General features: G+C 41.9%; 1 protein-coding gene and 1 long non-coding RNA gene across 8 annotated transcripts; one reads left to right on the top strand and one right to left on the bottom strand.

Moving 5' to 3' along the window:
• Positions 1-28,424: 28,424 nt before the first annotated feature.
• On the bottom strand, positions 28,425-119,928 carry HDX (highly divergent homeobox). Of its 5 annotated transcripts, XM_043522248.1 has the most exons (12): positions 119,613-119,928; positions 115,608-115,689; positions 110,049-110,087; positions 105,263-105,409; positions 98,209-99,333; positions 86,688-86,741; positions 64,290-64,436; positions 56,537-56,744; positions 51,073-51,152; positions 47,143-47,226; positions 40,045-40,167; positions 28,425-37,477 (listed from the first exon to the last, which is right to left on the bottom strand). In XM_043522248.1, exons 4-12 carry the CDS (start codon positions 105,407-105,409, stop codon positions 37,352-37,354), a joined length of 2,094 nt encoding a protein of 697 aa, XP_043378183.1. In that variant the 5' UTR covers positions 110,049-110,087; positions 115,608-115,689; positions 119,613-119,928; the 3' UTR covers positions 28,425-37,351. The 5 variants fall into 5 exon arrangements, with proteins under 5 accessions (XP_043378183.1, XP_007059509.1, XP_043378185.1 ...); XM_007059447.4 differs by lacking the exon at positions 115,608-115,689; XM_043522250.1 differs by lacking the exons at positions 105,263-105,409; positions 115,608-115,689.
• A 334-nt stretch (positions 119,929-120,262) lies between these two features.
• Positions 120,263-136,892, top strand: LOC114019420. 3 transcript variants are annotated; one of them, XR_006283682.1, is made up of 6 exons: positions 120,263-120,676; positions 123,837-124,026; positions 126,969-127,093; positions 130,067-130,176; positions 132,705-135,686; positions 136,365-136,892. It is a non-coding gene; the product is annotated as an uncharacterized LOC114019420 (long non-coding RNA). The 3 variants fall into 3 exon arrangements; XR_006283683.1 differs by lacking the exon at positions 126,969-127,093 and having other exon boundaries at positions 134,982-135,686; XR_006283681.1 differs by lacking the exon at positions 126,969-127,093.
• Positions 136,893-144,179: the final 7,287 nt, after the last annotated feature.

The raw sequence follows: 144,179 nt of genomic DNA, 5'->3' as shown, positions 1-144,179 counted from the left end.
AAGCACTGCCCAGGGAATACTGCAAGTAAATGTTTGTAATGATTTCTAAGATACACGGAACTGTCATGCCACAGCTCTGGCTGAATCGGCTCTAATTTGACCCTCAAGGAACCACTCTGGTCATGAATAACAATGAGAAAAGCAGAAAGATAGATGTTTCAACCAGCAGTGAGCACTGGTTATACAGAAGGATGATCTTCAGAACACTGGTTATTTCACTGTTACAATGGTTAGTTTATACCACATTTTCTATTTGTGGGTAATGGAAGATTAAATACTCGACTGTAAAGTTACCTGGTTTTGGTTTAACAAGCTGATATTTCCATTTATTTTATTTTTGTATGGGGCAAATCATATAATGCAGGCCTAGTTGGCAGCTGCATTCAACACTGGTCCCTGGCCCCATTCCAAAGGATCTAAATCAGCAGGATGGAGAAGCAAAATTAGGACCGTGCAATGTCAAAAACATCCCTGTACACATATCCATTAAAAAGGTCTGGTACTTATGTAAGCAGGGGAATAGTCCCGCTACTGTGGGGAAATTTCCTGGCTTCTGCACTACCCCGGTGAAGTGGGCTAGCGAAAGGATCCAAGTCCTCGCTCCCACTTCCTTTACCCAGTGGCCTCCCTGCCCTTGAGGACTCCCCTTCCACTCTCCTGTCTGGCAGAGTCCTCGTAACCCCAACAAGGCTGGGCCCAGGATTCATGGGGGGCTCGACCCCCAACCCTGCTGTGGTCACCTAGGACAGGGCTAGGGTGTCCCCACTCCGGGGTAGTCTCTCTGCACTGGGCACTTCTCTGACCCACTAACCATTACATACAATTTAAAGCAAATGCAAGTTATTTAATCAACAATTAATTTTAAAAAGAATAACGAAAAATGGAAAGGTTAAAGTAAACACATTAACCCGCTCTGTGGCAGGGAACTTCACAAACAGTGTCTCTGGAATGTCAGGGCAGTTCACAGTCTGTTCCTTGTAAGTCCCAGGCCTTCTTCTCAGGCCCTGGCTGTGCTGCAGGGATGCTGTGGGTTGGACGCTTGGGAGCTAGCCAACCAAAACACCCCCACTGAATGTTAGTAAGGGGGCAACGGTCCCCTTACACTTAGATCAGCACAAAAGCAGAAGAAGAGGTATCTTCCGACCACTGATACAAAACAAAATGATGGCCCCAACAGTATGTCCTCAGACACAAGCACCACTGAAACTAAGCAAGAGAGCTTAGCAGCCAGGCAGGTGAAAGTAACTCTATAGAGCCTTGCCATGATAATGGGAAAGCTTTAAGATTTCCGGTTTGCGCTGCATTCCATCCTAGGGGATTTTTTACTAAACTGGAAGACCTGACTGAGAATCAGGGAGAGGGACATTCCGCAGGAGCAGGGATTCCTGATCCCTGTAAAACAAACTATAACAGCTTGAAGAATAAGTAGAAGAAAGCAAGAACAAAGGTTTTAGGAAAACATTAGCATAATACAAATGCCTGAAGGTGCTGAGCTGCCTCCATCTGCTTCATTATTTGAATCCTAGGTTCTAAACTAAGTTGAGATGCCAACAAAACCCAGGAAGCCGAAAAATGAAAGAGCACATGACATACTTACTCGTCCCTAAATCTGCAGGCAACACAAGACCATGACCTCTGTGTCACTCTGCTTCCACAACTACAAAGATGCCCAGGTGTTTTAGCTGCTTCCATTAAAAAAGGATCAGTGACAATGGCAAGAATATCATGTTTTCCCAAGATTTCTCTATAGCACTGCAGGAAACACATAGCCTTTCATACAGTGTGGATGCTCTTCCAGCAACACTTACAGGTACTGCACCATCAAATCCAGCGACTGTAAAAAAACACATGACCAAAAAAAGAACACAAGAACTTCAAAACAACCAGACACATCTGTGAAGCATGCTGAAGAGCTGCATACACCAACAGCACTGAGATAAGCTCTTCACAGTATAGACTATAATTCAACAAAGAACTTTTGCACATGCTTAATGTAGGCATGAGTGGTCCCATTGATTTATTGCCACATATTATGAGGCTATTTCTGTATGCTCGTCTCTTGCTGAAGCTGACAAGCATACTAATGGCAGGAGCCTGCATTAAGCTGGCTTCAAAACCTCCTGATTCCCAACACCATAGAACTAAATACATGTTAGCTTCCTGTACAGACCATACACAAAACCAGTCATCTAACAGTACAAGCTGGATGCAGATTGCAGAACTTCTGTAATGTTTGTTACAGGAAATGAGGAAGCCACCAGAAGACAAAGTTTTCCTTTATATGTGTCCACACATCAAAGTCAATGGGAGCAGAGTGGATGTATATGAGGTCAGAATTTGGCATAATCCCAGTGTCTGAACTCAGGGAAAGTTCTGAACTGAGCCTTGAATTTGTGTCTACTCATGCCACAAACAGGATGTTTGCTCCCTCTAATTAAAGCTGCTCATTTTAGTTTCTCATTTGTATAATTTTTGTGGACTGCTACTACAATCATCTACACGGCAGTGATCATTCGAACTAGCCCATTCACGTTCAGGTAGTGTTAATTAACAGCTGGTATGAATGGAGAGCATCAGACAACTCTAAAAAGGCAGCAGCTATGTGTATGACTTTAATCTTTGTCTTATGTTGCTGCTGTATTAAGCAAGCAACCAGGCATAGTATCTTCAGAGTTCTGATGAGACAATAAGAAAAAGAGATTTATAACAAAGGGGAAATACTGTCCCCTTGAATACACACTGGCTTGTCCTGATGTCAAACAACAAAAAGCTGAACGAGGTTTCTAAGTAAGCAATAACACAGGGTGTGTTTTCTGTATACCACCCCCTGTCACCTTTGGATACATTTACACACAAGAAATTGCATAAATTGGTCAGCACACACAAACCAATAAAACAAAGAGATTATTTTTCTAAAAATTAAAGTTTTCAGAGTCATATGATCAGTTTTAAAAATACCAAAGCTGCTTTTCAAAGCACAATGGGAGACTTTCCACTGAATTGACTGGGGGATGGATTTGGGTCCTAAATCAATTTACTTCAACACTTCATTTACCATCTTGGGAACCCCCTCCCCTCCACTCAGCTTCTGACCCAAGCAGATTCTCAGACATTATCACAGTGTAGCCTTTATCATAACTGAGATTATGTCATGGACCAAATCCCTTCCCATGGGTCATTAAATACATCTCAGAGGCAGCTGCATCGATTGCAGACATGGAAACCCAATACTAGGAAAGAGTTGTATGTGTTAATGTGATGTGGCAGTTGAAATGAGGAAAGTCAGCACCACGTGACCAGACAGGTCTTCACAAAGCACCAGAAAATGGCCTGCAGCCCACAGTTTGGGAAGCAATGCTTTAGGAGAGTACTGGAACTTGATACTATGTGAGTTGTGAAAGACTGCTTTATTCAGACGGACAGGGAGCTCTGAAAACACTACCTCTTATAGCTTTGACAGGCTTTGAAGTGCAATTTTGACCAATAAGGGGTTGTGTCACCATTTGCCCTGTAGCACTGGGTGCCTTATGATGCTTTGCTGCTGTAGCTCCTAGCCTGGGCTGTTCCCAGCCAGCCTACAAACATGCAGGTCACACCCTGAGTGTCTTTGTGTTAGACAGCCATGGTTCAGCACCTCTGACCCCAGCAGCCTGTGTACAGCCCCACCCTGGTTTCCGCCAGCCTTGGTTACAACCAGCAAGCTGACCCAACACACTCCCAGTCCTTTGGATTCCCCCAAACCAAGTGCCCTGGTGTCCAGCCCTTCCCAGGGGAACTGAGAGACATAATAAAGTTTGATGCTCCTTTAAAGAGACAAAAGCACAATACAGATTATTAACCTAACTCGGGTAAACATACCCTTCCCTTCAAATACAGCACTGAGTTGATTGATAGTAAAAATAAAACAAATTTATTAACAATAGGACATAAATTAAGTGATGCCAAGTCAAGGGAATAAAGTTAGAAATGGTTACAAAAGCAAATACAAGTGAAAACACACATCTAAAAGTCTAAAATTTAATCTAGCAAGGTACAGACTTTGGTCAAGATGGTTTCTCTCACCAGTCATTCTTCTTTCCAACCATGGCAGACTTTCCCTCAGTAAGGACCTTCCCCAGAAGTACAAGATGCTGGACCAAGTACAAGACCAATTTTTCTCTGCTTGCGAGAGCTCTGTTCCCTTGTGTCTGTCTAGTGATGCCAAAGATAGCTTTTGTATTTGCTTACATCTTACAAAGTTCAATGACCTTGTTTCAAGAAGCAGGATGATCTCATGCTGTTTTCCCTTTCCTGTGGGCTTCCCATCCCCCTGTATGTACATGGGGCTTCCATTTTGATTCCACCAACCTTAATTTAATAAGAGACAGATAAATAGCTGTGAAATTCTCTCCTGTCAGGGAAAGATCTGTTTCTCCCGTTTGTTAGGACACAATCTGTAAAGCCTAATATCAATGAGTATCCATATAATTCCTTATATAATGGTAATACATACATTTTACAATCATATTAATCACCAGTGTCTCATAAGCTTTCATAAAACACCACACGTGATAAACTTTTATAGTACAGTAACATTGCATACAATCAGCTGATTTAATTATTTATCACTTAAGGATCACACCCTATCTTTATAACCCAGATAAAGTTTCTCTTCCCTGCTGGAAACTGTTTCCTCCCTGCATAATAGCATTGTTTACCTAATTATGTAATTGGACCTTCATTATCTCAGCCTGATGACCTGACTGGTCAGAGAAGGAAATACACATTCCATTGTCTAGAACAGGGGTGGCCAACTTGAGCCTGAGAAGGAGCCAGAATTTACCAATGTACATTGCCAAAGAGCTATATATGTCAGCAGCCCCCAGCAGCTCCCACCACCTGCTCCCAGTGTCTCCCACCTACCAGCAGCCTCGCCAATCAGCGCCTCCCCTCCCTCCTGATCTGCTGTTTCGTGGCGTGCAGGAGGCTCTGGGGGAGAGAGGGGAAGAAATGAGGACACAACAGGCTCAGGGGAGGGGCTGGAAAGGGGTAGAGTGGGGGCAGGGCACGTGGCAGAGCCAGGGGTTGAGCAGTGAGCACCTCCAGGCACATTGGAAAGTTGGTGCCTGTAGCTCCAGCCCTGGAGTCGGTGCCTATACAAGGAGCCACATATTAACTTCTGAAGAGCCGCATGTGGCTCAGGAGTCACAGGTTGGCCACCCCTGGTCTAGAAGGTAGACCTGTTTACCAAATGCCCCTGATATACCTGGCTCTCATGAAGTTGCCATCAATTTAAAGCCACAGGGAGAAGTAATTAAATGTAATAGAAGAAGCAGCTTCTATACAAAATTATTCAGTAATTCTGATTGCTTGAACCATGGAACTGCTGTATTTTCATGCCTTGTGCTGGTCCCTTCTTCTGCCCATCTTAGGTGGATGGGTCATGTGGGAGCTAACAAGCTAATGGCACTTATGAAAAATAGTAGGGAATAAGTTCACCTTTTTGGCCACATTCATTTCTTTTAATAACAAAACAAACTAATATTGGAGACTACATGAAAGCTACCATTGATTGAGTTCTAGCTGCTCTATTTGTCTACATCCAGTAGTCACTGAACTATCAATGTTTAGCTCATTACTTTGCAGAGCACTTTGAATATGAAAGGCACTGTATAAAAGCCGATCTGAAGGCTGATTCTCCTGTATACTAATGTAAGGGGACTGTTCTCCCCTTACTAAAACTCAGTGGGGGTGTTTTGGTTGGCTAGCTCCCAGTACCAAAAAAAAGGGGAAGGGTCAATGGGAAATCAGGACCCTGAGACTGACAGTCCCCAGGAACAATGGGGAGAGGCCGGTGCTCCAGGTCAGCCTAATTGACAGGGCGAGTGGGCTAATCAGGGAGTCAGGCGGCCAGGGGGGCCCTGTCCTCTGTGTGAGCTGGAATTGGTTGGGTCAGACAGAGCGGGGCTGAGCTAAGGACAGAGCAGGGGCCCAAGCTGAGCTGGGGAGCAGAGTTGTGCCAGATCCAGAGGGGCCAGAAAAGCAGCCCAGGAAGCAGGTCAGTGCTGGGAGCAGAGTCACAGAAGCAGCCCACAGAGCAGACCTGTGGCGGGAGGAGAGCTGCAGCAACCAGAGCGAGAGAAGCAGCCCAGGGAGCTGGAGGCCGAGCAGCAGTGCTAAGGCAGAGTGGAGCTGAAGCAGTCTGGAGTCAGGTGAGATGAGCAGCTGGGTAGAGCAAGGGGGACCCTGGGCAGCGGGCCCAGCACAGTGAGACGCCCCCAGCCAAGAGGCCTTGCAGGCCAAACTTGGAGGAGGATCGTAACCCTGATGGGGTGGAGGTGATGCTGGGAAGAAGGGTCCTGCCACCCAGAGCCTGAGAGCATGTGGCTATCTCTAGAGCAAGTGTCCGACCCACAGCACCCCTGCAGCACAGCCAAGGCCTGAGAAGGGGCCTGGGACTGGTGAGGAACAGACTGAACTTTCATTCCAGAGATGCTGGTTGTGATGTCCCCATGCCACAGAGCAGGGTGACGTGTTTTCCTTTCACCTTTCCCAGTTTTTCCTTATTTTTTAAAATTGATTGCTGTTTAATAAATTGTATTTGCTTTGAACTGTATGGAATGATCAGTGGGTCAGGGAAGCATCCAGTGCAGAGGGAGCATCCCGGAGTGGGGACACCCCAGCCCCTGGCCTAAATGACCACGACAAGGTTGGGGGTTGAGCGCCCCAGGAATCCTGGGCCCAGCCTTGTTGGGGTTACAAGGACTTTGCCACACAGGAGAGTGGAAGGGGCGCCCTCAAGGTCAGGCAGGCCTCTGGGTAAAGGGAGCGAGGACTCAGATCCTTTCGCTAGCCCACTTCACTGGGGTAGTGTATAAGCCAGGAAAGTTCCCCACAATAGCGGGACCATTCTCCCACTTACACTAAGGCCCCTTTACATTGTTCTGAAAATGTATGGGATAATCAGGCCCATAGTCTGTATTTTGAAGAAGAGAAACAGCTATTACTAAAATAATAATAGTTGGCCCACATATAGCACATTTAATCTTCAAAGTACTTTTATAAACATTAATTGAGTGTAGTTTCTCTGTACCTTGGCATGCTTTCTTTAAGGTGAGAGCTATTAAAGCTGTTCCCAAATCTCCACTCAATTTCACACTGATGCAATTCAAGTCTGGAGCTACACTGGAGGAAAGTAGGTACAACAGAGGGGAGAACTGGTTCATAGTTTATTACACGACTGCTGTATTAACTTTCTTTTGATCTCAGTCACAGCACTGAGATTAGCTGTAGGCAAGGCAAGATTTGTTTAAAAGTGTTAGCTAGTTTAAACCCCCTTAGTCATGACCACAACCAGCTAATGCATCTTAATATGACTTGCCCTATCTACATTAGGTGAAAATACCTGTTTAAAATTGTTGTATGCAGTGTTGTTGTTGCTGTGCTGGTCCCAGGATATAAAAGAGACGAGGTGGGTGAGGAGGTATCTTTTAGAGGACCAACTTCTGTTGGTGAAAGAGACAAGCTTTCAGGCTCCACAGAGCTCTTCTTGAGGCCTGGGAAACATACCCAGAGTGTCACAATTAAATGCAAGGTCGAACAGATTGTTTAGCGTAAGTAGTTAACAAATATGTAAAGGGACAATTCAAGGTGACATGGCCTAACACCCTTCCAGTCTTAAGAAGGAAAGGAACCTGGAGGAGGGGGTTTGTTAGTTGGTTATAGATTGTTGTAATAAGCCCTAAATCCAGTGTCTCTATTGAGTGCATGATTTTTAGTGTCTAGCAAAGTTATGAATTTAAGCTCCAGGCTCAACTTTTGAAAGTATTGTGCAGGTTTTCTTTGAGGATGGGACCCGAGAGGTCATACATAGAATGATTGCTTTGTGAAGTGTTCACCCACAGCTAGTTAGAATGCTATTTATTAAATATTTAGAAGACAACCCATTTTTCCTAGACTAAACTTAGCCTAAATTGTTGACTCTACGTTTCAGGTAAAATCCTGGTCCCACTGAAATCCAATGTACATGACAGAGGGGCATTGCTGGCACATGATTGCATATATCATCAGGTCTCCAACCTGAAGCAAATACTCACCAGCAACCACACACACCACACAACAAGAACACTAACCCAGGAACCTATCCTTGCAACAAAGCTCGTTGCCAACTCTGTCCACATATCTATTCAAGGGTCACCATCATAGGACCTAATCACATCAGCCACACTATCACAGGCTCCTTCACCTGCACATCTACCAATGTGATATATGCCATCATGTGCCAGCAATGCCCTTCTGCCATGTACATTGGCCAAACCGGACAGTCTCTACGCAAAACAATAAATGGACACAAATCAGACGTCAAGAATTATAACATTCAAAAACCAGTTGGAGAACACTTCAGCTTCCTTCCAATTACAGACCTCAAAGTTGCAATTATTCAACAAAAAACCTTCAAAAACAGACTCCAACAAGAAACTGCAGAACTGGAATTAATTTGCAAACTGGACACCATTAAATTAAGACTGGGAGTGGATGAGTCATTACACAAACTAAAAACTATTTCCCCATGCTAATTTTCCCCTACTGTTACTCACACCTTCTCGTCAACTGTTTGAAATGGGCCATCCTAATTATCAATACAAAAGTTTCTTTTCTCCTGCTGCTAATAGCCCACCTTAATTGATTACTCTCTTTAGAGTTGGTATGCCAACCCCCATTTTTTCATGTTCTCTGTGGCCTGGTCTACACTACAAGTTTATGTCGGATTTAGCAGCATTAAATCGAATTAACCCTGCACCTGTCCACACAACGAAGCCATTTTTTTAAACAGAAAGGGCTCTTAAAACCGATTTCTGTACTCCTCCCCAACGAGGGGATTAGCACTGAAATCGACATCGCTGTTTCAAATTAGGATTAGTGTGGATGCAATTCGAAGGTATTGACCTCCGGGAGCTATCCCACAGTGCACCATTGTGACTGCTCTGGACAGCACTCTGAACTTGAATGCATTGGCCAGGTATACAGGAAAAGCCCTGGGAACTTTTGAATCTCATTTCCTGTTTGGCCAGGCGAGCTCATCAGCACAGATGACCATGCAGTCCCAGAATCAAAAAAGAGCTCCAGCATGGACCGAACGGGAGGTACTGGATCTGATCGCTGTATGGGGAGAGGAATCCGTGCTATCAGAACTACATTCCAAAAGATGAAATGCCAAAACATTTCAAAAAATCTCCGAGGCCATGAAGGACGGAGGCTACATCAGGGACACAACATAGTGCTGCGTGAAACTTAAGGAGCTCAGACCAGCGTACCAGAAAACCAAAGAATCAAATGGATGCTCCGGGACAGAGCCCCAGACATGCCACTTCTACGCTGAGCTGCATGCAATTCTAGGGGGGGGGGGCGTCACCACTACCCCACCCCTCTCCATGGACTTCGATGATGGGGTACTCTCCGCCATGCCTGAAGATTTTGTGGACGGGGAAGATGAGGAGGAGGAGGACAAGCTTGAGGAGAGCACACAGCACACTGTTCTCCCTGATAGCCAGGATCTTTTTATCACCCTGACTGAAATACCCTCCCAACCCAACAAAGCCGGAGAAGGGACCTCTGGTGAGTGTACCTTTTTAAATATAATATATGTTATAAAAGCAAGCATTTTTTAATGATTAAGTAGCCCTGAGGACTTGGGATGCATTTGTAGCGAAAAGTCTGTTAATGTGTCTGGTGATGGAGCAGAAATCCTCCAGGGACATCTCCATGAAGGTCTCCTGGAGGTACTCTAAAAGCCTTTACAGAAGGTTTCTTGGGAGAGCAGCCTTATTCCATCCTCCATGGTAGGACACTTTGCCACGCCAAGCTAGTAGCAAGTAATCTGGTATCATTGCATGACAAAGCCTGGCAGCGTATGGTCCTGGTGTTTGCTGGCATTCAAGCAACATCCGTTCTTTATCTCTGTGTTATCCTCAGGAGAGTGATATCGTTCATGATAACCTGGTTGAAGTAGAGGAATTTAATAAAGGGGACATTCAGAGGTGGCCGTTCCTACAGTTAGCCACACGGTGGCGGGGGGAGGAGGGGCATTGGTGTTGAGCTGCTCGCATTTGGCTAGCCAGGATCTTCCCTGTTACCAGCCACGCGGGGGGGTGGGAGGGGTAAAGCGATCATCCCAGAGAATTGGATGGGCGGGGGGTTAGTTTGGTTTCTGCTGCTGTACGTTAACAGGAAAATTGCAGCACTAAATGGCCAACTCAACGTGCTTTGCTTGGTATGGGAGAGGAGGGCGCTGCTGTTATGAAGGTTGGAAAAGCCAAAAGACTATAGCTTACCATGGCTGCCTGCAAGCCGAATTCAGTTGCCCGACACTGCATGTGTGATCTCTAATACCAAAACTGCAGGCACTCAATATAAGATGCAAAATGTGACCTTGTACCAAAAACACATGTGCTATGTAATGTGAATAGTGTTGTTCACCGTGAAAGAGTATAGCCATTGTTCTGTAAAATGTATCTTTTTAAATACTTCATTCCCTTTTTTTCCTCCAGCAGCTGCAAATGTTTTAAGCCTCCCTCCTCCGTCCCAAAGACTATGTTAGATAAGGCAGCGAAAAAAAACGCACGCGCGATGAATTGTTCTCTGAGCTCATGCAGTCATCTGGCACTGACAGAGCTCAGCAGAATGTGTGGAGGGACACAATAGCAGAGTACAGGACAGTGGCCGATGAATGTGAGGAGAGGTGACATGAGGCAGATCAGAGGTGGCATGAGGCAACGCTGGGGCTACTGCAGGATCAAACAGACATGCTCCAGCGTCTGGTGGAGGTTCATGAACAGCAGCAGGATCAGACTGCGGCTGCAGCCCGTTTAACCGCCCTCCCTCCTCCCCAAGTTCCATAGCCTCCTCACCCAGATGCCCAAGAACATGGGGTGGGAGGCCCCGGGCACCCAACCGCTCCACCCCAGTGGACAGCCCAAGCAACAGAAGGCTGTCATTCAAGAAGTTTTAAAGTGGCCTTTTCCTTCCCTCCTACCCTCTGCCCACACCCCACCCGGGCTACCTTGTGAGTTATCTCCCTATTTTTTATAATCAATTAATAAAGAATACATGTTTTTTAAATGATAGTGACTTTATTTCCTTTGCAAGCAAGCTGTGATCGAAGGGGGGGGAGGGTGGGTGGCTTACAGGGAATTCAGAGGCAACCAAGGGGGTGGTTTTCATCAAGGAGAAACAAACACAAGTGTCACACAGTACCCTGGCCAGTCATGAAACTGGTTTTCAAAGCTTCTCTGATGCACAGCGCTTCCTGCTGTGCTCTTCTAACCACCCTGGTGTCTGGCTGTGCATATTCAGTGGCCAGGAGATTTGCCTCAACCTCCCACCCCACCATAAATGTCTCCCCCTTACTCTCACAGAGATTGTGGAGCACACAGCAAGCAGCAATAACAATGAGAACATTGGTTTCGCTGAGGTCTGAGCGAGTCAGTAAACTGCGCCAGCGACCCTTTAAAATGTCCAAATGCACATTCTACCACCATTCTGCACTTGCTCAGCCTATAGTTGAACAGCTCCTTACTACTGTCCAGGGTGCCTGTGTACGGCTTCATGAGCCAGGGCATTAAGGGGTAGGCTGGGTCCCCAAGGATAACTATAGGCAATTCAACATCCCCAACAGTTATTTTCTGGTCTGGGAAGTAAACCCCTTCCTGCAGCCGTTTAAACAGACCAGAATTCCTGAAGATGCGAGCGTCATGAACCTTTCCCGGCCATCCCACGTTGATGTTGATGAAATGTCCCTTGTGATCCACCAGTGCTTGCAGCACCATTGAAAAGTACCCCTTTCGGTTTATGTACTGGTTGCCCTGGTGGTCCGGGCCCAAGATAGGGATATGCGTTCCGTCTATAGCCCCACCACAGTTAGGGAATCCCATTGCAGCAAAGCCATCTAGTATGACCCGCACATTTTCCAGAGTCACTACCTTTGATAGCAGCAGTTCAATGATTGCATTGGCTACTTGCATCACAGCAACCCCCACAGTAGATTTGCCCACTCCAAATTGATTACCGACTGACAGGTAGCTGTTTGGCGTTGCAAGCTTCCACAGGGCTATTGGCACTCGCTTGTGAGCTGTGAGGGCTGCTCTCATCTTGGTATTCTTGTGCTTCAGGGCAGGGGAAAGCAAGTCACAAAGTTCCATGAAAGTGCCCTTATGCATATGAAAGTTTCGAAGCCACTGGGAATCATCCCAGACCTGCAACACTATGCAGTCCCACCAGTCTGTGCTTGTTTCCCATGCCCAGAATCAGTGTTCCACGGCATGAGCCTGCCCCAGTAACACCATGATCTCCAAATTGCTGGGGACTGCGGTTTTAGAGAAATCTGTGTTCATGTCCTCATCACTGCGCTTCCATCGCCTCCTCGCCTGGTTTTTCAGGTGCTGGTTCTGCATAAACTGCACGATAATGTGCGAGGTGTTTACAGTGGTCATAACTGCTGTGGCGAGCTGAACAGGCTCCATGCTTGCTGTGCTATGGCATCTGCTCAGGCAATCCAGGGAAAAAGGCGCAAAATGATTGTCTGCTGTTGCTTTCACGGAGGAAGGGAGGGTTGACTGATGACATTTACCCATAACCACCCGCGACAAATTTTTGGCTCCATCAGGCATTGGGAGCTAATCCCAGAATTCCAGTGGGCAGCGGGTACTGTGGGATAGCTACCCACAGTGCACCGCTGGGAGTGTCGACGCTTGCCATGGTACTGTGGACCCACACCACTGAATTAATGTGCTTAGTGTGGACGCATGCACTCGACTTTATACAATCTGTTCCCAAAAATCAACTTCTGTAAAATTGGAGTACTTTCGTAGTGTAGACATGGCCTGTATATATAGATATCTTCCTACTGTATTTTCCACTGCATGTATCTGATGAAGTGGGCTTTAGCCCATGAAAGCTTATGCTCAAATAAATTTGTTAGTCTCTAAGGTGCCACAAGGACTCCTCATTTTTTTAAAATATGGTGAAGGATTTGAAGATGCCTATAATGTTTTATGAACATGCTCTTGACCAGGTTATTGTGATGCTTACTGTATGCAAATACTGAGTAGATTCAATAGCAGGATTGTCAGGAAATGCATCCAGGAAGGGAGGGTGGATCCTTAGAGACTCTTCTCAGCAAACACCTGAGAGATGATGCAAGAGCCATTCACTTTGTTGCCCGACTTCTCCCCCCTGCTTGACCTGCCAGACCAATTTCTGCAAAAGTGATGCCATCCCTGAGGGAAAGGGGGAACAAAGGATCCAGGAGGCTTTAAAGAGGCACACACTCCTTCAAGAGTCTCACAGGTTTATGAGCCTGCTATGTGGTCGGGGCAGGTGGAGCTAGACCTATTGGAGTCCCACTCAGGAAGATAGACTTGCATATGGACCTTTTACATAAGAACAAAAAATTGGTGATACTGGGTCAGACCAGTGGTCTTCCAACAGTGGCCAATGCCAGGTGCTACAGAGGGAATGAACAGAAGAGACAATCCTCAAGTGATTTATCCCCGTTGTCCACTCCCAGCTTCTGGCAGTCAAAGGCTAGGGGCACCTAAAGCCTGGGGTTGCATCCCTGAGCATCTGGACTAATAGCCATTAGTGAACCTATCCTCCATGAACTTATCTAATTTTTTTTTAACGCTGTTATAGTTTTGGCCTTCACAACATCCCCTGGCAACTAGTTCCACATGTTGACTGTGCAATATGTGAAGAAGTGCTGCCGTACGTTTGTTTTAAACCTGTTGCCTATTAATTTCATTGGTTGACCCCTGGTTCTTGTGTTATGTGAAGGGGTAAACAACACTGTCTTATTCACTTTCTCCACACCATTCATGATTTTATAGATCTCGATCACATCCCCCTTTAGTTGTCTCTTTTGCAAGCTGAAAAGTCCTAGTCTTTTTCATCTCTCCTGGTATGGAAGCTGTTCCATACTCTTAGTCATTTTTGTTGCCCTTCTCTGTACCTTTTCCAATTCTAATATATCTTTTTTGTGATTGATTGAACAGAACTGCATGTAGCATTCAAGCTGTGGGTAAACCATAGATTTATATAGTGGCATTATGGTATTTCCTATCTTATCTATCCTTTTCCTAACGGTTTCTAACATTCTGTTTGCTTTTTTGATTGCTGCTGCATGCTGAGTGAATGCTTTCAGAGAACTATCCATGACTCCAAGGTCTCTTTCTTAAGTGGTAACAGCTAATTTAGACCTCATCATTTTGTATGTATAGTTGGGATTATATTTTCCAACGTGCATTACTTTGCATTTATCAACACTGAATTTCATCTGCCATTTTCTTGCCCAGTCATGCAATTTAATGAGATCTCTTTGTAACTCTTCACAGTCAGCTTTGGACTTAACTATCTTGAGTAATTTTGTATCATCTGCAGACTGTGTCATCTCATCGTTTACCCCCTTTTCCAGATAGTTGATGAACATGTTAAACAGCATAGGTCGCAGTACAGATCCTTGGGGGACACTGCTACTTATCTCTCTCCATTCAGAGAACTGACCATTTAGTCCTACCCTTTGTTTCCTGTCTTTTAGCCAATTACTGATCCATGAGAGGACCTTCCCTACTATCCCATGACTGCTTCTTTTGCTTAAGAGACTTCGGTGAGGGACCTTGTCAAAGCTTTCTGAAAGTCCAAGTACACTATATCCACTGGATCACCCTTATCCACCTTTGTTGACCCACTCAAAGAATTCTAATGTTGAGGCATGATTTCCCTTTACAAAAGCCGTGTTGACTTTTCTGCAACATAGCATGTCTATCTATGCGTCTGATAGTTCTGTTGTTTATTATAGTTTCAACCAATTAGCCTGGTACTAAAGTTAAGCTGTAATTGCCAGGCTTGCCTCTGGAGCCTCTTTTAAAAATTGATATCACATTAGCTATCCACCAGTCATCTGGTAGAGAAGCTGATTTAAGTGATAGCTCTGCAGTTTTATATGAGTTCCTTCAGAACTCTTGGATGGAATAGCATCTTGTCCTGGTGACTTATTACTGTTTAATTTATCATTTCCCCCTCAGTAGAGGAGGTTGTGTTGTTCTGAGGTTTTGTTGTTTTAAAATTGTTTTCCTTTTACATGGTTTTGTTCTCATGGTTAAACAAACAGTACTTTTGTTTTAGAAAGCTGTTTTAGATCACTGGTCACAAGCCCCAGCAGGGAAGAACTGCAGGTACCTGAACCTTGTGGTTGGTACTCAGGGTAGTGAAGCCCAGGACCTGGTCTAACAGTGGGAGATTCCACAGTGAGTGAAGTAAAGGCCTGAGGCCTGATACTTGAGGGGGTGCACTCTGAGAGATCAGAGATGGGGCCAGAGAGTGGCAGCTAGTTCTGTAACCATGGCACATACCTTTATAGTTTTAAGAGGGAAGAACTGGTCAAGTGTGTTGCTATACTGCCACCTGGCAACATCTGTGCATAAGAGACAGATGAATAGAAATGGCTAATCAAAGGCATTGTACTGTTGAGTGCAGTCCCATGGGCTAAATTCTCCTCTGGTAAGATGGTGATATCCCATTAACTTCAATGGACTACAACTTGGGAATTTGCATCAGAATCTTTACCAACTTTTTGTATTTATAGTTGAAGCTCAGATGCCATGAATTGAGGATGCCTTACATAAAAGTTCTCTTTTTCACAGTTAATAACTTTGCTTGCTAATACCCACATTCTTGAAATCACTTTTAAAAATCTTCATACAGCTTTTAGTTAGAATATTTTGTGACAAAGTTCCTGCTCTACCTTGGTGGGTCTTGCGCTTATTGGCAGATTTGCTTGCCTTGGAACTTCACAGCAGCCCTCAGCTTGACCTGGACTGTGAATTCAGAAAAACGGCCAACTCCTCCTGTGTCTGACCAGGAGTTGGGAGGATTTGGGGGGAACACGGGCCCATCCTCTACTCTAGGTTCCAGCCCAGGGCCCTGTGGAATGCAGCTGTCTAGAGTGCCTCCTGGAACAGCTGTGCGACAGCTACAACTCCCTGGGCTACTTCCCCATGGCCTCCTCCCAACACCTTCTTTATCCTCACCATAGGACCTTCCTCCTAGTGTCTGATAATGCTTGTACTCCTCAGTCCTCCAACAGTCCACGTTCGCACTCTCAGCTCCTAGTGCCTCTTGCTCCCAGCTCCTCACACACACACCGTGAACTGAAGTGAGCTCCTTTTTAAAACCCAGGTGCCCTGATTAGCCTGCCTTAATTGATTCTAGCAGCTTCTTGATTGGCTGCAGGTGTTCTAATCAGCCTGTCTTAATTGTCTCCAGAAGGTTCCTGATTGTTCTGAAACCTTCCCTGCTATCTTACCCAGGGAAAAGGGACCTACTTAGCCTGCTCTCCTGCTGCTGCCCTCTGGCCTGGGTTTTCCTTGCTTTTTGCCCCTGCTTTCAGCTTCCCCCCCTGACCGGACCAGATGCTCTCCCCCCTTTCTTTTCTTTTTGTTGTTTTTTTTCTTTCTCTGCTGTTACTAGAGTGCTGGCCGGCTGCCGGCTGGCTGTTAGCCCCCGCCCGCCTGCCCGCCCTCCCTCGGACGCTGCTGCCACTCCAACTGAAACCCCCCCCGAGAGAGCGGGGGCCTGCTGAGCCGCTCCCCGGAGGGGGGGAGTGGAGGGACCCAGCCCCCAGACCCAGCCGCTTGCTGTTTGTTTGTGGACCCGTATTTGGCCGAGAGGATCTTTTATCATCTGCTCCGGCATCCCTGGAATTTTGCAGCTGCGGAGAAAGCCCGGAACAGAGAAAAAGAGAAACAGCTATCTACCGGAGGAACACCGCCTGGGGAACTTACAAATTGCCGTGGAGGGGGCCCAAGACTGAGTAACTTTCGAACTGTGCTCTCGTGTGGGGGGAGGCCTTGACTGTGTCTTGACTGTGTTTGTAGGGACACAGGGGGTGTGGCACAGAGCTGCCCCCCGATCCATCTGTGTCCTCCCAACCCCCACACTACGATCTTCCTCACTGCCCCCTCCGTTGTCATTGCTGGCTGTTTAACATTTGCCTCTGGACTTAGCTGCTCGCCCTGATTCCACCATGTGGGCCAGAAGCACCAGCCAACCAAACAGGACTCTCTGGACAAGCGTATGGTGGTTCATGTGCCCCCCCCCCCCCCCCCGAACTGCCCATCCCACAGCCTGTCCCTTTTTACCTGACCCCAACTCCTGTTAACCACCTGCTACCGCCCCCGCTGGGGCATCAGCAATGGAGGGCACCGGGGTGACCTCCGCCGCTGCCATGCCCACCACCTCCCCAGACTCTAGGGGAGTCCCCCCAGCTGGCAGGAAAGGTCAGAGCAAGAAGAAGGGGAAGGGCCCTGCTAATACCACCAGGCCCTCCATGGCAGGGGCCACCCCCACTGCTGCGGTCCCGGCACTGACCACAGTGTTCTTCCCCACTACCCCCTCCATCAGCTCTGGGTGTGTCCCTCCCTCACCCCCCAGGACGTATGCCCGGGCGGCGGCAGCCTCCTCACCTGCCGCCTCATCATCTCTCCCACCCACCGCCTCTGCCACCATCAACAGCAGCCGGGGCCCCTTCCCCACCATGACAAGGAAGCACGGTGTCCGATGCCTCCTGGTGCCCACCTCGCCCCACGTGGAGACCTACGTGCGGGCGTTGGCGAGGGTGGTGAGGCCCTCAGCCATTGTGGCGGCCTCCAAAATGTATGGGAAGGTCGTCTTCTTCTTAGCATTGGAGGCTGCTGCCCAGGAGGCAGTGGAGAGGGGCCTGGTGGGGGGGCGGGGGGTGTTTGTCCCCCTAGAGCCGCTAGAGGACCTGGGCGTCCGCCTAGTCCTGACCTCTGTCCCTCCTTTTCTCCCCAATGCTGCCCTGTTACCCACCCTTTCCACCTTGGGGAAACCTGTTTCTGTCATCAGCCCTCTCCCGTTGGGCTGCAAGGACCCCACCCTCCATCACATCTTTTCCTTCCGCCAGCAAGTGCAGCTTCTACTGCCATCGGCGGCACGTGACGGAGAGGCGCTCGAGGGGTCCTTCCTAGTCCCCCACCAGAGGGCCTGTTACCGGGTGTATTTCTCCATGGGGGAAGCCCGGTGCTACCTCTGCCGGGCATCATGGCATGTCCGGAGGGACTGCCCCTTAGCCTGGCAAGGAGGGGCACCCGGGATCCCCGAGACCCGGCAGGACATCAGCCCCATCATTGCCGACGCCCCTGGAGGCCCGATACCCAAACCCGCCCCCCCCCCTTCGGACCACCACTTCTCCCACTCAGACGCAAGGGGCACCTCCCCTACAACCCCTACAATGCCCAGACAAGCAGGAGAGCCCCGCCCTCGCTGCTGACAATCTGGCGGGGCCTATGGAGGAGGGTGTAGAAGAGATACCACCAGGCATAGGAGAGAGCCTGCCCCAGGGAGAATCCTCCCTCCCTTATGCCACCCCACCATCCCCCCCAAGTCCCTGAGCCATCGCCTTTACCCCCTGACACGACCCCTGCTAACCAGCCCCCAGATGATGCCATGGAGGGGTGGGCCCTAGTCCAGGGGAAGCGAGGCAAGCGGAAGGCTCGAGCTTCGCCTCATCTACCTGAGGCGGAGGCCCCCCAGAAGACCAGGAAGGGGGGCACTGATGCCGAACCTTCCGCTTTGCCCACGAGTGCATCCCATCCACCGGTGTCAGCCGGGAAAGACGTGGTAGCACCGGAGGTTAGTGTCTCCCCTCCACGGGAGACCCTCCCCTCCAAAACCCTCGAGGAAGCCCCTTTTGTTCTGACACTACCCGAAGCCCCCGTGAACCCCAAGGCAACCGTCGTGGCGGGTGCTAGCGGAGAGAATCCCGGGGCGACGGAAAGTGTCCTCTCCTCCATGTTCGAGGAGATTGAGGCCCTAGATCTGACCCCAGTCACCCAGGGGGAGGACGACTTTTTGCCAGTAAACCTCGATTTGGGCGACATCACTCCACCCCTCTTTTCCCCATGCTCCCTCCCCCTAACTGCTGCTTCTGCTCCCACCTCCGAGGAGCCCCTGGACTCCTTCATCGACCCAGCCGCTGATGGCACCCCGCTGATGACCACAGAGCCTGCTCAGGTGACAGCCGGCGCACCCCCCGTTGGTGTGGCGCAATCGACTTCCTTCCCGGGCGGGGGCCCAACAGAAGATAATCCACCTCCTGATGCTGTGGCCGCTAAATCCACCATAGAGCCCGCGCCCGGTGTCACTGAGAGCTCCCTCCCCACCCCCTTAACCCTCAGGCCTGATCGGGAGGCGCCACCATCCAGCTGCTTGCCTCCCGAAACCCAGAACCTCGCCCCTGCCCCTGCCCCTGCCCCTATCCCTACCCCTATCCAGTCTACCTCCTGCGATGTTATCGCCGCCCCCGGAGCTGTCTCCTTCCCTTTTCCAACTAATGACCCCCAGGGAGCGGCCTTCGCGTTCTCCTGCCCTGACCCATTAGGGGCTGCTATTTTCCCTCCACCGCCCCCTATCGCCCCAGGGCTTGAGGAGGGCCTAGAAGCTCCAGCCCATCAGGCACCCCGTCGGGGGTCCGCACCCTGCTTGCCCGTTTTAGTGGGCCACGGGGCTGCACCAAGGGCCCCGCCGGGGAACAACCGGGAAATCGTAACCCCACCCCCCCATGAGCTGCGAGGAGAGCCGCGGAAGTTTTTAGAGGATGTCCGTGGCTCCCGCAACAAGGTACAGCTTGCTCTCCAGCGATCGGGGGACTTTTTTCAAATCCTCCGGGCCACAAGGGCCCTCATGGGAGAAGGTAAAAGGACGGGGAAGCAGGATGCCGTGGCCTACTGGTGGGTCCGCGTCTTCCGTGACCAATTACTCACCTACGGGACGGGTCAAGGACTGTTGCACGGCCTGCTGGGGGATGCGAGCGTCCCTGCCAGTGAGGATCCCCCCCGGCCCTCCCCATGACACCTCTCACCATCGCAACGTTGAACACCCGGGGTTGTAGGATGGCTCTCCACAGGTCCCAGGTGCTCTCCTTCCTTCGGGAGGGAGGGTACTCTGTGATTTTCCTGCAGGAGACCCATACAGATCCGACCGCCGAAGACAGTTGGCGACTGGAGTGGGGGGACAGGATCTACTTTAGCCATTCCATGGTTTGGCAGGATGGAGTGGCGACCCTGTTCTCCCCCGACCTACGGCCCGAGGTGCTAGGGGTCGCCGAGGCCGTGCTGGGTCGCTTGCTGCATCTCCGGGTCCGTATAGAGAGGCTCGTGGTTAACCTTGTTAATATCTATGCCCCAACATCGGGCCCGGAGCGGCTGCAATTCTATCAGCAGGCGTCCGCCTTCCTCGGCACCTTAGATTCTCACTAGTGCCTGGTCCTGGGAGGGGATTTTAATACCACCCTCGAGGAGTGAGACTACTAGGGGACCGAGCAGAGCCCGGCCGCCATGGACACCCTCCGGGAGATAGTTGAACATCACTCCCTAGTGGACATCTGGCGTGACCACCACCCGGATGACACTTCCACATTCACCTTTGTCCGTGTGGAAGCCCATTGGTCGAGCCACTCCAGGTTGGACCGCATTTATTTATCACGCTTCCATCTCTCACGAGCCCACTCCTCCAGCATTCGGCTGGCCCCATTTTCTGACCATCACCTAGCCACTGTGACAGCCTCCCTCTGTGCGGAGAGGCCGGGGCTGGCCTATTGGCATTTTAACAACAGCCTGTTGGAGGATGAGGGCTTCGTGACGTCCTTCCGGGAATTTCTGGCTGGCCTGGCGAGGGCAGCGGCATGCCTTTCCCTCGACGCGGCGATGGTGGGACCTGGGGAAGGTGCGCGCCCGGCTTTTCTGCCGTGACTACATCCGGGGCACCAGCCGACGGAGAAATGCGGCGATAGAGCAGTTGGAACGGGAGGTCTTAGAGCTGGAGAGGTGTCTGGCTGCCAGCCCCGAGGACCCGCTCCTCTGCGGAGCGTGCCGGGAGAAGCGGGAGGAGCTCCGGGCCCTCGAGGACCATCGGCCTCCTTCGGGAGATGGATCGCGGCTCCCGCTTCTTCTATGCCCTGGAGAAAACGAGGGGGACCAAGAAACACGTCACCTGCCTCTTGGCAGAAGATGGCACCCCCCTCATGGAACCGGCGGAGATGTGCAGGAGGGCCCGAGCCTTCTACGCAAGTCTTTTCTCCCTGGATCCGACCGACTCTAGCGCTTGCAGAGTGCTTTGGGAGGAGCTCCCTATGGTCAGCGCGAGCGACCGAGACCGGCTAGAGTTGCCTCTCAATTTGGCCAAGTTCTCGGAAGCCCTCCGTCGTATGCCCACTAATAAGTCTCCAGGCATGGACGGGCTGACTGTGGAGTTCTACCTCGTGTTTTGGGACGTCCTCGGCCCAGACCCAGTCACCGTCTGGGCCGAGTCTTTGCAGAGTGGGATCCTCACTCTTTCGTGCAGGCGAGCTGTGCTCGCCTTATTGCCGAAGAAGGGGGACCTCCGCGATTTACGAAATTGGCGTCCCGTCTCGCTCCTCAGCACGGACTACAAAATCGTAGCAAAAGCAATTTTGCTGTGGCTAGGGTCTGTGCTGGCGGACATGATCCACCCAGACCAGACCTACACCGTCCCGGACCGCAGTATCTTTGATAACCTATTTCTGGTTCAGGACCTTTTGGAACTCGGGCGTAGAGACAGTCTGTCATTCGCCCTCCTGTCCCTAGATCAGGAGAAGGTGTTTGATAGGGTGGACCATGGGTACCTCCTGAGCACTCTGCGGGTGTTTCGCTTCAGACCCCAGATTGTGAGTTTTCTCTGGGTGCTGTACGCTTCCGCAGAGTGTCTGGTTAAGCTCAACTGGACCCTGACCGAACCGGTCAGCTTCGGGCGAGGAGTACTGCAGAGGTGCCCCCTCCCGGGCCAGCTGTACGCTCTGGAGATCGAGCCCTTCCTCTGCCTCCTCTGCAGGAGGTTGACAGGGTTGGTGCTGCGGGAGCCGGAGCTGCGGCTGGTCCTGTCGGCGTACGCTGATGACGTGCTCCTCGTGGTCCAGGACTCAGGCGACTTGGCGCGGGTGGAGGCTTGCCAGGCCATTTGGCAGCCTCCTCTGCCCGGGTCAACTGGGTCAAGAGCTCTGGCTTGGCGGTAGGAGACTGGCAGCAGGCGAGCTCCCTCCCACCCGCGCTTCAGACCTTCTGGTGGAGCACGGGTCCGCTGCTCTACCTCAGCATTTACCATTCTGCCACGCACCCTTCTCCGCTGGAGAACTGGCAAAATTTAGAGGCCGGGGTGATAGAGCGGCTCCAGAAATAGACGGGACAACTCCAATGTCTCTCCCTTCGTGGGAGAGCGCTGGTGCTTAATCAACTAGTCCTGTCCAAGCTCTGGTACCGGCTCAACACCCTGGTCCCGGCCCCGGGTTTCCTGACCAACCTCCGGACATCGATTCTGGGGTTCTTTTGGTCAGGAATGCACTGGGCCCCTGTAGGAGTTCTTCATCTACCCCTGAAGGAAGGAGGGCAGGGTCTGAAGTGTCTGCACACTCAGGTCCGCGTCTTCCGCCTGCAGGCCCTACAGAGGCTCCTTTATGGTGCAGGCAGTTCAGCATGGAGCATACTGGCGCACGCCATCCTGCGCCGCATCCGAGGGCTCCGATATGACCGGCAGCTCTTTTATCTCTGTCCGGGAGGTCTTCTGCGAGACCTCTCCGAGCTGCCGGTCTTCTACCAGGACCTCCTCCTGACTTGGAAACTGTTTTTAATGACCAGGTCCGTGGCGGCCACCGAGGGGGCAGATCTCCTCGCGGAGCCCCTGCTACACAACCCTCAGCTCCATGTGCAGGTGGCGGCATCCTGCTCGGTGCGCCAGAGGTTGATCCTGGCAGAAGTCACGAGAGTCAGAGACCTCCTGGACTATGACCGGGTAGACTGGCTGGATCCCCTGACGCTCGCTCAGCGCATGGGGCTCTCCAGACCTCGTACCCCCCGGCGCGTACTTCAGGAGGTGAAGGCCGCTTTGCCGCCTGCTGCTAGAGCTTACCTTGATCGGGTCCTGCTCGACGGCACGCCCCGCCCACCCTCTACCACAGGCCCGCCGGACCTTTTAATTGGACCCCTGCCCTGTAGACCCAATCGACCCCCTCACCCCTTTACGGCGAGCCGGCTGCATGAACTGCAGCCGGTATGCTTCCATACCGCGCCAAGGAAACATCTATACATGCTCGTGCTCCACACCCTTCATGCCCTCACCCTAGTGTCCCGCCCTGACACAAAGTGGCGAGACCTTCTGCCACCTTTGGAGGGTGAGCAGCCCCGGTGGGCCAGCCTATATTCCACCTTGCTTCCAAGGCCCATCGGGGACATTAGTTGGCGGCTCCTTCACGGAGCTGTGAGCACAGGCACATACTTGGCGCGGTTCAACCCCATCCCAGATACTTGTCCCTTTTTTGGTGTGAGGGGAAACCCTGGAGCACATATATTTGGAGTGCGCCAGGCTGCAGCCCGTTCCGGCTCCTCACAAATCTTTTATTACATTTTTGGTTGCATTTTTCCCCTCACCTTTTTATTTATGCACTCCCCATCTGTGGCCTCACAAAGTTGCAGGATCTCCTAGTTAACCTCCTCCTGGCCCTGGCTAAAACGGCCATCTATAAAACCAGAGAGAGGAGGTTGGCCGATGGAGTTTCCTGTGACTGTGGGGCCGTTTTCCGATCCTCAGTCTGTTCACGTATCCAGGCGGAGTTCTTCTGGGCAGCGTCCACCGACTCCCTTGATGCTTTTGAGGAGTGGTGGGCGCTGTCCGAGGCTCTCTGCTCGGTGTCCCCGTCCGGCTCCCTTTGTTTTGACCCTTTGACTGGGGGAGAGAGTAAGGGACCGCAGCCCCAGCCATTGCTGCTGTGGACACCACCACCTTACAGGGGTCCTTTCACACGTGGGTGCACGTGCCCCCCCCGGGTTGTCCACCCCACAGCCTGCCCCTTTTGTTGGGTGCTTTCAGAGGAGGGAATTGTTGGTGACTCGGGCATGGCGCCAGGTAACTCGAGGGGGTGGCAGACCTTGAGAGTCGATGAAGCCCCCTCACTCTGGACCACCAGGTAACTCGGAAGGGTGGAAGACCACGAGAGTCGAGGAAGCCCCCCGCTCTGGGCCCAGGTAAGCTTGAACACTTCCCTCCCCTGAAGTTAATAAGAAAACAATTGTGATTGGTTGCTGTGTTACACACTGCATATGCTGTTGTTTTGTAAGTGTGTTATGCAAATAAAAAAAAATTTACTCTCCTATATCCTCCATCCGTTCATGCCTCCGGGCAGAGTTCCTCTGGGCGGCATCCACTGACTCCCTTGACGCCTTTGAGGAGCAGTGGGCGCTGTCCGGGGTTCTCTGCTCGGTGTTCCCGTCCGGTTCCCTTCGTTTGACCCTTTGACCACACTCCTGTCCCTGTTGTTCATTAGTTGTCCCCCGTAATCATTTGGTTTTCCAGGTCCTGTGGACACCCCTCTGAGGCTGGGGGGGGGATCCTTTAGCAGTGGGCGGGCTTTGCCCGCCCACTTCCTGGATCCCAATAAGATTACTCTCCTATAGTCATCTGGCCTGACCCTGTCACAATTTTTTTTACTGCAAAGTCCTTGGGGAAGGGGCTTGATCTATTCTATATGCTCTGCGGTACTGAGTACATTTGCCACTGGTTTAAAAAATAAATAAAAATTAGTATTAATCATTTTTGCCTGAATTCCACAATACAGCAAATCACCAACCTGCAGTTCTATTTGTGGCTAAAGGTAACTAGTAGCAGTTAGCTCATACATGTTTGGAATGTGCTATGTAAGTGCTAAGTACTGTTATCAGCAGTACTGTTCTGAATAATTTAGGAACATTATGGTTTGACGCTTTAAAGAGCTGGCATTTAAGTTTCCCTTGAGGATCCCTTGATATAATTTAAGGAGTTATGATTGAGGTGTGCAAATTTGTTTGATTTCTCTCAGCACTGTAGCAAGAATGTATAAAATGAAGATTTTCAAAAATGCCCAGGAGACTTAGGAGCAAAAGATCTGTTGAAATTTTGTACCTGCTTTTGCAAATCTCCCCCTAAATGATTTAGGGTCACAGTTATTTTCCTCTGGGGTCTTTAGAACTGGTCATCTTTGAAAAAAGAGCTCTACTTGGTAGACAGCTTATGAGCACAAGAGCAGTCAATGTTGTCTTCTGATTGAGGCCAATTAGTAATGGCAAAGTTTTGTTAGCATCCCATTACCTCATTCAAAAGACATCATAAGAGTCTAATCTAGGCCTCATTGTGTTCCTGATCTATATTCTGCTCCAGTATTATTTGTGCAGATTTCCATGTTTAGGTCAATGATAAGCAAATGGTATTTTTTAGTGAAATGTATTCCATCTCAATATTGGTCCTGTTTGCTAGGGATAAAAGCTGGAGGATGAATAATTAAATCCAAACAAATATCAGGAAGGTAGAGGATATTCCAGCTTGATTGCCCAGTGAACTGTTTCTTACATATGTTTTATTGGCAGTGTGTCATCTCAAGTGTCATTATACTTAATAATTCAGAAGAGTCTGGCTACTCAATGTTATATTCCTATTTCAGCCTTTAAATTATTGCCCAGTTACACATTCTTCGATCTAGATGATGCAAAGAGCCTTGTGCATTTGCTTTATTTCTTTATATTCTGACTGCAATTTCTTTGTGTCTTGATGATGCTGAATTAGATAGCTGATGATGAATTATACAGTTTGAGTAGGACTTAAGGAGCACATAGGCTGGCGCTGGCTCTCTGCCCTAAACTGAATTTAATCCCTTTGTGTTTATACATAGTGCAACCGAGCACGCTGGTCTTAACAGAACTACATTAGGTTCCATTTCTCTATTTATAAGAAATTTTCTCTCAGGAACTGGTTCCTACCATCAAAATGCTTGGTGGGCAGGCACTGATGATATAAAAATGTTCAAGTGTCATTTGTATTTATTTAAAAATATAATAAAAGGTCAACATTCAAATGCATTTAGGGAAGGTCTGAAGGGATTTTTTTTTAAATCAAATATTTTTTTTTATAAAAGTATTCGAAGTGGCTTAAGAAATCCTTCCAAAAAAGAAGGAAGACTGAACACAGGAGACCTAGTTTAGACTACTAGGATACAAGACAATGGGGAAAAGTGGAGTTATACTAGGAATGAACTGGGCCAGCTGCCTTTCATATTTTTACAGGCTGAACTTCCCACTGGGAGTACTTAACAGGCACACTCATTTCCCTTCTGCAGTACTGAGGTAGAGTTTGTCTGTTATATATACATTAGCTTAACAGATGGATGTCTAAGCAACACACATCCACCCACATTTTAGTACATCTCTAGAACGCTACGAACATTAAAATCCTTACTTCTCTTGGATATTTTTATGCCAAATTAACTGCTATATTGGTAAAAATTAATAAAACTTTACATGAAAAATATGTATCAATGCACTGACAATTCAGCTTCTCCTCCTCCCCCAACATACTGTAGGTCTCTTACAGCTTTGAGAACCATGCACTTGGCTTGTACCTCAGCTTCTTAAAACACACACCCCTCTGAAGATGTATTTTACAAAAATATTTACTGCCAAACTATGACTAAAAGAAAGGAATATTCATCTCATTTACTCAAAATCTCTTATTATCTGAAACTTGGTTATGTCCCTCAACATGCATCATATGTATCAAAAAGTCTGTTGTTCAGGCAAATAAATTCCACTGCACCCAGCTGTTTGGATAATGATTCTTCTCTCTATATTGCACTTTACAATTTATTCACTATTTAGGAAAAAATTGATTTTAAGTAATCAACAGTATGGTTTATTTTTGAAATCTGGGACTGCAGTAGATTGTTTAGTATTAAACAGCACATGTTCATATGCATGAATTTAACCTTTATTATTAAAGTTGGTTGGCAACATGGTTGTAAGCTAGCAATGATCAGGCTTTTGCAGTGAAGCATGCTACTTTCAGGAGAACAGCATCTAGATTGTCTTCAGTGCAGAAAGCAGGCATATATATTTTCAGTTAGACCGTAAGTAAATTCAGCAAACATATACATGAATTCAAGTATCTGTACTCAACTTCAGCTCTCTGGGAAATCTTCAGCTGAGCTATTGAACCATTTTAACACACTTTTCTACAAAACCAATAGGAAGAGAACTTTCATTCAGATGAAAGTTTTCATTGTCTGAATCATCCCATTCCCAAAACCTCTTCATCAAGGCATTTAATCATTTAAATATATTTTGTGTGTGTGTGATTGACATTTTTATGAATTAGAAATAGAGGACCTGGTCTGAATTAATTGTATATAAAATTTAAACATTTTAAACAATAAAGCTTAGATTGAATAAAAGGAACTTCTTTATGAAACCCTTAAAGTGGACAGCCATATTTAGGCTCTGATCCTGCCATTTGGTTTCCCACACAGCTCTGATTGCAAGCGACTAGGGCCCTTGCTAGTAAACTAGCCCCACCTTATAAGTAAGCCATCTGTATTGTACAAAGAGAAAAATAACTGAGAAGGTTTAAGTTTTGTGCTATGATATTACGTACAGAGCATTATTTTGACCTGAGTGCTTATACTGAAAAATTAGAGCATGAGAGATTCATTCAGAGCTATTCCATTAAAAGGAGAGAGAGTTCCTTTTACAACTTAAATTTTTTTTTTTAGTGCAGAATGTCCTGAACTTTTGAATATGACCTTTGTTTCAGTTCATGACTCCAGCAAAGTCTCACCTGCTCTACTAGACCTACAGTGTCTGAGACTCTTGGGCCTGTCATATCATTTAATTCTTATTCTTTTTTTCTCTGTAATACCCTGCTCTGAGAGTAGTAGCTGTTATTTAGTAGTTGCCCTGCTGATGCTGGGAAGATACGCAGCTCTCTTTGAAGCTGATAAATCAGAAAACTATTTCCCTTGGGGACACAAAATTGCAATCCCCATAGGTTAAAACATCCCCTTCATGAAATTTAGCCAGCCTGAGCTGTAAGAATCCAGAGGACAATGATGAACCCAGGTCTACCATGTATTGTAAGGCAATACATTATCTACTGAGACTGTGAGCTGTTAAAAATTAATATTTCTTTAACATGATGCTTCAAAATGTCAAGATGCTATTCAGCTATGGCCCCTGTATACCCCTTGATGCCACCTGCTTATTGTGCTGAAAAGGAACTTCTTTTCATACCATAATTTGCAGAATTATAAGGTCTTTGTAATCCAGGTGGTTACTGCCATATTGGTGATGAATCTACTGAACAGTGAGACAAGCAACCCTACAACATGCCTCTCCCTTTTCCCAACACAGTGCTTTAATAAGGCCCTGATTGCATACAAAGTTTCCATTGACTTAAAAGGGGAGGAATTGGGGACACAAGAATGTAGTATCTGGTTTTAAACATCTGGTTGTACTGATTTTTACAGGTTAGTAATGATTAAAAATATAGAAACTGAGAACTTTATGTAGGAAAATGAATTCGTTAACCTTTATTTCATTTCTCCAGATTCCCAAACCTGATCGACTTAGAAAAATATCCTTGAGTCTAGTAGACAAATTTACCAAAGGTAAATAGCCCTTTACTCTGACCAATTGGGTCAATATAGATACATTTTTTTTATAACCATTGACTCAATTTCTTAAAGGTTTTGCCAAACTATATATGATAAACTAATGAAAAGTTATTACTTCTTAAACTAACAAAGCGTGCATATGAGGATAGATTCAAAAGCTTTAAAGGACAAAAAAGATTAGGGAAGAAACCCTTGATACAGATATACAGGATAAATAAATTAAAACAACTTTAAGCAAAAAAGATTAATTTAACTATCAAATAACCACATAAAATTGGTCACAGTTTACTTAAATGTGAACCAAAGATGAGCCAAAGCAAGTTCTGTAAACTATCTGTAGTTAAGTTAGAATATTCTATGGCACAAATTTTCACAAAAAAGTTAAGGCAGAGACCAACATTTATATAAAAATAGCTGGGCAGGTTTCTAAAGAAGGAAATAACCATTTTTCATTATGAGTTTTGTTAACATAAGATTATAAATACCCTTATATATACACAGACAAGATCAATAAAAGTGGATGGAATATTTCACTTGGCATCCATCTTTCAAATAAACCAAGATCATATATCCTGGATCTTAATAGAGGTACTCAAGTTCAAGATTGGTAAATCTTTTTGCTACACATACTGATACATACAATAAAAATGCAATATAAATATTGATTTTCACAGAGAAATTCAGTATTATACTAAATTTACAAAACTTGCCAAATTGGCTCAAAAGGACATCATATTAAGTTAAAGAGAATGAGTTACCTTAACACTTTGTAGGCAAATTAAAATAGCATACCAGCTTATATAGTAACACTTAAACTTTCAGTGAAGTCACCTTTTTCAAACTTTAGTGAAACTAAAGTGGACTCTGTCTTGGTTGAAGATTGTTTAAACTCTTCATGAGTTCAGCACAGTTTGTGTGCTGAGATTACTTAGGTGTAGTATTATACTGGGCTTTTCAAGACAGTTTTAAGCCTAAACCTAGCAGCATTATTCTGAATTATGAAAGATTAACTATAATCAATATTTATATGGATGCGTTCAATTTAATCCAAAAGTATGTCTTGAATATGAGAAACAACAAAAATGAGGTGGTAGTTACCTGTTACAACTGATATCTACTTTACAAATATTGCATTTGGAATTTCCTCAAGTGAAGATGCCTTTGATGGTGCTAATGTGAGTGAATCATATTTAACTTAGTGTTTTATAACTATATGTGTGTACACACACACAAAACACACACAAATGATGTATGTAATAAACTTAGTAAATTGTATTTAATTTCTATGAGAGCACAGTTTATCATAAGACACATTTTCAATGGAGTTTCCATAATTTTATACTTCCACCTTCCAAAAGCCAAATTTTCCATTTAAGAGATCCTTCGCATTCAGTTTATATCCATGCTTTATTGAATGAAAACCAAAATATTTTTTAAAAAGTTTGTTAATTTTGTTGATTCAACTGACATGTTTATGTGCACCTGACTTTCTCCCCACACCTAACACGTTAAATTTTTTTTTTTTTTTAAACAGTCTGCAAACTATTTCATGGGTTGGTGGGAAATTACAAGGGCACTTTTCTTTTTGATGTGAAACTTTTATAGGCAGTTTGGTCTGCACTTGGCGCCAAATCCTGATCCAGTTAAAATTGAGAGCTTTGCCACTGATTATTCTTAGACTAGGATTTGACCCTTTATTGTATGCAAATAAAAATACTCTCTTTCTGTGCAGACAAGTGTAGATGCAAACAAAAACTAAAGATAGATTAGTTTAATCCCATATAGTGATGTACCCATTAGATTTTAAATCTTACTCTTTTCAGTTTGTAGCTGAGATTCATCACTTGGCTGCTTTCCATCACAGAAATTAATTTGTTTTATGTTAGGAAATGTCACATTAGTCCTTTGGCACTGATTGAGCTCTCTAAGTGCAATATCTATTGCCTGCAATAGCTGCACCAAACACATCACAGCTATTTACTATCTTAACAGTATTTGAACGCAGAAGATGGTAACATTTCCATTGACCCTAACATATACATGCCATATTTTCTTCCCCATATTGTAGACTCAAAGGTCAGGGACCATCACGATCATCTAGTCTGACCTCCTGCACATTGCAGGCCACAGAACCTCACCCTCCCACTCCTGTAATAGACCCATAACCTCTGGCTGAGTTACTGAAGCCCTCAAATCATGATTTAAAGACTTCCAAGTTGCAGAGAATCCACCATTTACACGAGTTTAAACCTGAAAGTGCCCCATGCTGCAGAAGAAAGCAAAAAAAACCAAGGTCTCTGCCAACCTGACCCTGGGGAAAATTCCATCCGGATCCCAAATATGGCTATCTGTTAGACCCTGAGCATGTGGGGAAGACCCACCAGGGAAAGAATTCTCTATTGTAACTCAGAGCCCTCCCCATATAGTGTCCCATCACCAGCCATTGGAGATATTTGCTGCTAGGAGTCATGTCATCATTCGTTGCTTTCCTTTGTCAAAAGTTTGAGTAGCTTGGAAGAGAAAAAAAAAAAAAAAAGGGGGAAAACTAAAGAAAAATATACAAAACTAAAAAGCATAAATCTTAAATGCAACACAAACACTTTACTAAAAATGAGTATAAAGCTGAAGGAAAATATGTCTATTGGAAGTTATTGCCCATTATAAAGTTAAAAAACAAAAAAAGTTCACATTTTTTGATGTGGTCTTAAGGTGGTATTATGTTTCAGAGGTAGTATGTGTAAAATGTAACACAGGATTCTAAAGGACTTATTCAGTGATACAGTGAAAATGCTTAACATTACCACAGAAATTACCAGAAAGCATTCACCTTAAAGGAACATTCTTTTAACATTTCTTGATTAGAGATTTGCTTTTTTGTTAAATCACTCTTTTTTTTTTGTATCTTGCATCCTCTAAGCAGAATGCTAGCCGTTTTTGGTCACAGGGAAACAGGCTTTTTGATTTGAGTAAAACTGTGGGTTCTGCTTTGGTGAAATGTGGTACAGTGCAATCTGCCAAAGGCTGTTCCAGTCTTCTGGTACAATTTAGTTTTTTGCCCATAGCTTTTTTGAGGCTGCAAAATTTGGTCAGCCAGTGTGGTAAAATATTAACTTGCTGGACAAATCAGATGCCAAAATGTGGCACTGATGCCTTCTGACGAGTAGTTAGTCAGAGATTTTGTTCCAGCCATTTTCTGACTTTGATCGGAAATTTGATAACTGATTAACTCATGCAGTCTTGGATTTTTAGACAAAGAAAGCAGAACCTCATATTAAAGTTGAAAGAATGCTTCAAAGATAAAGATACACTGTTCTATAAATAAGCCAGCCTATTGTATAACTGGTTGTTGCTGACAGATCTGGGTAGTGGAACTGGAGGTAGTAAAGTACAGTACAGTAAATTAAGCTTTTGGTTGTAACGTTATCGGTAAACTAAATTTTGATTTTTCAGATGCTCTGCTTAATTTTCCATTCATGTGCATTAATTATTTTCTTTCCTCATGCCATCAGAATCCTGAGAGCAAGAATCTGCTATGGCTAAGTGCCGATGGGAAAGGCAGCACTACCCAACTAGTTTTTAAAGGGTTAATGCTTACTAATATGGTCACAGTAGTACAGTTCTGCTATTAGATAGGTGACCACTGTGCAGCAGTAAGTTCCACAATAAGGTTTTCAACACACATATTCCTGCCATATAATTCTGATTGTATAACTGCATTGTTATTTGACACCCATACTCTCTCTTCATTTGGTGGGTAGAGGTGATTAACTGCTTCCTAATTTAAGTTGGCATGTTACATTTTTGGTTTATCTCCTTACTTTGCTCCCCACTTTGTCTCTGAGGAGCTGCAAAGCTCTTTTTTTCTTATCATTTTTAGTACTGACTTCGGTCACACAAAAGGTACTTTAATATTAAAGTCCAATGCTACTCTCAAAAGTGACTACTTAAGAAAAAGAACACCTTCTTAATAGATCAATTCTCCATGTGTATTTAAAGTCTTACCTGCTTAATTTACTGACTAGAAATATTCATTACTACTCACTCCTGTTAGCACTGTAGGCAATACAGGAAACATTTTCAGGAAATGAAGACAAGCACTTCTCAAGGGTACAACTTTCCCTAGGTATAGCAAGTTGACTAGCATGAGACATACTTTCATTTCTCCCTACAGGGAGATAGCGCCTTATTGCTGGTTTAAAATGCATGTCAGTTATCAATTGCCTTTTTTCACGTTAGGCTTTTTCCAAGTAAGATACAGTAACTCCCCACTTAACATCCTCCCGCTTAACATTGTTTCGAACTTACATCCCTTCTCCATTACAGAACATGCTTGTTTAAAGTTGTGCAATGCTCTGCTATAACGTCGTTTGGCCGCCTGCTTTGTCCACGGCTGGCAGCCCACCTATCAGCACCCCCACGCACCCCCCCCAGCGCCTCCCACCTGCTGGCAGACCCCGCGGATCAGTGCCTTCCCTCTGTTCCCCCCGCCTCCTAGCCGCAGCAATCAGCTGGTTTGCGGTGCTCAGGAGGTAGGAGAAAGGACACAGTGCGCAGGCTCCCTCTCCCTCCCCTGCCTCCTCAACGCCGCAAACCAGCTGATTGCTGTGGGCACGAGGCCGGGGAGGCTGCGCGCCAAGTCCTCCCTCCATCCCCCTCCCCCCTGCCTCCTGAACGCCGCAAACCAGCTGACTGCCATGGGCAGGAGAGGGAGAAGTAAGGACGCAACGCACAGAGTAAAGGGGGAGGAGAAGAGGTGGGTTAAGGGTGGGGATTTGGGGGAAGGGATGGAGTGGGCGGGCCGAGGGTTGAGCCCCCCATCCCTGGCAAAGTCAGTGCCTGTGCTTGCAAGAGGAGCAGGGGGACAATCTACCCTCTTCCATTCTCTGACTCCACCACCTCAACCAAGCTTCATACTCAGCAATGATGACTGTAGTATTAAATTGCTTGTTTAAAATTGTTTAAAATGTATATAATGCCTTTTGTCTGGCAAAAAAAAAATCCCTGGAACCTAACCCCGCCTCTATTTAAATTAATTCTTATGGGGAAATTGGATTTGCTTAACATCATTTAGCTTAAAGTTGCATTTTTCAGGAATATGACTACAATGTTAAGTGAGGAATTACTGTACACTCTTCTATAATCCATGTTGCAAAAGATGTGTCAGGAATAAACAATGTCTCTAAAGTCATCCCTCACTGACAAAGCAGGAAGTTGATGGAAGGTTCTTCAACTCATGGCACTCTTGCTGTATCTGTTGTTTAACTTTATGATCCAAAGAAGTGAAATGGCTGCTTTTTAATACTTCCTCTGTGGTACCATAGTACCAGCTATGATTATTTCTCCCATTTTTTATGGAAAAATAAATCCTCCTTGCAATCTATAGTGCAGTGGAAGATGAATTAGCATCTACCTCTGAACAAAGGAAATAATTGTAAACCAAAATCCTAAAAATGTCCAAGATCAACAGAGCCATCATTGCTTTCTGTCAGCTGGAGAATACCTAGAATTCATTCAGGAGACGAACATCAAGGTGTTCTCTTCTGGGCATTAGACACAGATCAGCTAGCTATCATGACAAATTTAGCTGGAAGTATGGATGGACAATATGAGATCTTAGGACCAAATTCTGCCCTATCTTCCATGGTCACAATTTAAGTGAATAGAAGATGCACCCATTGAGGTCAGGACTGAATTTGGCCAAGACCATAGCCCTGTGTTTGATCGCAGAACTGGAGAAGCACCTTCCAACCTCACCCTCCACAAACATTTAATATGAAGAGTGTGTGCACCTTCCTAGACAAGCACTGCTCCCCAACCAGATGCCAAAACAAGAGAAAGGGTGCAGCAAATAAAGAACTGGAGACATAGGGGGACTTGCTGATGTCATGCTCACTAATCTGAACCTGTGAATTTAATTATTATATCTAGCTGTCTTTCTGGAGAACAGAACATCAGATCATGAAGCCATGAGATATGTGTGGTGACAGAGCATGGCTGGAATGCAATATTCAGAAATGGCCACTCATGACTTTCAGAGATAATTGTTCTTCCGAGTTTTTACCATACTGTGCAGTAAAAGAGCAAATCTGCTGTTCTGCAGCCTCTGTCCTGTAAATCTATATTTCCTCAATATTTTTAACTAGCACTGGTAATAACTCACCATTAAGAGTTTTGTTTTTCATGTTGCAGGTATTATGGATGAAGGTTATTTTGAGGAGAAGCATGGAGGTACTCATACAACTGTATAGTACTGCTCTATAGAGCATCTTATTACATAGGAACATCCTACATTGCTGCTGATTGTTTCTGGATGTGAAAGCATGTCTATTTTATTATAAATGCTCTGTTATCCTATATTGCAGAAAGAGCCAAAGCATATTTTGCTCAAAGGAATACACTGAGTACAGACTCCAGCCAAGGAGTGTGGAGCCTAGGATTTTAGATGTATATCATGAACCAGGATTCTAGTTTACTGAATTCTGTTTTTGGCACAGTTCATCCAATCTGAACTTGCTGATTTAGTTTGATGTTGTGTCAGGAAAAAATCAGGTCAGAACAATACAAAATTACTAATGGCAGTGATAAAATTCTACTTGGCTACTAGTGTAAAAGATAAGGAATACTTGTGGCACCTTAGAGACTAACAAATTTATTTGAGCATAAGCTTTCATGAGCTATAGCTCACTGTATCGGATGCATGCAGTGTTTTCCACTCACGAAAGCTTATGCTCAAATAAATTTGTTAGTCTCTAAGGTGCCACAAGTACTCCTTTTCTTTTTGCGGATACAGACTAACACGGCTGCTACTCTGAAACCTAGTATAAAAGGTGAAATTGCAAAAAGATTCATAGACCACAAAATTAAGAATTAGCTTTAAGAAGATGCTGCCTTTTGTCATACCATGTCAAGGAGAAGTAACAGGGAATTAAGGTCCAAGTTGTGGAGCATGAGGGCCAGACACCACATTTTAAATTTCTTCAGTAAAGCTTCCTGAAAACATGAGGGTTTATTGTCAGTTGCTGGATCTTCCTATCTAGAGAAAGTACAGTTAATAACTCAGAGCAGAAAACCTATCATAAATCACACCTATTGTCTGAGGGTGTATAGTAATGTAAATTAAATGTATAATATATTTAAATACAGTACAGTGATTGTTTCTCACAGTACTGGGTTGAAATGACTGTCAGATTTAGGGCTCGAAGGAAGTTAATACATTAACACCATATTTATCATAGAATACATTTGTCCCTCAGAAAAAGTTCTGACAGCAGTTTGTTGAACACCTGGGAACAGGAATTCAGTTTAAGAGAGAAGATGGACAGAGGGTGCATGGATTTTCCTTTTTGGACACTTAAGACTGTTTTCATTTAGAAAGACCAGATTGTTCAACCCTTTCTCCCATTATACAGTAAATAGTCTCATTAATTTCAGTGGGACTACTCACAGAATAAGGTACCATTCAGCGTAAGGGTGAAAGAATCTAGCTCTCAAGCTGGTGTGACCTAAGGTTTTAGTGAGGCCAGTTTGTAAATATTCAGACTAGAAATTACCAAATTCTAGCTGTATGCCGCAGTACTGTTTACCATACTGAACTTATTTGAATGTGTCAGGGTGAATGTATTTATTCAAATGAGATGAGAGATTTAGTATGAATGAGCGCTGAGAAAGGGTAAGTTAGCAGAGAGTGGCTAAAGCTATCAGGCACACAGTTTAGAAACTTCAGCTAAATTTATTCTTTTTCAGCACCTGGAGTCTGCTGGCGGAATGACACAATGTATTAAATTGGGCTAATTAATCAATGAATCACACTGAGGAAATTTGTGGGGCCCAGATTCCAACACTAAAACAGCTTTGGAGGGAGACGGGATGAAAACTGTCCTTGGCTGACAGCACTGTTGCAATAAAATAGAGTATAGTTTGTAGAAAATCCATGTAGCTGATTCTTGAATCTTCATGAACCAGAGCCTTTACTGTTCAGGTTTTATAAAATGAAGTGAAATAAAAACATCACTATGACCGTAAAACTCTAAATATTGGTGTAACATTATCTAATTCCATCACTATAGTAAGAATACCAGAAACAGTTGCCTTCTCCAGCAATCAAGAGTTTCCAGTAAAAGCCTAATGGTTTACAACATTTAGGTCTGCTTCTGTACATTAGTAATTTATTGAAGCCAATTAAATTTATTCACTTCGTCTTCCAAGTGTTTTTCAGACATTTTTATGAGATAATGGGAGACTCAACAAGTTGCACTTATATACCAATATGCACCTTAGTTTAATCTTTTAATTCAGATTTTTTCAGGGGTCCAAGAACAACTCTGCCCATTTGCCCATAACAAGCTCATTTTTCCATCTGGATTCCCAATTTTCAGTCCACCTACCTGAGTTAGAAGGGGCAAGGGAAAAGGCAATGATCACAAACAGGACTGGTGAGTCTTACATGACAAGCAACGCTGAAATGTTACCTGGCTGTGTAACTGCAATTTATTTTCCATTCTTGGATCCCTGCTCAGAATAGATTTTGCTACAAAGCAAGAATTATTTTGGAAAATTATAAATGACCTTAATCAAGGCTGTGATGCTAAAAACTAAAACTTTTTCCATGTAGCTTTATCACTTGCCAAAAACAAAGTTCCATATTTCTTGTCACCACAAGTTGCAGTCATATCACATCACATTCACCCTTCAGCAAGGTCTGCCTAGTTAACCCAGGTTTTTGTTGACTGAATGATATCAGGTAACAAAATGCAGTTATCTTGAAATGCACACCTGTTAGGCAGTCTAAGATTGTATATATATATTATTTTTCTCCAAAGATCACAAACTGTCCGAGGCATTTTTCTCTGATAAAGACGACAAGCTGAATGAGGTATCATCAGGCTCTGGAGATACATGATTGAAATCCATCTCTTCTAATTCAGGAGGTAAATCTGACAGCAGTGCCTATGTTTAAAAAAAAAACAACTTTTTTTAAAATTAGTATTTGGACACGTTTTTCAAGTTTCATGTTAACTCATTAAGTACTTTGGATAGTAAAGGATCACTTTTTATGATTTTTTCACTGAAAATGGTGAAATTTCCAACACTAAAGGAGAAACAGAATGCTGTCCAAAAATGATGTAACCACTGTACTATTGCCAGATAACAAGCTTACTGCTGGCAAGCACAGAGGAAAACAGTGATATCTCAGCTATAAAATGAAAACATAATAAGTGATGGCAAATTACCATATTTCAAAATAGAAACTACTGTATCCTGAGATGCATACATAGGAGGCTATCCAAAGGTGAACCTCCCACCATCAGTAGTTGAAGAGGGAAATTCATAATTTAATCTTTTCTTCTTGGGACACAAGAAAAATGCCTTAATACACTGGTCAGTGACTCCTTTCTACTCCTACAATGTCTGTTCATCACAGTGATATATTCTATATTGTAGTTCTTCCATTAACAGTTACACTTCTCTAGTTTGTATGGCATATATTTATTTTAGATTTTCTTTGTACCTTAGAGTGAATACATTCAAGGACAAACTAAAGAAGTTTAGTCACTACATTTTTTTTTCCGAACGAAGACATTTTTAGGATGATTATATTTTACAGTACATATGCAGACTTGCTAATTGTTTCAGTTACAATAAATACCACAAACCATACCCTTTGCCCACAAAGAAAAAGAAACTACATATAGTGAAGGATTCCCAGAATGTTTTCATGAAATTAAACCCTGTTCTATGGTTTATATGATGTAACAAATGAATAGCTTGGCTCTGCACTATTGATTTATAGGTGTGTCAGAAGCAGAAACTATAATTTTTTAAGAAATACTGACAGTTGGCTTATATAAGATAAATGTCTGGACTTACTGTTTAAATTTGGAGTACTTATTTTTATTGTCAATATTTATATTAAGATAGCACCAGTTGGGATTGGGGCCTCATTGTGCTGGGGTCTATACAAACACAGATGAGACAATCCCTGCCTTTTGAGGGCTTACAGTCTAAAGATTTGCACAGACAGGTATTTTCTTGAGGCCTTGATAGTTCCAGATCTGAAAGGAACTGTACTGAATTGCACTGACTTCAAAAGCAGATTGATGTCCAATGTTATTTCTAGTATTATAGTATGTTAAAAATTCATTTGAAAAATGTGATTATTTTAATGCAAAATTACCTCAAGATTTAAATTTTTCAAGTAGGACAATGAATTACTATATTATAATAAATATATAAAAAAGGGAATATATAAAACCATCTCTACGGATCTGATCCTACATCATGTGAGTAAGGGATATGGGACTGGGCCATATGTACAACATCATTAGTAGTTTGCTGTAATTGATGTTTCAGTTTCGTAGTTTGTGACACCTCCAAGACTCCAAATTAAGCTTTATTGTACATTGTCAGCTGTGCTCATTCCTTAAATTAAATACTGTAATAAACAAGGAGCATTATTACTTTAAAAGAAATTATTAGAATGTATAAATTTAGCTTCAAAATGTTGCACTATTTTTTAACATCAAAAGCTATGTAACAAAAAGATATTGGAGATTTGATATTTTTTGTACAGCAGTATTCATTTACTGTTTGTGGATGATCCCCACAACTTACAGTTTGTGACTGGAAAGCTGAACAAACCTACACACACCCCTGAATCAGTATTCAGCCTGTGCACATAAACCCTGATCCAACAAAGTACCAAAGCATGTGCTTAAAGTGAAGTAATATATTAAAATATTTTGCTAGATTGGGGCCACAGTTCCACCTAACAAACTGAGGAGGAAAATGGTAATGTTTTTATGAATGACTAGAAGAAACTCTACTATCTTATTGGTATCACATTATGCGTTACCACAGAATACCAGATCCTCAGCAGGTATATGTCTACACTGACATCCCTGGAGACTACACTACATCAGCTGAAGATCTGGCCTTCTGAAAGTCACTTGACCCGGTACAAAAATACTGATCCCTCAGAGCAAACTAAGACTAAAGAGCGTAGTTAAGACACTGGCAGAACTTGAGGAGATCTGGTTTTAATTCCTAGTTCTGCCACAGACTTCTTATGTAACCTTGGGCAAGTAGCTTTTTGGTCTGGGCCTCAGTTCCCTCTCTGGAAAATGAAGATAATACTTTCGCTCTCTTAGCCTTTGCCTGTATTGTCGTCTAACTGCAGAATGTCAGGGGCAGGAACAGTCTTACTGTGGGGATGTCTACACTGCAATTAAACACCTGAGGCTGGCTCGTGTCAACTGGCTTGGGATGTGAGGCTGTAAAATTGCGGTGTAGACATTTGGGCTCAGGTTAGAGCCGAGGCTGCGGGACCCACCCCTCACAGAGTCCCACGTGTATTTAATTGCAGAGTAGACATACCCTATGTGTCCATACAATGTTGATCACCATAGGGCCCCAATCTAAGTTGGGGCCTGTAAACACTACCGTAATATAACTAAGTACAAAAATGACAAAAGAAAAAATGTCTGACATAGTTGCTGCCTACTTCTTAGACTTACCTGCTGCTGTTCTTTATCATCTGATTTAATAGCAAGTATCAAGCTCCTAGTGAATGTCTGTAGTTCAAAATATTTCTGTTTGTGATTCTCCAATTCATTTTCAATGAACCTAACTTCTTCATTCTGAGGGGAAAAAATAGATATAATTCTCCAAATAATAATTAGTATTGGATAAAATTATGTCATTAAATGTACCTATATTCAAATAAAAAGGAATAATAATGAGTTTCTTATTGTTATGATAAAAGTAAAATAGGGTAAAACCAAATAATTCTAGAGAATAAAGATTTCCTGTGAAAGTATCATCATGGAAAAATTGCTCAGGGTTAGCACTGTCTGATTTTATTACTTTGGTTTGATAATTAGGCATTAAGACAGAACAAGGCATGTTTAATAAGGCTTTAGAAATTAACACAATTGGGGCATTCTAACTGGCTGTGAGTGATGTCATACTAGGCTTATAATGCCCAGTAAATGCATAGGCCAAACCATTTCTTCTGATCCTATATAAACTCAATTTATTTATTTGGCATATGCAATCAATGATGTTCAAGGCACGAAGACCTCCAGAAAGCTGAGTCATTTTGCATATTAACTCCATGCATAATAGCAATCACACTACAGACAAAGCATTTCAGGGGAATTACTGTACACCTCTAGAGCACTTTTAATAAGCACTGTCTTTTGGCCCAGAGAGGAGAATCTCCTCTATCACCTTAAAGGAAGTTTCTACCTCTCTCCCTCTCAAAGTTAGTCTTGAAAATGTAAACCAACTGTGAGACACAGACAGCAGCTAGGCTCCACTACTGCCGCAGGAAGCTTGAAATGGGAAGAATTGAGGGAAAAATCCCTAAAATTCCCTAATTCCATGGCACCCAGAAAAACACGGGTTATGTGGAGTCAGCTAAGTTTGTACACTAAAGGATCACCTCAATAACCTTCCTCAAAATCCAAAGGCCAGCCATGTAAATAGTGATGCATTCACAGTAAACTGTTTTGTTTGGAGAATGGGAAGATAATTTTTTCAAAGGCTCACCCAAAATACTAACGCTTGTCTGCTTAACTTTCTGAGGTTGGGACTGAGCCAGACACTGCTCATTCAGACAGCTACTGAGCCACAAGTTGGATGCACTAGTGCTGCTCCTGGCATCAATCCACCAGCTGCTCCAATAGAGTACAAGGAGAAGAGCTGGGATTAAGCTAGTGCTACACAGAGTGGAGGTCTTGAAGCCTGCCTCTTTTCCACCACTGTTTGCCTGCCCATAGTTTCAGATAGTATCATCTTAGATGTGATCACAGGATATTAGAGAGACAGTGTGGGTGAGGTAATACCTTTTATTAGTCCAATCACAGATATTACTTCATCCACCTTGTCTCTCATTGTTTACAGAGACAGTATTAGAGGGGAGTCTATAAACTGTTTTCCCCTACCAACCCTGACTCCTACCCAAGAAAACCCTCTTCTTTATCTGCTCCTGCACTAATTAGGAGACACCAACCCACCTAATTCAAAAGCCAAAGAGTAGTCATCCCTAACCAATAACCTAGCCCATCATTGGAGGGGACCTGCCAAACCACTCCACAGCCAATTTATTGCCACCAATGCCGATAAAGGAATGAATCTTTATTTAACTCCCCTTTCCATGCCTCCAATAGCTATTCCCTGGATAACTGAAATCCAGCCTAGGAAAGTAGTGGCTGGAAAGTCAGCATCTGATTGCTTAAAATAGCCTATGTGAAATGAGCTGGTGGTTTCAAATTCCCAGTTTCCACTATCCATAGCACCTCAGATACTACAGTGACATGCACACTATAAATACCCAAATAGAAAAGAAAAACCACCACAACTAACATCCTCATTGACAGGCCAAGCAAAACAGCAGTATACTAGTGTCTCTCTCTCTCTCAAGATGGTCCCTTCATGTCAGATTTGTGGCATTCTGGTAAGGGAGTGTGGGGAAGCACTGACAGTGCCAACACAGTAGATAAACAAGAGGGCTTCAGCCAGGCATTTCTCAGCCATTCTATAAACAATGAACACCACATATTATTGGATTTACAAAGCACAAGTTTAATATCTAGATGACAAATCTCTTAAATCAAAAGTTCAGATTTAACTTCAGGTTCAGTAAGTACTTCAGCTAATTCCCACATACGCCTTACTAGACTTACTGCACTGTATATATTCTAAGTTAATTTCTTGCATATAAAAATGTAATTTTCTCTAGGTATTTAATCCCTTTGCAAAGATCAGGTTATGTGAAGATTATATGTAATTAACTACCTGTGTTCTGTTTAGATTTTCAAGATTAAGAAAATGGTGTCTCTGCAAAAGGTGTCCAAATGATGGCGCTGAACACCAGTTTTCCACAAGATAGCAACAGATATCAATATGCAGAAACTACATCATAGCCAGTGCAAGATTTCTCCCATATGTAGTCTTCAGCCTTCCTCACCACATGTGCCTCAATTCTGTTCTGGAAGACTCAGTTTTAGGGATGAGAGGGTAATTTGGTATCCATGCTAATTTAGCGTTTTCTTTTTGCTGTGACTCCCAAGAGATTGTCAGCTTTTGGTAGCAGTTTTTGGCATATAGATTCACGTCTGCTAGAAACTGAACTGAGAACATCAAATTATTTTGCAACCATGTTTTTTTCTTCCTACATTTATTCATTCCCTAGCTAAGAATTTCTGAATGCAAAGTTAATAATAATCCATGCATACACATAACGTGCTTTCACTGTTACGCTGTTCATTAAGCTTCCCAGAGAAATACATATAAAACTTCACAACATAGAGCACTTAGAAATAAAGAATTAATAATTAGCACCAGGAAGCTTGAATGCTGGTGCCATAAATAGTGATGTTACAAAGTAATTCTTTCAACAAACATTGGAGTTAACATGACACTAAAATAAACATAGCAAAACATCATTTCAGTTAAGGATTCATTACACATTCTTCTCTAAAAAAATGTAAGCCTTCCTAAATTGAAGGAGTGTAGGTAAACTCTCACAAATCTTGGGAGACAGGCCAGTCCTTGCCTAAAGACAGCCCCCCCCAACCTGAAGCGAATACTCACCAGCAACCACATACCACACAACAGAACCACTAACCCAGGAACCTATCCTTGCAACAAAGCCCGTTGCCAGCTGTGCCCACATATCTATTCAGAGGACACCATCATAGGGCCTAATAACATCAGCCACACTATCAGAGGCTCGTTCACCTGCACATCTACCAATGTGATATATGCCATCATGTGCCAGAAATGCCCCTCTGCCATATACATTGGGCAAACTGGACAGTCTCTACGTAAAAGAATAAATGGACACAAATCAGATGTCAAGAATTATAACATTCATAAACCAGTCGGAGAACACTTCAATCTCTCTGGTCACTCGATTTCTGATCTCAAAGTGACTATCCTTCAACAAAAAAACTTCGAAAACAGACTCCAACGAGAGACTGCTGAATTGGAATTAATTTGCAAATTGGATACAATTAACTTAGGCTTGAATAGAGACTGGGAATGGTTGATTCATTATAAAAAGTAACCTATTTCCCCTTGTTTATTCCTCCCTTCCTCCTCCCCCCCCCCCCCCCCCCCCCCCCCCCCCCCCCCGTTCCTCAGACGTTCTTGTTAAACCCTGGATTTGTGCTGGAAATGGCCCACCTTGATTATCATACACATTGTAAGGAGAGTGATCACTTTAGATAAGCTATTACCAGCAGGAAAGTGGGGTGGGGGGAGAGAAAACCTTTTGTAGTGATAAACACCCATTTTTTCATGGTCTGTGTGTATAAAAACATCTTCTGTATTTTCCACGGTATGCATCCGATGAAGTTAGCTGTAGCTCACGAAAGCTTATGCTCAAATAAATTGGTTAGTCGCTAAGGTGCCACAAGTACTCCTTTTCTTTTTGCATACACTATATATTTCAACAACCAGGCATGATTATGTTTTTCTTATTGGATGGATAAAATGCAAATCAAAACTCAAAGTGGCTCTTTTTGATCTAATAATTTTTGAAGGCATATCCTAGTTGTTTGGCTCAAACTGTAAATTAATTTCAAAAATCATCTTCTGTGAATGTATAAATGTGCATGTTTGCGGATTTAAGATGTGGAATTGTAGTTTGCTGCAGATACCAGAATTTGTAGCCATTTTGTACAATCCTCCTATGCATAATTTACGATGAACAAATGATAAAGTACAACTATTCTGACAGCAAGAAATTAAGGAAATTGTGTTAGCACGATTTTATTTTTCCTTTACATAATCAATATAAAAAGCCAAATTTCAAAATCATTTAAAATTAGGTCCACACATCTGTTCACATGATCATTTGGGCCTGCAATGATGCATATAAACCAATTCCTACAGAAACTTTCAGGTTTTGGTAGTAAGAAATTATTGCATGTGCAAATTTACAAATCTAGTTAAAAGGCATCTGAAAACTTTGCCAAAAGAGTGTGCAAAAAAGTTCTGCAGAACAAGCATTCATTTATTTTATTGTATTATTTTAAAAACCTGTGAGACTTAATACTATGTTCTGGACATGAAAGTTTTGCATACAGATTTGTTACAGACTGGCTATCATTTCACATTAATAAAACCTGTCTTTCAGTTAAGATTAAGTGATAATCAATTTCCCATCTATGCCTAACAATCCGGGATGAATTTTCAGCAGACCCAATCTTGGTTCATGTAGCTATTTTTGTATACAAACACATTTTCCATGAACAAAATGGACAGTTAAACATGCACTTGCCATTATGCAAGCCCTAATGTAATTGACAAACATTGTGAGCTGACTTTTACAGGCTTGCTGAAGAGTTGGTCCTAACAATACATTTAATATAGTAGCTTAAAGAAAATATTCCCTTTTGGTAGAAAAATCAGCTTCATGGGATTTGTTGCTGATGAAAGCTTGCAAGTCAGCAATTTACTCAGGGCTTTGGTCCAGTAAAAGCTAGCATGCATATTTATGCAGAGAACATGTGACCACGAAGACTAATAGTTTATGTCAAAACCTAATAAAAAAATAAACAAGATTCTGTAGGGCATGCTGTCACAACAAGCCATTCAATTCAGTGACAAGTGACATTAAGAAAAGGTCATTCGCCATCCATATTCATCCTGCATTGCCCTTACCCTGAACACACTGCCCAGAGGATTCATTTTTGTGCCCCTAAGGGTATAGTCTATTTTACTTTTTAAAATATTTTATTCTTTTAGAAACAGGTTCCATTCTAATAAAAGCTGTATATTTCACAAACAAGGAAGTTACAAATTTGTCAGTTTCACACAGAAAACACAAGGTATAAAATGAAGCCATGGCAACTCTTACCTGAGCTATAACAAACATGTAACCGTTACAATTTTGGCAGAAGATCCTGAATGTCAGGGTATCCAGCATTTTTTTCATGTTACTGTTTCAAAGACAACTCTATATAGTCATATTATAACTAGAATGGGCAGCAATGTTGTTATACTGTGGTCTACATTATTAAAGCCATTGCTTTCTTGGACCTCCCTGCTTTATTAGAGGACTCTAGCTGTTATGTTGCCTCCCAATGCTGGCAGTATTAGGCTATATATTTAAAATAAAACCCAAAAGAACAGACTCCTGGCACAAAGAATGTTTGTATTTGATGAAAACTGTAGCTCATAGGTTTATTTTACTAGCTATTATATCCTACTAATCCGGCCAGCAGTATCAAATATGTTTTTCTGAAATTAATCCATTTTATTCTTATATTTTATCAGTATTAATTCCTTGGAAAATGTGTTGAGGCATTTGTTTCCTAATAATAAGTTTTGCTGAAATGCAAGAAGCCTACTGGCCTGTAAGATCCAGTAAGATCTGCTATATAGCAAAAAGTATGATCAGTTATAAATATGTCAGCATAAACGCTGGCAACCTTTGGCACAGATAAAAATGGTCCCTTAACTTTGGGAAAACAAAGGGAGGAACTATCCACATCACATCACAGTTTATCTGGCTTCTATAACCAGTTGGTAACCGCAGGGTACACCACAACTTGGGAGGTCGTCAAGAGAGCCTAGGTTGCCAGTTTTGAATGAGATAATCCTTATTAATATATTTAGAAAGTAAGTGTCATAATCCACGAACCTATAGGAGAAGGGTACCCATAAATTTCTTAGGGTACGGAAATAAGATTTGGGTATAATAGGTTGGGCCTGAGTTCTTAGTAGTTGAGTTCGGGTCTGTTAAGTTCAGCTCTTATAAGTTCTAAGCTCTATCTATCTACTATCACGCTATCAGCTCAGCTTGTGCAGTATAGTATAACTACTCAACATTCCTAACCATTGGGAAAGCCAGCACCATCACGTGATTGGGCATGCCAGGAGTGAGGCTGGTCCTTCACCTCCTATTACCAGGTCCTCAAAGAAGGGTATGAGTATGTTAAGGTACTTATAATAGAAATGGTACCACCAGGAGTTTTGGAATTCTTTTACTGTTTTGCAGTTATAAGTTTCATTGCATTTCTTATTTTTATGTTAATTTCAATAAAGATTTTATCAATTTGGTATTGTCCTCAGTGCATGTTCTTGCCAAGCACTCAGAGGATCCTCTCCCAATATAGAACTCTCTGAGTTCTTGAGCTCTGTAGTATGAATTGGATAAGAACCTATAAATCTTCTGGTCAGATGCAATCAGTGGCGAGCCATAACAACTAACCCATCAAATTCAGGTCAACAAAATGCAGATTTCACTTAAAAAATTAAAGGAAAAAGATGGTATGTTTTAAACGCTAAATAAATTGCCTTGGTGTGAGATACCCAGTGGAAGCTGTAAGCTGCTAGAATCATAGTAATTTAGCTGCTATGAAGGACTGATGCTGCTGCTTCTTTCTGTGTTCCTTTCATTTTGCAGAAACAAAGATCCAATGGCTAAGAACCCACAAAGAGATGACGGAGCTACTATCACAGTTTGAATGCTGGAACAGAGGTCTTCCTGTGGTTGGGGTGAATTCCACCCTTCCACATTCCTCCCTGCAAAAAACCTGTTTGAGCTTTCTGTGTAAAGGGAATGTCTCTCTCAGCATTGCAAGATCTCAATCACTTACCTTATAATCCAAAAGAGAGCTCATCTGATCCACTTCAGAATTACTAATCATATCACTTTCTTCATCATCTATAATTTCTATTTTCTGAAATAGAAGTGAAAGGTATTTCATTCAGAAAACTAAACTCTTGAATTTCTAGCTTACTAATAGAAGTCTCTACATTACTATTAGACCTAAGAAACGATAATTGCACCTCTCAAATTATAATGGAAGAGTCCTAAGTAGATTTCTTTTGCCTATTTACAAATTATTTTGAATTTCTGAGTACCCATTAGATGGCAACCATGCACTCTGTTCACATACAGAGCTCCAGGGAGGAAGCTACCTGAGGCAGTATACACTCAAGGGTAGGACAATGTTGCCATGGTGACTCACTTTGTTTACAGTGGAGGAGCTAGCTGCTGCCATATTTTTGTTGATTAAATTGCATACTGCATTCTCCTTACAGCATGCACAGGTGGCCTTGGGGGAAAGTGTATTTCTTCTACAGACTCTTTGTGAGAGATTATCATACCAACCGTGTAGAATGTTTATTCCTCTAGAATCAGAAAGCAAGACAGACTACTATGATGAATGACTGCAAACCAAGGAATTTCCTACTGGCAAGTTTCGACTGGTTTAATTCTTGCCCTTCTATAGTAAAATCTCTCCTTTTAAAAAAATGGTTCCTCGTCTAGTCTGTTTTAGGACTTTGGCAACAATATTGTGACAGCTTCAGGAATTGACCCAATCTTTTTTGAATAAAATGATCTGACAGGGATGGGACTCAAGTTTCCTGTGCCTCTTCTCCCTCTTCCAGCACCAATGGAAACAGAGAAATTAGTGGTAGGAAATTAGGGAGTTCAATTATATATTATGAAAGAAAAATACATTTGTCTCCACCTGTTAAAACTCTGAGTCTAGACGTATGGAAACTAAGAGAAGGGTCATCATTGAAGAGGAAGAACATCCTCCCCTTTTTGTAAACATTCTAAGACAGTAACACTCTCTTCAGGTAAAGACAGGCTGAGAGTACATATAAGTGATTTATGGGTAGCGTCCAACTTGTGTGTAGGTGAAGGGATCCCTTCCTGAACACCATATGATGTTTCCAGTGAAGGTATAAAGGTGAAATGAGGACAGTAAGGAGATTTTGGGGGGATAGCAAATAGGGGGATTCCCCCTTTACTTCCTGCAGAAGTCTGCATTAGAAGAACTCCAGTCCTGATCGTAGCAGTCCCTTCCAATGCTTTACCTCCCATAAGCATTTGGGAGCTTGCTGGTGCCCCCTAACATCTACTGCAGGTACTAGTATGTTCTTCAGGACCAACCAACTTCTCCCACAACAAATCTCAGGAGATAGGATCAGTTCTAACAAGTTAAACTTGTATTGCTTGCCAGCCGATGAACATACATAGGATCTTCAGCCTTCTGAAGAGCCTCTATTGGTTCATCAGGGCTGACTTAGTTTTTTTCCCCCCCAAATGGATCCTGATAACTATCTGAGATCCAACCATCAATCCTGAAGCGAATATTCCTTTGTTTGTGGAATTCAGATTGGGGGAGGAGCAGGAAGGCTAAAATCCAGTTTATGATAGAAACTCAATTGTGACTTAACTATGGAGATCTCACACATCACTAATTCTAAGGTATTTAAATTTTACCATAAAAATTAACATATTTTTCCTGAATTCTATAACCTACTGCCCTTTTGAATGGTTAAAATCCATTGCTGATGTAATAACCTAGTATATGGATTTGTGTACAGGCCCAAAGTCCAGAGTTTGGTCAAGAGGTCAGAGGCCTAGCAATAGCTAAGAGAAAGCAGAATAACCAAAAATAGCCTTGCTTTTGCTAAGATATGCCTGGGGCAATAATTGTCTTATTCCAAGTTGCAAACAGAGCAAAGAAGTTAGTTTCTTCTGTAGGGAAATTTTCTTCCCACACATCCAACCGTGAGTTTATGAAAGGTTCAAGCATGTCAGTATAAGATATGGTCTCCTCCCACCTTCCTTTCCCAGGGACCAATGCCTGCCTTAAAACACAAATGAACAACTTGAAAGACAATCTTTATTGCCATATACTTTCACTGTTTCTTTGCTTTTATCCCTAGATATGTATCTGTTGGACAATCAAAGGAGCTACTTCATTCCTATGGACCCCAAATCAGAATTCAACATATATATTTTATAGTAATACATTTATTAAAGTACTAATTAAATGTTAATTGTTAACTTGAGACCATGGGCGGAGACATGATGTAACCTTTGACCATTGGCTACTGTGCTATCATGTCTTGCTGCTAGACCCATCCGGGGTTGTGGGACTGCCTACCCCGTCACTTTCCCCTGCCCATGGAAAATCCATATATTCCATTGTAATCAATTGATTGACAGTGTCTCTGAGCCTAATAAGGTGACACTCCATCAGTGCTGTACGTAATAAACTCCTGTGGTTGACCTCTACACAGTGTGGATTTATGTCCTTCACCTTTTTATCTCAGTGTTTATTTTTATAACCTTGAAAATGATTTAATTCAAGCACTGTTCTATTAAACAGCAATAAAATTGGTTAAATTTATTATACCTTAGCCCACAGAGATTAAAAACTGATTGAAATAGTAGAATAAAAGCCTGCCCTAACACATTATCTTCCTCATTGATCCCACCACATCCAAAAGCCGAGAAATATAGATTCAGTAATTTCAGCTGTTTGCAGTTTATCTCTCTGATTTATTGGCAAGAATGCCAGCCTCCTATCACAAACTGATTTATATTCATTCCATCTGCTCAAAATCTAATTTAAATATGAATAAAAATAAAAACAACCTCATGGGCATTGTAAAAACCCATAAACGTGACACGCTTTGTTCTGTCATAACACACTTTCAGAATCATTCTTCTCACCTCACTGAGTTTTTTCTCAAAAATATAACACATTGGAAAATACGACATAAGTGCTAAATACTGTCAAAATAAACATTTTTCAACATGAAATATGGTAGTAATACTGTATTGTGATTGAAAGAATTTATGATTAACACAGAATTTATGTTTTACACACTGGCCTTTTACATTCTTAATTAGATATATGTTTGAAAAGTGTAAACCTCCCAGTTTTTCACAGAATTAGGTAAAAACACCCAGATAAAAATCTTATTACTTGACAGAATTAAAAATAAATTGATAGTAAAAGTATATGAACCAAATTCATCAACAGCAGAAGTAAGGCTACCTCAGTGTAGTCAATGGAGTTGTACCTAATTACTCAATGGTGAATTTGCCCTTATATTGTCATGCAGTACACTGGGCTTTCCAATACACAAAATTATTAAACACATTATAGTGAGACATGTACTGAGGTCTCTGGGGCATCTGGTCTCTCAGGTTCACAGAATATCTCAGGCTAGCTATAACCAAATAAGGTATCAGTACTGGGAGGAGCTCCATATGGCACCTCTCTAACCACACAGAAGTTCTTTCCTGGATCAGGGCCTAACCAATCAACCTGAATTTAATTGTTTCAGGCCTAGCTAGTACACCAAAACTAAGCAGGACAAAACACTCTTTCAGTACTTCCACATGTCCCTGTACACAGAGCATAACTCTACTGAAGGGAGAGTGTTCCAGAGCTGAGTAGAGTGGAAGAATTACTCAGGACTTTGGAGATGAGAGAGACTAGAATGTAGTAATGCAGTTACACTAAGTAGCCTCCTAAAACACAAGATTTCTACTCATTATATTATATGGAAAATATTTTTAAATTTTGTGATTGAATATGCACAATTCTATCAATAACTGCTTATTTTTAGTATTAAAGTTATAAAACAGGGTTCTTTTTAACAGGACATGAAAAATCTTCACTAACTTAGATGTACTGCCTTTGGAAGACAGTTTATACAATAATAATTAAGAAGGTCGAATTGGTAGGATATGGAAAAAGTGTACATACCACATTATCTGCAGATAATGTATTTTGGTCCTCTTCTTTGTGACCAATTTCTTCATTTTGAATAACTTCACTGGTTTCTTCTGCAGAAATAAATGAGCTATTTTATCTTCCTTGGAGTGTTAGCTTTAGTACCCTATGCCCTTTTTATGGAATTCCTTTAAGATATGTCTTCTATGACTTTTAAGCCAAAGTTTATTTGTAATTTAAAAAATTGCATATAATTAATGTTTGACACAAACATTTCAAAATCACATTTATACCAATCACTGCCTGAGAAGACAGACATTATTCCTGTCAGTTACTCTCCTACAATATACACCAATTTCTCACGGCTTATAGCTACAGGCTTGGGTTTTCAAAGGAGCTTAAGGGAGTCTGGCACCCAACACCCACTGAATTTCAACAGGAGTTGGGTGTCAAACTCCCTAAGCCTTTGAAAATTCCAGCCTAAAAGATATGGGGTACATATATGTGTGGGTTTGCCTGTCTGTGTATCTTACTCACATGCATGCACACATCACCATGTTGGTGTACTGGAACCACTAAACCCTGGTCTACAATACAGAATTATTTCGGTATAAACAGAACAGCTGATTGGATGGCTCATTGGTTTGTACCTGTATGGCAATCCCTATATTCCCAGTTAATTCATACTGCTCTAATTGCAGACATATATTCACAGCAACTATGGATCTGTGCAAGGCAGCCGCTTCAGTTCAGGAAGCTGCATAGCTCCTCTGGGGCCCTGAATCATAAGAGCTACAAAATCCTACTGCACTGCCCAGGGTCATTGTGGAAAACAAGGGAGACATCTTTATTATTTTATACGAATAGGATATGTATCTCAGTTTTACCACATGGATATTTAATTTGCTCATAGACTTTTGTTGTTTTAACTCACTTCTCTGGCTGCAATGTAGCATTAATATTTTGTTTTGATGAAGCTGTTTTGTGTCACTTCAATCGCCTGTTTGTCACAGGCTTCTGGAGAAAGTTCTTGCAGGTGCTGAAAACAGTTAAGCCTGTCAATTTATCACTGGTGGTAAACAGTTGGATTGCAGCCCAGAGATCTAGTCTAAGAGTAGTAGACCAACTGGTTCCACCCAGACAAGGGTGAAGGAAGCAAAAGCTGTCACCAGAGGGGTGCACATGAGGGGGACTGAAAAAGGATCTAAAGCGTAACTTGCCCTGTAATCTCAACAGTCACCATTTGTTTAGTTTGACCAGTGAATCCAAATTTTCAATATGAAGAATCAGTTCTTCAACTAGTGTAAATTGGCACAGCTCACTGACCTCAGAGCTGCACCAATTTACACCTAATGTGGATATAACTAACACAGTATGGACAAAAGGGCCAGTTAATGTTACAAATGAACCCTAATGTTTTCCATTTTCTGATTTTGATAAAGTATATAACCTTAATTTTGCATCAAGTTATGGTTTTGATTTTTGTTTTTTCATCAGCTACTTTTAAAGACTAGCAGCCTTCACCAGCCTCATTCCACTTATTTCACTTACCTAGTTAGTTCTTTTACTCCTGGGGGAATTTTGCACCACTGCACGTGCGCATAATTCATGTGCCATGCATATTTTTTTGTGTGACAGAAAATAGCTTCTGTTGGAAATTTATTGAAGTTCTACCTTTTGCTCACTAGAGGGTGCTATGGCGCTAGACCAGAGCAGCCTCAGCAGAAAATAACTTCGGCTGGAAAGTTGCTGCAGTTTCGTCTTCTTCCCACCAGAGAGTGCTGTGGCACTGGAACAGAGCCACCACTCAAGGCCAGCTAGGGAAGAGAAAGAGCCTGTAGTGCCTTCTTCACAGCACAGGGCCACAGGGGTGAGGAAGGTGCAGGGCCACATGGGGATGGAGGAGGGGGTACAGTGCCACATGGGGATGGTGGGAGTGGGTGTCTGAGTGGGGGTGGAGGGACACATTTGGACAGGGGGTGCAAAGACACATGGGGGTGAAGGGACACGGAGATGGGGCAGATGTGCCTGACTGAATGGGAGAGGCTGGGGTCAGCCAGGGTCTACATGGGAGAAGCTCCCTAACAAACCCTCCCTGCCCCCCTCAAAAAAATCTATTCCATACTTTTCCTACCCATACTCAACAACCCCAAGTTCACACCCAGGCTCCTTCCCAGCAATTACACTTCCCTCTCCCTCAGCTCCTCTGTTACCCCTGACTCCCCCAAGCCTTTGCACTGCTTCTGAGGGGTGCACGAAATACAGTTCTCCATTGTAGTTTAAATGAATTATTACTCAGAGTTATGTATTAATATGCCTAATAAGGAATCTATTTGTCAAAAAACATTTCCTGAATTGTTTTTGTCACCTGTATTATTATAGACATACTTGCTGACAGGTATTTTGAAATAAAATGACCAAAAATTATTGAAACTGCTGTGATTATATTGTGTTAAATATGCAGAATTTTGCAGATTATTAAAATATTGTGTGCAGAATTTTTACTTTTTTGGTGCAGAATTCCCCCAGCAGTACTTCTTTTCAACTCTCTGAAAGTCCTTTTGGAACCTAGAGTTGTATTTTCCGAAAAAGTTAAAAGGGTGATTACACAGCTCTGATAAAACAGCTATTGCGTGTAATTCTGGACTACTTATCTTCTCCAGGAGCGTCAGCTCTTTTTTCAAGCCCTCATTGATATAATTAGCCTCTCTCTCTCTCCTCTCATAAAGTCTTTATTATGGGGTTAGCAGACTGGAGACTTAAAGTTAAGTGACAGTCAGTGCCAACAGAAGACATAATGTCTGCGACCCAACAATAAAACTGAAATCATCATTTTGGCATACAAATAGATTCAAGTTTTAAGAATTATCAGAGTCAAAGTCCACTACTATATCAAAGGGGTTTTAGTTACAATTTAGTCCAACAGCTTTTCCACAGACTTGGGCAGGTCTAATAAAGTAGTTTACTTATTCTTAATTAACCCATTTTAATTTTCCATAAAGGTTCTCTTTATTGCCTCCTAACCTATTTTGAACTACTTTCTGGGTTGTGGCTGGTAGGAAAATAATCTTTATGTTGAAAATAAAGATCTCTTTCATTTTTGTTACTAAGAAAATCCTGTGTTTGTCCATAGCTCCACAAGCTTTATTATAGTCATATTCTCCTTGCCTGGATCCCTTACAGTTCTGTGTTCAGCTTCAAAAGGCCTAGCTCAATGAATATTGAGTCATCCTTCACTTTAAATGGCATAACATTCACTTTTCTTTCTTTAAAATAAATATCCTACTGGACCAGTTCCTTCTCCTTCAGGCAAGTCAAGGATTCTCATACTTTGGCATCTTCCTTGGATTTCAATCAGTTCTACCCAATTCTGTATCATCTTATTCTATTTATAGTTGAATTTGACAAAGACATCACGAGTTTGTTCCCAACAGTTCTCAATGTCCCTAACTCTTTCCTCTATACCATTCAAACAAATTGACAAGATCATATGTGGCATACAAAGCTCCAACAGTGTGCACTAAAACAGACTTCCTTTCAGTTTAGCGAGCCCAGGGCTTATTGATCACTTCTAATCAGAAGCGCTGGGAGCAGTTAGTTCAACTTTTGAAGCCAGTGAAACGTGCAAAGGTGGCAGTTCATCTCCTTTAGGGGCTAGAGTTTTAATTTAAAAAAAGGGACACAGAAGACTGGCTTTGGTCATTCTATTCTGTGCGACAGAGCAAATGAGTTGATCATCTAATTCCCATTTAACACTCAAACTCATGAAATTGTGGGGGTGGGAAAACAAATTCATTCTCTCTCTCTCTCTCACACACACACACTTTAGGTGCCCTCCAAACAGCCCAGTGCTACTGACTCTGCTGCCTAATTCTCTGCATTGTTACCTGGCTATTTAAAGAGGCTTTAATACTATTGTAGGTTTGTTTGGACTAGACTGTTCTGGTTGTGTTGAAACTCTAGTTAAACAACATGATTGTGTATTTGAGTTGATCCAGAGCAGTGATTCTCAACCTGCTTGCGGCCCAATCAGCACACAGCTGTGGCCCACGTGACATTCGTAGGGCCATAACTAGGGCAGAGCAGGGGCTGCACCCACCCCAGGCACAGAGCCAGCAGGAGGGGAGTTCCAAAATGGGGCAGTGCAGGATTAGGCCAAGCGTCAGCCCCCTTCTGTAGGACTGGGCCCAGCCGCATCGGCAGGAGGCCTGGGTGCTCAGCACTCCCCAGACTCTGCAAGATCGCAGGTCCATTGACCCCAGCTAGAGCAGGCTCCCCATCACTAGGACCACAGTAGCAGGTGGGTAGGGCCGCTGGGCAGCTGAGCTACTGTCGAGGTAGGAGACCAGCCCGCGCAGGGAGGAGGATGCAGGGGGGTACAGTTGCGGGGAGGGGGGTGCAGCCGGTGCATGGGGGACAGACTCTAGACTGGGGACTGCTGGATGGGAGCAGTCCCTGGATGGGGGGCTAGATATTAGGGCACAGTCCCTGGACAGGAAGGTTCAGTGCTGGGGGGCAGTCCTTGAGGGTGCTGGGTGGGAGACTAGATGAAAGAGGGGACAGTCCCTTGGAGCAGGGCAGTGTTGGGGGGGGGGGGGTCAGCACTGGACAGGGCACCCTGTCTCTGCAGGGCAGGCACGTGTGCCACCCAAGTATTGGGGTAGGGGGTCTGGATGCTGGGGGTACAGTCCCAGGTGGGTTGAGTGATGGGGGGCATTCCCTGGCTGGGGGTAAAATGTGGGGAGGGGCTGGGGGGCAGTCCCTAGATGGGGGTGGCTGGGCACATGGGGGGCGAGGGGGAAGTCCCTGGCTTGGGGGGTGCCATCTTTGCAGGAAGGCTCCGCAGCTGTGCTGCCAGCAGCAGCGAGGAAGTGAGGGTGGCAATATACCATACCATGCCACCCTTACAGTAAATTAATTCATTTTAACAGTTAATCTTTTGACTTATTTTGCTAATTTAAAATGCTCTTGGTAAACATTTGCCAGTGTTGAAATGAAAGGTACTATATCAGTTTGAATCATACTGCTGTCATATAACAAATACTAAACCTTATTTTTTTTTTTTTTTTAGATCTACAGGTAGTGTGTATATATATATATTAGTGTGGATGTGGCCCACATAATGCACAGAGAGCTGCATATGTGGCCCACAATGGAAAATAAGTTGAGAACCACTGATCAAGAGGAACTGACAGGTCTATTTATTTTAGTGTTTTAGAAAAAAAATTGTTAGAGTGCTCAGAGTGCTGAATGGGTGCTACAGTTTGTATAAATCTACATAATAGCTCAAAAACTTGCCTCTGCCACCTTGGCAAGGACAATGCCAAATGACTGTAATTTTAAAAATACTGGTTTGCATTTCAGAAGGCTGTTCGTTTCATAGGTAAGAAAAGCAACTGTTTCAAGCACTTCTGAATGTACACACTAGAGAGAGATGAAAAGCACACAAATTGCAAAATATAATTAACAAAACAGTAGCAACTGCAGTTTCAAATACCTTGTGAACTTCCTTCAGATAAGCAGATTGACACTTCATCATTCCTATCATTATCATCTCCCACTTCAGTAGCAGTTTCCTCTCCTGGAGTAAGTGCTGATTTAGCACCAGATTCAGAATGGTCACAGAAATCAGCAGGGCCTCCTCTAGGGGGTGGGACTTCAATCCCCATTAAACGATATTTTCGTCTTCGATTCCCAATCCAAGTCTTATAGAGAGAAATACAAATGGATGATATCAGAAATAGTAACAAAAGTCTCAGTCCTAAAACCAAGAGTAATGAACATTTCTGTGTGACAGGGAGAAGGCAAGATCCTTGGCCCAATTTCCACTGCTCTACCACATGCCAGTAGAACAAAGCAGCCCAAAACCCACAGCATATTGTAAATCCTCCAGTAGTATAGCTCTCTCTCATTCCCCTCCACAAAGAGGACATAGCCAGAGAAAACTGGGCAGAGCCAGAGCACCACTATGCTTTGGCTTTCCACTGTAGTAAGAATAGCCTTTAGGAGTTATCAGTCACATTGCCCAGGGATGCTGTGGAATCTCCATCATTGGTGATTTTTAAGAGCAATTTAGATAAACACCTCTCAGGGATGGTCTAGATAATACTTAGTCCTGCCTTGAGTGCAGGGGACTGGACTAGATGATCTTACAAGGTTTTAAGAGCAACCTTCAGGCCACTCCAAACTATGCAGGAACCTGGGGTAGCCTCAGGGTCAAGTAACCTTAAGGTGACTTAGAATCAGACAACACAACCTTACATTCCATTCACATTCCTTTCACATAATCCAAGTCACCACACCTCTCAACAGATAAAGATTTACCCTTAAAAGTATACAAGTATGACCATATAGCTGGTAATAAACATGCTTATTCTTTTTCCTAAATTATGAACAAAAAACATTAAAAGAACATTATTAAGATTGCAAAAGTCAAGCATTCAAAAATTTTAAATGCCATAATTAAGGTTGCCTGTGGCTTCTTGTCTGATCTGTCTCTTCCCTCCCCACCCACGTTGGCTCTCAGTCTCAGACCCAGGCTCTGCATCCAGTGTTGGTCATCCCTTTACAACCCCTCCCTATCTCCATGTCCCAGTCTCTTTGCCCAGCCAGTCTCAGGCTTTCTTCCCACCTAATCTCCCCTCACCTCCGTTCCTCCCCAAACTGGTTCCTTGTCCCAGTCTCCTTGCCCAACCAGTCCCAGCTTCTCCTTGAGCTCCCACTCTTGGTCTCTACACCCAGCCAGTCCATGTTTCTTGCCCCTCCAGTCCCAGTCTCAACAAACTTCTTGTTCCAATCCACTCCTCTTCTTTCCCTCCAAAGTCTGGTTTTTTGTTTCCTCTGTATTCAAATCAGGCAACTTCTTCCTCCTTGCTACCTGGGTGTCATCAGGGGAGTCACTGAAAGCACAGGAGACACAAGGTCTCTGGGATCAGTTCCCATTCCCAGCCCCACCCTGACTTTGGGATGGCACTGGCAGAGTCTGGTCAGATGTATGAGCTGTGAGGGAATGGAGCAGGCTCAGTTTTTTGTGTGGATGGCACATGCAGAGTCTGGTCAGCACTAGGAGCTGAGAGGCACTGTAACATGCTCAGTTAAGATAGAATCTTCAGATATTTTTAGCAGCTATATTCAAGTCATCTCTAATGAGCATGCGCAAATTGGGATTTTCTTCAAAGGTTTATAATTTGGCCAAAATTGGGCAGATTTTCACAGAGATGGAAAAGGCACATCCCCTGATAAATTTCTAGTCCTGGCTCCGAAGCATGGGGGTACGAAAGCTTAAAAAAATAGTTGCCAGAATTTTTTAACATTGGCAAAATAATTTATTTTTCCTTGCCTCGTTCTCAGAAACAGCTCAACTGTTTTGGCTGAAATTAAAAAAAGCCTGAAGACACTCAGCATGGAAAATTTGAGCCCGAAGTGTTAAAGTTTTACAAAGATATAAGAAACTAAAAACAGGGTCTTATAATGCAAAGTGTCTGGCAACTTTAATAACAGACAGGGATACCAGCTTTACCTACAAGACTTTGCCATGCTGTATGTAGCTTTTTTCAAAATCAAGTACTTTTGAAACAAAATTATTTAAAAAAAGTTCAAACTGGTTACTCGTCACATTGTTTCTGATGATCCCTTGCTCTTGGATAATATGACCCTTCCCCTAATCTACATTTTCGTAATAAAAAATGTACAATAGTTCCAAAAACGGGCAAATTATTTGAAGTTAAGGACTTTCTCATAAAATAATTTGCCATATATTTAACTTCCTCGTGCTTATGGCAGCAATGCATGGTGCTAACTACTGTAGGTTTCCTGCAACATTACCACAATTTATCTTTCCTTTATTTAAGAGTGAGTCTGCCTCTTTATTCCCTTCTACAGTGAATTACTGAAAAAAATCCAGCAAGAAGTTATTGGAACATATGGACAAGGCAGATTGTTTATTTTTCTTTTTGATGAGTCATTTCTGCTTTCAAAATTCTGCCAAAATAGAACCGTGCATTCACTATTGTATGTTGAACATGCCCTTTGAAATACATGTATCCACTTCTGTAGCATCCAAAGTTAAATTTAGAAAAGAAAATATATGCCATGTATTTGTAGGCTTTCCTATAGCAAACACCACTCTATAATGAATATTTTGGAGCAGTGCATTGAGAAATGCACCTAAATATATACATTTCTCTTTTCCTCTCTTTTCCCCAACTGGCTTCACCCCAAGGAGGAATACTGATTTAAACATATTCTAATTGAATTTCTTCATTGTACTATCTCCGTGAGAAACTCAAATCAACACTCTACAAAGAATGCAAACTTTAATTGCTTACAAAACTCCATTGTCCTGCATCTGTCCTCTATTCCTCAAATTATTTCTGATTATGAAATTGTGCAAAGAAGGTTTTTCTTTTCTAGTCATCATCCTTGTGCTCCCAAGACATTCAGATGTCTGAGAGCCCTGGTCATCACCATGAAAGCTCTTCTAATGTAAAACACCAAACTTTGGTATGAATGAATAAATCAGTCAAGAGAAGGAGGATTAAAAAGAAACAAACTTCTAATTAGACACAAAAAGCTACGTAATTAATCAAAAAAGAAATGAAAGAAGTATTGGACAATTTTATGAAGTTTTGTTACAGAGTTCACGTGTCTGAGAATACCACAAAATAACCAGCTTTTCTTCTGGTACCTTGGAAATCCATGAAAGACCATCTGGGGGTGTCAAAACATATGTAAAATTAATGTACAGCCTGCAGTCACTCTATGTGACCACAATCCCTTTGGAAACATTAGAGCCAGGGGACAAACTAAACCATTGAACCTGAAAGGACTGAATCTGCTCGAATTTGACGGTGCACAGGCGTGAAATGTCATTCTTATGTGAGAAAGGAAAAGCAATAGTTTTTACTCATTCTTTGCACTAAAGAATTCTAATTATACACGGGGCCATGTTTATAGATCACGTATGTGTGCATTTCCAGAACAACAACATTTCTTGCTGGGGATAAATCATTAAGAAAAAATGATCCCCCTTAAAAACCTACTGCAAGGGGGTAAAGCCGGGGGGGGGGGGGGAAGAGGACACAACTGAATAAAATTAAAACAAAGTAAAATTTTAAAAAAAGACAAAAATGTGAAAATTGTGTACGTACATTAAACCATTTATTTTTGTCACACTTCTTCACAAACTGAAAGAACACAGGGAATATTTGTTTTTGTTTCATGTAACTATACCTCAGTGCTATGATTCAAGTTTGGTACTCACTTCTTTGAAACAATGTAACCAATAAATTATTAAATTCATTGATTACAGGAATTACTGCCCAAAAAATCTTTGTTAGCTAAAAGTTAAGGCTGAGAAGTATTACTCTAAACAATATGCTCAATGAAAACAATATTTAAAAAAAAACAAACATGCAGTCACCAGCTAATGTTAAACATACAGTTCTGACACCAGACTTAAATGAAGGCATAGACTGCAAATCTGGGTCTGTTAAGCAATCTTAAAAAACAAGTCCTGCCAGCCTCCAATCTTTCATGATTTGTGCCTTTCATAGCCTGTTCCTAAAAAACCTCTAAATGATAACATCTGTTATTCTGATATGAAGGATATTTAAAAAGGGCTTTCAGAAGTTTGCTGGTTATGGTGAAAATCTTTTTCCATATTAAGATGTCTACGTATTGACCCAGTAGCAACACCACGTCAACTGCCTTATCTCCTTTTAAATGTGCAGAGTGGTGTTCTGTTAGGCCTAGAAGATTTATACACATAGGACCACTAGCTCTGAGCTGAAAAATACTTGTAATTGTCACATCAATTATACTGGTGTTTACATATCACAGCACCTTCAAAACCCTAACACACATAGATACATTTTTTACTGAAGAAGAGGGACTGATAGCCATCTCACTCCTACTGGTACAATCACGAATTGGTAAAATATATATTCTTTTGTATATCGCTCACCTACTAACCAATCTGTTTTCCTGATGTATGGGTCTCCAGGGTGGCTAAGGAAATACCTGGAGGACACAAGCTTCTGATAAATGACTGACACAAAGACAGTGTTCTTTTCAAAACAAGGCACCTTTTTATTGGTGCAAATAATAATCCCTAATACAATAATAATCTAAAACACAAATCTCTTATAGCAAGTTAAAGAACACCCCAAACCATATTGCATTACAGTTGAGATGATCCTAAGTGATGCGCCCTGCTTATGGTGATCAGTCGTTCAGAGGTCACTGACACCAGTTTTAAATTTTCTTTAAATCCTATGTATATACATTCTCTTTACAAACAGCACAATGCAAACACACCTCTTTATTAACCTAAGCGCACACATACATACTGATACTCACTACACTATATTATTCTGTAATATTGTCTGACAGACTCACTCCACGCTTGCCGACTGTTTCTTCTAAACTCTCTCTCTCTCTGCCTCCCTCTGCCGCTGTGTTGTTTTTACTTCTTCTCCCTCTGCTGCTGGACCGGGCAGGATATTCTGCTGCTGCTACTGCTGCTGCTGTCAATGGACTGCTCAGGCAAGCTTTGCTCTTCTTCTCTGTCCTTCTTGCCTGTCAGCTCCTATTCTCTCCTCCTATCAGCCCACTGATATGCTGATTGTCCTGCCAAAACTTTTTAGACACCTTTGATAATATCTTCCTGTCAGATCTTTACTGCACATGCTCACCGCCAGAATTCCATGCATGCTCATGGCCAGTTCTATTTTTAGCATGCAGCTGTTGTTTACCTCAGCTGACCTTTCCCCTACTTTTGAAGTATCATGTAGGGTGACCAGATGTCCCGATTTTATAGGGACAGTCCTGATATTCAGGGCTTTGTCTTATATAGGCTCCTATTATCCCCTATCCCAATTTTTCACACTGGCTATCTGGTCACCCTAGTATCATGTGACCTGCAGTTTCCAATGGTGGAGTGACTCTTGCTTATTCAAAAGCAGGTCAGGAATACAAAATAGAATCTGGGGAATTTCTTTGGTATCAATGTGATTACTACTGATGGGATTAAGTTGTTTGTCATGGCTATATAGGGACAAGGGTGAGGCAAGAAGTGGCTTTCTCCCATCCAGACCCATCTTTTTCAGTCAGTGTACTGCTGCCCAATTACAAATGCCATAGATGGTGGTCAAATACACCAGATAATTTCTATTATTGAACACGCTCTTCTTATGAGCACAAGGCCTGATGCTGAAAACAAAACCACACAGACAGACCCCTGCACCCATACAGTATTCCACTGACTTCAATTCACAGGCATATTGTGGCTTGCAGAATTGAGGGATCAAAGGGTTTGACCCATCAAACTCTATCCAAGATGTCCTATTAAATAAATAATTGGGCCCATAATGCCTAAAAAAATATTGATTTACTAATCTCCAAAGAGTGCAGTACCATGCTCAGTATCTGATCATTTCCATAGACCGGTGTAAAACACCCAAATATTTGAGAAAGGATAATACCTTTTCAGTAGCCTAAATCCCAGCGTATTATGTATTACCTATCCCTCTTCTAGCACCTCCAGTCTCAAAAAACTCCCAACACTATTAAATGTGAATGTAGAGAGTGGTCTCAGTAATTAACCTTTCAAAAATGAATTAATGTACAAGACTATATTTTTCAGTTCTAATGTTTTCTATTTTAACAAGTACTGGTCAGTACTTAATATGACACTAGAGTGCCTCCTGGGGCACAAAGAGATTTAAGTAAATTTACATAAAAGGAAATAAAAAAATTTTGGTCATACAATGGTAAAAAGCCTTTAATCCAAAAATTCCAGAATTACAACAAATGAAACATTCCTTTACGTGCTTGTGTATATTTCAATTTATTACTGATACGATGAAAATTTTATGGATGCCCCCCACATAGTTTATAAAAAACTATAAATGCTACTTAACTAAATAATAAATATTTTCATTAGTGCTTAGTAGAGCTCCTAAAGAAAGATGATGAAACATCAAGTTAACTAAAATGAAAGATCATCATACAGTTAGCTTGGACTCAAGATAAAAAAATAATCCTGGGATTAACACTTACTTGTCAGAACCATGAAAAGTAAAGGTCAAAGTAACTTGTCACATCCATCTTTCTGCTAATAAAAGACTGTTCTCTACACTATACTGTCCTGCATTTTTCTCCAATTACTCTAAAACAATAAGGCAAAAGAACTTCCATCACTTGATTTGGCAAACTAGTTCAATATTTGTAAACTGTTCCAACTGCGCTCCCTCTTAGTCATCATACAGCCAAACTACACATATTACATTTTTTTTGAACTCTTCTCATAAGTCAATTCCTCCACCCCTAATTGCTCTAAATTCCTCCCGACTTTCTATTAGTCAGGGCTCAGAATTTTAGGCTTTACTTTAGGCAGAATTTCACTAGTATTGAATGACGAGATTATCACTTTCCTAACCCATGGGAATGATGCATCTGTATAAACTCTACCCATATGTGACCATCATGTTGATCACAATTCTGCAGTTCTGTCTTCTGCTGTAGTATCCACATTCCAAGTTTAAGGTAGAACAGATCCTGAAATCCAGATATTTTAGAATGCCCCCAGGATTGCATTCCTCTCTACACCTCTGGAACGTCTGTTCACTGGTGTCCAGTATCATTTTACTATTTACTTCAATTGTATTGCATGGCTCTCTAAAATGATCAACCACATCAACCCTGTATTCATTTCTCTTCCCTAAGGAAATCATTGATGACTATGTGGACTACTAAACGGAAATTCCCCAGTATCCCTCAGAATATCCTTTGCCCACTTTGTCACATCTTGTCCTGGTTCCTGCAAAGTATTTCTCCCCCGCCCATTTTGATCAATTTCTTTCACGTGTTTTTGATTTTACACCAAAAGCATTCTCTTATCCCTAGAGGGACTTTGTATTTTAGTCCCATCATAACTGCTAGTTCTTTTCAATCTGCTGGGATAGTCCTGCTCATTTAAAATCTTATATAAATTCCACTCTAAATGGAACGTCAAATGTTTTGTAAAGCTGCTCTTGCTGCTAATAAATAAATAAATTTAAAAAAATCACCTGAGGGCTTTTATCTATATATAGACTGGTGAAAGAGCAAGAGTACATCCTTGCAGGCCATTCATTATTTAATATGGTGAAATATATTTCTGGCTACCTCAAGCAATTTTAAAAGGTTTTTTTTATCTATGCTATTTTTGCTTCTGAAACAAGAGAAGGGAGAGACTGTACATTTCTTACCCGCACTATTTCACAGTCAACATTTAATTCTGCAGCAACAGCTTCAATTTTTTCTCTGCAGACTGAGCCCAGGCTGGTCATGCCATTGTCCCAGTATTTCTTGAGAGTGGCTAAATCTCGGTCACTAAACTGTGTGCGGTCCTGTAGCTGTAAGACAAGAAGTTATGATTAGAACAAGATATAAAAAAAGGCTTTCAGGTGATACTGCCTTGTTCACAAACAAAGTACTTTGGAATTACAAAACCAAAAATCACTTCATGGCCTTCCATTTCCTTAGCTTTTCTGTTCTTTAAATTCTCTCATATTAGTTTCCCTGAAGATGTCAATTTTTCAATCTATCTAGATTGTCACAGAGTTCTCTGGGATTCACCTCTGTTGGTGGTTTTAGAACCAATGCACGTTTTAAATGTGCTAGCATTGTTTACTTCCATCTTATTTGATTTACTTTATTTCATTTTTATAAGGTTTCATGAGTAATCATGGGGTATTTTTTGCTTCAGCTGTTTACTTTCTCTTCACCCCATTATGCGTATTATCCCTTGGGGGCGGAGAAAGTTGCCTTTTTTTTTTTGTTTTTGCCAGAACCCTTTTATCTTACTGATAACTACAATATATGCATAATTCAAAGGATTCCAAGCCTCCTAAAGGGAATCCTTTTATGTTTATATGGTAGGCTCTGGAGCTTAAATTGTTTTCACTATTTATGATTTACCAAATGTTGTGTTTTGATAAAACTGCACGATAGTAGACAATAGATATAAACAAGGACACTGGAAAATGATTCCGAGGTTACCTACCATTTCCTTGATTTGTATGGTTGTGTATTAAAAATGTGTTATGTATGTTGTACCGCACTGCAAGTAAAACCATTAGCTCCAGTAACTCTTGTTAGTCCAACTATCCTAATCATTGTTTCCATTTCCTCACGCCGACAAACAGATTTGCCACCTCTTGCTGCGAAGAATCCATAGAGGCAGCTACTTTTGAAATTTACATGAAGAGATAGCAGAAACACATCTGCAGATGCTTAGTTACTTGTTATTTACACCAATTACTGGAATTATATATTTAAAACCAAGTTTCTATGTCAGAAGAGAAGAGAATTTTCAAATAAAAAGCTATTAAAACATTAATTTTAAAAGGAGTCTGCAAAACTAGTGGAACCAAAATTATCGCTAAGATTTTTGATAGAATCCAATATTGTCATCTACCTCTTTAGGTATAAGTATCTGCTGTTTTCTCCCTTTCTAAATAAATGCTTAACAAGTCATTAAAAGAACTTCAGCTTCTTCAGTGCTAAATTAGTATAAAACAGGTGTGCCAAATTATAGTTTCAGAGTAGCAGCCATGTTAGTCTGTATTCGCAGAAAGAAAAGGAGTACTAGTGGCACCTTAGAGACTAACCAATTTATTTGAGCATAAGCTTTCGTGAGCTACAGCTCACTTCATCAGATGCATCTCACGAAAGCTTATGCTCAAATAAATTGGTTAGTCTCTAAGGTGCCACTAGTACTCCTTTTCTTTCTGCGAATTATAGTTTGTTTTCTAGAAAAATAATGTCCTGTTTAGAGTGATTATGTAAGTCAGCACATGTATAGTGTAGTATTAACAGATTATATCCACTACCAAAAAATACTCCAAATACTCCCCTGCTACGTACAGTTTCATCCATCTAGGTACAGTCAATTCAGAACCTTTCTTCACAATCTACCATTCAGAAGTGAAAGGGAAGAGGAATGCCGACTTCCTAACGGACTCTGTTCTGAGACTGAGGGCTCTGCAAATATCTGAACTGTTCCACTTTTTTCCTGTGGACTTAATTTGAGCAAAATGACAGAGTAGATACTTCCAGGCCCACTGATCAAATACCCCCTTTTTATACCTACTAGGATGGGGTGTTTTTGGCTTCTAAAAATGACTGGAGGTGTTCTGCCTCATTCTCATTCTGCCTGCTTGCAACAGGTGGGAGCATAAGGGGCAGCCCAGTGACTGAAAGAACGGAAGGAACTGCTGAAGGTAAGAGTAGGTGCATGATGGAAGACATTTAAGAATGTTTCAGTAAAAACATGGGGACATTAGACTGCTCATAGCTCAGCGGTTCTCAAACTTTTGAATTGGTGACCCCTTCTCACACAGCACGCCTCTGAGTGCGATGACCCCCGCCTGTAAATTAAAAACACATTTTTTATATTTAATATTATAAATACTGGAGGTGAAGTAGGTTTGGGCGTGGAGGCTGACAGCTCATGACCCCCCAAGCAATAACCACATGACCCCTTGAGGGGTCATGACCCCCAGTTTGAGAACTCCTCTCATAGCTAGTTCAACTTCAAGGCTGATTTTTTTTTTTACAACCCTGACGGTAAAGAAGTACTGCATCTGCTCCTGCTTCTGGGGATACCATAGGAATCATTGCTGTAGCTACTTGCCACTCAGGCAGCCCTACATGGTCTTTGCCTGAGAGTTGGCTGACAGCAGAGGAGAGGGAACCAGGATTTGTGGATTGCCTTCTAAGCGACTGGACCCTTTCGCTGCTGGAGAAAAATTCCTGGGAGCAAACCACGCAGCTGTCTTTCAACACAATGATTCAGTTCATGGCCATGAACTGATACCATTTCACTTTCTCCCCTATACCATTATTCCTTGGGGGTAGAGAAGAGGGAAGCCACTACTGTATCTCAAAGAGGAGGGTGGAGGCAAAGGAAAACCTCCAGGAGTTAAATTAGCCTATTCCAAGTTGTAGTAAGGCTCAAAAGTCCAGTTTAGATATCTGGTTCCCAATGTTTCACAATATTCTAGGATGACAGTTCTCTTGCTGCAAGGTAACAGAGCAATATGGCAGCTTTTTCAAGGTGAAAGTGCGAAAACACAACCACTGCAAGACAGGGCAGGTTCTGTTGCTAAAATTAAACCACCTAACAGTATATACCTACAACCTTATGCCAGAATTCTATTACCCATAAGAACATAAGAATGGCCCTACTGGGTCAGACCAAAGGTCCATCTAGCCCTGTATCCTGTGGCTAATGCCAAGTGCCCCAGAGGGAATGAACATAACAGGTAATCATCAAGTAATCCATCCCGCTGCCCATTCCCAGCTTCTGACAAACAGAAGCTAGGGACACCATTCCTGCCCATCCTGGTTAATAACGATCGATAGACCTATCCTCCATGAACCTATGTAGTTATGAACCCGGTTATAGTCTTGGCCTTCACATCTTCTGGCAAGGAGTTCCACAGGTTGACCACCAACACAACACATAGCTTGATCAAACATCCACTACTAACAGTGTTAACAGTGGTTAATTTTGCAATGAGGTGTGTGGTGTGGAGAACTGGGGGAAGAGCTAAAGTTGCAGTGTACAGTAAATTGTGAGAACAGTAGGATGATTCCGGGGGGAGGGAGAAGAGAGAAAGTATAGAGGGTAAGTTCTGTTAAGTAACCTAACTTTTCATTTCCTCACTTTTGTGGGTTTGAGCCAGGTAGGTTATGTGTATAGCAACCCTAACTACTTACAATGGTGTTTTGTGTTTTAAAATATGAAGGAATTAAATAGGGAGTGTTAACTCTCTTTCCCTGGACAACTTGTGACAGACATTAACAGTGTGCTTTCCCTCTGACAAATTAAAAAACACTGAAGTAGCAATTCAGCCCAAGCACCGAATCTTGTTTTAATTTTTTTATATTAATAAACAGAATATTTTAAAGTGATGAATGTATCTGTGGCACTGACATTTCTCACAAGACATTTTAAAAAAAGCCCTGCTATTGTGACCACAATAGTAGAGATGGGCAAGCTAATTAAGACTCCAGTCTGCCTTGAGCAGAGTGCTTGGCGGTGTGTCAATGAAAGAGGAACAGTAAAGACAGACAAGTGAGAGAGAACATTTTGGCATTACTTCCTGGGGGCCACAATGACCTCACACTTGTCTATTGTCTGTCCTTCAGTGCTTATACTTGTACAGCCAATGTCATCTCCTTTTGTCCTACCCATATGTACAGTGACCCTTTCTAGCTAGATAAGCACTCTGTATGATGTGTTAGCAATCTCCTATAATTGTTTTTATAGAATTTTTATTAGAGAAATCAAATTACGGTAGTTTGCTCCCTGTCATTGTTAAGCACCACAGACAACAGAAACAAAGTACCTAGCGGGTCGCTGCATGTAGGAAAAAAAAAGTCTGAATGGACTCTATCAAAGCAAATATGTCTTGAAGTAAAACTGTGGGAAATGCCCATTGGCAACATCCCTACAGAAACCTTGTTTTTTCCACTTACTGCTGTCATACAGAAGAAATTTAAGACAGTTTTGGTTTTACCTCCTTGTCAGAAATAAACTCTAGTCTTTAAGATGCCACTAGCCAAATAACATTTTGTTTCATTTACATGTCAAATCAGGTATTTTAAATTGCTACTGTACATCTCCTTCAAGAGCAAGTATAAGGAAAAGCATGCTGATATTGCTTCTAGGCAGAAATAGGGGGGACAAGTTTCTTCACCTGACAACCAAAATAGGAAATAAAATCTTACTTTAAGGATTCCAGATAGCAGAGACAAATTTGAGGGTGGGGGAAAAGAAATATATTTAAACACAAGACAGGGTACTCAGAAAATGGTTTGTACTAGGAAAGTTTTACATCACAATGGAAATACGTGTTTCTCTCAAAACCTTGAAAGGGGAAGCCTCATCACAAGACCCTAGAACCCCAATTCTAGCAAGACCTTTGCATCTACAAGCCATCTCTTACTTCTCTTCTGCTTTAACTTCTGTTTTCTCCTCCTACACCTCTTCATTTTTTGGTCCAAGTCTTTGCTTTGTACTTCCAGGTATCAAATAATGGCTAAATATTTACCCCCTGATATTAAATTTATCAGTTTTGTTATCCATATTCTGAAAAGCAGATTGTGAGACAGTTTTCTGGTGAAAAGCTTCAAAAATTAGCTTCAGAAAGCAGTCCTAGTGAGCAAACTGAGTCAACAACTCTGCCAGACTCTGGGTTATATGCTGCTTATACCAGGGATTCTCAATCTTTTTCTTTCGGAGGCCCTCTCAACATGCTATAAAAACTCCATGGCCTACCTGTGCCACCACAACTGTTTTTCTGCATATAAAAGCCTGGGCCAGCATTAGGGGGGAGCAAACAGGGCAGTTGCCTGGGGCCCCATGCCACAGGGGGCCCCCATAAAGCTATATTGCTCACGCTTCGGCTTCAACCCCGAGTGATGAGGTTCAGGACCCTGGGCTTCAGACCCATGCGGTGGGGGATTGGCTTTCTGCCCTGGGCCTCAGTGAATCTACTACCACTGACCCTATTTGTCGAATCCTCTGAAACCTGCCCATGGCCCCCCGACCCCTAGTTGAGAACCACTGGCTTATACAATGGCTGTGTGTGTGTGTGTGAAGGCAACATTTTTTATAAAAAATTAACCAGTTTGCATATTATGGGCACTGCTGGCATTCAGCCAAGTGTCACAGAATATGCACAACATATCTAAAAGTTTTGGTGCAAAACTAATACCTAAAGTTGGTAAGATCCATTAAATTTCAATGGCACTTTCCTATCATGTTACTGCCTTTTGAGCACTGGCTCTGACTTCCCAACTTTTATGCATTTGTTGAAGATGTTTCAGAGCAAATGTACCAAAGCTATACAGGAAGAGTATAACTTCATTTTAACTTCAAGTCATTTAATAAAATCAATATTAAATAATTAGAATTTTTAAATATCAATTCTGGGTATTATATGTTGTAGCTTCCATAAAAGGAGATGTTTACACCTAAAAAATACCATTTACCCAAGTTGGTTTATTTAAAGTAGACTGAAATTTGCATTTATTGCCTCTGAAATTCACTGTTTTAAACCATATTAAAAAAACCCCACCTCACTAAAACGTTCATTTCTTTCTTTCACCCAAAACGGACATATGATAATCCAGAATTACCTTCCTATTCTTTAAAGATACAATCTACTTCATTCTGATGTACAGACCAAACCTATATCCTGAGAAATGAAAGACTCAATTGTTCACTGAGCAATTTTATAAAGTTTCTATTAGGAATCTATCATTCATTAATTTTGTCTCATTGTATTTGTCATGATAACAAGATGGCTTTTATAGAAGTTATGTCTTCTTTTATGAAAATCTGAAATTTGATCAGTAGCAGAGGCAAGACTTGATTTAATTTAAATTAATGAAATTGCTTAAAAACAAATACCCTCTCTGTCCCTCATAAACTCTATCACTGAGACTTAGATGGGAAAAACAAATACTTTAATAAAACATATTTTATTAGTGCATGCAGAATATCAATCTCAAAAGCCTACTAAAATAGTCTTATTTCAATGTGCTTTTTTACTCATTTCAGACAACAGAATAATACAATATGTCTGTTTTTATCCATTATTTCTTCTTGATTTTAGGACACATACCCCTACATGTTCTCATATTGTATCTTTAAATACTCCATAAATTATATTTATATATTTAACCACAGTAACAGAAGTTACTGCCTGTTTTTTTATAAAAGGGATAGGTCAACTTCTGACCATATATATTACTCAAACCTATAAAATTCAGTTTTTACTTTATTTCATTCCAGAAGTCAGAATGCCCTCCCTTTTTAAACACTGACCCATTAGCACTATGCCAGATTAGTTGCATTATAACACATCCACAAAAACCTAACAGCCTTGTTCCCAGTGTTTGGATTAAAATGTACATCCTTTATAGGTTTCCTGTAATGGATAGCTATATCAGGAGAACAGATCTATAATTCTGTACTACACTCCTCCTCAGAAGCCATCATACACTCCAGTCCCCATTAATATAGGTAAATTAGTGGGGACACTCCACCCGACCCTCGTCGTGAAAGAGAGAGAGAGAGAGAGAGAGAGAGAGAGAGAGTGAGTGTGTGTGTGTGCGCGTGCGCGCGCATTTTATTTTTAGAAATGGAGGTACTGGTGAACCACAACCACAAATAACTTCACCATGTGGGGGAGGAGATCGTTCACTTGGAATCCACACATAGCTAGGGGAGCACGTTGCACTAAGAGGTTACTAGTTCTTGACTCTCCCTAGAGCTACATAAAACCTTATACAGACACTCCCCAGGTTACACAACACCCGACTTATGCAAATTCGCACTTACAGAAAAAGTTCCATAAGCCAGACATAGGATTTTCGAGTTGTGGAAATTTTTGCGTAACATATGGGTATATGTTTCCGACTTACACAAAATTTGAGTTATGCAAGGCTTTCCGGAATGGAACGATTGCGTAAATCGGGGAGCATCTGTAGACCTCTGCTGAGATTGGAACCTGATTGGCAGGAGAAGCATGCAAGAAGTCAGGGTCAGCCTGAAACAACAGGCCAAAAACAGTGTGAAATGCCTGTCTTCATTTCAGAGTGTTGATATTTTGCCAACTATTTCACTGATGATTTTAGAACAGGGGTGGGCAAACTATGGCCCACAGGCCGCTTCCGGCTCACTGGACCTTTTAATCCGGTCCCTGAGCTCCTGCTGAGGACCAGAGTTGGCAGCTTTCCCTGCTCCGGGGCTCCAGCTGGGGAGCAGGGTCGGTGGCTTGCCTGGCTCTGCTCCACGCATGCAGCAGCTCCATTCGGCTTCTGGAAGCAGGGGCAGCCAGGGGGCTCCACACGTTGCCCCACCCCAAGGGTGGGCTCTGCAGCTCCCATTGGCCAGGAACTGAGGACGGGGCAGCACGAAGACCGGCATGGTCCCGTCTCTGCATCGGAGGCAGGGGCAGGATGCTGTTTCCAGGAGCCGCTTCAGGTAAGGGCCACCCGGATCCTGCACCCGAGCCCCCCTCCCCCGCCCCGACGGCCCAACTGCCTGCCCAAGCCCTGATTGTCCTCCAAAACCCTTTGATCCCAGGCCAGAGCATCCTCCTGCAGCCCAAACCTCTCATCCCCAGCCCCACCACAGAATCTGCATCCCCAGCCAGAACCCTCATCCTTCCCGTGCGCCCCAATCCCCTGCCCCAGCCAGCCCTCCATACAATTTCCATGCTGTGATGTGGCCCTCAGGCCAAAAAATTTGCCTACCCCTGTTTTAGAAGAACCATTCAACCAGGATACCCATCCCCTAGTCTCAGGGCTGATCTACACACAGTTTTTGCACTGATTTAGCTATACTGGCTTAGAAACCAAGCTACTGCAGTTATATCAATATAAAAGTGTTATCTAGCACTACCAATAAACACTTTTATATTGACAGCACTGCATCCATACTAGGTCATTACACCAATTTAACTGTATCAGTTTCTAAACCAACATAGTTAAATCAGTGGAAAAACAGAGGTATTGTCTATAAACAAACTGCCTCCCAGGACTCTTGAAGGCTATAACTGCCAACTGCCCCACTACAGAGTTTCCAAACCCATCAACTTCCACCCCCATCCGCCAACCCCATAACTATAATTCAGTTACGTGTTTTCAATACAAAAATTTGCAAGACACTCAATGCTGAAAATTCAAGGTCAAAGTAAAGTAAATAGAAATTGACAGCAAAATAGATATCAGAGTGGTTCCATACTGATTCTATTTGTTTTCGTAATTAATTCATTTTGAATCTCACTTTTTGAGTTTGCCTGCAGCTGCCAAAGAATTTCCTGTCAGCTGCACTGGCCTACCACAGAAACCAGGGAACCTTGCAGTGGAACTTAGGTCCAGCTTGCCATGAAATAAACAAGGCCCCAAAAAAGATTATATTGCTTGAATTTTAGAGATCTTAAAACTTGCCTTCCTTCACCTCGATTAAGAAGATTGCTGTTAAGAGGCAGTACTGATAGCCTATTTTGTCCAAAAGAATGTTGCCTACAATAGGGACTTTGCAGGTGAGGATAGTTCAATGCAAAGTAAATACAAAAAAAAAAAAAGCAGGTTGGGGAAATAATGAGGGACTCTATAGAGATGTACAGGAATCTTCGAGGAGAAAAGAAGAGTTCGTCAGTGATCCAGAGATTACAGCAAAGAACCGTAAACCCGGAGAATCCTAACAGTAATTCAACAATGCAAATATATTAACCATTATGACCTTCCATTCTATTCAGGTTCATAAGAATCTGAATGCCTCTTCTCATTATGCAACATGACTAGGATGTGTAATGTGTGGGTTTCTTTGTCTTCCAAAGGAGAAACTGTGTGGTCTCCCCACACCACCAATAATTTAATAGAGTATATGTACACTGCTGTCTGTTTATGCTAGCAAAAGCAAGTCTGAAGTACGCTTTGACTGGAATATGGTGAAGCTAGTAGTGGTTCTTATTCTTATGGGAGTTCATTCCAGTTTTGGACTGATCCCAAAGAAAACTGTCTCCAAAGAGCTTTACCTTGCAAGAGTCAGTTCCATTGTGCCTGAGTGGCCATGGCTCTTACCACAAAGCAGGAGGTTACCTTTTAGGTATCCTGGGCCCAGATCATTGAGTGTCTTGAAGAGGAGGACGCAGACCTTGAATTTGACATACTATTCAATGGGGAGCCAGTGTAAAGAGCAGAGGACAGGTCTGATGTACTTATGGCAGACCAAGTTACTGAGGAGATGTGCTAATGCATTCTGTACTAGACTAGATGGAGTTTTCTTGAGGACTGACAACTCTGCACCCAAGTAGATAGAATCACAGGGCTAGAAGGGACCACCAGAGTAACACTGCCGCAATTCACTTGGGAAGCGAGAAATGCATTTTTCATTGATGCCAGATAATCATCTGTCAGGATGAGATGCCATCTCTTGTCCAGACATAGAAATGAGAACCTAATATACATATTTCTGAATTTTGTTTTTATAGCTTAGTAAAAAAACAAAGAATATTTTCTCTGGTTGAAAAAGAACTAATGAGAAATGAGAAAATAAGAGGGAAACCAAGATGCTATGGTCCCAACATGATCCTCCCGTCTGTCAGTATCTCAGACTTTTTGGTAAACATATATTTACACTTGAGTGTTTTTCATCCTAAAGTCCTTCTCACATGGTATACATAGGATACCAGCAAAGTGCAACCATCTCTGGGATGAAGGGCAGCACCCATCTGTTTCATAGCACAGTTCACAGAGTAAAGTGAGCGAAACTTTGTAGCCACAGACACTGAGTCAAACCAACAAAGAAATGCCATGAAATCTTTTGGCCTAAACTGTTGCTTGGGCTGAGGAACGGGAGGCGGTGAAAGAAGACACAAAAGGGTCTTCATCCCTTTACCCTGGTGTCTACATACAAAGGCCAGTAATAATAGTCCTTGAACTCCCTTAGCATATGGACTGCTTCCAGCCATCACCAGCATCAGCTACTCTGACAAGACTGGGATAGGATGGGGTGAGTCTAGTCCCATTGCTCCTGATTTCTTACCCATTAGCCAGCAGAACTGTTAGTACAAGGTGTGGGAGGTATACACTGCACCTATTCAAAAAGTAGCAGAATTGTCCTCCAAATTAAATTTGCCCAAAGCTCCTGCAATTCAGGACAGGTTTCAGAGTAGCAGCCGTGTTAGTCTGTATTCGCAAAAAGAAAAGGAGACTTGTGGCACCTTAGAGACTAACCAATTTATTTGAGCATAAGCTTTCATGAGCTACAGCTCACTTCATCCAATGCATAAAAGTGGAAAATACAGTGAGGATGTTTTTATACACACAGACCATGAAAAAATGGGTGTTTATAACTTCAAAAGGTTTTCTCCCCCACCCCACTCTCCTGCTGGTAATAGCTTATCTAAAGTGATCACTCTCCTTACAATGTGTATGATAATCAAGGTGGGCCATTTCCAGCAGAAATCCAGGTTCTCTCTCCCCCCATCCTACTCTCCTGATATCATGAATAGGTCGGAATATGAACAAGAGGCTAGTTGGCAGCTCTTCAACACCACTTTCTACAAGCCATTACCCTCTGATCCCACTGAGGGTTACCAAAAGAAACTACACCATTTGCTCAAGAAACTCCCTGAAAAAGCACAAGATCAAATCTGCACAGACACACCCCTGGAACCCTGACCTGGGATATTCTATCTACTACCCAAGATCCATAAACCTGGAAATCCTGGGCACCCCATCATCTCAGGCATTGGCACCCTGACAGCAGGATTGTCTGGCTATGTAGACTCTCTCCTCAGGCCCTACGCTACCAGCACTCCCAGCTATCTTCGAGACACCACTGACTTCCTGAGGAAACTACAATCCATCGGTGATCTTCCTGAAAATACCATCCTGGCCACTATGGATGTAGAAGCCCTCTATACCAACATTCCACACAAAGAGGGACTGCAAGCCGTCAGGAACACTATCCCCGATAATGTCACGGCAAACCTGGTGGCTGAACTTTGTGACTTTGTCCTCACCCATAACTATTTCACATCTGGAGACAATGTATACCTTCAAATCAGCGGCACTGCTATGGGTACCCGCATGGCCCCACAGTATGCCAACATTTTTATGGCTGACTTAGAACAACGCTTCCTCAGCTCTCGTCCCCTAATACCCCTACTCTACTTGCGCTATATTGATGACATCTTCATCATCTGGACGCATGGAAAAGAAGCCCTTGAGGAATTCCACCAAGATTTCAACAATTTCCATCCCACCATCAACCTCAGCCTGGACCAGTCCACATAAGAGATCCACTTCCTGCACACTACGGTGCTAATAAGCGATGGTCACATAAACACCACCCTATACCAGAAACCTACTGATCGCTATTCCTACCTACATGCCTCCAGCTTTCACCCAGATCACACCACACGGTCCATTGTCTACAGCCAAGCTCTACGATACAACCGCATTTGCTCCAACCCCTCAGACAGAGACAAACACCTACAAGATCTCTATCAAGCATTCTTACAACTACAATACCCACCTGCGGAAGTGAAGAAACAGGTTGACAGAGCCAGAAGAGTACCCAGAAGTCACCTACTACAGGACAGGCCCAACAAAGAAAATAACAGAATGCCACTAGCTGTCACCTTCAGCCCCCAACTAAAACCTCTCCAATGCATTATCAAGGATCTACAACCTATCCTGAAGGATGACCTAACACTCTCACAAATCTTGGGAGACAGGCCAGTCCTTGCTTACAGACAGCCCCCCAACCTGAAGCAAATACTCACCAGCAACTACATACCACACAACAGAACCACTAACCCAGGAACCTATCCTTGCAACAAAGCCCGTTGCGTGCCCACATATCTATTCATGGGACACCATCACAGGGCCTAATAACATCAGCCACACTATCAGAGGCTCGTTCACCTGCACATCTACCAATGAGATATACGCCATCATGTGCAAGCAATGCCCCTCTGCCATGTACATTGGGCAAACTGGACAGTCTCTACGTAAAAGAATAAATGGACACAAATCAGATGTCAAGAATTATAACATTAATAAACCAGTCGGAGAACACTTCAATCTCTCTGGTCATGCGATTACAGACATGAAAGTTGCGATATTACAACAGAAAAACTTCAAAACCAGAGTCCAGCGAGAGACTGCTGAATTGGAATTCATTTGCAAATTGGATACAATTAACTTAGGCTTGAATAGAGACTGGGAGCGGCTAAGTCATTATGCAAGGTAACCTATTTCCCCTTGTTTTCCTAACCCCCCCCCCCCCCCCCCTTCCTCAGACGTTCTTGTTAAACCCTGGATTTGTGCTGGAAATGGCCCACCTTGATTATCATACACATTGTAAGGAGAGTGATCACTTTAGATAAGCTATTACCAGCAGGAGAGTGGGGTGGGGGGAGAAAACCTTTTGAAGTTATAAACACCCATTTTTTCATGGTCTGGGTGTATAAAAACATCCTCACTGCATTTTCCACTTTTATGCATCAGATGAAGTGAGCTGTAGCTCACGAAAGCTTATGCTCAGATAAATTGGTTAGTCTCTAAGGTGCCACAAGTACTCCTTTTCTTTTTGCAATTCAGGACAAGTTCCCTTGCAGGTCTCCTGCAGCTTTGATGCATCTCCATGACCCTCACATGGACCAGCCACAGTCTGACTCTTAACATACATGGAAAGCAGACAGAACCTCTGTTTTTAAGATCTCATTCATAACACACACATACAGTAAACTGCATAGACTTAACTCATCTGTCTCAGAAGGAAGAAGGGCTGAAAGGCCTCTGCTGAGATCTGAACTTGTGTTCAGAGTGTCTTTGTATTCCAGCAATGCTTAGCCCATAACCCCTCACATTGTGATTCCATGTTCTAGGCAAAACTTCAATGCTGTGGCTCAAAAAGACCAACTTCTACCCTTGACTGTGGGCAACTAAAACAGAACTAAGGAATACCAGAATTCCAGCATCACTCTTGTAGATGGGGTAAAGATAGGGGAGTCTGGAAGTATCATTCTAGTTAACTTATTTTGGTTTAATGGGTACTACAATGTCCATCTCAGAGTGAGAGTGAATAAACTAGAGTAGAGATTTTGCAACACTGTCTTGTTTATCACAGCTGTTGGATGAATACTTGTTTCTTTTTAAACTGCAGAAGTTAAAAACCCACAACACCCAAAAATATCCAAGCTTTCACTCATATCAAAACACAAGTCTCAATAACCTTAATTACATGCGGAGTAGCAGTAACAGCTATGGTTAAGATTATATTACCGTTTCCACTCTAGTTTCTCAATTGTTCAACTTTGTTTTTTCGAATTTTCACATTTGGGGCTGAAATTTTCCAGGATTTGCTTCTACCTTTGTGATTTTAAAGGAAGTTTTAGCAAGAATGATCCAGCCACTTTAAGAAAAGCAAAACACAACACATATTTCTTCAACTTAAAAATAAAAGACCATACTATAGCTGAAATGGGCAGGAATTTTTCCTGGTCAGAAAAACTTTTCACTGTGCAGCCGCACCTGTATGCCTAGTGCAGCCTTCCTTCTCTGTACATTTTATAAGCTTTGTGAATAAGTTGTGCAAACATAAAACACAGTTATCCACCTTCTCCTACTGTTGTTCTTCGAGGTGTTTTGTATGTGTCCACTACACTAAGTGTGTGTACCTCCCATGTACCTGTGCCAGAGGGCTTCCCCTGGCAAGACACATAGGGGCAGCCATGCCTTCACCCTGGTGTTCCTCATGCACCAAGCTGAGAATATTAAGGGACAGAGCTGCCCTGTGTGTCCTTCAGTTCCTTCGTACCAGACTTTTAGATGATAGACTTCGCTGCACTGCGGAAGGAGGGTGGGTCAGGTAACGGACACATGCAACACATCTCAATGGGTGAAAGGTACACGAAGGTGAGTAATTGTTTTTTCTTCTTTGAGTAACTGCAAATGTCCATTACACCATTACTCCCAAGCAGTTTCTGGGGGAGCTAGGAGTCTCAGTGGAAGAGAGACTGCAGAACTGCTTTTCTTACATTAGCATCTTCTCTTGATGTGGTTGTAATGTCTAACAAAAGTGTGGACTGAAGACCATGTTGACGCTCTATACAGACACCCACGACAGGAACATTTCCCACAAATACTGTAGAGACTGAGTGTGCAGAGAGCTTTTCTACAAGCGCGATGTCCTGGATCTTGTAGCACATAACAATTCAGCTAGTGATCCATTTGGAAAGTTGTACTGTGGTAGGATGCCTTCCTATTCATTCTGAGTAGGAGACAAACACCTGGGAAGAGACCCACAAGACTTTGTTCTTTTCAGATAAAAAGCTCGTGCTCAGCAAACATCCAGAGTGCAGAGCTTTTGCTCATCTTTTTGAGTATGAGGCCCTGCAAAGAGGATTGGTAAATATATAGATAGGTTGGGGTGGAATCAGATACTACTTTGGAGAGAAACTTAGGGTTTAGCCTAAACTGTACAGCATTCTTGTAAAAAAACTATATGGACAGTCACTAGAGCATGTAATTCCCCCATTCTTCTTGCTGAGGCAATGGCTATTAGATAGGCCACCTTTGCAGAAAGGTGTAACAAATGGGTAATTAACAGTTCGAAAGGGAGCCCATAAGGGCTAACAACACTAAATTCCAATCCCAATATGAAGTAGGGTCCCTGATAGGAGGGAACAATCTTTCTAGGCCTTTAAGAAACTGTTAAGGTGGTCACAAGATTGGAGAATGCGGTCCCATGACGTGAGAGTGAAACTCCAAAACTGTGACAAGGTGCACTTTTATATAGAGCTGACCACCAAACCTTACTCTTAAGTGTAAGAAATAATCAAAAATCTATTGAATAGTAGATTGCATAGGAGACCCAGGGGATATTTACTCCGCAATTAAATGCCCAGATCTAGCCCATGTCAGCTGACTCAGGCTCACGGCACTCAGACTGTGGGCTATAAAACTGCAGTGTAGATGTTCAGGCTTGGGCTGGAGCCCAGCTTTGGTACTCCGCAACGGGGAAGGGTCCCAGAGCCCAGGGTCCAGATTGGACACAAAACATCTACACCACAATTTTACAGCCCCACAGCCAGAGCCCTGTGAGCCTGAGTCAGCTGATATAGGCCAACTGCAGGTGTTTAATTGCAGTGTAGGCATACACACACAGATAAAGAAATGTTTCCACTTATTAAGGTATGTAGCACTTGCGGATGGTTTCCTACTATTTACGTAGGACTAACTAAAAACTGAACATTCACTGCAATCTCCACTGAAGGACCAGACAGACAGAATACTCTGATCGAACATGGATGGTAGGAAGGAACTGAAGGATGAGGAAGGCTCCACCCCTTTATAGCTTCAGAGGGAGCACAAGGAGCACCAGTGAACAAACACGGCCACCCCCATGGGCACCATTAGAGAAAACTCTCTGGCACCATTGCATGAGATGCACGCATCCATTGTGTAATGGACACGTGCCATCACTCTAATAACTTTGCATACAGAGCATGTAATTGTTCAGTCAAGAATTGGTCAAATCAACCACATTTCACTAGAACACTTAAAAGCATTTCTCTTCAGTGAGGGTTATATTCATGCCACTGTACAGAGAAGTAAGGCTGAACAACACTTACAAATATCTCATGGGCACACTTTGGCAAAAATTTTCAAACCAGAATGTTTAAAGTTAGGCAATTCATCCATACCTAGGCAAGGCCATAAGTGCCCTGATTTTTTGAAGGTGCTGAGCACCCATTATACATTAAGTCTGTGCCATCCACTCCCAGCCTCCTCCCCTCATAGGAGACTTGTCAGGAATGTGTAAAGGATGGGAGAGGAGGCCCTCTGGCAATCTCCAGCCAGCAGAGCAGCCCCATGGGGCCACTGCATCCAAAGTGTGTAACAGCAGCCCTGAGGCTGCTCTTATTGATGCCAAAGGAGGACAAAGGTGGCCTTAATCGACATTTGCTTTCCCACCTGGGGTCCTGAGCTTGAAGATCAGACTATATATGTCATTTCCATTTCTCCTTCTGATGACCTGTTACAGATGGAAACCTAAAACCATACTGAAAGACTTGTGAATATTCTTTTAGAATGAGTGCAATTTATCCAACACGCCATTCAATTAAAATGCAAGCAAGAAAGCAAGTATGTAGGAGTTACTTCAAAATGAACACTAGTATCTGCCACTGAAAATAGTAGTTTAAAAGCTGATGAAGTGTCTAGTGCAGAAATCGGCAACCTTTGGCACGCGGCCTGTCAGGGAAATCTGCTGGCAGGCCGGGATGGTTTAGTTACCTGCAGCGTCCGCAAGTTCAGCTGATCGCAGCTCCCACTGGCCGCAGTTCGCCGTTCCAGCCCAATGGGGGCTGCAGGAAGTGGCGCGGACCAAAGGATGTGCTGGCCGCCACTTCCTGCGGCCCCCATTGGTCTGGAACGCCAAACCGCAGCCAGTGGGAGCTGCGATCGGCCGAACCTGTGGACACTGCAGGTAAACAAACTGTCCCGGCCAGCCAGCTAATTTCCCTGATGGGCCGCGTGCCAAAGGTTGCCGATCCCTGGTCTAGTGTTAAAGCTGTAGATCATAAGAAAAAAATTAGTTGTTCAGATGAAACTACATTTCTCACCTAAATTCCCAGGGTTTGTTTTTCATACCAGGTCCTCCATGTGTGCATATACAAACTTGCCACTAGTGTACACAAATGATAGAAGCATCAGCATATATAATCCACATATTTAATATCCAACAATTTTATTTATTTTCTTCTTCTGTAAATTACCAATTACTTATATTAGGTTAACTCTCAAGGGAAACAGATCTCACAGGAAGCACCAATAGGATTTCCAATCTACAGCCCACAGGTATGGAAAAGGACTGTGGTTTTGACTCTAGATCAGGTCCTCAGAAGGGCCTGTGGATACTATTATAGATAGCAGAAAGTCAAATGACATAAGTCTACAAGGAAACTCCACAACAACATTTTCTATTTTTGCTTTCCTTCCTCATTTTTTATTAGTTTATTAGTTTTATCTGTTTTTAAAGGTGATCTACCAAGAGTATGTATGTGTATTCTTTTTGTCATTATTTCTTATAATGACATGAAGAGGAATCCATCTACTACTAAGGGCACCTTTCACAAACAAACAACGCAGTAGGGGTTTTTTGCTTTCTTTTAAATAGAAATGTTCTGTCTGAAACACATGAGGAGTGTTAATTCTTCTCTGTCCTTGGAGGTCTCCTCGGACAGATGCGGATTGTGAACTTTCTTCGCCCTTAACTGAAGGGATCAGGTGTTGAATGTTTAATATATTACCTCCCAAAAGTTTCAGATATTTGAACTAAACAGATGTTACATATAGCCTACTATTTTTCTCGACTGCAAAGTTATTTTTTGCTTTAGAGATAATCTGAGGGCTTATCCACACATAGACTTGTTCCTGAATAATCAGGAACAGCTAATTGGGAACAACTCCATGTGGAGACAACCCCTAAATTTAAAGGCTGCCAGAAATACCACTTCAAATTAAGTTCAACTGTACATGCTAAATACCTGCTAACACTGTACAGCCTTCTGTTTTTCTCCAATTTCTCTCTACACAACTCTATTTAGAACCCTACCCTGGATTGTTCTGAATCACAACACAAAATTAGAGATATTTTGTTTTCCTACCACATGTTCAGACAAATACAAATTATTTTGTCCTTTTCTTGATTCTCATTAGAAGACAATTTGCCTTGTGTGAGATTATGTGAAAGATGGGAAACTGCGGTCATTTATTAGACTAGTAAATCTGCAACAGTCGAAAATGGTTTACAAAGCATCTTCAACTGCACTGATTCAGGCTATTTAACAACACAAATTAATAGCAAGATAGTTAACCAAGGTTACTAAACAGCAGTCTTGGCACACACATTATTGTATTTCCAGAACAGATTTACAGTTACTACATAAGCTAAAACATTTATGGATCTACATCAGCACATTTTAGTTCCTGTACATGCCAAGCTAATCTACAATCTAAGATTTCAGTTCATGTAAATTAAAATGAAATAAAGCAAAATAAATAAAAACAGAAGTATATTTCAAAGCTTATTTAAAGGATTATCTAAGATTTAGGAGAATAAGAACTTTACATTACTTTTAAACTAATTTTAGAAACTGAAGGTAAAAAGTTTCATTTTGAGGGAGCTCACTTGGAGGGAGCTTCATTGCTCTTTCCATTAGCAGGGCTTTAAAAAAATGAAAACAAAGTCTTATGCTGCATTTCTAAAGAACTGTGCTGAGCTATTTTTCACTCCACTGGGTTTCCCAGTTGCTCTTTGTGACATCAGTCTGTCACTAGAGTTATTCTACCATTGAAAATCTACTGCATTTGACTTACAGAGGGAGGACTGCTAATAGCGACTTTAAAGTATCTCACTATTACATTGTTTCTGAAACTGACTGCTGTAAATTATGCAACCTGCTGTAAAACAAATTAGCTTCTCTTTACATAGCAGTAATGACAGCCAAAGCAGGGACATAGAGACAAGTTAAACCTACATTTAAAAGAACCCCTCAGCTTTCTACCCCTGGTGAAGTAGCCTATCAGAAGACAGGTTTCAGAGTAACAGCCATGTTAGTCTGTATTCGCAAAAAGAAAAGGAGTACTTGTGGCACCTTAGAGACTAACCAATTTATTTGAGCATAAGCTTTCGTGAGATGCATCCGATGAAGTGAGCTGTAGCTCACGAAAGCTTATGCTCAAATAAATTGGTTAGTCTCTAAGGTGCCACAAGTACTCCTTTTCTTTTTATCAGAAGACAGAGATCTTGCCATGGGCCTCAACCCTCACTTTTTTTTTTTTTTAAATATATATAAAACATGAGCTTTTTGATTAGATGGGAAATGAATGCTAGAGATGAGCACCTCACCATCAACCTTGTGATGCTTAACTCTAGGGACTGTAACTCCAGTCGTCACAGTGGTACATGAGGAAAACAATGGTTTCTGAGGCCATTACACAAAATTAATCCATCCTGACATTATATTTATGGAACACGATTATTCCCCAGGAAAATAATGGCAGAGAATATCCTGCACATTCCAAGAGCAGGAAATCAGGAGAAGAGCTACTTCAGTTTTGGTTTCATTCAGAGAATTATTTTTTATAAATATGTGCATACACGTGCACACATGCAGTCAGGGTCAGCTCAGGAGACAGGACTTCTCTACACTGCAGTGTTAGCTAGAAATATAACTTGAGTGCTGCCCCATACCAGATTCCCACTCATGCACAAAAATTTCCAGCTCAAGTGCTGACTGACCCATCAGAGGGTATATGAATTGTTAATCATGTCTATTATGGTAGTGCCAACCAACCACGAACAGGGCCCCATTGTTGAAAGCACTGTACGAAATACAAAGTAGTACATGGCTCCTTTCCCGGAGAGCTTACAAAAAAGCTTGAGTCCTGCTAACGATGCAGCTACTCTGTGCTGCTCATACTACCACTTTGTGCTGCTCAGATGTTGTTTTGCAGTGTTACCACGCTCATTTGAACTAAGGAAACTCGAGACTAGTTACCTGAAGTGTAGATAACTCAAGCTAACATTGCAGTGAAGACAAATCTTGAAGCAAAAACATTCTTGTGACAAGAGTAGTAAAGATATGAAACACATGTGTTTATTAAGCCATGTCGGAGATAAATGGACTGTGGAAATTTCCTCCTGTAGGCACTGGCAGCCACTACAGAAATGAACCAGCTCAATTCTGAGTTAATTAAATACTTACTCTATGTGGGAACAATGGATGCAGTCAAATTGGATGGGTCATTAACAGCAAACAGGGAAATACTTACATGTCTTTTGTAAGTGAGGGATGGGGAGAAAAGGAAGTTAACTGTCCTTTCCGGTTTGTCAGACAACTTTTTAACTGTGCACTCTCACATCCCTGACCATCCTATTACATGCCCAAAGCCCCTTTATACCCTCATATTGTATCTTTTCTACATTTCTAGTATAAGCTACATTCCTATATAAAGTACCCTTGATACTATCCCATACTCTTCATATTGTGGTACTCCACAACATGTGCAACCATTATCCACCTACACCAGAACACACCCTCCTGCAGATTGCTCTCCCTTTGTATCATTATCTCATCTCCTATCCTTCATATATTGGCTAAGAACGATCATTCTCATATCCTACCTTCTCACTAATGAGATCACAACATATCTATCTTACCCTCTACATACATTCTATAAACACCCACCCTTCTAACCACTATTTCACTGTGAACCACAATACATCCTATCCCTTGAACATTTTGAAGTCTAAAAACACTACTATACTTCTCTTGATCTTATGCCTGACATGGATTCAAACACCCCTTTAACTATACAGAATCCATATATCCATTCTAACCCTCTCTGCAAATATTGCCCCCTAAATATCTCATTGTCCCAAAGGCTAGAACTATTTACTCTACACAGCAGGGGAAGCTCCCACTTTTCCCCCATAGTGTGGAATGCAACTTACTAGGGATTGTCTTGTGCCCACCTGCCCTCCCAAGCAGGATAGCATAAAGCCCCTCTGGCAACTACAGCAATTGATTACATGAAAAAGCAATTAGACAAGTATTTAATTAATTTTAGCTGTCTTTTAATGTAATTTAGCAGCTGAGAATGAGGATGACAGGCAATATCATAGGCCTGATCAAAGCCCAATTTAAGTCAATGGAAAGACTCCCATTGACTTCAATGGATTTCGGAGCAGGCCACATGTGACTCACTGAACATCTGTAGTCTGCCAGAAAGTTCCCCGTGGCCCATCACTGGAACTGCTAACAGACATCAAAGAAACTGGCATGTGCTTACAATATGAAAAACATTTTTCCCCCTATTTTAATCATTTTTCAAATGTGAAATTCAATCGTTTTCATGCTTATCACAAGCTCAGACTAATTTTATGTGTAGAGTGCACAGCATAATAGAATATACGGGCAAAGTTATTAAAAATGTGGAATGTCTCTGAATTATCCAGCTCACAACATTTAGGCTTAGGGTTTTTTAATTTTTTTTTAAAAACTACAAAGTTTTACTAAAAGATTCCTTTGTGTAAAGCATATCTATTTCTCATCTTTATCTTAAAGTTCTTTTTATGCTTTGGGAAACATGTAAGCACGAACAGCTGCCTTTAACTTTTTATCTTTAAAAAGTAATATTAGATGTATTAAATAGAGGTGCTTTTATATCTAGTTAGGATTTACTGATGGTTGAATTGATACATTCTATCACTCAGAACCTTACTACATGTAAATAACTGAGAGCAAATATTTTCCCTCCCACTGTTATACCGCAACACTGACTATTATTTTAGGAAAATAGACTTTGAGCTGGAAGACAGGAAAGTTATGACATTTTCAATAAAGGTTTGTAAATATGAACAGAAGTATAGTTTTATACTATATTTAGGAATGCCTTATGACTTCAGAACACCAATCTGGTTGATTTCGCTTAATAGGAAAGGGTATAAAAACTAAAATGTGGATAAAAATTACACCTGAGATAACTATGACATACATTTTAGACTAAATCCTGCTTCTCATATTTTATATATAGACATACAGATAGGATCTAGCAGGCTGACAAACTAGGATTTGTCTCCTTATGAGTTTAGTTTTCCCTCTCTGAATTTTTGGGTCATGACCAGCCTTTGTTTCATTTTTAACACAAATCACATCAAGTCTTGCAGTCTTTACTCATGGAAATAATCCTTATTTGTGCACTTCAGATACTTGGACTACTTACATGTGTAAAGGTGGCATGATGGGACCTAGGATTTCAATTTTGGGCTTTTAACACACTAGATACTGTACAGCTATTTATGGGGTATATTTACAGGCTACTGTTTGTGGCTACTATGAACAAAAAATAAAATAAAATAAAACAACAAAAAACACTCATTTCTGTTTTACCAAATACTCAAAGTGACATTTTTCTAGAGGTCATTCAAATTTTTTTAAAATGTTTTTCCATGCCTTTACTTAGCCCATTTGCTGCTTCAAGTGAAATGTACTTACTGCTCTTTTTCTGGAACACCCTGTAATCCAAGGCACAGTGAGGTTTCCTGAAATCTGTGGAAGCAAAAAAACAATTACCAATAAGGCACACTCTCAGACTGCTGGTATGGCAAATAATACTATATACACAGCTTTTGCATGACTTGTGCAAAATAATCCAGCTTCAAGAGTGTGTATTCATTGTGATAAGTGTCTATAAACATGAGTCCAGATCTAAATACTCTTCCTTTCTACTTAAGAAAAATGCTTGCAAGATTTTCAGAAGGGGCCAAATTCTGTGTGTTATTCATGTGAGTAGCCTGATTACTGTGGGACTCCTCTGACAAGTTAGGTGAGCAGAGTTGCTCTTATTGAACTAAAGTTTCAGGACTAACTTTGTACTATATTATAGTAACACCAGTCCTAAAACGTTTTTTTTTTTTTAATGATGTGGAAATCAAAACATTTACAGAGCCCTTACTAAAAGAGTATCAAATTTATTCTGTAGCACTGGCCAAAATACATTTTTTATTATAGTCTGTAGAACAGAACTACTAAATTAAATCAACAGCCAGCCAATCTCCCGTTAATAAAAATGGCCACAATATTGAGTGCTGCTGAGCACCTACTACTATCATTGAGTTACAAAGATTTAGCACCTCGTTGGATCAGGCCCAGTGGGAGATTTGCATAAAGACTATGGGTAGAATATGGTCCTCAGTAATAACTATTATTTAAGGGCCAATTTGTTCAGTCAGTTATATGGATGCAACTTTCATTTATTGTAGTTGAAGATGCACCAGTGGAACTGAAAGCAGAAAGCAGAATTTGGCTCTTAATAAAGCTACTGTTGCACTCGGCAGGAAAAAAGGATACAAAGCACTAAAATCAGTGTCACTTCTGCCCTTTGTATATACGACTAGTGGCATGTGCCATTACCCAATTTCAACGCACAATTACAGTAACTGCAAGTTAGGCAAAATTGTACACCCAAATTATTTTAAATTTTCTTGTTTTTAAAGTGTCACTGTTAGGTTTCAGAAGTAACACCTCAACAAGATGAAAGTAAAAGTCAAAATTTGGAAAATAGTTGTTTCAGGCTAAGACAAAGTTACATGACACATTCAGATGAGGCCTAGAAATCTGAAATGAAAACTTGAATTCTACATCATTTGAGTTTGTCATAGAGGCCCATCAAGCAGGCTGGATCTGCCTCATGGGCCAAGTGAATGAAACCACTCACTGCCGAAACACACCTTCCAATTGTATCTGTTATGTGTATTGCTTTTCGTGTAATGTTCCAGGAACATTAATAAATGTACCAGATCCAGAACAGGTGGTTTTCAGCATCAAACTTTTCTAGATAGCAGAAATTTGCATTTTAGAGTAATAAGTGATCTTTTTCAGGGGATCTCTCTTCTTGATCACCACAAATTCCCACCCTTCCAAAGAGGCATTTGCTTACATAAACCTGAAGTGTACTTCTTTCTCTCTCTGACTGAAACATACAGGGTATGAAATAACATTCTAGGCTGGTTTTAGATTTTGGTACAAGCATTTTTTATGCACAACAGAAACTGAAGAGACTCTCAAATAGTTCAATAAAAGGAAGACAAGAAATCCATCACAGATTTAACCCACCTATTTCAAAATATGGTAAATATAATATTTCCCTCTGAATTATATTCATCATTAAAAACATTTACTAATTTCTGAACAAATGCGTATCCAAAAATATAATTATATCTTCCTCAGCTAAAAGTTTATCCTTTATACTTGCTACCTAAGACACTTCTGTACAGAAAAATACACTTTAAGATTCTCCAAACATCCTGTTTAGCCAGCCGTCTTCTTGCTTGATTAGGATGCCCACTCACTTTGGACCACAATGGGGTAGGGTTGCCAACTCTGTAATATTTAAAAACGTGACACTCCAGCAGGAGTGCTGGAACGCCCCCATCACCACCTCTTCCCCGCGAGGTCCCGCCCCTGCTCCATCTCTTCCCCCAAGGCTTCGCCTCCATTTGCTCTCTTCCTCCCACGGAGGGACGCGCCTGCAGAGCCGGGGCTGGGAGCTGCAGCTGCCCAACACAGGTAGGAGGCGGCCCTGGCTGAGTAGGGGCTGGCGCGGGTAATGACCCGGTGCCTCCCCACCTGCAGTAACTGGACTTTGGGTATCCGGTCAGTAGATCTGACTGGACATTGCGGCAGTCCGCTTTTCAGCCGGACTTTCCGGTCGAAACCCGGACACCTGGCAACCCTATAAGGGGAGGGAAAGAGGAAAGTCAACATCACCAGTGTTTTTGTCAAAATACCATTCTGTGGTTGCTGCACGCACGCATTGTCCTTTTCACAGATTCTAAGGCCAGAAGGGATTATTGTGAACATCTAGTCTAACCTCTTGTACAGCACAGGCCATAGAACTTCCCCAAAATAATTTCCAGAACATCTCCCTTAAAAAAAAAAAATTTCTTGATTTTAAAATGGTCAGGGATGGAGAATCTACCATAATCCTTGGTAAATTGTATCAATGATTGCTTACTTTCACCATTATGTAAGGTAAAGGCAATGTTTGTATTTACATAGTATCTGCAGTTTGTCAGGTAGGGTTTTCAATTACAAAACAAGAAGAAAAAAAATCAAGAATTTAAACATACTATGTATATTTTTTAACATTTGTCCACCAATTCATTTTAACATAGTTTTAAGAAGCTAAACCAAACTGTTATACTGTTTATGTGATTCACATTAATTATTAGGGGCTAAACTGCAGTACTCATACTCATGAAGAACAGTATCTAGCTCCTTGAGCAATCACACTGGATTTAAATGGGACTACTCAATGTGAGAAAGAGTATCAGAACCTGGCCCTACATTAACACAGTAGTTTGAATAGACAAATACATAAAAGCTGATATTTACAGAGAACTGTCCTAATTGACATAAATCACGTTAGACAATAAAAGGCCCCACACCATACTTGTTTTGCTTAAAAAAAAAAAAAAAACGCACCATTCTCTACTCCAGGTGGTGTTTTCAATTTCTACATCTGTCAGTCTACTGTTAATTTCAGATAAATCTAGAATGTCTATCTTGACATTTTCATGTGTTCAACAACTCTTCATAAGAAAAATAAAGTGGGACCAGTTCTTTTTTTCAAAAAGAATGTAGAAAACATAACTCATAATTGCCATATCACTAAATAAACTAATAGCTTTATAACTAACATTTTAAAGAGGTATCCCAGCCCTCCTCTGTATCTGGCTGCAATGTTTTACGTTTTCATCTACAAAATAAGGCAATTAACAATAATGTTTCCAAACAAGGAAAGCTAATGTATTAAACAAAAAAGCACCCCATGTTCATTTACATTTAGCTAAAATGAAATCCTAACATTTTCTACAAAGAAGCTTAAATACATAATTTCACTTTATTCCCTTCCCCCAAATAAAAGTCAGACATTAATTTAGTCCTGCAAGTCATGCAACTTGGTAAAATTGCCTTGCTCCATGTTAAAAAAGTCTTAAGACACTGATTACTCATTTTTAATAGTTTGAGCAGAAAATTTCTGATGAATAAATAACTGGATAAACAATTCCAAAGAACCCCTTTGTGTCATAAAAATTGATTATTACATTTGTTCTTATGTTAGATTAGCATGAATTTGATTAAATGACTTCAATTGGGGAGGTTATGACTAATTGCTTATTAGATATCCCACCAATGTTTAACAGTAATGAATTCATCAGGACACAAATCATCACTTCTTGCTCTCAATTGCTATCTGTTATAATAACTGAGCATTCAAACAATTCAGTAACTCAAGCTTCCTATGTTCTAAATCTGAAGGATTTCCCAGGAATTTAAGAATAAGGATATTCATTCCCAGGTTGATGGATTAAATTATATTACACTTGAGCAATAACACGAACAATAAATGACTGCATGTGCTAAAGTGTCAGACCACTAAAATCTAAAATCTTTTTCTTTTTTTCCAGGTTCTTTCTAATGCCTCTCCAAAAGAACAATAAAAGCCGACACTGAAAGACCATTACCAAAATATGCTTTATGTTCCCTCAAGCTTTTAATATGTAAAAGCATAATATGTCACAAATATTCATGAAAGTAGATTTTCTTAATGGGATACCATCCTGGCTCTTAGCCAAAAAGCCAGCCTATCTTGGCAGTTTTCTCACTATGAAATTATTGCCATCAAGAAACACCCTCTGTGGGGAAAGGGTCAGAGATGGAATTGGTTACTCACTTGTTGGGGTGCTCTACTATCCAATGATGCATGTGATTTTGAAGGATAATCAGAGCTTTAGACATGTGCCTTTTTGTTTTAGGTATTAAAAACAAATCAAATTTAAAAGTGGATCCTTGCCACGTACAAAAATGTATATAAGAAAATAATCAACACATAAATTACTGTAGTGCATAAGTAAAGTTAAGTGGTAAATGTTCTAGAAGCCCCACTTGAGGAAGTGGTAAGCTGCCTGTGACTCAGGAACCTCTTGGTGCCAAATGGCAGAAGGCATAGGGCTGCATATGGTTTGGGATCCCCTGGGTCTGGTAGCTCCATATTTCTTTCAAAGAGTATCATATAAGGTCTCTACTGAAAGCCTCTTTCACACTGATCATCACTGAAATGTGCAGGTACAGTAATATGTATATACGCTGAAAACTGTGTTCTTAAGGCAAACAAGACAGGTCACCAGAAGGTGATAAATTGGTTCTGTTCAGGCAAGAGATAACAGACACTTATCTTCATAGGAGACATTTGTGTGTCTTACAAGAGAAGTCTGATGGAACACGATATCACCAGCTAATCAAGATTGCAAAGTTTACAAGAGACCACAAAATCTACAGGAAGAAATACACGACAGCAAGGTTGCCAGTTTATGACTAAGATCAAAGAATTAGTTTGGTATATCAGAAGAATGCAAGGAGACACACAATAATTTTCACCTAGGGAGTACACTGACAGTGGGCTTCCTTCATGAACAAAAAATCACAACCCTGGCTTTAATACACTGGAAGGATTTTGGGTGAGCTTTTGCTCTTATGACATAATGTCTTATTAGTTAAGTTTAGGCTGTACGTTAAGTAGGCAATTTTATTTCATCTGTAACGCTCTGTTTCCAGTGTTTATGATTGCTATCATTGGAATCTCTGTTCTTTGTTAAATAAACTTACACTTGCTTTCTCTGTAAACAAATCTAAGTGTTATGTGATAAGCAGAACTGTGCTCTACAGCTTAGCTAGTAAGCTGTGGTATACTGTTCCTTTAGAAACAGAGGACCTGGGAATTCTGAAAGTGTCCTGAGTATCAGGGGGCTAGGAAACTCCAGAAAGACGCTCAGAGGTTGGAGTGTGCCTACCATTAACCTGCAAAGAGAAAGCGGGGCCTGTGGAGGCCTCGAATGCAGTGCTTGCGACGCCAGAGCCTGGTGGTGATGGGGAACTGACTCACTGCAGACACCGACAAGGCTTCCTTATATTAAGGGCAGGTGGTAGTGAAATGCCTCCCAACCCTGTGTACCCCCCAAAAGCCTCATAGTGCTCAGCTCCCAAAAACCAGCAGATTCCCTCAAGATCTCATGGGATCTACATAGCACCTGTGCCAATACCCCCACCATGGACACATGCTTTCTGCAGAACCAGGATGCCACGAGCTCCTGCCTTCCCCCTCATCACACACTGCTACCCCCCAAATCTACCATCTTGGATTTCACAGCAAAGAGGCCAGTGTCAAGTAAATTAATGCTGACAGGTCTGTTTTAACTTAGTCACAAAATTTTTGCAAGGCTGGAAATGGGCGCAGGGTCAAAGGCACTAAGAAAAAAAAATATAGCTGTTCCCCCTGTGATGCTGCCTAGCAGGTTGCCAGCTCAGACCGAGGCAGCAGGCTAATTCATTCCAATGCTAATAGAACTCAAAGGAGTGTCAAAAGATATTGTACTGTGATCAGACTAATTCACTAGTTTGCTAAAGTAGTTCAAAGAAATGTTAATGTTATTGTCTTCACTCATCTGTAACTTGTTGATTCACATTATCTTTCTCCCTGTAGTTAATTAGCCCTAGATCAGAAGGATGTATCAGCATGTAATAGGGATGTAAATATCGTTTTAAAAGTTAACCAGTTAAACCATTAAAATTATATCGTTTAACTGGTTAACCGATTAAAGGGAGAGGGGCCAGGGGCCACCCCGACTCCTGGCCTCCTGGCTCAGGGCTGCTGTTGGGGCTGCTCCTGCTAGCGTGGGGCTGAGGCTGCTCCATTGGGCCGGGGGCTGGGGTCGGCAGGGCGGTGCAGCCGGTGCTGTGCCGGCCCACCCAGGGCTGGGGGTTAATGGTTAGACTGGGTTATCCAGTAATACTAATGCTTACCGGTTAACTGTTTACTATTTTACATCCCTAGCGTGTAGATGAGAATTTATTTAATGTGTGAAACTGCATGAAAACTAATGAAGGATTGTTTCTGGCTATCACATTGTTCATGAAAACTAATGAAGATTGTCTTGATTGCTGTAACTGAATGCATTGTGCATGTATGTAACTGAATCGCCCATCAAACAGGATTGAACTGTAAATGAAGAAGCATGTTAACTTCAAAGTATAGATCATTATGTTCAACAATGGAAAATCCACAAACTTTGTCTGTGTTTAGTCAGCAAAGGGAGGGCTCATGCTGTGATGGGAAGTTGCCAGATTTCTTCTGATAGCTGCTTTCCCCAGAAGGCAATGCTAGGAGTGATCCAATATCTCTGGACTGATGGATTCCGACAGGGGGAATCCTGAGCAATTGGACAGAGGTCACCAAAGCCATTTTGGGTAACCTTGAGAGACTCATGGAGAACTAGCATACTACAGCTCTGCTATCATTTGGAGTAAAAACTCTAACTCACCTGTAATGTATTTTACCTGCTTTAATATCTCAGTAACTCTCATTTCTTCTTCTTAGCTAATAAATCTTTAGTTAGTTTAATAGAGTAATTGGCTAAGGCATTGTCTTTGGTGTGAGATCGACAACATCCTCAGCTCTCGTCCCCTAATGCCCCTACTCTACTTGCGCTATATTGATGACATCTTCATCATCTGGACCCATGGAAAAGAAGCTCTTGAGGAATTCCACCAAGATTTCAACAATTTCCATCCCACCATCAACCTCAGCCTGGACCAGTCCACATAAGAGATCCACTTCCTGCACACTACGGCGCTAATAAGCGATGGTCACATAAACACCACCCTATACCGGAAACCTACTGACCGCTATTCCTACCTACATGCCTCCAGCTTTCACCCTGACCACACCACACGATCCATTGTCTACAGCCAAGCTCTGCGATACAACCGCATTTGCTCCAACCCCTCAGACAGAGACAAAACACCTACAAGATCTCTATCAAGCATTCTTACAACTACAATACCCACCTGCGGAAGTGAAGAAACAGATTGATAGAGCCAGAAGAGTTCCCAGAAGTCACCTACTACAGGACAGGCCTAACAAAGAAAATAACAGAACGCCACTAGCCGTCACCTTCAGCCCCCAACTAAAACCCCTCCAATGCATTATCAAGGATCTACAACCTACCCTGAAGGATGACCCCAACACTCTCACAAATCTTGGGAGACAGGCCAGTCCTTGCCTATAGACAGCCCCCCAACCTGAAGCGAATACTCACCAGCAACTACATACCACACAACAGAACCACTAACCCAGGAACCTATCCTTGCAACAAAGTCCATTGCCACCTGTGCCCACATATCTATTCAGGGGACACCATCACAGGGCCTAATAACATCAGCCACACTATCAGAGGCTCGTTCACCTGCACATCTACCAATGTGATATATGCCATCATGTGCCAGCAATGCCCCTCTGCCATGTACATTGGGCAAACTGGAAAGTCTCTACATAAAAGAATGAATGGACACAAATCAGATGTCAAGAATTATAACATTCATAAACCAGTCGGAGAACACTTCAATCTCTCTGGTCACGCGATTACAGACATGAAAGTTGTGATATTACAACAGAAAAACTTCAAAACCAGAGTCCAGCGAGAGACTGCTGAATTGGAATTCATTTGCAAATTGGATACAATTAACTTAGGCTTGAATAGAGACTGGGAGTGGCTAAGTCATTATGCAAGATAATCTATTTCCCCTTGTTTTCCTAACCCCCCCCCCAGATGTTGTTGTTAAACCCTGGATTTGTGCTGGAAATGGCCCACCTTGATTATCATACACATTGTAAGGAGAGTGATCACTTTAGATAAGCTATTACCAGCAGGAGAGTGGGGTCAGGGGAGAGAAAACCTTTTGTAGTGATAAACACCCATTTTTTCATGATTTGTGTGTATAAAAACAAACATCTTCTGTATTTTCCACAGTATGCATCCGATGAAGTGAGCTGTAGCTCACGAAAGCTCATGCTCAAATAAATTGGTTAGTCTCTAAGGTGCCACAAGTACTCCTTTTCTTAGTGAAATAGGGTAAATGACTGGCCCTTTGGGGTCAGGAGTGGCCTAATGTGTGGTGACTTTTGGTTTTAATAACCTTTTATCACAAATTCCAGTTTGTCTTGGTGGTAAAGTAGTGGTTGGAGAGCCAAAGGAGGACTCTCTGTAGCTCTGTGGTAAGACTAATACAGTGATCCAGGAGTTCACACTTGTTACTAGCTTGGTGAAATAGAATAATAAAATACATCACCAGTTTGGGGTGTCTGTCTTGTTTTCTGACAGTCTGACCTGAGATTGGCACTCATATCTGGAGCCATACCTGTCATGGTGACACCCCGACTCCTGGCCTTGCGAAAAACTGCACATTGCAAAACATGCATGGAAGTCAGAGGAAATACAGAGGCAAAACTGGCCCCTTTCTAAGGCTCACCGACCAGGATACACCTTATTTTCATCCCACTAGCCATAGAAAAAAAGGGAATGAAAAGGAATCCCTAAATGAAGAGCCAGGTTTGATTGTAATAGTTCAATTGCATTTGTTAGTTTTTCCTGACATAACTGTAACAAATCTGTACAAGTTATAATCATTGGGATGTTCTGATCTGTATTATACTGTATGTTACCCTACTGCAGGCACCATGAACCAGCATGAGGAATCTCAACATCTTCCAAAAGGGGAAACAAAACAGACCAGGGGGGTGAGGTAATATCTTTTGTTGGACCAACTTCTGTTGGTGAGCAAGACAAGCTTTTGAGCCACACAGAGCTCTTTTCGGGTCTGGAAAGGTACTCCCAGCTTCACAGTAACATGCAAGGTGGAACAGATTGTTTAGCGTAAGTAGTTAGTACATATTGTAAGAGATGATAGTAGCTAACTACTTACGCTAAACAATCTGTTCCACCTTGCATGTTACTGTGAAACTGGGAGTATCTTTCCTAGACCTGAAGAAGAGCTCTGTGCGGCTCAAAAGCTTGTCTTGCTCACCAACAGAAGTTGGTCCAATAAAAGATATTACCTCACCCACCTTGTCTCTCTAATATCCTGGGACCAATATGGCTACAACTACACTGCACACAAAGGGCAAGTCAGTTTTCATTCAAAAGGGCTCTTTCCCTAGGAAGGGATGCATTCCTAGGAGATATACTTTAGAAAAGAATATACTGAACCACTGGTAACTAGTACAAAGCCATACTATTCAGACTAAATAGAAAGACTCCCTTTCCCAGGAACAAAAGAATCCTTTGAAATAGGCTGATGCTGTCTGAAGTCTTCTTACAGCAATATGAGGAAGAACTAGTCTATTTGTGCAGTGGAAAAAAAACCCGATTCAAGCCTCCTGATTATAAAATAATAATGGAGATGTATTATATGGGAAGGCTGGTTACAGGTTTGCTAATTTCTCAAGTGAACAGCTGGCCTAATGCTTAACAAGTTAAGGAGGACTTTTGATATCTAGTTTCCTAAGACCAATGATGAGCAGACACCAAAAAGACTCTGCCACTGCCACCATGTCATGAACTAAACCAAGAATGACAGGTTTCAGAGTAGCACCCGTGTTAGTCTGTATTAGCAAACAGAAAAGGAGTACTTGTGGCACCTTAGAGACTAACCAATTTATTTGAGCATAAGCTTTCGTGAGCTACAGCTGTAGCTCACGAAAGCTTATGCTCAAATAAATTGGTTAGTCTCTAAGGTGCCACAAGTACTCTTTTTCTTTTAAACCAAGAATGTCATTTGTTTGCAACAACAGCGAAGAAAAACAAGAAAATACATTTAGGTATGTGAAGTTTCAATTCTTAAGCTGTACTGAATTTTAACAGCTTAAGCTGTTGCAGCTTTTAACAGCTCATGACTAGATAAAAATATGTTTACAGGCTTTTCTTCATTTTCACAAATCTGGTTTTTCTTAAGTAAAGGCACTTCGTTAATAGCAAGTGCTAACTGACCACCTCTAGAGAGGAGAAAAGCTCTATCCATGAAAGGAGAGATGAGCATAGCACATGCACCCAAAATGGCAGGAAGATGCTTGGGAGGATTTGCAGTTCCTATTAATAGAGGTCACAAAAACTATAGACAGGGTCTATGCTAGCACATAATGGGCCTTCAAAACTTGCAACTGTCACAGAACTGTGACATTCCTGGTAGTACCTTATGATGAAAAGTGACATATATTTGAAGAGTTAACAAACCACAGTAGTGAGAAAAGTATTTAGAAAAACATGTTGAAAGTTGAGGCATCCCAGAAGTTCCCATTAGAAGACTACAGTTCCTCTGAAAGAGGAACAGCAACCAATGTCATGTCAGGAAACAATGCTCAATGCTATCTCCCAATCATGATCATCAAGAGCACCTTAACTCAGGCTCCAGGCTCTGTGCTATGCTGGAAAGCACAGCAGTTCTGCCACTTTGAAACCAACTCTGACGCTTCCTGCAGTTTCTCTTCCTCCAACAAATGGATCCACAATGGTTTGCAATGCTCCAGCCACTGCTGGACACAGGTCTTTTTTCAGCCCCCCAGTAACCTGAACTCACATTTCTCCTCTCTCTTTTACCCCTATAAGCATATTTTATGGGAATGAGATGCAACTTGGGTCCTAGAGATGCCCTCATTACATTTCCTGTAACACAAATGGAGTAAACTAAACTGCAAGGGTGAAGGACTCACCTCCTTGTAACTGGTATCTGCCAACACCCTGAATAGTTGGAAGGAGATCCCAATCCCCATCAAAAAAACAGGAAGCAAAAAAGAGTAGATGGTAGTTTAGTGAGCGGGGTAGTATAGAAGGAGGAACTGATGCTTACCATTTCTAACAATGAATCCAAAAATTTTAATTTCAAGGACAGGGGATGGGTGCACTCAAAAAGGAGGGAGCGAATGATATGATTTGATCTATATGCCAGACTCAGCTCATAGTATGTAAGGAGAAAACCTGAAACAGTGCCAAGGAACAGTGTAAACTTTCATCAATGGATCAAGATATATTAGTCTACATAGATGTATTAGTCTACGTTCTCAGCTTTCACAGGAGAAGACTGTCCTGAAAATCTGAAAGGCAAAAATAAATTTACAGATTACCTGGTAGTTGTTTTGGTTTTGTGACAGCCTCAATTGATTTGAAGATGTAAAATGAGGAGAAAAGTTACTTCTTGATGGATTAGCACTACTATACAGTGTACTGGATGGTGTATGTAATGAGGTCCGTGGAGGCAAGCGATAGTCTCTGTTATGATATAATATATTGTCAGGCAAGTCCCTGGCATTCACCATATGTGAACTGCAGCTCACATTTCTGCCTGGTCCAGACAAAGCTGTGCTTTGGTTCTCCACTCGAAGGGAACTGCTATTTTCACAAAATCTTGAATAACTTTGTATTTGTGCTCCCATAGATGCAAGCTCTTCTTCTCTAGCATATTCATCATCAGCATCTCCGGTTTCCATTGCAATGGACAGGCAACTGCCTTCGACTGAACAAGGCTTCTGTGTTGTATTTCCTCCCATAATTCTTTGAGGTTGATTGGTAACTGCCAAGGAAAAAACTTCACGAATTTCCAAGTTTTGTGTGCTACAAGAAGGGTCTCGAACATTGGCTCTTTGTCCAGATGGGATGTGTGATGCAAGGGCTGTGTGTTCTGTTTTGTGTAATCTCTGACTCCCCACTGGTTCAGCTTTACATGGCCTGTGGCATATTATTGGCTTTTGAGGTAACACCAACTCTGCAGTCTGGACTGATGAACCACCATAATTTTTCTTAGTATGATTGTATATGGAGTTTGCAGAATTCAACACACTTGTTTGTCTTGACAAAATAATAGTTTTTTCCCCCAGGAGCAGCGAAGCACCTTTACAATGTGGTGCTTGTCGTCCTACAGGGATATGCTGCTGCTGAAATTCTGTATCACTTTTTCCAGGTGGTCTCTGAATAGAGTTTTTATGTATCTCAGTCATTGAAGTATTAGTCTGTTTTGTGGATCCCTGCCTGCTGGATGAACTAGCTGGGCTATATATACCAGTTACTATTACATCATTGTTAGATGATGTCCAAGAAGACTGCTGGCTTTGGGATCGAGCAATGTTTACCACATTTCTGACTGCTACTTCTGGAGGCACTGTAGGGGTGCTAGGAACAGTCCTTGGTGGGGTGCCTCCAGATTCTGCAACATTCTTGCTGCTCATCTTTCTTCTTTTATTGCCAACCCAAGTCTGCAAATACAAAATATTAATATACAAGAATGTTAGCCAGTCAGTTTCTTTTAATATTCAAAGCCACAATCTTACAAAGACTTCAGCATGTATAGAGTCTTTACAATTAAGATTTAAATTACTAATACATTAGAAATGGGTAGCAATCAAAAATAGTTCTGGGGGAGGGGAAAGAGACATGTCTTGATTATGCAAAAACAAAACCCACAGAAGATGGGGATCCAGGTCCCATTTTATCCAAATGCCTGAAGTTCAGTAGAGTGCAGATTTCCAATTCTGGCCCATCTCAGAAAAGAATATACAACTTGTTGCATCTCCCCTCTTCTTGCCCAAAAATTATCTTTGCATAAATATGGCAGCAGCTTGTGGTTTTCTCCTCCACATATTTGAACTTGGTTTTACCTTTCATTTTTTATTGTGAAAAACAAACAAACAAGGATACACTAGGTGTTTAATTCCTTCCCCTTCCTAATTTCCACTTTTACATCTAGTGAAAATAAGGAACTCCTGAAATCAGTCACTATACTGAGAGATTCAGCATAATCAGTATCTTTACTATCCAATAGCTGAGGAGATGTTTTCAAAATTGCTATACTACAGACACTTCCATCGTCTCTTATTTTTTAATTTAATAAAAAAAAAATACAAGCGTAGTCCTCAAAGTACCAATGAAACCCAAGAAGGGAAAAAGTTTTCCAATAGAAAGGGACTGAATTGAAGATTGGTCAAAAAAGAACTTTAAAAAGTTAAATTAAAAAGACAAACATTTTTATATCATATACCTCCAGAGCTGCTTTTAGTGAGAAATTGATTTGATTACACAAATATAATACAGACTAAGGGGATTAGGTTCAACAGATGGAATAATTTCCCATTACAGATATTTCTGTAACTAACAGTGAAGATATACAGAATTACATTCAAGATATTTAAAACGGTGGATGCTGTTTTATGCGAAAGTCTCTCTCTTTTGAAGAAAACAAGCCAGAGTTCTTTAGTGATTTTGTACAAAATTGTTCCAAAAACACATGACTGGTTTCAAACAAAATATATCCTTAGGAAAACTTGCTCTGAAGCCAATGAATAAAAATATATTTAAGAAAGGTCGTGGGGAACACTAATTTCAGCATTTCAACAGAGTGTTGCTAGTAACTTCTTAGAAGCAGCATGCCTAGGTGCCAGCTCCATGAGTACTCCAGGGCTGGAGCACCCGTGGGAAAAAAAATGGTGGGTGCTGAGCACTTACTGGTAGTCCCTCTATCAGAACCTCCTACTCCGCCCAGCACCTCCCGCCCGCCATGGAACAGCTGATCCGCGGCATGCAGGAGGCACTGGGAGGGAGGGAAGAGGAGCAAGGGCGGGGCAGGGCAAGAAGAGGCAAGGTGGGGTGGGGCCTTGCAGGAAGGGGTGGAGTGGGGGCGGGGCAGGAGGGGAGCACCACTCCGGCACATTAGAAAGTCGGCGCCTCTGACAGCATGTATGGTGTTACAATATCCGTACTACAAAAACAACCTTTACCATGAGAGCAGTGGGATGAATTTACACACTCATAACAGTTTCGTATTAAGTTGTCTGCAGTGTTGTAGCCATGTTGGTGTCAGGATATTAGAGAGACAAGGTGGGTGAGACAATATCTTTTATTGAATCAACTTCTGTGCTACACAGAGGGCTTGTCTACACTGGCACTTTATAGCACTGCAACTTTCTCGCTCAGGGGTGCAGCAAGTTTCAGCGCTGTAAAGCACCAGTGTAGACAGTGCACCAGCGCTGGGAGCCGCGTTCCCAGGGCTGGTAGCTATGCCCTTCGTGGAGGTGGTTTTTTTAAAGCGCTGTAAGAGCTCTCTCCCAGCGCTCTGCCATGACCACACAAGCCACGTTAAAGCACTGCTGCCAGTGTAGACTACCCCAGAGCTCTTCAGGTCTGGGAAAGGTACTCAGGGTCACAGCTAAACAGAAGGTGAAATAGACTGTTTAACATAAAATAGTTACCATGTATTCTAAGAGACCATTTAAGGTGAAGTGGCCACTTAACACCTATGCTGGCACAGGAAAAAAAACAGTGGTTAATATGTTACAAATTGTAGTAATAAGCCATAAATCCAGTATCTTTATTAAGACCATGATTTTCACTGTCTGGCGAAGTTATGAATTCAAACTCCCAGGCTTAAATGAAATGTAGACAAAGATGCTGAACATGCCTATCACAACATGTGCCCCAATAACAACTATGTGGGTGAAACCAGACAATCACTATGCTCTTGAATGAACTCACACAGAAAAATTATAAAAAAGACAAAAAACCACAATATCACAATTTTCAGATCACTACATAACTGACCTCTCCGGCCTCATCCTCAAAGAAAATCTGCACAAACACGTTTAAAAGATGAGCCTGGGAGCTTAAAATTTATAACTTTGCTAGACCATAAAAATAACAGTTTTAATAAAAACACTGGATTATGCCTTATTACAACAGTCTGTAACCCACTAATCCTCCTTTTTTTGTCCTATGACTGCAGAGGTGTTAATTGGTCACTCCACACTGAATAGTCTCGTACAATATGTTAACTACTTATACAAAACAACCTGTTCCACCTTCTCTTTAGCCGTGACATTTTTGTACCTTTCCCAGACCTGAAAAAGAGCTGTGTGTAGCTCGAAAGCTTGTCTCTCTCACCAACAGAAGTTGGTCCAATCAAAGATACTACCTCACTCATCCTGTCTCTTGCCTATTGAGGCCTGGTCTACACTAGAAAAATCAGGTTGGCTTAACGATGTCGGTCAGGGTGTAAAAGATCCACCCCCCTGAGCAGCGGCATTAAACCGCCCTAAGTCCCCGTGTAGACAGCAGTAGGCCGACAGAAGAATTCTTCCATTGACCAAACCAATGGGAGAACCCCTCCCATCACATAGGTTGCATCTAGACTGAAGCACTACAGTGGCACAGCTGCAGTGGTGCAGCTGTACCACAAGCATATTAAGTATATACAAGCTGTAAATTGGACTTCAGATTTGTAACTGTTGATTTCTGCTAATTTATATGCTTCAGTATAAAGAGGAGAGTTACATATATAAGGAACCACCAGAAAATAAGGGCTTCCTTCTGCTCACATTCAAGCTAGTGACAAAACTCCTTAGACATCTATGGGTGCAGGATCAGACCGTAAGTGTATACATAGAGCATAGAGTGCAATTTTTCTTTTCTGCTGTTCCACTTTGCTGATCTTTGGTGTGCAGCAAAATGGTGACCAGTTAACTAAACAAGAGCTGAAAATTCAGCAAACCAAGTGATCAATTTTACACAGAACAAAAGGGAGATTTTATTCTGTACTTACTCTGGATTTCTATAAAAGCACTTAAAAAAAAAAAAAAAAGCAGCCCACCTTACATTCTGATACACCCACATAGTTGGTTTTGGTTTTTTAATATTTGAACCTCATACCTATAGAAATTCACTGGAAATCTCACCCCAATACAAAAGTAATCTGACACTCATGTTAACAGAAGAGAGCAACTTTCTGCATTATCATCCATCTACTAGCATGTATCATGCAAAATAAGGAATGATACCAATGATGACATCTCATTTACAAGTTTTAATGATCAGTATAAAAACATAAATTTAACAATTGTAATGATATGTAGCCCCCGATCCAGCAAAGCACTTGAAGTTAAGCACAAGATAAAGCATGCAAATCATCTCATTGACTTCAATAGTTACGTATATAAGTGTTTGGTTTTGGAAGGGCTTAAATTCCTCACATTATGTTTTTAGTTCTGCTCTCTTCTTAAGAGGAAAAAACAGAAACAAGCAGCCTACAACCCAAAAATGACTAGCCACAAGTTTCAAGAAAAAGCAAATTAATTTCTCTCCCCATTAATGTCTCACACTCACAGACATTAATTTGAGATGGATAATTGAAAAATTATTGCATCCTGTGGTACTATTCTTTTTACTTCTATTCAGATAACATCCTTTTCAAATTGAAATTATATCAAAAGAAAAAACTGTAAAATATATTAAAAAAAAACCAGCCCCCACAGCTTGGAACTTATGGAAAAGTCACCTCATCGTTCAGCAAAATTAATACTCAGTTGTCAAATCAAGGTTATTTTAAAACACATACAATAAATTGAAGTAAAACTGCTTTGGTAAAATATTTTACAACTATAGTTATGTTAATTATTAAAGAAATAGCTTATTTCTGAACTTTTTATGTTGGGAACGTCCAAATCCCTTTTGGTTTGAATGCTTAAGTATCCCAGCAAGGAAAAAATCCTCTTTCTTTGTAGGACTGGCTGTACAGGTCCTAATTTGGAAACAACCAATATATTGCATCATCTACTTTTGTCATAAAGCTTATTTTTGTTTTTTAAATGGTATCACAAACCAAAATAAGTCATTAAAGAGAATCTCAAAATAAGTCTTTACCTTATCCCCAAACCAATTCAAGAATTTTTCAAGATGGCAATATACTAACCCATAAAACTAACAAAGACTCCATACAGAGATTAACATCAGAAACACTATGGTATTTTCTGTATAACTTTTACATTATTATTAATTTTTTCCAGTACTATGGTAGCATCTATGCGTCCCAACTGAGATCTAGATCCCACTGTGCTAGGCACTATACACAGTAAGAGATAGTCTTTGCTTCTACTATCTAAACAGACAAGTTAGACAAGGAGGGGTCGGGATTACAAAATGCCAGCACGGCAAGCGGTATGTTGGTCTGCAAATGGCATGTTACTGCCACAATTTTTGTGGAAATGCTTTTGTCAGGAAGGCGATGGCTAAACAGGCAGAAAACTGAAGGAAGAATGGACCTTCAGGGAACAGAGCAAAGGGGATTGGAGAAGAAAGAAGAGGGATGGAAGGCAGGGAGTAAGTACTACAGGTAGAGTGAGGCAAAGAGACTGTGAGGGACCTGATGCAAACAGACAATCAGCACACGGGAGAGAATGTCCAGAGCAAAAACTGTAGAAAGCATCCAAAGTTCCCTACTGCAGCTACTTGTCTGCTCCTGCCAGTCTGAGTTTCTGGTGAGCTCCCTGGGTTTTTTTTTTCCCTATCCTGAGCTCAGGTTTCTCCAGAGAGACAAGGCTACTTAGAAGCTGGTGCCCCTGGAGTGGGGGGATGGGAGGGGAGGGGCACTCCCCTACATGGTTCTGGGTCCGCAGGGTTGGGAATAACTAAATGGGTCTAATCTCCTTCCTCCCTCCCACACGGTGTTGTAGATGTACCCACTGCAGCTGCTTGTATCTGCTCCTGCCTGCTTGATTGTTGTACCAACTCTCAATTATTGCTTCATAATTTCTACTTCCTTGTGAAACATTATATAACAAAATGGCTCTTCTTTCATAGAGGGAGCATTATCCCGCTCCCATGGAATTCAGTGTCTACAGAAGAGACCCCAGAAGCACTAAGCTACTCAATGATATTACTGTTTAGAGATAACTGTAAATACCAATAAGCAGCAATGCCATCTACTTATGACAAGGAACACAAACATGAGAAGACAGCAGTTTTATATATCTCTCTCAATGTCATTTTTAAAGGATACAAAATTTCTATTCTATTTCAAAGTGGTTTCCTGATATAAATAATGTTCACTTTACGTAGTATATAATCTAGGTTTTCAGCAGGAAAATCCTATTTGGAGTTTAACTTTCTTGAAGGGACCCCTGCTACTTGCACAGTATGAAAGTCCCTACTAATACTTCAATAACGTCAAAGCGTTCATAGGAACACAGACTACAAGCAGCCCTCTCTCAGGAAAAAATGAGCATATATTACAGCTGGGGATGGAAGCCTTTTTAAAAAAAAATAAAGTTAATGATTCCATCCCCTACAGATATTTTATGTAAACAAATGTACTTGTTAAATAATTATGTAAATTCAAGTGTGGAAGGCCTCAGTACTTACCCTGACTACACTGAAGTCCAGCTTAGTTTCTTGTGCACACTGTAATATGAGCTGAAAGCAATTTTTACTTTGATTTGTCATTCCATTTTCATAATAACGCTGTAATATCCTTTGTTGTTCTACAGTAAATACAGAACGCAGATTCATCTAAAAATAAAAGAAGATACTCTGAAAGTTGGAATAAATATTTTAATACTTGTAGAAATTACTCATTTATCCAAACAATCATAAAACTAGTGTACACATCTCATTTTTTTCCTAAAAAAAAAAAAAAAATCATCCATACTGATATTTTTATTTACTTTTCAAAACTTCTGATACGAACTATGTTCGTAGTTTTCCTTTATGAGATGGATTTAACCTGAGCTGTTAAATTATATAATCAAAAAAGGCTGTCACTTTTTTATAGCAATACTAACTAAAAACCTCTTCTAACTAATTTCAGTTAAAAAGGCTTCTTCCTGAAGATGCTAATGTTGCTTGTAACAACCACCAGTAAATTCTCTACGGAGCAGCACAAAGTATGAGATGAAGTCACACTGTCACCTTGGGGGCAGTGAAGACTCATCAAACGTTTAACCAAGGCTGTAAAGGCCTGGTCTACACCAAAAAGCTATGTCACTCAGAGCTGTGAAAAATTTCACATCCTGAATGCAGCAGTTAGATGGACCTAATACCTGGTATAGAAGCTGTTAGGTTGACAGAAGAATTCTTCCATTGACCTATCTACTGCTTCTCAGAGAGACAGATGAACTACACTGACGGAAAAAACCTTTAGTAGATGTAGGAAGTGTCTACACAGCGGCACTGCAGCGTCATAGTGTGGTGCTGTAGTGTAGACATGCCCTAAGTCAACTTTGCTAAATCTCCATAAAAACGTACTAGTCCAGGCATAAAGTCTACATGTCCACCTTTTCCATAAAATTAAGAATACACACTCCACATAAACCTAATGCTATTTTACATTATCATCCAAAAAAACCCTCACTCCTGGCAAGATGAAGTTGTTACCTCAAAGGATGCTTTTTCACTTTATCACCATTTAACATTTTATTGCCTGATCCTACTATCCTTATGCATCCAAAACATTAGTGGGAATTTTAAGCACATGTGCAATTCAGGACTAGGCCCTTTATTTGGCTTTAAATAAAAGATGGCAGCGGGAGAAGAGCATGATAGCATGTGATGGCAGTTTTGGAAGTACCTGATATAGTGCCTCAGGAAGCAAAGAACAACTGACCATACAAATTCTTTTTACACTTTTAAGTAAATGCAGAACACAGTAAAAAGAAAAACAAGAAGTCCATTTCATGGGAAAAGAGGAAGAAAAAAAAAAAATCAATCCCAGCTAGTGGGATATTTTAAGGAGAAAACTGTTAAAATAATTTTTGTCCAAAATAAAATTTAAAACATCTAAAAATTTTAATTGGTTGTAGATATTAGACAGAATCTTGACTATAACCACAATCATTTGTTTCCTATAAAGTAAAAAAATTTCATGTAGAAACAATAAATTCAGCTTGTTTTATCCAAAACAGCATGTTAGACTGACATTTCTGAACAAGAGAAAAAACTTGACCCTCAGCAAAATAATTCTTTAAAATAAAAAGAAATAGAAAATCATGTTACATTTAACTGAAAACACTGTACCTTTACAAACTATCAGGCTGAAAAACTAGAGATTTATTTTCTTTAAATGTAGGTGTCAAAGCAATGATTGGAATTTTTTTTAATACTGTGATCTGAAATCTGTCAAACTTCAACAGGGTGTTTCACCACCAATATCATCAGTCATTAATGTAAAATTCCACTATTTCCCTAGGCCAGAGCTTTAATGGCAAAGTTTATTTTCCTCCAAATGCTAATAATGGGAAAAAAAGAGAATGGGGGAAAAGAGGCATTTTCGCAAAGATTTTTAACGTGGCTTTCAAAAATTAGGTGGTTAATTCCTTTCCTTCCAACAGTGCAGACTGAAGATGATTTGTCCATACCATATTTCACCTCCCTCCCGTCCCTTACCTCAGACTGTCAGTCTAACAGAAGTTATGTTGTTTACAGCACTAACAGACCTGCCAAGTGTCATGCATTTTTGCACCAAGGTCTATCATGCACCAGGCAGAACTAGTAAAATGTCATACACTGGGGGGAGGGAGAGACCATCCCTCCCAATACTCTGTAGCCTTGAGGAATGTACAACAAACTACAAGGCAAAAGATATGAGAGCAACTCTTCCACTAACGAGCAAGACTTCACACCCCTTTCATAAGAGAGGCAACTATCATTCATACATTTTTCAAATAAGGTAACAGAGTTTTCGTAAGGCCCCCCACAAATAGAGCTAGAAATAGAACCCAGTTCTCTGATACGACAGACCTAAATTTCATCCACTGATTCACACTGCCTTTCTGAAGAAGTATTTGAACCCTGGGTATCTTTGTCCCTATCTGGACGCTAGACCACGTGTACGAGTTTATGAGTCTTCTGCTACCTCGATATGAATGGAACTCAAATGATAGAGATGCCAGGTTCAGTTCCTATAGATGACCAAAATGATCTGTTATACTTGGTGATGCTGGCTCTCACAACTAGAACCCACTCTCATCACAGAGCCAGAAACCAAATCCTGATAACTCAACATGCCACTGTATGTCATACACCTGAGGGCATTCTGCACAAAAAAAATTAAAAATTCTGCAAGTTTTATTTGTCAATAAATAAATGCAGAGGCTCCAGCATGGCAGTGGGGAGCACAGGCCACTGGCTGCATGAGGGTGGGAGATCACCCTGCAGGCCCCCCCTCAGTCCCCATCTACCCCTGGGACACAGACTCAGTGGTGTGGCTAACCCTGATGCAACACAAGGCCTGGACCTGCCCCATAAACACCCTCGGCTCTGCGCCAGATGCACCACGTGTAGGGAAGGCGGGCTCAATGAGGCAGGATCCAAGTGTGAAGGGCCTCAGTGTGGGGGGGATACCTGTGTGGGGTGACAGGGTTTTTGTGGGACAATCTGGGTGCAGGCAGCTCAGTGGGGGGGGGGGTCTAGATATGAGGGGATCTGGATGCACAGCAGCTCATTGTGGGGGTTCCAGATGAAAGGGTTGAGGTGCAGTGAGGTGGGGTTCAGGTATGGAGTGATAGGGGGTTCTGGGTGTACAGGGTAAGACTTGGCAAGGGTGTCTGGGTATGGGAGATCCAGATGCATAGGGGTTGGGTGGATGGGGGAGCAGCTCCCCCTACAGTGACCCTTCCCCACACAGCTGACAAGTGATGGGGGCAGGAAGCAGGGGAGGATACTGAGCTTCCTGCAGCTGGGGGAGGTTTCTGCAGGTGGGTCTGACACAGCCCCAGCCACTCCTTGCAGGGGAAGAGGAAGTCCCATCCTCTCCTGTCTCCAGCCCAGCCAGGACTAGCAGCTGATCTCAGCTCAGGATAGGAGCCACTGGTTGGGTTGTCCTCAGCCCCACGGTGATTTACCTATCTGCTGGCTGCTCCAGGTGCCTGAAATGATGTACCTGCAATGCTAGGGAATGGTGCATGACTGCTCTTGCAGCTTCCCTTTGCTTCTCTGTCAGAGAGTCATTTTTCTGCGGGGAAGCAAAGAAATCTGCAGGGGACATGGATTCTGCGCACACACAGTGGTTCTGAATTCCCCCAGGAGTAATGTCACAAACAGTTGTATAACTGGCAAATCATGTTATGTCTCCTTCTATGGGCTGGTTCACTAAAATGATAAGAGCATGTTTGCCCTAGCAGTTTCTCTTATAAAGTGTATAGAAGAGGTCTCTCTGTGGATCTGAATATTGTGGGGTCAAGTCCTGATGATCACCTATGTGGGAAGGGGGAGGGAGAAATAGAAGTTTGTTTGAGGACCCTAAAATAGTGTTTGAAGTAATTTTATATTGCAAAATGTTGCATTTAGAAGTGAATTAAGATCTATGCTAGTATTTGTTTTATTCTTTTTTTTAGTACCTGTATATTTTTAGATAATGGTAGATATCTATAAGGAACAGGGTGGAGCATTTAAATTACAGAGTTTGTCTGAAGAACAGCAAGAACAATGTGGGACATTTTGCCTGTGAGTGCAGAGTTGGTGAACCTATCTATGTAATCCCCCTATAGGTAAAAATTTACTAAAAGAAAGATCCTTTCAGGAAGCCTACCTCAGTCTCAAAATGGCCATAGAGTTGGAACTACCTGTTACTCTTAAAAGAATTCTCCTTTCCCAACATAGCTGTGCTGGCAGCCGGTATGTGTAAGAAGCTTGCCCCTGCTTCTCCTGCAGTTGCTCTACTGAGAGAGAACTTCATCCATCAGGGCTGTCAACTACATGCCTCTCACCTGCACTGAACTTGCAAAATTTTTATGGTGTTTAATAGTTATGTGTGAATTTCCATAGACATGTTAGCCTATTTAAATAATTTGCATAAAATATCATACATGGTGCTGCACAAATGTGGCAGTTATACACTACAGCCCAATCCTGCCAAGACAAGCAGTAGGTAGACCCTTGCACAGAACCCCACAAAAAGTCACTAAATGATTAGGTTCCCCCTCCGCAAAGGATCTTGATAATCAACAGACATAACAAATGGAGTAAGTGAGGAGGCTTTCCAAGGTGGGTAGGATTCTTACTCCTGATATTACTTTCAACAGTAGCTTTGCAGGATTATTATCTAAACAGATTCACAAGAGCCTACTTCCTGCCAGGAAGACTATTAGATAACCCTACAGATATTTTGGAATCAAACTATATAGCAGGGTTATGTTTTGAATCATTAACTTACTTGGAGGTTTTCGTTGCCCAAGGAATGCAGGATCCAGCCCTAAGAGAACAGATGAGCATTAGTTCACTAGAGCAATTTGCATCTAAGGTTTATTGAATAAACCGGCTAAAAGTGAGAGCCAACAAATGGGTCTGCATTGATTTCTCCCCCTTAATTTTAGTTTCTTTTCATTTCCTAAATTTCTATGGATGACAAATCCATTCATTCAAAGACGTATCCAATGATACTCCTAGTCAATGGAGAGAGAAATAAAAAGACAGAATATCCACTTTATTCACACTGCTCTTCAAATTCATCTGTCCTAACGTTTAAGTACTGTCCTTTTCCAGAGGCAGAACAAATTTAGGCTTAATCTTGTTTCGTATAAGGTTCTTTAGTGAGCAGAAATTCTAAATTAAAAATTAAAATTGTGACATTACAGTACAGATTTCAGCTGAGAACAAACTTATTTACATTTCAGAAATTATATTATATTGAACTGAAATCTTAGAAACGAAAGAGCAGTGATTTTATCCCTTCAGTTTTTATACACACACACACACGTATTCACACACATGTTTATGTATTAAACTAATAGTGCAACAACTTCAGTGATGCATTATCTGGATATTTCCCCCATGTCTATTTTCTTGTCCAACATATATCTAATGTGGGTAGTGAATGACAACTGCAGATGTGAAGACTTTTCTCTATGTTACCCTGCAACTGAGTTAGTTTGTTGCACAAGCAGTGTTCCACTTGAGTCTGAGCCGAAATTTTCAGTGATAAAACTCTGAAAGAAAACTGGATGAAAAACACAAAAAAGTCTCTCAAATTATTTAAACCCGAAGGAAATTAACAGGATGGTGACAGGGCTGCTGCTTTGTTGAGCCATTCTAATATTAGTGTTTGAACACTCCATTGTAGTCACTGCTGCTTAAGTCATACTAGCAGGTGGATTTTTTTTGTTGTTTCAGCCATGATACAAGAAGAGTTGTAGCATCTCACCAAGAAAAGTGAGCCAATGTCTGGGTTAGAGGTCTTAGCAAAAACCTAGAAATGACCAAACTGGAGAGAAAGCTTAAACTGAGGTTCATAATTGGTTGTTCTTTGAGTTACAAATAAAGCAAAACCCAGGAATGAGGAAAGTTTGGAGTCTATGTTCATAGCAAGATGGAAAACACACTGTCTCCCAAGACATTAGAAGAGAATTTTAAAAAAGTTGCATCCATCTTGCTAGTTTCAATTTAGGAACTGAATAGTAAGCAAAAGTAAAGTTTTCCATTTGGAGATCTTTTTGGCCATGAGCATAATGCCAAAAAGGGACACAATTTGTGACATTAACAGTAGGAAGCCCTGAACATTCAGTCATACAAGGTATGCCAGTTGTCATTCTGTTTTAAATACTGGTTTAATAAGTATCCAAGGTGCAATCAGCAACATTTCTTTTCCAGTTATTAAAATAAGTGTAGTTGGAAGTCAGTTTACACCTAGTGCTTTTCACACTGGATTTCTGCCAGTAATTAATTCACACTTCAGAAATATAGCAACGTAACTCATAGCTAGAGCCTCAAGTACCTATTTAAAATGTTAAACTTTATAAAAGTTATCAGATTTGAGGGAACTATATTAACTTTCAGGAGCTGCACTGAGATAAATGAGAAGCATTTTGTTTTAAATCCCTTAGTTAAGTTAATTAGACCAAGTGAAAGTCATCCTGCAAAATACAAGAACTGCAGTGAGTCACATTTCCCATATTTGAACTAATGAGGGTTTCAAAGTACTGACATGGAGAGGGAAAAAAAACCCTAAAACCCACCAAAATAAGTATGTAAAGAATGTTTATGTTAAATTAATAAATGCTGAGTAAACAAACACCACAGATGTACAAGCCTAGCAGCTATTGTAAAATAAGCCAACATTGGTTACTTAACAATATAAAAATCCATAGGTTCTTGTACACAGTAACAGCTCATTAGAAGTGAAATTTTGCTACCTTGGATTTTTTCATAAACAAACATCCAGTTTTATTTGGAAGTCAATAACTGCCCTTAAAAACTGAGCACTAAAATAAAGAGGCTCCCAAGTACTGTCAGGAAACAAAACTGAAAAATCAAATATATTTGCGGATACCAAAACCTCACAAAATTTGACTGTTTCCTGTCTCCAATACATGTTCTAAAATTCATCATTTAGACTGGGCACTACTTCACTATGCCACAATGAAGAAAACTTCAATTCACTGTAATAGAGTTCTCCAGCAGAAAACTTTAAAATTTCAGAATACCCTAACCATAACTCCCACAACTGTGTTTACGAAGAATAACCCATTAAATGGAAAATTTTTCTCTAAGACCTTTATGGTTTCTCAAAGGTCTATATTTCACTTATTTCCTTTTGTGAAACATAATCAGCTTGTATTACCTAGATAATTGCTACAGGTACATAAAAATCTGAGATGATATTATTTAGCCTCTAACCTTCTTATTTGAGAAGTCCACTGATAAGCGGGGGAAAATGTATATACAAATCCATGCACAAGACATCTTTAACTTACAGTTAAGTTTGCTTTAGTGCATTTCCTATCACTGCAATCACTTAAAAAAAAAAAAAAAAGTCAGCAGTTAAGACAACATTAACACCCAGATCAGCCTCAAATACAGACTCCTCAGTTTAAACCAGCTCCATTTCCAATTACAGCCACCCACAAAGCACATATCCAATATCTCACAATTTCACCAGAACTTGGATCTCAGACTTTTAAGTTAGAAACATGGACTTTTGACTTCAGCAAGACTAAAATAACAATGTTCCTGTGAAGTGTGCATCTGAAGAACTGGATGTCTGTATAGTTGGTTGTTGGAATTGAAAGGTAGTTTCTTGTAGAGTAGAAGAGTCTGTGAATTTGAGTATTATGTTTAGGTGACAAGGCGTGAGAGTTGAGGTTGCATTGGTTATTTTTTCCTGAAGCAGGATAACAATAATGAGGAAATAATTAGAACAGTTGCACAATTTGCCTATCTTGCTAGTAAGATAAGACAGTTTTCATCAAGTGTTATGTTTGCTAAATGTTATGGTGTCAAAGCACAATTATATTTTATACCATTTATAATTTGTTTTAACATTGTATTACACGTGTGGAATTTAGAACTCAGTTTTATGTCTAACATGTCAGTGCTGACATACTCATTTGTATCTGTATTAGCTTTTCCCATGTTTGACAAAAGCTGATTGACCTAAACAGTCAATATAAGCTAGGAAGTAGGTCTCCCTACTAGTTCTCTAGCCCCTGCTGCTCACTTATCCTGAGCCTAGATGACCAGCCCCACTATTCCCCTTGCTTCATTTAGAGAGGCTTTTTCTAAATGTAATGAACACAAAAAACACAGTCTACAGAGAGAGGGTAAGTGAGGGAATCTAAGTGAAGCCAAAGAACCAGGGAGCCAGGCACCGGGGCCAAGGAACTGACCTAGGCAAAAAGGATGGTGAGTATCAGGGGCCAAAAAAGTCAAGCTCCATCCTCTTGCAGCTTCTCTGCAGCTTTGTTTAATATGAACATTAAGAGTCAAATCTAAATGCTTTTGTGAAGTCTGTCCAAGCAGTACCCAACCTCTCATGAGCCACAGTAGGTTCTCTACATGCAGAAGCTTCTTCTCCAGCAGTGCTGAAACTTCATTTCTCAAGCATCTTTGGCTACAACTCCCCCTCTTTCTCCAACTGTCAATGTGCCCTATATGTAGCAGGAGCTAGGACAGGTAGGAGTGGGGGAAAAGGAGATACAGGTAAATTGGCCTGAGAAACATAGCACATAGCTCCTGTTGAAAGGTAAGTTCCTAATGGAGTGAATCTCCTATGGCTTGCCTAAGGGGACCACCACTCCCTCCACTTTTAGGTTATGTCTATATACTATGGACCCTACAGCTGCACACCTGTACACTACAACTGTCCTGCTGTAAGGTCTACCATGTAGCCACTCTTTGACAGCAGGAGAGCTCTCTCCTGCCAGCATAATCAAACCACTCCCAACAAGCAGCGTTAGCGTTATCTCCTGCTGACATAGGGCTGTCCACAGCAGCACTTTTGCCGGTGACACTTATGTAGGTCAGGGTGTGGTTTTTTCACACCCCTGACCAACAAAAGTTTTACCAACAAAGTGGTAGTGTAGACAAAGTCGATATTTGGTATATAGGACTAGGGCTCCCTTTGTAGGAGGTTCTTGTAGTTTGTATAAGTGAGACTGGGTGGAACCTAGAGACATATAATTAGGAACAAAGGTGTATATCTTGGTGTCTCAGGAGAAAACCACAGCACGAGGGCCATTGAAAAGACCACAGAAAATGGGAGTCCTCCCTGAAGATTCAGTGCTCAATGGCAAAAGATATATTCAGTTACTACAAAGCAGTCAAATGACTGTTTGTATTTTAAGGTGTTTTTTTCCTCCCCCAGAATTTAAACTGAATTCAGTTTTTCCAACTATGAAGCCTTGTGTGTAATTTCTGACTTTTGAGATTGCGATGTTATAGGGACCCTAAGCATTGCGGTCTCTAGGATGGTTTTAAGAATGTTAAGCCTTTTAGAATAAACACATTGAAAGCTCAGAGTTTGAAAAATGCCTAGAAAATTAAAGGTCTCAGAGTAGCAGCCGTGTTAGTCTATATTCTCAAAAAGAAAAGGAGTACTTGTGGCACCTTAGAGACTAACAAATTTATTTGAGCAGAATGCATCCGATGAAGTGAGCTGTAGCTCACGAAAGCTTATGCTCAAATAAATTTGTTAGTCTCTAAGGTGCCACAAGTACTCCTTTTCTTTTTTAGAAAATTAAAGTTCATCCTTCAAATAGTCCATCTCTCAGATTGATTTCTCAAAATTATATTTAAAAGGATACATACTTTAGTGCAAAACTCAACACAACCTTAACTATGGAGCCGCTAGGAGCCTCTATAGTCTTAAACAAAGAAATCATCATTTAAAACGAAAAAACACAGGTTAAGTTAGTGTGTTGATAGTCAAGGAAAGAGAATGTTACCATTAATGGACATAATGGCAGCATCAGGGCTTGAAGTACAGTACTCATTCCTTGCCATTTCTACTCCATCCATTTTAACAGGTAAACCTTACCCCCACAGAATTCTTCTTTCTTTCTTTATCATAAATTATCTTTTCACATGCCATATTGGCCTGTAAATATTCCCTCATACTTATTATAGTCTGGATACTCAAAGCAGATACAATGTCACTCTTTATGCTCTATTGTTGACAATGCAGATTTCCAGAAGTGATATAATCTCCAAAGAATCTGATACAAAAAACCTAAAAATGAGACAACTGCAAATAGTAAAACATATTTAAAGATACATACACAAACAAAATAAACTGTCAGTACAGATGCTAGGAATCAGCCACAGAATTAGAGCCCTGCATTTTAAAATTATATTCATTCACTTCTCTTTCAACTCCCAGTCAACAGTTCAAAAGTTCTCTGTTCTATGTTTGCCATAAAATCATAAAAAAAAATAAAATGCTGGATAAAACAGCTTTTACTGTATATTGACATCCTTTTTCACTACCTAAAGTACTCACTGTGTAACAGGCTACAGCAGTGGTTCTCAAACTTTTGTACTGGTGACCCCTTTCACATTGCAATCCTCTGCGTGTGACTCCCCTTAGAAATTAAAAACACTTTTTATATATTTAACACCATTATAAATGCTGGAGGCAAAGCGGGGTTTGGGGTGGAGGCTGACAGCTCGCGACCCACCCATGTAATAAACTTGCAACCTCCTGAGAGGTCCCAACCCCCAGTTTCAGAACCCCTGGGCTACAGTCATTGAACTACCAGCACTTTAACTTTTAGAACTCAATCCTTTATTGAAGCTGAGCAATGTTTCTATGTGTGGATCCAACTAGAGTTGGCCCCAATTCTGCTAACACTTATGCATGTGCTTTACTTTACTCTTGAAAGTTCTAATGACATCAACTGGATTAGTCACCTGCTTGAAGTTAAGCTTGTACATAAGTTTGCACCATTGTTGCCTACTTCATAAAACTACGATACTCCAAGCAAGCAAGGAACAATTAACTACAATTGCTCCAAAGGGGTGGGTTGTTTTAAAAGGTCACCATCAGAAAAGGTCTGCCTAAAATTTAGGTTTTATAAAAGTTCTAAAAGACAATTTACTAAATATGGATATCAATAGAATTTTTTCCATGAAAAGTGTTTTGAATAATACTACCAGAAGTCAGTAAGTTCTCATGGTAGACTAGCCTGTTTTCGTTTCCAAGCCGAGAGAAATGCAAAAAAATATAGTAAGAAGTATCCTGCAGACACTTAGGCAAATGCTTAAGTTTAAGCATGAGTAGTCCCATTATGTCCAGTAGGCGTATCCAAGCTATGTACATGCTTAAATCTTAGCAGGATCAGGACCTATATGATATATCCAAGTCAATCATGAATAGTGTGGAGAAAGTGAATAAGTGTTATTTACTCCTTCACATAATACAAGAATCAGGGTCATCCAATGAAATTAATAGGCAGCAGGTCTAAAACAAACAAAAGGAAGTATTTCTTCCCACAACCCAGAGTCAACCTGTGGCACTCATTGCCAGGGTATGTTGTAAAGGCCAAAACTATAATGTGGTTCAAAAAAGAATTAGATAAATTCATGGAGGAGGTCCATCAATAGCTATTAGCCAAGATGGTCAGAGATGCAACTCCATACTCTGAGTGTCCCTAGCCTCTGACTGCCAGAAGTGGATGAGGGGGAGTGGATGACAGGGGATGGATCACTTGATGATTGCCTGTTCTGTTCATGCCCTCTGAAGCACCTGGTATTGGCCACTGTTGGAAGACAGGATACTGAGCTGGGTGGATCATTGGTCTAATCCAATAAGGCCATTCTTACTTTACTCACTACTCAAAATAGGCGTTGCACTCGTGTGCAAAGCAAAAAGTAATTGGTTCTTAGTTTACTGTATCTGCAGAATTAACACTACTTGCAAATAATTTAAAGGAGCACATGGGAAGATAGTGCTATAAACATTTGAAGAGTCTGAGCGTGCTCCATGGGTAACTAACTGCTAGGAGCCACAAAACAGGATCTTCATTTAGAAACACTAATAAATATAAAGATTTACATTCAGCCTCTGCAACAAAGTGTTCGTAAAAAAAATAGGTAATTAATGGCAAATCTGATCAAAATATTTTAACGTAAACCTTGCTTGACAAAACAGGTTTTTCTTTAGACCTGCATCTTGCAACAATTTGAACATATCCATAACTTTACACACGAGTATTCCTTCTAAAGCAAATACAGTACTCAGACATTTCACACCTCATCTACACAGGGAATTTTACAAGCACAGTTATACAGTAATAGCTCATGTGGTCACTCAATTCCTTATGTAGATTGTGCATATTCTTAACTCATTACAGTATCAAGGGCCTTATTAAACAGAGTGACATATCTCAGGCTTCTGGGATGCAGCATGAAGCAATTTTCTTTATCCACTGCATATTGATGCTCCTAAACCAAGGCTCACATCATCAGCACTGAGCACCACCTCAAAACACAAGTTGGAAAACTTGCATGCCACCCACCATCTCCCTTCACCAGCAAATACCCAAGGGCTAAATTTCAGAGTAGCAGCCGTGTTAGTCTGTATCCGCAAAAAGAAAAGGAGTACTTGTGGCACCTTAGAAACTAACAAATTTATTAGAGCAAAAGCTTTCGTGAGCTACAGCTCACTTTATCGGATGCATACAGTGGACAATATAGTGGGGAGATTTTATATACAGAGAGAACATGAAACAATGGGTGTTACCATACAGACTGTAACAAGAGTGATCAGGAAAGGTGAGCTATTACCAGCAGGAGAGTGAGGGGCGGGGGGGGGGGGGCCTTTTGCAGTAATAATCAAGGTGGGCCATTTCCAGCAGTTGACAAGAACAGTAGGAGGGGAAATAAACAAGGGGAAATCATTTTACTTTATGTAGAATCATAGAATATCAGGGTTGGAAGGGACCTCAGGAGGTCATCTAGTCCAACCCCCTGCTCAAAGCAGGACCAATCCCCAATTTTTGCCCCAGATCCCTAAATGGCCCCCTCAAGGATTGAACTCACAACCCTGGGTTTAGCAGGCCAATGCTCAAACCACTGAGCTATCACAGCCCCCCCATCCACTCCCAGTCTCTATTTAAGCGGAAGTTAATTGTATCCACTTTGCAAATTAATTCCAATTTAGCAGTCTCTCATTGGAGTGTGTTTTTGAAGTTTTTTTGTTGAATTGCAACTTTTAGGTCTGTAATCGAACGACCAAAGAGACTGAAGCGTTCTCCAAGTGTTTTTTGAATGTTATAATTATTGATGTCTGATTTGTGTCCATTTATTCTTTTACGTAGAAACTGTCCAGTCTGGCCAATGTATATGGCAGAGGGGCATTGCTGGCACATATCACATTGGTAGATGCGCAGGTGAACGAGCCTCTGATAGTGTGGCTGATGTGATTCGGCTGTATGATGGTGTCTCCTGAATAGATATGTGGACACAGTTGGCAACGGGCTTTGTTGCAAGGATAGGTTCCTGGGTTAGTGGTTTTGTTGTGTGGCTGCTGGTGAGTATTTGCTTCAGGTTGGGGGGCTGTCTGTAAGCAAGGACTGGCCTGTCTCCCAAGATCTGTGAGAGTGTCACAACAGCAGCAATAGGAGCAATGTTATTTGCCCAATCTCTCCTCCTCCACCACCACCACCCCGCCTTCTGCAGATACTCTCTTACACCTCAAGTAGAGCACATAGCACCCTCCACAACCCTCTTGCCCCAAGACAAGGGAGAATGAGCTTTGAATTATTTTCTTGCCACCCCCCATCATGCCCACAGCTTCACCCCACTGCGTAGGCTGCCATGCTACCAGCAATGAGTATTTATACTGCCGAGCCAGGAAAGGGGATCCAGGCAGGATGGACAGCCACAATCCCAGCCCACGCACCCTACCCTGACACTAGGAGATTGCAGCTAGAAAGCGTCACTGAGTCCTAACAGCCCACATATGGCAAACCAAGGAGCCCTCATTGCGCATGCGCAAGATTTTCCAAAGACTTAAAGACGCCCTAACTGTGCAAACGCCCATGGACCAGCTACCAAGACACAGTAACGTGCGAGCGCGCAGAGCTGCAATCAGCGCCTCGCACTCCGACCGGGTAAAGTCAGAAATCACTCAAGTGACCGTGAATACGCATGCGCACTCAGTCCAGCAGAGCTCAACAGCCGCAGAGCATGCGCAGCTGCCAGCCCATACAGAACACATCGGTCGTACACATGCGTACTTCCTTCGCAACGGCGGATGGGGCTAGCCAGCATCTGCCGCAGCAGAACCGAGCCGTAGTGCGCATGCGTGCCTGAGTTTGCTTTGCGAGCACCAGCTCAAGCGGCTGCCCTCCCCCACATCCAGGCCCCCAGCCAAGGGGCATCTTCCCCAGTCCCAGCCAAGGCTGGCTGCCCTGCCTGCCCAGGCTGAGCGCTTCAGCGCTTCCCCTCCCTCCTTGGGGGCTCGCACACATACCCCGCCCCCCGCGGACAGTGCCGGACTTACCGTGCTCTGCGGGGCGGGCGGAGTTGGTCCGGGGGGCTCCGGATTCAGCCGGTTTCGGCTGGGTCGGTCCCGGCGTCACACAATGAAATCAGCGCCTCCGATCATTAATTCTCATCATGATCGTGACGTCAGCGCAGACAGCGGCCAATGGCAGCCTAAGATCAGCGCCGGCCGGGACAGTCCTTGCCCCCGCCCCTCCCGCCAGGGGGAGCGCCTGGTACAGAGAACAGCCCGCCTGAGGCGGGAGGGGAGGCCAGTACAAGGAACAGCCGCGCTGCTGCGATGGGTGGGTGCCGGCCTGAGGAAACAGCCCCGCCCAGCTCGGGATCGGAGCGCGAGGCCCAGGGAAGAGGCGGGGCACAGACGGGCTGAAGGCAGCGGGAGTCGTCTGCCTCCTCCCCAGCCTACGGGGGCGGGCTGCGCCCCTCGCCTCCTTGTGGGAACGCCGCTGCCCCGCAGCACGCCCAGCTGCGCCCCCCGGGCGAGGGGCTCTTCCTCCCGCCTGCCTGCCGCTGCCACGGGCGCTCCCGCGCAACCTGTGCTCAGCTGCGCTCATCACAGCGCGTCAGCGGCGGTTTGGCCGGCGTGCTGCTGCCGCCTTCGCCGCGCGCGAGTGCGAGCCCGGCCGGCATTGCCCTCGCCCCCCTCCCCTGCCAGGGAGCCGCCCCGCTTCCGCCGCGGCGCTGCTCATGGGTGGGGAGGATCGAAGTGTTTCACGCGCAGAGCCTAGCGGGGCCCGGCCCCCTGGGCCATGGGCAGGACTGGCTGCCTTCCGCGTTCTCGGCCCCGCTTGGCTTGGGAGAGGAGCCTGGCACGGTGGCCGTGGTGGCTGTTCCTCCCTTGTCAGTCCCGGGGCTCCCACTGCCGCCTTTTGCTGAGGGTAGTCATGGCATGCGGACTCTTCTGTGGGGCAGTAAGCTCTCCTGGGAGGGCTGGCTCAGTCATTGGAGTCTGAAATAGCTGGGCTTTCCTAACGACTCTTTTGCCTTCTAGCAGGGGCAACTGACCCCTTCCTCCACTCGTGAGAGAGAAGTCTGCTATGATGTTTTGTTTGTATCTTTCAGGTGAGACGCAACGTCAAAGCCCTGCCTGCTTTATGTGGGCATCAAAAGTCTTGAGGGTACTTCTCATACAAGTGAAGTGTTTTGTCTCACTATTTTCAGCCACTCCACCGCTCAAGGTTTCTACTGTTAAGGTGGTGTTTCACCATCCCTGAGGTGGCTGTATTACCGTGGTGTATTCATATAAACCCTGAACCTGCAAAGAGCCACACTGATGCAGACCCTCACCTTCACCTGAAGACCCATTGAAATGACAGGAACACACTGCAGTCAATGAGACCACACATAAACATGAGGCATCATACCAACTCATCTGTTTGCAGGATTGGGGCTAGAGAAAAATAGTTAGAATCATTGACAGTCATGTAAAATTATTATTTGCTGCTTATATCGCAGCAGCACCCAGAAGCCCCAGTTGGGATTAGGGGCCCATTGTGCAGATTCAGACAGATACAGGCTCCTAGCCTCAAGAGCTTACATTCTAAGACCCCGATCCTAAAGAGATTTATGCAGGGGCTTAACTTTATGCACATGAGTAGTACCAATAACTTTCATTGGAGTACTTGGGCATAAAACTTTGCAGTAATGGTGGCCAAAGAAAGCACGTGTTATATGTAGGGTCAGTGTAATAGGGATACAAGTAATGTGCATCAATAGTGTAAAATGGCAGATTTGCATGTAGATTACAAATTTAGGTTTCAGAGCGGTAGCCATGTTAGTCTATATCAGCAAAAAGAACGAGGAGTACTTGTGGCACCTTAGAGACTAACAAATTTATTTGAGCATAAGCTTTCGTGGGCTAAAGCCCATTTCAATTTATGGTCAAATAAATTTGTTAGTCTCTGAGGTGCCACAAGTACTCCTTGTTCTTATTACAAATTTAGAGATCATACACATTCAGAATTTATTTTTAGTGCATGTTAGTGAAAATGTTTTTAAGTACTCAGATACGATGTCTAAAACAATATTCATATAAAGAAAAATATTTCCAGATTTGTGCAAGCTGTAATAGTCTAAATTGAGAGAGATTAAATACCTTATTGGAACACGCATTGAAAAATCGTAAAATATATTTTAAAAACTGTCTTGCAATGTATCCAGAATAAGGGATCTTCTCATAAAGGGACAAAGCTGCATCTCAGAGTGGGTTCAATTCTGTACTTGTTACACAGGCAAAACTAATTTAATTTAATGGAAGTTTTGCCTCCGAGGGCTGCAGGACTGAGTTCATATTGATTTTTCTGTGGGGTCTCAAATGAACAACTATTATATAGCTCCTAAAATAACTCTAATTTTTAATGAACCCTTCAACATCTAGCAAAATTTTAAAAGGGATGAACCCATACAGAATTCTTTTATATGGAATGGAGAGTCTACATGGTCTTTCTTGTTTGTTTTTTTTACTGTATGATTGAGTCCTTTAAGCTAGTAAAATATTTTGCTGTTTTAATGTATATTTCTAGAAGATGTAATAACCCATACATCAGTACTCAACATTTCAGATGGCCTAAACTGGGACCTAGGATATAATTAATCATCTCTATACCCTTTTCTTAGGGTTAAATGGAGTTCTCTGCTTGTGTAAGCAGAGGGAACTGTTATCCAGTATATAGCTTTTCTCCCACAGGAGAGAGAGATTTGTAGATTTTACTTTATTGTGAACTGCTGGAAGGTTTTTCAGTTGCTGTAAGATTATTCTGTGCTTTAGCATTTCAGAGACCTTTACACAAAATCAATAATTTTAAATCTGTTAAACACAGATGCAAAAAAATACTGACAATATACCTAAATGCGTAGACTATTGGTGCTTCATCAGTTGAGACTGAGCCGATCACAACATGTCTTCCAATCTTCTCTCGCTCTGGCCATCCTTCCCCATGCTTGTTCATATCTCCTTGTTAGGAAGTCTACCCACCTCCTTGAAGGCCAACCGCGTGGCCATTTCTGTTCTTGCGGATACCACTCAGATATAGCTGCGGTCCATCTGTTGTCACTGAGTCGGGCCACATGTCCCACCCACCACATTTTGCTGAGCCTGCTTTCAACAACAGTATACCTAAATATAACTTTTATAAATTTAATCCTGTTTGAGAGAGACAAAATTTCATTTTAATGAGATTATAAAACGCACACACAAAAATTATATAACAGGCAGTACAAGGCTATGTGTGATGTAAGCATTTTTATGTGTGGAAAATTCAAATGATTTTCTACTAGTTTTTCTTTTGTGAGGATAATGAGAATATTTCCTACTGTGATATAATAAGATAATATGCCATCTGCTGGCAAACCATGTAATATCTTAGTTGCATAAATTTAAACAGTGATTTTGAGATTTTTCAACTATATTTTCATGCTACCTGAAGTTTTTCAAAGTATAATTTTACTATTTCTAATCACAGGTTTTTGGCATATGTATGCCAAAGTGTTCAGTACATTTGCTTGAGCACAAAATATCTTTCTAGCGGTATTAAAATACATCTCTTTCAATTGTTCAGCAAAAATAACTCTCCCATTGGTGTTATAAATTAAGCTTCTGTAAGGAGTTCCATCATGTCTTCCTTCAAATCGCTCCTCCAGACACATCTTTTCTGCAACACCTATAGGGAATTAGCCAATGAATAAAGCCTAGTTGAGGAGCAGATAGGAATAGCAGCATTCACTTTATTTTATTTATTTATAATTTCAAGAGCCAGATTCTCCAGTCCCCTCAATATCATTTTGTTCTACATACGCTTATACAGCATAAAGAGAACCTAAAGTTCCTGAAGATTCCCATTGGGAAATTCCCCCTTTTCATGGTGCATTTCTGCTGGGATAAAACTGGTGGTGGTTCTGCTGCCTCCTACACCAGAACCATCCCCCCGTGTAAGGGAACAGGGTAGGCATAGTAGGAGAGGAAATGAGAGGGGGGATGATAAGCAAAAGCTCCACTATAGCTAATTCTCATCTGGCGTAAGGTACCTGAAGAACCTCATGGCATCTGCAGATGAGAATCAGAGAGCTTGGACTGGCTCCCTGAAAGCCTTCCTTCTCCATTGAAACCAGACAGAGAATCAAGCCCCAAATGTATATAATTGTATATGATTATATCTTATATATATTATTACTATTATATATTATACCCCACCCCCCTTTTTTTGTATGTCACTTGTTTTCTTAGGTCCAGAGCCTGTACTGCTCTGGGCTGGCAACCAATGCAGAAGGGATCGATTTAGTGGGTCTACTGAAGACCTACTAAAATGATGGCAGAGCACTCTCCGGTCGACCCTGGTACTCCAGCTTTCCAAGAAGAGTAAGGGAAGTCGACCAGAGAGCATCTCCTGTCGACACAGCGCAGTGAAGACACCAGGGTAAGTTGACATAAGCTACATCAACTCCAGCTACGTTATTCGTGCAGCTGGAGTAGCATAACTTAGGTCGATTTACTTCTGTAGTGAAGACAAGCCTTCAGTGTAGACTTCGCAGCCAAAGATTCTGATCCTGCAAACAATTATTCATGTACTTAATTTTACATGTTCCCTTTGGAAGAAAAGGATTCCTCTCGTGCTTAAAATTAATGACATCTGTGTTTGCAGGTGGAGGGTCTGGATTACAAATGCTTAGAGGCAGGGATCATGTCTTTCTATGTGGTGTTACAGTGTCAAACACAAAAGGGCCCCAATTTGATTGGGGCTCTCGGTACTACTGCAGTATAACTATTAAAACATAATAATATTCCCCATTCTTCCTAGAGGTTTGGATCTGAGTTGTAGAAATTCACTACACGTTTGGCATACCAATCTATGTCCAAAGTTTGAAGTCATTTCATTCAAAAGTTGTTTGTTTGGTCTTTGTTTTGAGAAGGACATCTTCTGTTATTTTAAAATCTTTATAAGGTGTTTGACAATATACATTTAATTCTCTCCTCCTTTAATAGTTAAAATATTTATTTGAATATCTTTTGCAAAAGCACAATAGCACCTCTTCCCGTCCTCTGCTTCCCTTAATGTGTAGCGACATTCATGTCATTTTCACAAACTGTGGTCAAGTGTTATACCTGGATCTTGATCCTATGCTAGCCAAAGGAACTACCTGATTGCAGAAGAAAGGGAGGTACTAGCTAGGAAGAGGACACCAAGATGCTCCTATATTCTTCAGCTACCAAAATTCTATTAAGGAAACATTTACCCCTTTAAATATAGCTTTAAAGTAAACCCTGGTAAAGAGAATAATTTAGGAGTATGAGAATTCATTCCCAGCTTGGAGGGCTGGAGTTCAGATATATGCCCCCTCCAATTTCATGTATTCTGGATAGAATAAGGTCCTTTTCTTTTCCTGACAATTTGATAATCACTCCCAAATTCTACTGGCCCTAGAAAATCTCAACTTGGTTGGCAGGATGGCACACAAGCATATGTTATTCAGCTATCTGAATGGAAAGAGGATATAGTTAGAGAAAACAGCCAGTAGGCGGACAATATAATTATTCACTTCTGCAGCGCTCTCCATTTGAGGATTTCAAAGTGGTGTACAAACTTTAATTAAGACTTATAACAAGCTTGTCACCTTATTTATTGTCTATACATTTTGTATATAATAATCCTTAATCTTTTATGTTGCTGCTGCTTTCCCTTTATATATTCCCCTTCCTTCTCCAATGAGCTTTTAACTCTTGCTATGAAAAAAATAAATAAAACAACCCCCATAAAAACCTCTACACTTGAGGACATCACAGAAAACTTTGTTTGGGAATTCCTTGTGCTGAGCCAGAGAGCCAAGACTCCAAATTTTGACACATTGCCCCTCTTATTACCTGAGGACAGGGGAACCACAATGGTTTTTAAACGTGTCTTATTATATAAATATTACCATGGCTTTCTGCTTTGGAATGATACAATATCTCTTAAATTCCCTGAAGAAGAAGAAGATGATACAATGTTCTTGGATTAAAATACTCTTCCTTAATACAGAATGAAACATGTCAAAGGTCCTTTTCTGTTCTGGACTGAGAATAGGTTCACAGCTGCTATTTCTATACTTTGTATCAAACAACCAGAAAAAAATATATATATATAAAAATACGTTAATATGCACACTTGTGGCCACATTAAACAAAAAAGTAGTTTACAGTAGTAGAAGTTTGCCTAGGTATACAAGTTCATGATGGAGCTGAAGCTTAAGAGGTCTGTATTCAATAAGTGGAATAGAAAAGTGTAAAGGGGGGGGAAGGTAAAGAAGAAAAAAGGATCAGTGAATTTTTAAAATTAATTGTGGTAATTTTTTTCTTTCACTATAGACAGTCCCTGGGGTTTGTTTTACAGTGTAGAAAAGCAAACCGAGACGCATAAACTGTGAGGGAGAGAAGGTAGGCGAAGGGGAATTAATAGTAAAAGCTACCTATCACGAAAGCCTTGGGACATCCTTGAAGCTAGCAGCTATATATCATGATTTTTGTTTTGAACTTCAGCTTGATGTTTTGGACAAAAATACATATGTAAATATACACAGTGCGCTTGGTTGCTTAAGACAGGAGCTGAGTGACTTACTCCAAAGGACTGTTTATACTATTTACTCACATCCCTGGTACTGCCTTTCATGGGAACATAAGCCCACTGTGACTAACTGTATTCCTTATTGTGACACAGACGTGGTCTGGCAGGTATGTTACATCTGTGTCTGACCATTTTCTTGATATTACACTGAAGGGGTTAATACCGTGTGTTCTCTGCTGAGAGCTAAGAACTAGCTGGTTGTCACACTTACTGCAAGATGTTTGTACGTGAAACAGTTTTAGAGTTACATAATATGTAGGATATTATTTTCCAAAACTGGAAGTGAAACTTACCACCTGAGGCAGAGGAGTCCCAGAGTTAACCCAGTCAGCACTGAGAAGGAGGGATGTCCTTTGCTTGCTGTTTGGACCAGGTGGAGACTTGAGCATTTACAAAAACACACCCCAGGAGAGCTCTCTGAAGAGGAGCCCCCCACCTTAGCTAAAAGACAATGCCAGTGTATCAGAGCAGAAGCAGTGGGCCAAGTTGTGATCCTTTACAGGTGGAGATTCTCTGTCATGGGGGTAGCTCATGAAAGGGGGATCCCAGCTCTCTGGGCTGGGCAAGTGCTGCAAGGACTAATCGTTGGGTGAGAAATACCCTATTAGACTAAGAAGTAACTTGTTTATAAGTATAGGCTATAGATTGTCTTACATTTTTGTTTTACTTGCAACCTTATGTTTCAAAACCATTATATTTGCCTTAATTTGAATCTCTAACTCAAGCTCCGTTAAATAATCTTCAGTTTGGTTTTACTATAGGCACATCTAAATGCCTTATGCTAAGGAGAGTGCTGAAGAGAGGTGAAACCAGGGGACAGGCATGGACGGCTTCCACAGAGGCTGCAGATCAGTACATTGCAGGTGTCCAGAAGATAAAGTAGCATGTACGCATTGCTAACCTGCTTAGAGAAAGAGGGGGGGTTGTGGATCTCAGAGCTGCATGCCTGAATTTCTAGTAGCCAGAGGCTGGAGCATGGATAGGACTTGCACCTGATGTTAGCAGGTGGTAGTGATTGCCCTTGGCACCTCAGCTAATCCCAGAATGTGTCTCACTTATTACACGAGATGAAATATCTGTTCTTCTACTCCATCCAAACCATACACTTGCCAATTTATTATAGCACAGGTAGGTGAGGAGAAGTTGGAAAGAGTAAAGGTTGTCTAGTGATTAATGGCACTAGTCTAGGGTGTGGGTTCAGTTACCTGTTCTGCCACAGACTTCCTGTGTAATCTTGGGCAAGTCATTTAGCCCCTTGGTGCCTCAGTTTGTCATATATAAAATGGGGATAATAGCCCTACCCATAGGAGGATAAATACATAAAAGGTTGAGATGCTCAGGTACTGTTTCTACCGACTTGTGTCTCTGACATAAATAGATACAGTAGCGATTTGGAAGATATATATTAGGTCACTGAGCCCATTGGCTTGTAAGGGTATGGTGCTGAAAGAGAGAATTTTAAAGTAATGGCAAAAAACTACATCTCTTTTCCAAATGTTGGCACTTGCCCACCTTTTTCTCAAAGTAATTAGTAGTGCTGGGCTTCTGCTAGATGCCTCTTTTCTCTGAAGTTTCAGATAGCCCAAGTATCAAGAAAATTCCCTTTTCATCTCTGTTTGGCTAAGATAGTATGCCAATTCTTTCTAGATGGAGGCCTAGCCACCATCATCAATGCCTTTGTTATCTTAAAGTGATGCCCACTCCAACTTACTCTATCTGGGACTAACTTTGATGCACTTAAAAGCTTCAGGTAGTGTGGAATGTAGCTGTCTGCCTTTCAGGTAGGACAGATGAAAAGGATCATGTTGCTTCTTTGCTGTATATTCTACACTGCCTGCCAATTCACTTCTGGATGAAATTCAAGTAACTTTCTACTGTCTGTAAGCCTTAAAAGGGTCCCAGTTACTTCACAGACCAGCTCTTTTCCAGAATGCCACCATGACAAGGGTACTCAGAAAGAATTGTTTTAGCTGTCTATTCCAAGTTTGAAACACATAGCAGGCAACATTGGATACATTTGCCTCCAGAGCGTGACCTCTCTGAAAAAACGTGATGCTGAACCTGGATACATTTACAGTAAAAGGCTAAACATATCACCTTGTTCAGAGTTTTGCACCTCAAATGACTTTATGGGTCTTGGAATCTCAGGGCACTTATTGTTCAAGTTGCCATTTGCCATCTATAATGTTTGCTAGGGAGCTGGACCAGCTACTGTGGAAGTTTAGGAAGTTATATTAAAGATCTTTATGGAACCCTTTAGTATTGTGAAATGCATCCATACCACGATACTGAGCATCCTTGAAATTAAAAATAAATAATATCAGTTAACAATGTAATGCCTAACTTTGATCTTTTTGTCGCGTTTAAGGCCAGAAAGGACCACTAGACCATCTAATACGACCTCCTATACAGGATACCCCTATACTAAGCCCAAAGACTTTAGACTAAAGCATTTCAATCCTCAGGGGACTAAACTATGTGTCACAAGTAGAAAACGGGAGAGACCAAGCTGCCCCAAACTGCAATGGCAGGGAATTGATTAGGTGAGGCATACTCAGAGGATCTCAGCAGGTGAACCATGCCCCAAGCTACAAAGGAAGGCAAAAAAAAAAAGGGGGGGGGTCCCTGCCAATTTGTCCTGGAGCACGTTCCGTCTCAACCCCAAATCCAGTAATCAGTATGAGTATTAAAGCAAGACACACCAGCCATGTATCTAGAAAGAAGATTCTCTGTATCACCTTAGCAAACTGTTCCACCTGGTCTGGTGTCACATCTCTAGCTGTGACCAATCACTGATGCTTCAGAGGAAGGTTTAAAAAAAAATCCCAGAACACATCTAGTCAATTGTGCATCGGGGAAAAAAAATCCTTCCTGACCCCTGTAGGTAACCTGCTGAAGCCCTGAAGCATAAAGATGTAATTATTCTCATGATCTTAAATGCAGAGCTGAAAGTGTTCTGAGCATGTTGAGGGTAATGCAGACAAGTACAATATTTTCCAAATGTTCTAATTACAAAACCCCCAGATATTATAAAATATTACTTAAGTAATAATAATAACAACAACAAGTAGCTACGTGGATCTAAGAACACAACCTTGTCCCAATATTCCCCTGTCCCACAATCTTTTGCCTAGTGTAAAACAACCCTTCATCAATCATTCTTATCCCACCTGACTTATACTGTCCTTTCAGACTTACCCTTGCCCTCTGAAATCTGTAAGATAAGTACATGCAAAGGTCAAAATAACATTACGAGAAGGTTTTAAAATCCAGTTTCTTATTCAAGGGTTCAGTTTTCAATAATCTCATAAGCATATGTTATTTTGACCTTTGCATATAATTTTGCAAAAGTATTGGGGAGTGACTCTGGGCAAACAGAACAGCTGTTAGGCAGTTGTGCCTCAGGGATCCCTTGGTGACAGCTGGCAGAGGGCACATAGGTGTATAGGGTTTTACAGGGATCCCCAAGGTTTGATATCTGCATAACAGTTTACCAAAGGGTGGCACGTGAAGTCTCTACCAGGAGCCAGTTCCCACTGATTATCATAATCAGTTGCAAAATGTACAGATAATATTAAGGAGTTATGTATGTATGTTGAATATTATGTTCTTAAGGTCTTGGTGTTAAGGCAGGTCACCAAGAAGTGACGTACCTCGGAGATGTTCCTTTCAGGGAAGAAGTAACCACCTAATCCCTGGCTTGGCCATTTGTGTATTGTATGCCTATTTGCATACTGAGCCAAGTGAGAATTGACAGATTGCAAAATCTACAAGAAGGGAAATCTACAGGAAGAAACAAACAGCAGGGGGTGTCCTGTTTATGAGCAAAGATAAAGAATTGATCTGGTATATCTTGCAGAGTAATGAGACACACTGAATCCATCATCTAGGAGGCAAACTGACAGCATCCATGTCTCATGAGAGAAAGATCAGAGCCCGTCTGGCTGTAAAGCACTGCAAGCATTTTGGGTGAGCAATACTTTATTAGACATGAGAGTATCTTGTTACGTAAGTCAAGACTCTCGAATGAATGTTATAATTTGATTTTCTGTATAACCATTTGTTTCCAATACTTCTACTTGCTACTACGTGAACCTCTATGCTTTGTTAAACAAACATTTTTTTTCACTATAAACAAGTCAGGGTGCTGTGAGTTAATCAAAGCAGTGATCTGAGGTGTACTGCTTCTTTGGAAGCAGTGGATTAGTAAAAACAGAGTGTGCAGTTGAACTAGGGGTTAAACATTCCAGGGAGATGCTTAGGGGGCTCAAGATTTGGAGTGTGCCTATTGCTAACCTGTAGAGTAACAGCAGTCCTATGAGGGCTAGAAGGGAGTACTTGTATTGCCTGAGGCTGATGGAGTTGGGGAGCTGACCCACAGCAGGAACAGACAAGGCTTCCTCAAGCTAAGGGCAGGTGGTAAGGAAGTGCCTCACAATGTTCCAGCATTCAATAATGTCTCTGAAATAGCTTTTAATAATGTCTCTGAAGTAGCAATTAAAGTATATTATACTGAGACAGGAAGTGTTAGCCAGGATTTGGGGTTTATTCCTTGTTTTCTTAGTGAAGCATTCAATCCAATATTTAGATGCAAATGTCTAGCTTCCTAAAGTTTGGGACAAGTTTTAGACGCTGAGTTTTGGCTTCTCCCCATATAAAGACCAGAGAGATTTGCAAAATTTTAATCTAACTCTCAGTTTGGTTTTCAAACATCTCAAAAATATAGGGGGATATGGATTCATGGCCTTACTTCAGGGGCTCCTCTGTTATATGGTTCACCAGGGGATCTTTAACTTCCACCTAGACAGCTATCAGAGATGGACGGAGAGGAACTCAGTTTAATATCTTACCTGAAAATCTGAACAACTAACAGTGCACTCCATTGCACTACAGAAGAGCTTTGCATGTTTTCCACGTAATTTATACTTGAGGCCAAAGTTTTAAGTGCATATACCACATTTGAACATGCAAACAGACATTTGCATGTATAGAATGGATTGTCAACTGCTTGAGTGCATATTGAATATTGGTATTGACAATCATGTGTAATCGTTCAAATGCAGAATTCGTAGACATCAGGTCTAGACAATTTTACTCACTGCTTGAGTAAATTGTGTACATTCAATTATAATAATTAATTTGGACCAAGATAAGATCCACGCTGCCAAGATTTAGGAATACAGTACAGACCTTGTGATTGGTTTCATCTAATAATTTTTGATAGAAAGCCCACACAAATCCACTAATCACCCAAAAAGATTTCTTAGGGCACAGTAGTAATACATAAATTCATTATGGGAATGCTTGGTAAAGGTGTCTCAGCTCACCTTGGACAACTTCAACAATTACTGAAATAAACAGAACCAGAAAAAGGACAGTAGTTGGTATTTGGAAAGGGCACACTCATAATTATATACTCTAGTCATGTCTTTCTAACATAATAGTGAAAATACAGCCGTACTTGGTAGCTCAGAGCATAAAGAGATGAGTGGTAGGAAGCTGATCAGAATCTTGAGTTTTACAAACAGAAAATAATCTATTTGGTATAATCTGGGGGAAAGAATAATCAATCTCCTTCTATAAATGTCCAAAAGCCAAAGCTATTACAACAAACAAGAAATGCATCCCAGCAAGCCTCATGCCTGATGTATTTGCCTTGGAGCACCTGCATTACTGTAATTGTCTGGGCTTCATAATTAATGAGAACTGTTGGAACATATCAAAACCCCCAAGCTTCAGCTTCCACTGACTGATATAACTAACCTCCAACTCAGGAAACACAAAGATGGACAGCACAGTATTGGTAAGCAGTTGTGTATTAGATGATCACATTGCAATTTTGGAGGACATTCCATTTACTAGCCCAAAATACATGGTTGTGCAAGAGCAAACATAAAAAAAGACAAAATCATTTGAGATTATAGAAAGCTCTTTGTTTTTGTTCACTAATGTAAAACAGGACATTGAAATAAGCAAATGAGAAATAGTAACTGTGTTGGTTCAGTAGGCAAAGAATAAAACATGAAAATAACTGTTCTTTAATTAACTTTGGCCTCAGACACTATGTATGGACAGGTTTCAGAGTAGCAGCCATGTTAGTTTGTATCCACAAAAAGAAAAGGAGTACTTGTGGCACCTTAGAGACTAACAAATTTATTTGAGCATAAGCTCACGAAAGCTTATGCTCAAATAAATTTGTTAGTCTCTAAGGTGCCACAAGTACTCCTGTTCTTTTTATGTATGGACAGGATCTCTAGCTGTGGTTGAGATTAAGTTAATGCAGCTGAGGAAGATGGGGGTGGGAGGCGGGGCACAAAGGTGGCTTCGTGATTTATTTATGGCTTCCTGATACTGGAGTTCAGGGGACTGAATCATCCTCCAGCTTGACTGTGAGCAGCCTCAGACTGCACATTTGCTGAATTGCTAAGCATTAATGTTTTAAGGCACTTTATTTAAGATAAATATTTGTAAGTGAACATACTCTTTTTTGTTTGCAGTCTTGCTGTAGCCATGTTGGTCCCATGCTAAGAGAGACAAGGTGGGTGAGGCAATATCATTTACTGGCCCAACTTCTGTTGGTGAGAGAGACAAGCTTTCAAACTTACACAGAGCTCTTCTTCAGGTCGGGGGAAGGTACTGAGGGCAGGTCTACACTTAAAACACTGCATAGGCACAGCTGCACTGAGCGACGTAGTTATACCATAGGTTTCAGAGTAGCAGCCATGTTAGTCTGTATTCGCAAAAAGAAAAGGAGTACTTGTGGCACCTTAGAGACTAACAAATTTATTTGAGCATAAGCTTTCGTGAGCTACAGCTCACTTCATCGGATGCATAGTAACTCTGTAGTGTAGACCACAGCTTAGAGCAGTGGTTCTCAACCTGCGGCCCAATCAGCACATAGCTGTGGTCCATGTGACATCCTCAGGGCCATACAGGTAGTATATATACCCTGTGGATGGGGCCCACATTACACCGAGAGGTGCATATGCGGCGTACAATAGTAAATAGGTTTAGAACCACTGGTTTAGAATGTCATGGCTAAATACAAGATGGACCAGATTGTTAAACATAGGGAGTTCATTTTGAACGGTCTCTTGTACTATGTGTTGAGTGGGCAGTTAACACTTTCTGCAGTGATAGAACAAAGGACGGTAAGTGGGTTACAGACCTTTCTAATGAGCTATAAATCCAGTGTCTTTACTGTCTATGATTTTTAGTATCTAACAACGTTATGATTTAAGGTCCCAGGCTCATCTTTTGAAAGTGTTGTGCAGATTTCCTTTGACGATGAGGACTGGGGAGTCAGCTATGGTGTTATGGAGGTGAGGGTGTTTATCATCCTAGCCATGGACATATGTCTCTATTGGTGCAAAAACTACCCCAGGAATACCAAGAAATCTTATCTACAGCCAGGCACTCAGATACCACAGAATATGCTCCAAAGAGAAAGTCCTTAACACACTTAAAATCACCTCCAGCAAACAAGGACACACCACGAGAGACGTAGATCACATCATGGAATGGGTCACCCAAGTACCCCGAGAGAGTATTAATATGGTGCAAAAAAACCAAACCTCCAAGTGCACGCCCCTTGTTGTCACCTGCCACCCCTCACTGCAACCCCAAAGGGGTATCATTAAACAATTACAACCGATGGGACCACCTCCTGAAAGAAATCTTTCCTGAACCCCCTCCTTTTCTGGCCTTGAAACAACTCCTGAACTCTGGAGCTTATTCTGATGATGAGCTTGTCCACAGACCAGGACACACACAAAGCAGCACTGAAGCCTATCCTAACAAAAGAAGCAAAACCTGCAGACATATCTCCACTGCTATGATGATCAATATCCCTTCACAATACACCTTTCAAGATCCATGGGTCCTATACATGTTTATCACCACATGTGACATCATCATCCAGTGCACTAAATTCCCCAACAGCATGGATGTAACCGGACAATGGCTGCATTTTCAAATGAACACAGAAAAATGATAAAAGACAAAAACCATGTGACCCAGGAGCAAACACTTTTCACAAAAAAATCACTCCATATCACACCTCTCAGGCCTCATTCCCAAAGGAAATCTGAACACAACCTTCAAAAAACCTGCCTAAATTCACAATTTTGCTAAATACTAAAAATCATCGACTCAGTAAAGATACTGGATTTATGGCTCATTACAATGATCTGTAATCCACTAACCTCCTCTATTTGTCCTATAACTGCAGGAGGATTAATTGACCACTTCACCTTGAATGATCTCTTGCAATATGTGTTAATTCCTGTTGTATCCTGGCAGCAGACAGTACAGTAGGTCTGCAAACCATCGTCACTGAACAACCGCTTCTGCTGCCACTCTGCTCTCCTGGTGGTCTTGCAGGGCCGCTTCCGCTGCAACTCTGCTCGGCTGCTCTTGTCTCGCCATACCATGGCAAGTGTTTTTTTCACCTTCTTATCTGCGCTAGCCTCTGGGACGGAGATGCTAGTCTCAGCGTTGAAACATTTTCAGCTGTGGGAGGAAAAAAAGGGAGATTAAAACTGAAAAAGACACATTGGCCATTTAAAAGGAGGGGCTGATGTTTTCGGGTTAACGTGCAGCACAAACTCAACTAACCCCCCCACACATACCCAATTCTCTGGGATGATCACTTCATCCCTCCCCCCACCGTGTGGCTAACAGTGGGGATGATTTCTTTTCCGTCATAGGCAAACAGCCCAGCAGGAACAGCCACCTCTGATGTCCCCTTAATAAAATTCCCCTATTTCAACCAGGTGACCATGAATGAAATCACTCTCCTGAGGATAACACAGAGAGATAAAGAATGGATGTTGCTTGAATGCCAGCAAACACCAGGACCGCACGCTGCCATGCTTTCTTATGTAATGATTCCAGACTACGTGCTACTGGCCTGCCGTGGTAAAGTGTCCTACCATGGAGGACGCAATAAGGCTGCCCTCCCCAGAAACCTTTTGCAACGGCTTTGGGAGTACCTCCAGGACAGCTTCATTGAGCTGTCCCTGGAGGATTTCCGCTCCATCTCCAGACACGTTAACAGACTTTTCCAGTAGCTGTACTGGCTGCGAATGCATCCGAAGTCTTCAGGGCAAATTAATCATTAAACACACTTGCTTTTAAACTGTGTATTGTATTTACAAAGGTACCATAAGGCGAGGGAGGCAAACCATCACTCCGGTGCTGCACCTAAGACTTGCCAGTTCTATAAGGAGCTGGACACTGTCCTCGCTGGTGACCCCAGCTCCACTGCCAAGAGCCCTGTGGATACTTCGGTGGGCCTGGAGGCAGCGGAAAGAGGACCTAACCTGGAGGGTGAAGTCATTGATGAAGAGGTGGAGTTAGATGATGATATGGAACTCCCAGTGGGGTAGGCAGCCAGGAACTGTTCACCACTATGGAGGTGTCTAGCTAGTCTCAGCAGCTGCTCTCTGGGGAGCAAGAAGCAGGAGAGGAGATGCCTGGTAAGTGGCTGTGGATTACGTAGTGCGGAGGTGCTTTCAGGTATAGAAATGAACATGGCTGGCTGTGTTTCTGTGTGCTGGACATTCCCCTGTGTAGCTAATCAGTATGGTGGAACAGCGTGTTGATGCATGCCCAGATCTCATGGGAATCCTCCAGAGAGATCTCCAGGAAAGTTTCCTGGAGGTACTCGGAAATCCTCTGCTGAAGGTTCCTTGGCAGAGCTGCTTTGTTCCTTCCCCCATTGTAGGAAATTTTCCTCGTGCCGTTCAGCAATCACTTGTGCAGGTAACAAAGCGGCACACAGGCGAGCAGCATAGGGACCAGGGCGGAAGCCACAAGAGTGTAGTAGATGTACCTTTGCTTCCCTGCTTACCCTTAAGCAGTGAGATATCTGCTGCAATGACCCCCGCCTGTGGAAAAGTGTGGGAGAATTTTAGAATTTTTTCCCTAGTGGGCTGTACCGCAACCCTTGCAGAGTACTCTTTTCCCCATGTAGAGCGCCCTCATCCCCAGCTACCACTCACCATGCTTTGGGTATTCGCAGAAATGTGTGCTTGCCAAAGGTCAGTGAGAAAGTGATAGTTATGTTACAAAAGGTGTACTTTACTGAAATGTTTCAATGTTGTGCATGAACTTAACAATCATGCTTCTGTGCATTTTTCTTTCTACTTCGGCAGATGTGGCTTTCAGGAACACCCCTCACACACACCAGCCGAACGTCTCCACCAGATAAAGTGTCCAAGACACAGCAAAGAAGACATGTTCCGGGAGATACTGCACTTCTCCAGTGCACAGAAAAGGAAACATAAGGAGTGGAGGGAAGCCGAAAGGCAGAACAGAAAAGAAAATCAGGAGTTTGTTAAGGACGCTACTGAGCGGATGATTAAAGTCATGGGGGAGCAAAAGCAGATGCTGAAGTCCGTAATAATACTGCAGACTGAGCAAATGCGTCCCCATCCTTCCCTGCAGCACATTCAGAACTCTTTTCCATGCCCCCCCCCAACTCCGCCCGCACTGTGCTTTCCACTTTCCGGGACTTCTTGGTTTCCCCTTCACTCCACCCCCTCGGACAACTTTCAAAATGATAGCTGGACCTACACACAGCTCTGAAAGTCTGCTCTTCCCTGGTACCTCCTTTCCCACCAAGCATATTTGGGGGACGGGGGGGAGTTTCTTGTGCAATAAAAACAAAGTTTTTGAATGGTAACATCTTTATTTGTGTCTTACAAATTGAGATAGCAGGCACTATCAATACATACACAGGCAGTTTAATCATTTGCTTATTGGAATGTAAGGCCCAAAACGTCACCATTGCTCCCTAGGAAAACTATATGTAATGTAACATTGCAGCATCGATCACAGAGATAAACATTACTGGTTCTCATTTTCAGAGTGTTGCCTCAAAGCCTCCCTGATTCAAATTGCCCCCCTCTGATAGCCCTGGTATCTGGCTGCTCTAAATCAGCAGCCAAGCAGTCTGCCTCAACGCTCCACCCCTGAGTAAACCTTTCACCCTTAGCTTCACAAAGATTATGCAACATACAATACACGGCTATGACCAGGGGAATATTATCCTCACTGAGGTCTAACCTGCCACAAAGGCATTGCCAGCGTGCCTTTAATCTGCCAAAGGCACATTCCACTGTCGTGCGGCATCTACCGAGCCTGTTGTTGAACTGCTCCTTACTGCCGTCCAGGTTTCCCATGTAAAGTTTCATGAGCCACAGCTGTAAGGGGTATGCCAGGTTTCCCAGGATCATTGTGGCCATTTCAATATCCCCCACTGTAATCTTGTGATCTGGAAAGAAAATCCCCACTTGCAGCTTTCTATACAGTAGGGTGTTCCTGAAGATGCATGCGTCATGCACCTTCCCAGACCATCCCACGCTGATGTCAATGAAACGGCCACGGTGATCCACAAACACCTGCCACGCCATGGAGAAGTATCCTTTTCTATTGATGTACTCCATCGCAAGGTGGTCTGGTGCCAAAATTGGAATGTGTGTGCCACCTATCACCCCTCCACAGTTAGGGAAACCCATTTCTGCAAAGTCGTCCACTATTTCACGCACGTTTCCCAGAGTCACGGTCTTTCATCACAAGATGCGATTAATTGCCCTGCATGCTTGCATTAACGCAGCCCCAATGGTCGACTTGGCAACTAACCAGTAGAAGTCTGGAGTTGCCAGCTTCCACACAGCGATTGTCACACACTTTTCTACCAATCGGGTAGCTCTCATTCTGGTGTCCTTGCACCGCAGTGTTGGGGCAAGCTCCATGCACAGTTCCAGGAAGGTGGCTTTCCGCATCCAAAAGTTCTGTAGCCACTGCTCATCATCCCACACCTGCATGACAATATGATCCCATCATTAATGCTTGTTTCCTGAACCCAAAAGCAACGGTCCACCCTCTGCAGCTGTCCTGCGAATGCCAAAAGCAATCTAAAGTTGCTCCTATCCATATCAAACAGCATGTCAGGCAATTGGGAGTCGTCTTCAGTTAGGAACTTTGCAATTAACTGCACTGTCTTCCACAATTTCTTCATGACAGTTAGCAGAGCATAGGAGAGCAGTGTGAGATCCATCCCTTCTCACAAAGATTCCAGGGTGCACAGCAAACTAGGGCAGTTGAAAAATGCCATGAAAGAAAGCCAGAATCCCATGAATGTTGGGACAGAAAGTAATGCATCGTGGGACATTGAGCCCAGTCCCAAGATGTGCCACAATCTGCTCTGCCTTCCCACAAGACCTAGCAGCAGAAGGTGTCAAGCTGGACTGTAGGATAGGTACCCACAATGCACTACTCACACTGTCGATGCTAGTGCCCCAAGTGTGGATGCGCTCTGTTGACAGAGTGAGTGAGTGCTTATTATAGCACTTTGAGTATAGACATAACTTTTGTGGACAAAATTCTGTAATGTAGACAAAGCCTAACACTCTACTTTTGACATGACTTGAAAAAAAAAATCTTACCAGCAATACTGTTATCTGTGCTCTTCAGAAACATTTAAACCTTTCATACTAAATATCAAGCTATTCCTTTTGATTGAAATTCTGGCAAATAGGGAAATTAGCATAATCCACTCCCCCAGTACAAATAGGCACATAGTGACTGTTCAAGTGATGTTAATATGTGACCATATTCTGGTTGAGACCAGCCATACACATAGTCCCATCGTCCTTTCTATTCTTGCTACAAGTAAAAATAACATGGGGCGGGACGGGCGAGGAGTAGGAAGCTGTAAGCGCAGACCATTGCTCAAGGTAAATGTAATACCGGCAGACCCTGGTCATCATCTGGCAGGATCGAACCTGGGACTTCTGGAGCTTAGTGCATGAGCCTCTATCGCAATGAGATAAAAACCAACTGGCTCTTAGCTAAGGCTGTACAGCAGACTCATTTTCTCTCTCTCTCTCTCAGTGGTCTCAGTGCCACTAGATGGGACAGAACACTACACCCTGGAGGTGTGTGGGTTACATAAAGAGCTACATGTGTGTATGAATGTTAAAGATGTTTGGGAAAATGTTGATGAAATATTTTTTCATTGGAATGTGAAGTTCATGGAAATCTAAACAGTTTGATTTTTATGAAGTTCCAATAGAACTCTGCCTGATTTTCTGCCAACTTGCCTGCCCACCTGGCTCCCTGCCAGCACACCTGCTAGACTGCTTTGGAGTCAGGGCCCCCGGGCTTCCCTCATCCCTGAATCTAATTCAGTCAGTGACAGATAATGCTTGGAAGTAGGGAACTCCAGGGTCATGGCTCATTACCTTTCACAGGTTTCAGAGTAGCAGCCGTGTTAGTCTGTATTCGCAAAAAGAACAAGGAGTACTTGTGGCACCTTAGAGACTAACAAATTTATTTGAGCATAAGCTTTCGCGAGCTACAGCTCACTTCATCGGATGCATTCAGTCGTTGGTTTTCATTCTGAATCTGAACAAAACCAAATGTTGAAATATCAAAATCCTCCATAAAATGGGATTACCTTTCTCTGCACAGCTCTAATGAAAAATGTGGATCACACCTACTCATGGTCATGCCTCATTGCACCCTTCCACGATATTTGCTGTGGACCTAATTTCTCTATCATTTTCCAGAGGAGGTAGAATCAGGACACCTAGCTTCTGCTGCATGCCCGAGTGTTGTCTACTGATCTTCTGCCATGCATGGCCTACCGGAATTTGGCTTATTACGTTCAAGCTTTCAAAGTTGTTTCATGACCAACATACAACTGATTCTCTTTTTAAATATAAGTAGAGTCACTTGAATACCTGGATTTTCAGACAGCTTAGTTGTGCAACTGCATACATAAAATGTGTGCAAACGTGAATTCAGGTGCAAATTGATAACTGAGCATGAATACATATAATTAGCTGTTTATACACTCAGCTACCCTATTTTCACCTGTAGTCATATAATTGGACATGCAAATTGCACACACATTTTGTGCCATTAAACTGTAAGAAAAACAAGGACTGTCAGTCTCTCCCTGCTGTTGGGTGCCTTCTGAAATCTGTGTGTCTTTTGACAAAAATGCTGCTTGAAATTGTATCAATTTAATGTACATCTCCACAGATAGATAAACCCTCCATGTGTACAAAATACATGAATGCTTAATTGGAAGTAGATTTTGTTTTGGAAATTGGAGGCCATGGGAGCGTAGATGGTTCAAGTGACTGGTAACAAGATACAGAGCAGGTTTCCCATAAAATTTTATGGGATTAGACAGGACTAGTACAAGTAACTAGGAGGAAAAAAATCGGTATTGGTGAAACTGAAATGTTGCCACAATAATTATACTTCATAATAAAATAAACACAAATCCTGATTGTACCATTGTATTCCAGGATTTTTTGAGGGAAATACATCTATATTTTTATAAAATATGAAAAGCATCACAATTACAGAACACAAAAGTATGATGGGAGATAATGAGCAGGCTGAAAATGGAACAATAAAGAGATATATGTGAAAAGTTAAAAAATATAAGGGACCTAGTTCCAAACTTGACCTTAACACTGTCTCTAATTTTGTACCCACAATTATGTGCAGGCATAATTACTTTCCTTTAAATGTTTAAATCTTGATTTTTCCAGGAATTCAGGTACTTAGAATTCCAAGTGACAGTAATAATAAAATAACGGATTGCCAGCTCCTGTGGGCATGCTCTATAATAGGCACACACAGCATATAGGTACCAGATCTGCAAAGCATTTAAGCACATGCTACAGTCTATCCCTATTCAGCAAACCCTTAAACATGTGCCTAAGTCCCACTGAAATCAATAGATTTAAACATGTGCTAAAGTGCTTTACTGAACAGGGATGAGGCCATAGTGCTTATTTGTATGTTGGCTTTGTGTGGTTTTATCGGCTGCTCCAAACCAATGTAACTGAGAATTCTTCTAGTGTCTGATGCCAGACATGCCAGTGAGGGCAGGACTGTGGGCAAGGCAGCCAAGATGGCTTTGACTTAGAGATTTTTAATTCAGTCCACAGCTGCAGTGATTTCTGATGTTTTTTTCAGGTCAGTTGGTCTCAGAATCATAATTTGAAAGGATTCTGTAGTGAGTCATGTAGCTCATCTTCCCTGCATTGTGTCAAGAGCACAAAGCATAATGACGTCCATCCCTAACAGGTGACTGCCTAGTCCAGTCCTGAATTCTCTAGGAATGATAATTCTCCCACCTCCCTTTTTGGGGAACCCCAGATTTTCAATAAAATGCATTGTTAATATGCTGTGAAATCTATTGCATAAAGCAATCGTTTTCAACCTTTTTTTCATTTGCAGACCCCTAAAAAATTTCAACTGGAGATGTGGACCCCTTTGAAAATCTTAGACAGTCTGCAGACACCCAGGGGTCTGCGGAACACAGCTTGAAAACCACTACACTGTATGGCCTACAGCATATGAACAGAAAGAGTGAACATCTAGTGTCATTCAATTAAATTAGCCACATATAGGCATTGAAACATAACCCATTTTCAAACTTGTTTTCCTGGATATTAAAACAGCCAGAAACAAGAAAAGAGGAAACCAAATTGATGGCTACATTGTGTGTGTGGTTTGTCTTTTTTTAACTCCTTTGGGATTATTTGCTCTGTTTGAACCATTTTGTTTTGATTTTAGGTTTCTTTCAACCTCTGGCAAGTGGATTACAATATCTTTTTTGGGGTTTCATATGCACAGGACTCTTTCAGTAGTGGAAAAAGGAAGGTGCTTCTCTTTCTAATTTAGATGCTTTTTTACTAAAATTCTCGAGAGAAAGCTCCCTACATTTAAAAGTAGTTACCATGCTTTGCTTTTTAGATATGTTTTACTTTGATGTTTTCAATCTTTATTTTATTTAATAAAGAACCCACACACACACACACACACACAGAGTTCATTAGTAAATCAGACCATTGCTACTGTTTACTTTTTTCTCTTACACTGTAATTCATAGACTGTCTTGGATTGTGACAGGGTATATTATTCATGTGGATCCCAGAACTATCAGGAAGGAGGCTGGGCCAGGATGCCCCAAGGTTTCAGTATAAGGCTATATGCCAGCAGGCAAAGGTTAATGGACAAGGACCAAAGTCAGCTGGAGCCCATTAACACTTGCCTTCCAGCATATGGTTCTAGTCTGGACGGGGGTTTCTTAGCCAGGCTTCTTTCCTGAGGATCCCAGGCCCCAAGCTGATAACATACCTTGTTACATGGCCCAAAATAAACACATTTTTACTTAGAGATTTTTCATGAGAATATCAATTATATATAGGAATATTTTTCCATTCATGAAATGTGACTGTGATTTTATTTTATTTATTCTTTTCAGGCTGTGCCAGTGTTTTGACCAATCAGTTGTCAGTGGATGACTTATTCAAATGAAATAAGGAACAAAATATTTCTCTGTTTTCCCTACTCTTCTGAACAGCTTTCAGCAGATTGAGAGACTCCATAATGCGTTTGGAAATCTGTTTGTTTTAAAAAATGATACCAAATGTTCTGTACTGTACTCAATAACTTCTGTTAACAGATACAAAGAAATGGATGAGCATATCAACTAAATTATATATTTTTATTAAAGCCTAGATTTTCCCCTTGTCTAAAATGCATTTGTAGAATACCAGCTAAATAATCCTCATCCTGGGCTTTTACTTGAACATAATAATCATTCACATTTTGTTTAAGATGGTACCAAAAAGGCTGTGCCAAAATTTTCAACTTGGATGTTTAAAGTAAGGACACCTAAATCCACACTTAGGCACCTAAGTCATTTGCCTGATTTTCAGAGATGATGGGCACTTACAGGTCTCAAACAGAAATGATTGATTGAAATACCCAATTGATCATGACTTTGTCATTGGTCTAGAAAACACTCCAGGAACAGAAAAGCTCCTAAGTAAAGTTTTATTAAATGCACCTTTTGTTCTGTATTTTACTGCAAAGACATCAGTCCTTGCCTGTCTCAAATCCCAACTACATTGAAGAAAGTTGACCCCAGTTACATGCTTAACCTCTGGGCCCTGGTGTAGTCGTGCCTCTCACCTCCAGAGTGCCTTCTAGTGTCCAGGTGTGGTGTTTCAGGGATTTTCTCAGACTAGTGGCCCTTTAATCATTCTGGTACCATAACAGTCTGCCATTGACTGTGGCCAAGCTCTCCAGCTAGGATAGTCTATGTTCATTCTCCTTTCAGGGTTAACACAAAAATCTAAAAAATAAGGAAACCAAAAGTCAAATATTCTTTTAAATCCAGCCTTCAACCCCCATATGGGGTCACAGTTCTCAGCCTCTTCCACTTCTGGTGCTCAGCCCTTCCCTATTGATCTGGGGGAGGGCAGACCTTTGATTTCTCCGCCACTTTACTAAGCTGCTCCAACCTTCACTCTACATGTCAATGTCTTCACTAGGTGTCTGGAATCTGCCATCTCCACCTGGATCTGTCGTGCCACACAGTTTCTCCCTAACCAGCTATGAAGGTGCTTTCTCAAAGACCACTGCCAACCCTTTTCTGCAGCATTTCAGCTATATTGTGAGCAGTCCCTCGGTCTCTGGCCTTTAGAGCAGTTGCTAGCTCCCTCCTCTAGACAGGAGTTTCCCCTCAGCCTTCTCTCTGGGGATGACAGTTGTGTTCCATGCAGTCTCCAGCAATATCTCCCTCCTCCAATCAGGAGTTCCTCCTCAGCCTGGGGTCTGTGTCTCAGATCTCTAGCCTTGGAATAGTCAGTTTGGGTATGTCTACATTGCAATAAAACATCCGGGGCTAGCCCACATCAGCTGATTCGGGCTTGTGGGGCTTGGGCTGCAGGGCTATACAATTGCAGTATAGACATCTGGGATTGGGCTGAAGGCCAGCCTCTGGGACCCCAGGAAGAGGGAGAGTCCCAGAGCCTGGGCTCCATCTGAAGCCCGAACATATACACTGCTGACATGGTGCAGCTGTGGATATTTTATTGCAGGGTAGACATACCCTTACAAGGCTTTCACCATTTCCCTTCAGATGAGCA

This window comes from Chelonia mydas, chromosome 9 (genome assembly GCF_015237465.2).
Source record: "Chelonia mydas isolate rCheMyd1 chromosome 9, rCheMyd1.pri.v2, whole genome shotgun sequence".
In the NCBI taxonomy this organism is placed as follows: domain Eukaryota; kingdom Metazoa; phylum Chordata; order Testudines; family Cheloniidae; genus Chelonia; species Chelonia mydas.
Note: the sequence above shows the minus strand (reverse complement) of the source record. Positions and strands in the feature narration are given on the sequence as shown.

What these genes read in the sequence shown, in the direction of transcription:
- HDX (XM_043522248.1), bottom strand. Translation starts at nt 105,409, where the DNA reads ATGAATCTGCGTTCTGTATTTACTGTAGAACAACAAAGGATATTACAG. An exon ending in ATCTGAAGGAAGTTCACAAG is followed by an intron (nt 51,153 to 56,536) that starts GTATTTGAAACT and finishes TTATTTCTGCAG; the next exon opens with AAGAAACCAGTGAAGTTATT. An exon ending in CATTATCTGCAGATAATGTG is followed by an intron (nt 47,227 to 51,072) that starts GTATGTACACTT and finishes CTTCTATTTCAG; the next exon opens with AAAATAGAAATTATAGATGA.